This window comes from Rhinoraja longicauda, chromosome 41 (genome assembly GCF_053455715.1).
Source record: "Rhinoraja longicauda isolate Sanriku21f chromosome 41, sRhiLon1.1, whole genome shotgun sequence".
Lineage (NCBI taxonomy): Eukaryota > Metazoa > Chordata > Chondrichthyes > Rajiformes > Arhynchobatidae > Rhinoraja > Rhinoraja longicauda.
In genome coordinates this window covers 7924881-8069059 of record NC_135993.1, presented here as the reverse complement: position 1 = coordinate 8069059, position 144179 = coordinate 7924881, and the positions used below count along the sequence as shown (strand labels likewise).

The window sequence follows — 144179 nt, the reverse complement described above, 5'->3', positions numbered from 1 at the left end:
GTATGGGGAGAAGGCAGGAACAGGGTACTGATTGAGAATGATCAGCCATGATCACATTGAATGGTGGTACTGGCTCGAAGGGCCGAATGGCCTACTCCTGCACCTATTGTCTATAATTGTATGCACTACCACTTCCTCAGGCAGCTCGCTCCATATGCACACCACCTCTCTGCGTGAAAAAGTTACCCCCTGTGACCCCCAGATCCCATTGTGCGTTCTCACCAACGACTTGTACAGCTGCAAAATGACATCTCAATTGACATCTCAATTCCTGTATTCAGTACCACGACCGATCTAGGCAAGCTTGCCAAACGCCACCTTCACCACCATGTCGACCTGCGTTGCACTTTCAAGAGACACGCATCAAGATGCAAGAGTGTTTAATTGTCATATATACCAACAGCGGAACACTTAAAATGCTTTCTGGCAATTATAATTTAGTTTAGAGTTTAGAGATACAGCATGGAGACTGGCCCTTTCGGCCCACCGTGTCCGCGTCGACCAGCGATCCCCGCACATTAACACTATACCCACTCGGGAGATTTTTTAACATTTACCAAGCCAATTAACCTACAAACCTGTACGTCTTTGGAGTGTGGGAGAAAACCCACGCAGGTCACGGGGAGAACGTACAAACTCCGTACAGACAGCACCCAGAGTCGGGATCGAACCCGGGTGTCTGGCGCTGCATTCGCTGTAAGGCAGCAACTCTACCGCTGTGCCACAGTGTACCTGTAATCCTAGGTGTCTCTATTCTCCAACACTCTCCAAGGCTCCACCATTCACCTACAACCTATCGCACCTGTCTCACTGCTTCCTCCTCTCCTCTTTACACTGGCTACTCTCAATCCTGATGTAGAGTCTCAATCCAAAAGAGTAACAACTCCTTTACCCTCACAGACACAGCTCAAGCTACTGAGTTGCTCCAGCAGATTGTGTTTTTTTTAACCCTGTTCAATGTAGGTTAGGAATTGACATGAAACTTCAATACGTGTAAGAAAATAACTGCAGATGCTGGTACAAATCGAAGGTATTTATTCACAAAATGCTGGAGTAACTCAGCAGGTCAGGCAGCATCTCAGGAGAGAAGGAACGGGCGACGTTTCGGGTCGAGACCCTTCTTCAGACTGAAGAAGGGTCTTGACCCGAAACGTCGCCCATTCCTTCTCTCCAGAGATGCTGCCTGACCTGCTGAGTTACTCCAGCATTTTGTGAAACTTCAATATGATCACTACTTAATGCCATATCTCAGTGAGGCTTGGAAGAGTTGAGTTCATAATAATAGTAAAAATGCAGTTCAAATGATAATCTATTTTTAAGGTATGACCTTGTCCTGAGCCAGCTACTCCTGCAGAGGGCAGATTATTATTTAATACTCAATGCAGAAAAAAAATTATGGCTCAGAAAATATTATCACATAGGTCTCACACTCCAAAGACGTACAGGTATGTAGGTTAATTGGCTGGGTAAATGTAAAAATTGTCCCTAGTGGGTGTAGGATAGTGTTAATGTACGGGGATCACTGGGCGGCACGGACTTGGTGGGCCGAAAAGGCCTGTTTCCGGCTGTATATATATGATATGATATGATATGATAATAGGAGGACCACATCAGGGCTATTAACTGCAGCAGAGTATATATCAATTAAAACAATGGCACTTGCTGCAACAGTGCTTTGGAAGATATTGCTTCCCATCATTCATATCATTTTAAATCATTGGATTATCTGTCCCCTCACTGCCAAACTACAGCTCATAAGATAATGAACCCATTTCCAGAAAACCCAATTGAATCAATTTCCCAGATTTGATGGTAAGTTGATTTACCGATTATTTTGTTATGCCGAAAGTCTTCGGGTTCCTAAAATGTCTTCATCGTCTTTTGGTAACATTGAAATTGCCTCAGTTTAGTACCCCGTTCCTGCCTTCTAGATTTAGATTTTAGATTTAGATTTAGAGGTACAGCGCGGAAACAGGCACTTCGGCCCACCGGGTCCGCGCCGCCCAGCGATCCCCGCACACTAACACTATCCTACACCCACTAGGGACAATTTTTACATTTGCCCAGCCAATTAACCTACAAACCTGCACGTCTTTGGAGTGTGGGAGGAAACCGAAGATCTCGGAGAAAACCCACGCAGGTCACGGGGAGAACGTACAAACTCCGTACAGACGGCGCCCGTAGCCAGGATCGAACTCCGGCGCTGCATTCGCTGTAAGGCGGCAACTCTACCGCTGCGCCACCGTGCCGCCCTCTTGATAGATAGTGCAGCAAATGGATGTGGCTCATCCTGCAACCATTTTATTTTCATCTTAAGCCCCGGTACTTAGTTTGAGCAGAAATCATTTCACTTAGAGTCGGAAGAAGGGTTCTGACCTGAAACATCGAGACTGAAGAAGGGTCCCGACCCAAATCACTGTCCTCCAAAGACGCTGCCTGACCCGCTGAATTACTCCAGCACTTTGTGTTCGACAAAAAAATTCCAGTATCTGCTATTCCTCATTGAACCATCTTCTTTCTGACCTTTATAGACAATAGGTGCAGGAGCAGGCCATTCGGCCATTCGAGCCAGCACCACCATTCAGTGCTCATGGCTGATCATCCACAATCAGTAACCCGTATCTGCCTTCTCCCCATATCAATAGACAATAGGTGCAGGAGTAGGCCATTCGACCCTTCGAGCCTGCACCACCATTCACTGTGCTCATGGCTGATCATTCCCAATCAGTACCCCATTCCTGCCTTCTCCCCATACCCCCTGACTCCGCTATCCTTAAGAGCTCTATCTACCTCTCTCTCGAAAGCACCCAGAGAATTGGCCTCCACCGCCTTCTGAGGCAGAGAATTCCACAGATTTACAACTCTCTGACTGAATGGTATAAGTTGTGAAGAGGCCTCACTATGTTTTGCAAATTTCCCATGTCCTGTAAGCCTCTTGTACCTCCATTTCTTGCATCGATTTACACCATTCTGTGCATTCATATGTCTAGGTCTTCAGTCTGCCAGCCCCCTCCCAAGGCCAACATTCATTGCCCATCTCGAGTCACTTTTGAGAATCTGTTGTGGTGAGCCATTGCAATCATTCTGATAAAGCACACTGACAATACAGCTCGGGTGGACTGTTAAAGGAAATATAGGTTGGAAACTAACTCGTATTCTCTGTGTACTTTATACTTTAGTTGTCAGTAATGCTCATAAACACCATTCAAAGGAAACCTTCCCTTTCATCCTGTCTGATTCATGCAATAAAGAACTGGATTGCAGCTCATCAGTAATGCATGATGGACAGACTAGATTTTCCATGTACTCATGTGGAAATATCTCATGAAATGTTGCTGGAAACCCTGCAATTATTCCAGCATTTTAAGCTGAAATGTCATAGTGAAGGTATGATGAGCTGGGTCTTTGACCCACAAACAGATGAGTCGAATACTTCCATCATTTGTCGACTTACATAACAACAGAAAGTGCCGGAAGGTTGGCACAGTGACGCAGCTGGTGGAGCCACTGCCTCACAGCGCCAGTGAACCGAGTTCGATCCTGTCTTCGGATGCTGTATGTGTGGAGTTTGCACGTTCTCCCTGTTACCGCAAGGGTTTTCCTCCAGGAACTCGCGTTTCGTCTCACATCGCAAAGGCGTGCAGGTTTGTAGGTTAATTGGCCCTCTGTAAATTTCCCCCTTGTGCGTCGGGAGTGGATGCGAAAGTGGGATAACAAAGAACTAGTGTGGATGGGAGATTGATGGTCGGTGAGGACTTGGTGGGCCGAGGGGCCTGTTTCCATGCTGTATCTCCAAACTAAGCTAAAAACAGAAAATGCTGGAAAGACTCTGAAATTCAGGCAGCATCTGTGGAGAGAAAAACAGTTAATACTTCAGGTTCATACTGATTTTTAGATATATTTTTTTAGATTTAGAGATACAGCGCGGAAACAGGCCCTTCGGCCCACCGAGTCCGCACCGCCCAGCGATCCCCGCACCTTAACACTACCCTACACACACTAGGGACAATTTTTACATTTACCCAGTCAATTAACCTACAAACCTGTACGTCTTTGGAGTGTTTGGATGAAGTACCTGAAACGTTAACTGTTTCTCTTTCCACAGTTGCTGCCTGACTTGCTGTGTGTTTCCAGCTATTCCATGGATAGGAAAGCAAAGTTAGTGTTCCAGACAAAAGCATTTTAATCAGAGTTTGAAAGATTGTTGATAGAACCTGTTTAAGTTGCAGAGGAAGAGCAGTGCGTGGAGGTGGTGAAAAGGAAAGGTTTGTGAAAGGGTAAAACACAAAGTGGTGAAATAATTCAGTGGGTCAGGCAGCATCTGTGGAGGGGAATGGACAGAGGAGGTTTCAGTAACAAGTTAAAAGAGCAACCGATAGAAGAAGGGTCTCCACCCATTCCTACTCTCCAGAGATGCTGCTTGACCCGCTGAGTTACTCCAGCATTTTGTGTCTATCTTTGATGTAAACCAGCATCTGCAGTTCCATCCTACACTTAAAAGAGCAAAAGAAAGAGCACTAGATAGAGCTCTTAAGGATAGCAGAGTCAGGGGGTATGGGGAGAAGGCAGGAACGGGGTACTGATTGAGAATGATCAGCCATGATCACATTGAATGGTGGTGCTGGCTTGAAGGGCCGAATGGCCTCCTCCTGCACATATTGTCTAAAATTCCATTTAGTTTGATAAACAGGAATAGCAGAATTATTTCCTAAAAGACTGGCAAGGATTCTTTCAATGAGTCCCGACCCAAAACGCTAACGATCCATGTTCTCCAGAGATGCTGCCTGACCCGCTGAGTTGCTCCAGCACTTTGTCACTTCTTTCCTACACCAGCATCTGCAGTTCCTTGTTTCTAATGATTCTTTCCCGGTAGATGCTGCCTGACCCGCTGAGTGGTGTCAGTGTGCTCTGCTTTTATTTCAGATTTACAACACGCCGCCCCATCAGAATAAAAGACCGTTTGGCCCATCATTCTCTGTGCTATCAACGCTGCTGAAATCCATCACTCGCCAAATAAGACGACCTGAAAGGCCGTGAAATAGCCAGCCAGAGTTGCACAGAGTGGGGTGTGGGGGGTGGGAGTGTCATAACGCTGTTTAATGTAGGCAGGGAATGGTTTAGTCGGGGAGTGGTGCAGGATATTAATTCTCATCATCAGCAGCAGCTCAGTGAGGTTGCAGAGCAGAGCAAGGTACAAGGTGAGTCGCCCATTTAAAATATCCTGGCACTCTGTCATTGCTAACTCCTATAATAAGCGAAGAATGCACACATTTCTAAATGGTTGCATGTGTTTGATTCAACTGCAGCGATTTGACAGCAAAGAATGCTGAACATTTTGGGCGTGTTTGTGTTTAAAAGAATGGTGCAGAGGGAATAAATAGCGCGTTGGCGTGAAGTGCGACTAAAAGTTACAATATTGTGGGAATACTAATGGGATTGAACCGGGTCTTTGTGTGACCTGCTCCTCCTGCAGATTGGTGTCAGGGTTAGAAGTGTCGCGGGCGGTCACTGTGTGTGTGTGTGTGTGTGTGAGTGTGAGTGGGAGGATTAATTGAGTTGCAATTTTAAGGGGGAGGTCGAGTAAAGAGAACGATGCAGACAACCCCCGGACTGTCAGGGGCTTTGGAAGAATAAATGGAATAAATTAACCCACTGTGGCGTGCTTTGCTAATGAGGACGGATGATTTCCTTGCTTAGGGCGAGATTAATAGGTGGGATAACGCTGCAGAAATGATTTGTCGATGCAGACACACAAGCAGGCTCCACACCCAGAGACATACAGATGCTGCACTGATTGTGTAGCCGCCCTCTGTCTTCATTCTAACGGGTGGTGTTATATTCTTGCATGTTACGACCCAGTTTCAATTGCAACTGAACTGGCTCGAAGGGCCGAATGGCCTCCTCCTGCACCTATTGTCTGTTGTCTAATTGCAGCAGTTGAAACTGAGTTGTAACAGCATGCAACAACAGGGCAGACGGTGCGACACCACCCGACAGCATTTGGAAACACTTGCATTCATATATCGCCTTTCACATCAACAGCAAAGTGATGCAGGGGGTCTGGGAACGCGGTGCGGTCACAGAGACTGAGACTCACACACAGCACGAAAACAGGCCCTTCGGCCCAACTCCTTGAAGATGCAGACACAAAATGCTGGGAGTAACTCAGCGGGACAGGCAGCATCTCTGGAGGGAAGGAATGGGTCGAGACCCTTCTTCAGAATGATGAAGGAGATGCCTGTTCTTGTTTTATAGTCACATATCCTAAAACAGAACAATGAAATGCCTTTAAGACGCCTCGTCTAAGCTAGTCCCTCTTGCCTGAGTTTGGCCCATTTGTAATAGACAATAGGTGCAGGAGTAGGCCATTCGGCCCTTCGAGCCAGCACCACCATTCAATGTAATCATGGCTGATCATTCTCAATCAGTACCCCGTTCCTGCCTTCTCCCCATACCCCCTGACTCCGCTATCCTTAAGAGCTCTATCCAGCTCTCTCTTGAATGCATTCAGAGAATTGGCCTCCACTGCCCTCTGAGGCAGAGAATTCCACAGATTTCCCCCTAAACCTTTCCTATCCATGTACCTGTCCACGTTTATCGAGTTGTAAAGTGATACAGTGTGGAAACAGGCCCTTTGAACCAACTTGCCCATGCCCAACATGCCCCACCTACACCAGTCCCACTTGCCTGCGTTTGGCCCAAATCCCTCTAAACCTATCCCATCCATATACCTGTCTAAATGTTTATTAAACATTGCAATAGTACCTGATTCAGCTACCTCCTCCCTCAACTAACCCTCCCCGACAGCTCATTCCACACACCCACCAAAATATTTTACATGCTGTATTAGTACCTGCTCTTACAGCTCGTTCCATATACCTACCACCTCCAGTGTGAAGTGGTTGCCACACAGTCAGTGGAATAAAATAAAGCTTCTGAATCGAACACTTTCAAAACATCGCGTTAATTGAACTGGAGTTTATTTCAAATAAATCGTTGAAAGCCACATGCGAAATAGGTTTTGGCTTTGCACTATATTATTTATTTTATTTTTATATATTGAACTTCTTTGTAGACATAAAATGTTGGAGTAACTCAGCGGGTCAGGCAGCATCTCAGGAGAGAAGGAATGGGTGACGTTTTGGGTCGAGACCCTTCTTCCTTCTCTCTCGAGATGCTGCCTGATCCGCTGAGTTACTCCAGCATTTTGTGTCTACCTTCGATTTAAACCAGCATCATTTTTCCTACACCTTGAAGTTCTATGTATTGTTTATTATGGTGTCTTATGTTTATTATGGGTCCCGCCCCCCTGACATCAGTCTGAAGAAGGGTCTCGACCCAAAACATCACCCATTCCTTCTCTCCCGAGATGCTGCCTGACCCGCTGAGTTACTCCAGCATTTTGTGAATAAATACCTTCGATTTGTACCAGCATCTGCAGTTATCTTCTTATACTTATTATGGTGTCTAATGAGTATTATGTTTGCATATGTGCTGTGCTGCTGCAAGTAAGAATGTTGTTGTTCTGTTTTCGGACATGTGACTATAAAACAAGAAGATAGACACAAAATGCTGGTCAGGCAGCATCTCCGGTGAAAAGGAATAGGTGACATTTTGGGTCCGAACCCTTCTTCAGATCCCAACCCAGCCCGAAACATCATCTATTCCTTTCCTCCAGAGATGCTGCCTGACCCGCTGAGTTACTCCAGCATTTTGTATCTACGGTATAAACCAGCATCTGCAGTTCCACCCTGCATATTTTGACCATGAAACACTCTTGACTCTTAACTCTCTTGAACCAAGATATCTTTGGTGAAAAACCAAACTCGGCAATTGGGAAATGAAATGCAAAAGCCATTGGCAAAACGCCCATTGTCAGCCTCTGGAGTGGTGTTGTTCAGAGATGACTCAGTCAGTGGGCTGTTCCAAATTTAAAGGATTTGAAACAAGGAAAGGAATACGGTTTCCTAATAGCCGAGGTTTGAGAGCACAGATTTACAGAGATAACAGTGGAGGCTGTTTTGTTTACCCAGCAAGTTATGATCTAGTAGGAAAATAACTGCAGATGCTGGTACAAATCGAAGGTATCACAAAATGCTGGAGTAACTCAGCGGGTCAGGCAGCATCTCGGGAGAGAAGGAATGGATGACGTTTCGGGTCGAGACCCTTCTTCATACTGATGTCAGGAGAGGGGGTGGGACAAAGTCTTCTGCATCAGCACTTTAATGGAACTGTGTGCCTGTAGGCATAGGTCTCTGTTCTAGCACACTATTTAATGTTCTAAATCAGTACCATTCACCATATAAGTCCCACCCTGTTTAACTAAACAAAATGCAATACAGCGCACGTCAAAGATAGTCCTCAGCTATCTTTGATTGGACTGTACTGGCTTTATCTTGCACTAATACCTTATTAAAGGCATCACAAAATGCTGGAGTAACCCAGCGGGTCTGGCAACATCTCAGGAGAGAAAGAATGGGTGACCTTTCGGGTCGAGACCCTTCTTCAGACTCGACCCGAAACGTCACCCATTCCTTCTCTCCTAGATGCTGCCTGACCTGCTGAGTTACTCCAGCATTTTGTGAGACCTTCAATTTGAACCAGCATCTGCAGTTATTTTCCTACACAACCAATACCTTATCATGTATCTGTACACTGTGATTGACTTGATTGTAATATAAGAAAATAACTGCAGATGCTGGTACAAATCAAAGGTATTTATTCACGAAATGCTGGAGTAACTCAGCAGGTCAGGCAGCATCTCAGGAGAGAAGGAATGGGTCAGTCTGAAGAAGGGTCTCGACCTGAAACGTCACCCATTCCTTCTCTTATGAGATGCTGCCTGTCCCGCTGAGTTACTCCAGCATTTTGTGAATAAATACCTTCGACTTGATTGTAATGATGTCTTTCCACTGACTGGTTAGCACGCATCAAAAGCTTTTCACTGTACCTCGGTACAGGTGACGATAATCTAAACTAATCTGAGTTAAACTCCATCTGTCATTCCTTTGCCCATTTCCCCGGTGCATCAAGATTCTGTTGCAATCTTAGATTTCCTTCTTCACTATCCACTAAACCAGTGCTCAAGGAGAAAAGAAATGCGGAGGAGTGAAAGTAATTGGATAGATTTTTCAAAGCGGAGAGGTAAAAAACAGATTAACATTTAAGAGGGAAGCCTTCATCAAAGATGTCAGCTACTGATTAAACTGCGTGTGAATTTCCAACAACCTGGTTCTGAGCAGCCAAGCAGAACTTTCTGCAAAATCTAATTTAAAAATGGATCGACTCTGAACATTACAACGCATGATCACAATACATATGTGATCTGTATCCGGGGAAACTTATTTTCAGGGTGAAAGTGCATTAGTCAACCTGTTGAGAGCTGATGTGAATCAGGCCTTGACAGAAACCTCAGGTAGTGAAGTTACAGCAGTAAATCAGAGTACGGAGTTTGTACGTTCTCCCGATGACCTGCGTGGGTTTTCCCCGAGATCTTCGGTTTCCTCCCACACTACAAAGATGTGCAGGTTTTTAGGTTAATAGCCTTAGTATAAGTGTAAATTGTCTCTTGAGTGTGTAGTTTTTAGATTTAGAGATACAGCGCAAAAACAGGCCCTTCGGCCCACCGAGTCCGCGCCGCCCATCGATCCCCGCACATTAACACTATCCTACACACACTAGGGACAATTTTTACATTTACCCAGTCAATTAACCTACAAACCTGTAAATCTTTGTAGTGTGGGAGGAAAACGAAGATCTCGGGGAAAACCCACGCAGGTCACGGGGGGAACGTACAAACTCCGTACAGACGGCACCCGTAGTCGGGATTGAACCTGGGTCACCGGCGCTGTAAGCGCTGTAAGGCAGCAACTCTACCGCTGCGCCACCATGCCTTCACTGTGCACCATAAAAATGTATTTTTCATTATGGGGAAGAATGTAGCCGAGAACTGGTGTCTCCATGACACCAGTTGAGTTGAGAAGTTGAGTTAAACTAATATTTTGAGCCCTTTTAGTTTTTGGAAAGATACCTTTTTCAAACCCTTAGAGTTGTTAGAAACAAGATACTGTTGTTCCTTTGAGCAACTCTGCATTCAAAAGTAGTATAAGAAAATAACTGCAGATGCTGGTACAAATCGAAGGTATTTATTCACAAAATGCTGGAGTAACTCAGCAGGTCAGGCAGCATCTCGGGAGGGAAGGAATGGGTAACGTTTCGGGTCGAGACCCTTGAAGGGTCTCGACCCGAAACGTCGCCCATTCCTTCTCTCCCGAGATGCTGCCTGACCTGCTGAGTTACTCCAGCATTTTGTGAATAAATACCTGCATTCAAAGGTAATCCACTGGTGTGAGAGCTGTTGACGAGCCAACCTGAAGCACCATTCAAGACTGTAGCACTATACCTGAGATCTGGTGTGCTATTCTATTTAGATGTCAATGTCTACTGCCTCTTGTTCACCTCAGTGTCACTCAGTGGTGCTGTCACCTCTAATTTACTCGTCCCATTCATTTAAGGACAAAACCTTGGCTGGTAGTTGTGGTGTAGAATATAGTGCCATGGAGCAGTGGGAGTAGAGGTGGAGAACGGACACAAAAACTCAGCGGGTCAGGCAGCATCTCTGGGAAAGGTGACGTTTCGGGATGACACCCTTCTTCAGACAGTGGAGGACCTTGACACATCACCTGAAGACCCCTGCGACGAGGGTTGCCAACTTTCTCACTCCCAAATACGGGACAAGGTGGCGTCACCGCCCCGCGCCCTACATGACCTCACCCAGCCAGCGGCCACGTGTTCCCGCTCCACCAATGGCGGGCGTGGGGCGGTGACGTCACCATTTGTCCCTTATTTGGGAGCGAGGAAGTTGGCAACCCTACTAATACGGGACAAGGGCGGTCCCGTACGGGACAAACTAATTTAGCCCAAAATACGGGATGTCCCGGCTAATATGGGACAGTCGGCGACCCTATTGCCACGTAACGCCCACCATCTTCACTGCAGCAGATGAAGGATGTGACTTTTCAGCAGGTGGCAGGTACCAGGAAGGGCTGAGCATTCTACAGGTGTCAGATCGCAAAGCACGTCAGGCTGAAGTTTTCTCTGAAGCTGCAGTTAAGACAAATTCATCAATATTTATGAAATGAGTAACCACGAATACAAAGTCAAAGGGAGACAAAAGGAATTGCACTGTGCTTGTAAGCAGTTTAACTGGAAGCAAAGCTAATATTGACATTGGCATCGCAAAATGTGCACATTGATAACACAAAAGGGAAAGATATACACGGGCTCGGACAATACAAATTGAGAAACTGTGTTGGGACAAAGCATTTGTAAGAAGGAAATGCAGATGCCGGTTTTAACCGAGGATAGACACAAAATGCTGGAGTAACTCAGCGGGACAGGCAGCATCTCTGGAGAGAAGGAATGGGTGACGTTTATAGACAATAGACAATAGGTGCAGGAGGAGGCCATTCGGCCCTTTGAGCCAGCACCGCCATTCAATGTGATCATGGCTGATCATTCTCAATCAGTACCCCGTTCCTGCCCTCTCCCCATACCCCATGACTCCGCTATCCTTAAGAACTCTATCTAGCTCTCTCTTGAATGTATTCAGAGAATTGGCCTCCACTGCCTTCTGAGGCGGTGAATTCCACAGATTCACAACTCTTTGACTGAAAAAGGCTTTTCCTCATCTCCGTTCTAAATGGCCTCCCCCTTATTCTTAAACTGCTTCGGGTCGGGTCTGAAGAAGGGATGTTTCCTGACCCGCTGAGTTGCTCCAGCATTTAGTATATACCTCCCCAAATATCCTCCATTTTAAGTTTTGACCAGAAATTGCCATGATTTGGCAAGGATGACACATTTTTCAAGGATGAATTGAGAACATCCCCCAAATGTTTTCTCTGTCTTTGCTATCTCATACTGCGATAGGGCATCTGGCTTGCTCTGGGGCAAGTCCGACGAAGATGTTTCGACCCGAAATGTCGCCCATTCCTTCTCTCCAGAGATGCTGCCTGTCCTGCTGAATTACTCCAGCTTCTTGTGTCTATCTTCGGCTTGCTCTGGAAGTCAAGCATGTGTACATTGTAGTCTATCCACCAGTGTGAACTGAACATTGGTGTGGGGTTGACCTGGGAGAGAAGGCCGACATTGATTCACATCTCCTGCCAGTTAATGTGGAACATTTTGTTAAGATATCATTGGTGATATACTCTAATATTATGAGGTTCTCAATGTAATTTCTCCATGTCTCTGGTACATTCAGAAGGGCAAGGATCAGTACTTCAAAGTAAGCCATGGGCATGATGGTTCAACTCCATAATTGAATCCATATCTTCTCCATAATTGCCCAATGGTGGTGCATGGAAATGGTGGTGAATTTCTTCATCAGTGTTTGCCTTTGCTGAAAGGTGTCTCCAAAATATGGATAGTTTAGAGATACAGCATGGAAACAGGCCCTTCGGCCCACCGTGTCCGCGCCGACCAGCGAACCCCGCACATTAACACTATCCTACACCAACTAGGGACAATTTTTACATTTATACCAAGCCAATCAACCTACAAACCTGCACGTCTTTGGAGTGTGGGAGGGAACCGAAGATCTCGGAGAAAACCCACGCAGGTCACGGGGAGAACGTACAAACTCCGTACGGACAGCGCCCGTGGTCGGGATCGAACCCGGGTCTCCGGGCGCTGCATTCGTTGTGAAGCAGCAACTTTACCGCTGCGCCACCGTGCCGCAGTGATTCATGTTTTCCTGAGTCTCATCGTGAACTGATATTGATTGCAAGGGGCGGAGTTGTGCATCAGGGCCAGGAGGGTGGTGGACACATTTAAGCCTAAAGCCCTTTATTTCATGCAAAGGTTGACTCGTTTCCCTTTGATTCGGTATCTTACATCCTCTGAAGGAGGAGAGATGTCGTATTACTGCAAGGGCCAGAGTCATGCCACCACCGACCTTAAAACCATAAGACAATAAGGAAAAGGAGCAGAATTAGACTATTCGGTCCATCGAGTCTCCTCTGCCATTCAATCATGACTGATCTATCTTTCCCTCTTAACCCCATTCTCCTGCCTTCCCCCCCATAATCTTTGACATTCTTACTAATGAAGAACCTATGAATCTCCACTTTTTGTGGTTCCTTGACCCATCTGCACAAGGGTTGGGTCTATGGTGGGCTAGGATTATGGATTGCATGTTATCGTCGAGCTCTCCAAAAGTAAATACATTTTCTTACGATTAAGTCTCCATGGAATTATGCACATCCCGTGAATCAATCTGGGGAATCTTTGCTGAACTCTCTCAGTCACACGTATATCCCTCCTTGGGAAGGTTGACCAGACCTGTACACCGTGTTCAAGATGGCATTCCAACAGGTCTGAACATGATTGAAAGGAGACATCTCTGCTCTTCAACACAAGTTCTCCAACATTGTGTAGGAAAAAAACTGCAGATGTTGGTTCAAATCGAAGGTAGACACAAAATGCTGGAGTAACTCAGCGGGTCAGGCAGCATCTCGGGGGAGAAGGAATGGGTGACGTTTTGGGTCAAGTCCCTTCTTAACGGCCCGAAACTTCACCCATTCCTTCTCTCCAGAGATGCTGCCTGACCCGCTGAGTTACTCCAGCATTTTGTGTCTACGTTCGATTTTAACCAGCATCTGAAGAAGGGTCTTGATCTGAAACCTCACCCATTCCTTCTCTCCCAAGATGCTGCCTGACCCGCTGAGTTACTCCAGCATTTTAGACAATAGACAATAGGTGCAGGAGGAGGCCAATCGGCCCTTTGAGCCAGCACCACCATTCAATGTGATCATGGCTGATCATTCTCAATCAGTACCCCGTTCCTGCCTTCTCCCCATACCCCCTGACTCCGCTATCCTTAAGAGCTCTATCTAGCTCTCTCTTGAATGCATTCAGAGAATTGGCCTCCACTGCCTTCTGAGGCAGAGAATTCCACAGATTTCATTGTCTATTTTGTGTTTACAGTGAAATTCTATTTTTGTGCACAGCTCAGTAAGATTACTGGCATACATAAGTACAATCCCCATTAAGTACTGAATGCATAGAAACAGCCCACTGAGTCCTTATGCAAGAGTAGCCAGGTTTGGCAAACATTTTCAAAGTCCCGGCTGCAGCCGATGCAATCCCATCGTCCATTGGGATTGCCAGCGAACCATCGTCCCTCACTCACCCGGCCTTCAGCTTTCATACCCTGGGAGTGCCTCCTGCTGCCAACCTTGAGGAGGTGCAAAGTAAGACCCGCAGTTCTTCTTACCAACCCATTGGTCTGACACTGTCGTCGACTCCCGCCACCTCCAGTTCTCAGTTCCTGGTCTTTGAGGACCAGCCTTGGACAAGGAGACGAACCTTGGAGGGTTCCCCTGTTCCACGGAGGGCGGGACAGGCCTGGCAGTGCATCGTAGGGACTTCCTCTGCCACATGGTATTCTGTGCCACTTGACTCTTCTCCTGATACCCCAAAGCGCTGCCACCATCTACAAGGCATGAGGGAATAATCTCCACTTGTTTGGATGCGTGACATGTCCTACTACTTTCAGTAAGCTCAACACCATCCAGGACGAGCAGTCTGCCTGATTAGCTCCCATCCACCACCCCACACTATCCATTTTGCTGCCCGCAGTGGCTGCAGGATGTACCAACAGCCAAGGGCTCTACTTTCACGGAGGTCACCTGGGCCATTCTAACAGCACTTCCCAAACTTCCCAGCAGTCTGAAGAAAGGTTCCGGCCCAAAACATCATCTATCAATGTCCTCCAGAGATAGAAACATAGAACCATAGAAAATAGGTGCAGGAGGAGGCCATTTGGACCTTCGAGCCAGCACTGCCAGTCATCAAGCCAGCACTGCCACTTCAATACATCACCCACACCCCGATCCGTGACCATATCACCCCCGTCCTTTACAAACTCCACTGGCTCCCCATCCCCCAGAGAATCCAGTACAAAATCCTCCTCATGACCTACAAAGCCCTCCATAACCTGGCCCCATCCTACCTGACTGACCTCCTCCACAGGCACACTCCCACCTGCACCCTCCGCTCTGCTGCTGCCAATCTCCAATCCCCCCCCATCCGGACCAAACTCAGATCCTGGGGGGACAGGGCTTTCTCCATCGCTGCTCCCACCCTATGGAACTCACTACCCCAAACCGTCAGAGACTCCTCCTCACTCACCACATTCAAAACATCACTGAAGTCTCACCTGTTCAGTACTGCCTTCAACCACTGAAGGTCACCTCACCCTCTGTCTCCTTTCTCTGTTCGTTTACTTATTTATCTATTTATCCACTTCCCTATGTTCTTTAAATCCCTGTAAAGCGTCTTTGAGTGTTTGAAAAGCGCTATATAAATGTAATGCATTATTATTATTATTATTATTATTGTGATCATGGCTGATCATCCACAAACAGTAACCCGTGCCTGCCTTCTCCCCATATCCCTTGATTCCACTAGCCCCTAGAACTCTATTTAACTCTCTTTTAAATTCATCCAGTGAATTGGCCTCCACTGCCTTCTTAGATTTTAGATTTAGAGATACAGCGCGGAAACAGGCCCTTCGGCCCACCGGGTCCGCGCCACCCAGCGATCCCCGCACACTAACACTATCCTACACACACTAGGGACAATTTTTTTTACATTTGCCCAGCCAATTAACCTACAAACCTGTACGTCTTTGGAGTGTGGGAGGAAACCGAAGATCTCAGAGAAAACCCACGCAGGTCACGGGGAGAACGTACAAACTCCGAACAGACGGCGCCCGTAGTCAGGATCGAACCTGAGTCTCCGGCGCTGCATTCGCTGTAAGGCAGCAACTCTACCGCTGCGCCACCGTGCCACTTCTGTGGCAGAGTATTCCACAGATTCACAACTCTCTGGGTGAAAACGTTTTTTTCTCACCTCAGTTTTAAATGGCCTCCCCTTTATTCTTGGACTGTGTGTGGCTCCTGGTTCTGGGCTCCCGCAACATTGGGAACATTTTTCCTGCATCTGGCTTGTCCAGTCTTTTCATAATTGTATACGATCCCCTCTCAATCTTCTAAACTCCAGTGAATACATACAAGCCCAGTCTTTCCAATTGATCTCCAGAGATGCCTGATCCGTTGAGTTACTCCAACACCTTGTGTCATTTTCCTTTGGTTATCCAGCATCTGCAGTCGTTGCATCTGTGCCTTTCCATACCTATGGTCCCTCCCAGTGAGAAGGACAAGGGCAGGGTGTGCGTGGAAACATCACCACTTACAATACAATACAATACAATATAATACATCTTTATTGTCATTGTAGAAGGGTACAACGAGATTGGGAATGCGCTTCCCACACGATGCAATAATTTAATTAGCTAGTCAGTATTAATTTAAACAACAACAACCCAACGAAACAGATTGCAACAGTTTTAAGACAGAATAAAGTGCAAGTAGATCTGTGCCGGTTCACTGTGCGATGTGACCATCCGGCTCAGCAGGACCGGTTCATGGCAGCTATGGCCCTGGGGATGAAGCTGTTCCTGAGTCTGGAGGTGCGGGCGTAGAAGGCCTTGTCTCGTCTGCCCGATGGAAAGAGTTCGAACAGACTGTTGCAGGGGTGTGAAGAGTCTTTGTGGATGCTGGTGGCTTTTCTGAGGCATCGTGTGTTGTAGATGCCCTCCAAGGCTGGTAGCTGTGTTCCGATGGTCCTCTGAGCTCTATGGACTACCCGCTGAAGAGCTCTCCTCTCTGCCTCCGTGCAGCGGAGGTACCACACAGGGATGCCACGTGTTAGGATGCTCTCTATAGTTACAGGTTCACCTCAAATTTACCTACCATCCTGATTTAGAAATACTTCAATTATTGCTGATTTTTAATCCTGGAACTCCTTACCCAACAACCTTGTGGAGGTATCTTCACCAGAAGATACCACAGCAGTTCAAGCAGGCAGCTTCCCAAGAGTAATGAGAGATCAGTAGATCCGGAAAATGAACAACGTTTCTTGGCAGTATCCTTTATTGGCATGGGTGGGAGCACAAATGGCTATGTCTAAGTCTCATTCCAAAAAAGACATAGCTACTTAAAAAAAACCCTTGCAACGCCAAGTCGGTCAGCTGCAAAATGAAGGATGATCACTCTCTGAAGAAGGGTCTCGACCCGAAACGTCACTCATTCCTTCTATTGAGGGCGTGCAACGTAGGTTTACTAGGTTAATTCCCGGAATGGCGGGACTATCATATGTTGAAAGACTGGAGCGACTAGGCTTGTATACACTGGAATTTAGAAGGATGAGAGGAGATCCTGGGTGTCCTAGTGCATCAGTCAATGAAAGGAAGCATGCAGGTACAGCAGGCAGTGAAGAAAGCCAATGTAATGTTGGCCTTCATAACAAGAGGAGTTGAGTATAGGACCAAAGAGGTCCTTCTACAGTTGTACCGGGCCCTGGTGAGACCGCACCTGGAGTACTGTGTGCAGTTTTGGTCTCCAAATTTGAGGAAGGATATTCTTGCTATGGAGGGCGTGCAGCGTAGGTTCACTAGGTTAATTCCCGGAATGGCGGGACTGTCATATGTTGAAAGGCTGGAGCGATTGGGCTTGTATACACTGGAATTTAGAAGGATGAGGGGGGATCTTATTGAAACATATAAGATAATTAGGGGATTGGACACATTAGAGGCAGGAAACATGTTCCCAATGTTGGGGGAGTCCAGAACAAGGGCCCAAAGTTTAAGAATAAGGGGTAGGCCATTTAGAACTGAGATGAGGAAAAACTTTTTCAGCAGAGAGTTGTGAAACTGTGGAATTCTCTGCCTCAGAAGGCAGTGGAGGCCAATTCTCTGAATGCATTCAAGAGAGAGAGCTGGATCGAGCTCTTAAGGATAGCAGAGTCAGGGGGTATGGGGAGAAGGCAGGAACGGGGTACTGATTGAGAATGATCAGCCATGATCACATTGAATGGTGGTGCTGGCTCGAAGGGCCGAATGGTCTCCTCCTGCACCTATTGTCTATTGTCCAGATGTTGGTTTAGATCGAAGATAGACACAAATTGCTGGAGTAACTCAGCAGGACAGGCAGCATCTCTGGAGAGAGCAGACAAAATGTACAGGACCTCTTCAGACTGATGAAGGGTCACCTGCCACCCACATACGCTCTCAGCTCACTGACAATCTCCTCCCACCTGTGGACCAATGCAGACATTACATCAAGTAAATAGAGGAAAATTATCTCCATCAGGTGTAGTCTGAAGAAGGGTCTCGACCCGAAACGTCACCCATTCCTTCTCTCCCGAGATGCTGCCTGACCTGCTGAGTTACTCCAGCATTTTGTGTCTACCTTCGATTTTAAACCAGCATCTGCAGTTTTTTTCCTACCCATACACTGGTTGAATTTATCCCACTTTCGCATCCTATACACTGTCGGCTATTTACAGAAGGAGGAATTAACCTACAAACCTGCACGTCTTTGGAGTGCGGGAGGAAGCCGGGGCACTTGGAGTAAACCCACGCAGGTCACGGGGAGAAAGTACAAACTCCGTACAGACAGCACCCGTAGTCAGGATCGAACCCAGGTCTCTGGCGCTGTGAGGCAGCAACTCTACCACTGCGCCACCGTGCCACCGGTTTACAGCACATTACACAGTCAATGGAGCCAAATGTGTTAGTCACTGCCCCATTTGGTCTCACCCCATCGGAAATGTTTACTTTGTTCTACACATCACTCCCCCACCATCTCCCCCAGAAACAGTAACTTGTTTTTTTTGTGGGAGGACTGGACCCACTTAGACAATAGACAATAGGTGCAGGAGGAGGCCATTCGGCCCTTCGAGCCAGCACCGCCATTCAATGTGATCATGGCTGATCATTCTCAATCAGTACCCCGTTCCTGCCTTCTCCCCATAACCCCTGACTCCGCTATCCTTAAGAGCTCTATCCAGCTCTCTCTTGAATGTATGCTGAGAATTGGCCTCCACTGCCTTCTGAGGCAGAGAATTCCACAGATTCACAACTCTCTGACTGAAAAAGTTTTTCCTCATCTCAGTTCTAAATGGCCTACCCTTTATTCTTAAACTCTTTTGCAGTCCTGACAAAGGGTCCCCGACCTAAAACGTTAACAGTTTCTCTTTACACAGGTGCTGTCTGACCTGCTGGGTATTTATAACATTTTCTGTGTTTCAAATATCTAGCATCTGCAGTTTATTTTTTTTCATTTTCTTTAACCTTGAATCCTTGCCCTCTTAATAGCGACCCTACACCAAACAGTCTTTACAGGTGAGACAGAGGTTCACCTGCACCTCCTCCAACCTCATCTATTGTATCCGCTGCTCTAGATGTCAACTTTTTTACATCGGCGAAACCAAACGCAGGCTCGGCGATCGTTTCGCTCAACACCTTCACTCAGTCCGCCTTAACCAACCTGATCTCCCGGTGGCTGAGCACTTCAACTCCCCCTCCCACTCCCAGTCTGACCTTTCTGTCATGGGCCTCCTCCAGTGCCATAGTGAGGCCCACCGGAAATTGGAGGAGCAGCACCTCATATTTCGCTTGGGCGGCTTGCAGCCCTGTGGTATGAACATCGACTTCTCCAACTTTAGATAGTTCCTCTGTCCCTCTCTTCCTCTCCCCCTTCCCAGTTCTCCCTCTATCTTCCTGTCTCCACCTATATCCTTCCTTTGTCCCGCCCCCCTGACATCAGTCTGAAGAAGGGTCTCCACCCGAAACGTCACCCATTCCTTCTCTCCTGAGATGCTGCCTGACCCGCTGAGTTACTCCAGCACTTTGTAAATAAATACCTTCGATTTGTACCAGCATCTGCAGTTATTTTCTTACGCTACACCTGATGGAGATAATGTTCCTTTATTTACTTGATGTAATGTCTGCATTGGTTCACAAGTGGGAGGAGATTGTCAGTGGAGTTGGGAGCGTGTGTGGGTGGCAGGTGGTAAATTGTAGTGTTAGCAGCAGGGTCAGCAGCTTATTATACATTTCTTGACAATGACTGTACCCGTGTCGAGATGGAAAAGAAACGCTGCGAGGAAATTAGAGCAGAACCACCCATGGTTCATTATGTTGATGCTGGTGCTGAATTAATCATCGTGGGGAGGGGTGTTGTTTCCACGGCACTGCTGTCTCGGGAGCAGCAAAAACAGATTTATAAACCTCATTTGTGCGGCTAAATCGGTGAGTCCGAGCCACTGCCATCAGCCTTAGTATGCACCTCACAGAAGAAGCCCGACGAGCTGCGTGCTGGAACAGTGTCATTTTCTCCGACTGCTGCAGAATATTACCCCTCGCCGCCGAACTGCTGGAGTGATCAATGCACCACCACCGACATCCTGAAGGCATTAATTTTATCCCAGGTCTGAAGCCCTTCAGAGGAAAAGGAAGAAAGAGATCACTATTCTGTTTATGCCCCGCGAAATATTAATAACCTCAGAGCCAGCTTTGTGCTAGATTTTGATAGGTACTACGCTTGGTGTTCAATATTTCATTACTTTACTTTCATTCCCATAATTTGTCTTGGTGACAGTACGTTTTTTTGGAAAGGTTATTCTCGCTAGCAAGGGCCCATTTTCCTGGCTTGGTATAAACTAGATTAAGGGGAGATTTATAGACAATAGGTGCAGGAGGAGGCCATTCGGCCCTTCGAGCCAGCACCGCCATTCAATGTGATCATGGCTGATCATTCTCAATCAGTACCCCGTTCCTGCCTTCTCCCCATACCCCCTGTCTCCGCTATCCTGAAGAGCTCTATCTAGCTCTCTCTTGAATGCCTTCAGAGAATTGGCCTCCACTGCCTTCTGAGGCAGAGAATTCCACAGATTCACATCTCTCTGACTGAATTTGCTAGAGGAGTTCAAATTTTTGACGGGTTTTGAGAGAGCCATTAGGCAGAGGACACAGATTTGAGATAATTAGCAAGAGAAGCAGTGGAGAGGGGAGGAGACATTTTGAAATGACACGGAACTGCAGATGCTGATTAATTCCCGGAATGGCGGGACCATCATATGTTCAAAGACTGGAGCGACTAGGCTTGTATACACTGGAATTTAGAAGGATGAGAGGAGATCTTATCGAAACGTATAAGATTTTTAAGGGGTTGGACACGTTAGAGGCAGGAAGCGTGTTCACAATGTTGGGGGAGTCCAGAACAAGGGGCCACAGTTTAAGAATAAGGGGTAGGCCATTTAGAACTGAGATGAGGAAAAACTTTTTCAGTCAGAGAGTTGTGAATCTATGGAATTCCCTGCCTCAGAAGGCAGTGGAGGCCAATTCTCTGAATGCTTTCAAGAGAGAGCTAGATAGAGCTCTTAAGGACAGTGGAGTCAGGGGGTATGGGGAGAAGGTAGGAACGGGGTACTGATTGAGAATGATCAGCCTTGATCACATTGAATGGCGGTGCTGGCTCGAAGGGCCGAATGGCCTCCTCCTGCACCTATTGTCTGTTGTCTATTGTCTTAATTCAGCGGGTCGGGCAGCATCCCTGGAGAACATGGATAGGTGACGTTTTGGGTCTGGACCCTTCAACATGGACAGGTGACGTTTCAAGTCGGGACTCTTCTTCAACATGGACAGGTGACGTTTTGGGTCTGGACCCTTCAACATGGATAGGTGACGTTTCGGGTCGGGAACCTTTTGGGAAGGTGTGATAGAATACTCAATAATCACCTGGGTGAGTGCAGCACCAACAAGCCTCAAGAACATCAACACCATCCAGGACAAAGCAGTCTTCTTGAATGGCACCATCAGACACACTAAGCATTCACTACCCTCCCGCAAATAGACATAAAAAGCTGGAGTAACTCAGGCAGCATCTCAGGAGAGAAGGAACGGGTGACGTTTCGGGTCGAGAGAGACCCTTCTTCAGGCTGTGTCCCGACCCGAAACGTCAGCCATTCCTCCAGTGATGCTGCCTGGCCCGCTGAGTTACCCCAGCGTCTACGGTTTAAACCAGCATCTGCAGTTCCTTTCGACACGTTCACTTCCACCGGATCGTGGAATCTGTAGTCTGTTGGGATTCCTCCGTCTGCAATCTGCTGTCTCTCCATTCACTCCCCCTCGACCTCTGGTGCAAAGTAGCTACAGGGATATCATCTACAAAATACACTGCAGTTACCTGCTCAGGACGCTCTTTCCCCCACGAGTCTCGGGCAGATGGGGCTCGTCAGCCTGGGAAGGCAGTACATCTAGGAGAGGGAAAACTCTGATCTAAAACCACCACTGCCTTGTGGCCATGGAAAAGGCTCCAGGAGTAAACGTCAAGAAAAATCCGGAGTCGGAGTCATAGAAACATAGAAACATAGAAAATAGGTGCAGGAGTAGGCCATTCGGCCCTTCGAGCCTGTACGCACCGCCATTCAACATGATCATGGCTGATCATCCAGCTCAGTAACCCGTACCTGCCTTCTCTCCATACCCCCTGATCCCTTTAGCCACAAGGGCCACATCTAACTCCCTCTTAAATATAGCCAATTAACTGGCCACAACTACCTTTTGTGGCAGAGAATTCCACAGATTCACCACTCTCTGTGTGAAAAAAAACGTTCTCATCTCGGTCCTAAAAGACTTCCCTCTTATCCTTAAACTGTGACCCCTTGTTCTGGACTTCCCCAACACCGGGAACAATCTTCCTGCATCTAGCCTGTCCAACCCCTTAAGAATTTTGTAAGTTTCTATAAGATCCCCCCTCAATCTTCTAAATTCCAGCGAGTACAAGCCGAGTCTATCCAGTCTTTCTTCATATGAAAGGCCTGCCATCCCAGCAGATGCTGGTTTGTACCAAAGACAGACACAAGGTGCTGGAGTAACTCAGCGGATCAGGCAGCATCCCTGGAGGACATAGATAGGTTAACACAAAAGGACACAGTAACTCAGCAGGTCATGCAACATCTCTGGAGAATGTGGATAGGTGAGACCCTTCTTCAGACTGAAACATCACCTCCATATTCTCCAGAGATGCTGCCTGACCTGTTGAGTTACTCCAGCACTTTGTGTCCTTTTGAGCAAAAGCATTGCTTTATTCCTATAGGCAATAGACAGTAGGTGCAGGAGGAGGCCATTCGGCCCTTCAAGCCAGCACCTCCAGGGTAGACAATGGGTAGATAATGAGTTGAGCAGTGTTGAGGAGAGTGCCGTTATTTTAGTGACATCAGAACTGGATTGGTTGTGTGTACACAGGAAGCCTCGCTGAAAACCCAACCAAATTGACTATTAATTGGAAGATAAAAATGAACCTTTTATCCTAACAGCACTCTCAGCTCAAGTGTTACTCCTCTGCTCAGAGTACCACTTGCTCAGTTTATTGTATAATCACAAACCTAGTTGACACTGAGCTGACATTTATTGTCATAATTAGAAAATGGGTTGGTTTGAATTTGTCTATTTATCTGTATTTGGAGGCTATTGTTTCTAGCTAAGCCAACATTGGTTGTCCTTAAATAGTGGTGTGCCACCTACTTAAACTGTAGCAATCCCTTAGGTGGAGGCCCTTCAATAGACAATAGACAATAGGTGCAGGAGGAGGCCATTCGGCCCTTCGAGCCAGCACCGCCATTCAATGTGATCATGGCTGATCATTCTCAATCAGTATCCCGTTCCTGCCTTCTCCCCATACCCCCTGACTCCATTATCCTTAAGAGCTCTACCTAGCTATCTCTTGAATGCATTCAGAGAATTGGCCTCCACTGCCTTCTGAGGCAGAGAATTCCACAGATTCACAACTCTCTGACTGAAAAAGTCGGAGAGAGGGAAACGAGAGATCTGGAAGGGTGAGGTGTGAAAACAAGGGATCAAAGGGACAGCGAAAGAGGGCGTTGCAGAACTCTCGTCAGAGAGAGGAGGCGGCACGGTAGCGCAGCGGTAGAGTTGCTGCTTTACAGCGAATGCAGCGCCGGAGACTCAGGTTCGATCCTGACTACGGGTGCTGCACTGTAAGGAGTTTGTACGTTCTCCCCGTGACCTGCGTGGGTTTTCTCCGAGATCTTCGGTTTCCTCCCACACTCCAAAGACGTACAGGTATGTAGGTTAATTGGCTGGGTAAATGTAAAAATTGTCCCTAGTGGGTGTAGGATAGTGTTAATGTACGGGGATCACTGGGCGGCACGGACTTGGAGGGCCGAAAAAGGCCTGTTTCCGGCTGTATATATATGATGATGATGATGATGATGAGAACTTCTTCATAGTAGACATGCCCTGAGGAGATTTCGCAGTGGAGCAGAGGAAATGTGTAGGAAGAAACTGCAGATGCTGGAGTAACTCAGCGGGACAGGCAGCATCGCTGGGGAGAAGGGTGATGTCGTATCCAGAGATGCTGCCTGACTCGCTGAGTTACTCCAGAATTTTGTGTCTATTTTCGGTGTAAAACAGCACCTGCAGTTCCTTCCTACACCTGAGGTAAAGGTTCTTCCTTAGGTCTGTCAGGCAGGAACAATCACAATTTGAACGCAGCTACGATGAAGGGAAAATAATTTATTCCCAAGTTATAGACAATAGACAATAGGTGCAGGAGTAGGCCATTCGGCCCTTCGAGCCAGCACCGCCATTCAATGTGATCATGGCTGATCATTCAATCAGTACCCCGTTCCTGCCTTCTCCCCATACCCCCTGACTCCGCTATCCTTAAGAGCTCTATCTAGCTCTCTCTTGAATGCATTCAGAGAATTGGCCTCCACTGCCTTCTGAGGCAGAGAATTCCACAGATTCACAACTCTCTGACTGAAAACGTTTTTCCTCATCTCCGTTCTAAATGGCCTGCCCCTTATTCTTAAACTGTGGCCCCTGGTTCTGGTTATGAGAGTGCACAGCTTCGAGGGGAACCTGTAGGTGGTGGCTTTTCCATGCACCTGCCACCCTTCCCCCCTCTTGGCGGTAAAGGTCAAGGTGTTGGGAGGTGCTTTCATGGTAGATTTAAGATTTAAGGCCCCCCCTCGGTCATGGCTGACCATGGGCGATGCATCCTGGGTGTTGGCTGCTTGTTCCAAACCTCGGCTGGAGCAGCGTGGATGTGTGGGTCGGATGCAAGCCTGGGGGATGTCATAGAAACATAGAAAATAGGTGCAGGAGTAGACCATTCGGCCCTTCGAGCCTGCACCGCCATTCAATATGATCATGGCTGATCATCCAGCTCAGTATCCTGTACCTGCCTTTTCACCATACCCCCTGATCCATTTAGCCACAAGGGCCACATCTAACTCCCTCTTAAATATAGCCAATGAACTGGCCTCAACTACCTTCTGTGGCAGAGAATTCCACAGATTCACCACTCTCTGAGTGAAAAAAAACGTTCTCATCTCGGTCCTAAAAGACTTCCCCCTTATCCTTAAACTGTGACCCCTTGTTCTGGACTTCCCCAACATCGGGAACAATCTTCCTGCATCTAGCCTGTCCAACCCCTTAAGAATTTTGTAAGTTTCTATAAGATCCCCCCTCAATCTTCTAAATTACAGCGAGTAGACAATAGACAATAGGTGCAGGAGGAGGCCATTCGGCCCTTCGAGCCAGCACCGCCATTCAATGTGATCATGGCTGATCATTCTCAATCAGTACCCCGTTCCTGCCTTCTCCCCATACCCCCCGACTCCGCTATCCTTAAGAGCTCTATCCAGCTCTCTCTTGAATGCATTCAGAGAATTGGCCTCCACTGCCTTCTGAGGCAGAGAATTCCACAGATTCACAACTCTCTGACTGAAAAAGTTTTTCCTCAACTCAGTTCTAAATGGCCTACCCCTTATTCTTAAACTGTGGCCCCTTGTTCTGGACTCCCCCAACATTGGGAACATGTTTCCTGCCTCTAACGAGTACAAGCCGAGTCTATCCAGACTTTCTTCATATGAAAGTCCTGCCATCCCAGGAATCAATCTGGTGAACCTCTGTACTCCCTCTATGGCAAGAATGTCTTTCCTCAGATTAGGAGACCAAAACTGTACGCAATACTCCAGGTGCGGTCTCACCAATGCCCTGTACAACATGTCGTATGAAGGACAGGCTGTTGCCCATGCAGCACGTCCCCCCTCTCCATGTCGCTGATCGATCCAAAGGAACAGCAGAGCCGTTACAGTTTGGCACCAGCACCGTCGCAGGAGCTACCAGAACGAGGTTGTAGACAACGACCATATGCCTTAGGGACTCTTTAAGTTTCTTACAGAAACTTACAAAATTCTTAAGGGGTTGGACAGGCTAGATGCAGGAAGATTGTTCCCGATGTTGGGGAAGTCCAGAAGGTAGTTGAGGCCAGTTCATTGGCTATATTTAAGAGGGAGTTAGATGTGGCCCTTGTGGCTAAAGGGATCAGGGGGTATGGAGAGAAGGCAGGTACGGGATACTGAGTTGGATGATCAGCCATGATCATATTGAATGGCGGTGCGTACAGGCTCGAAGGGCCGAATGGCCTACTCCTGCACCTATTTTCTATGTTTCTATGTTTCTATGCTGGTTTGTTTATAAATCTGCAGAGACGTTTTGTTCAATATCACCTTCCCTTTTAATATGTGCGCAGCACTGGCTTCTACCATCCTGGGGATCAATTGCCCAGTTCGTATAGTGTACACAAACCTCTGCCGCAAAGTGTTACCTCGGATGTTCGAGCTTATTGACGTTGTGTAGATTGTGCTCTGCATTCCGTTCGAGGAATGCTGCCAAGTTGCACCTTCAGTGCACACATGACGTCAGTGGGCAGTGACGTCCGTAGACCAGTCTGCTCAGCTAGCCGGCGTGGGCGCAGGGCAGGCAAGCCAAATGACTAATTCAGTAGGTGTTTGACTTTGCTAAACCCTCTACACCTAAAGACTACTGATGCACACAGCCTGTGGTGGGGAATCGTTGCTATGGGGACTCGGTATAGGGGGATTTCTTAAACATCAATCTCATTTAATTCAACACTGTTGGAGGAAGCAAAAGAGAAGGACAAATGTTAAAGCGTCTATTGATTCCCATCCTTGCAGAGAGGCCTTAGGTTTACTAAATGAAATGCCACTTATTTTAATATAACATAGCATGGAAACAAATCATTTGGCTAGCTGGATGTGTTTGCTCCACATTAACCTCCTCCCACACTGAACCATCTAGGAATCTTTAACTATACCAAGTCCATTCTCTCTCAAGTGTTTAACGAGCTTCCCCTTAAAGGCAGATGCCCAGAAACTGGACCCATTTATCTTTATTCCATAAGTCTGTGGAACCGATGCATTACAATAGACAATAGACAATAGGTGCAGGAGGAGGCCATTCGAGCCAGCACCGCCATTCAATGTGATCATGGCTGATCATTCTCAATCAGTACCCCGTTCCTGCCTTCTCCCCGTACCCCCTGACTCCGCTATCCTTAAGAGCTCTATCCAGCTCTCTCTTGAATGCATTCAGAGAATTGGCCTCCACTGCCTTCTGAGGCAGAGAATTCCACAGATTCATAACTCTCTGACTGAAAATGTTTTTACAATGCTGAGAACTATATTCTGCACTCTGTTTCTTCTCCGTTGCTCTGTCTAATGTACTTGAGTATGATTTGATTGCATTTATGTATGGTATATCTGACCTGCTTGGATAGCATGCAAAACAAAGCTTTTCACTGAACCTCGGTACATACTGACTGGTGCTGGCTGGAAGGGCCAAATGGCCTCCTCCTGCACCTATTTTCTATTTGACAATAATAAACCTAAACCTTATTTTATACATAATTCATTTTGTGTGACAATATGTACCATTTTCACTCATTTTCTATTGACCTTCCTCTGGACTGGGCAAGACTTTGTGCAATCACTCTAACAGAGGTTTCATCTCCTATAATGTTCTCATGTATAATTGTGTTGAGAACTTATGCGGTGTACTTTATTCACTTAACGACAGAAACTGGATAATGCGGACGCGACTCAATCTTTGTAAACAAGCTGAGTAGTAGAGTTGCTGCCTTACAGCGCTTACAGTGCCCGAGACCCTGGTTCGATCCCGACCACGGGTGCTACCTGTACGGAATTTGTACCATCTTCCCCCGTGACCACGTGGGTTTTCTCCGAGACCTTCAGGTTCCTCCCACACTCCAAAGACGTACAGATGTGTAGGTTAGGAAAAAATGCTAAACTCTCAGTCTGAAGAAGGGTCTCGACCCGAAACGTTGCCCATTCCCTGTCTCTCATGCTGCCTGACCCGCTGAGTTACTCCAGCATTTTGTGATACCAGGTTTGTAGGTTAATTGGCTTGGTATAAATATAAAATGGTCGCTAGTGTGTGGGGATCGCTGGTTGGTGCAGACCAACCGATGGGCCGAAGGGCCTGTTTCCACCTGCATCTGTAAACTAAAAATGATTTCACAATAAATCGCACCCCGGCCACTCCGTCTTCTCTCTCCCATCAGGCAAGAGGTATAGAAGTGTGAAAATGCACACCTCTAGATTCGGGTATTTATTCACAAAAATGCTGGAGTAACTCAGCCGGTCAGGCAGCATCTCAGGAGAGAAGGAATGGGTGACGTTTCGGGTCGAGAACCCTTCTTCAGTCTGGAGAGAGCAGACAAAATGTGCACAGTCACTGGAGGAATTTGTTCGAGCGCCTCAGTGCCCAAGGTCAGGATTGAATTCTGGGTGTCTGGTGCAGCGAGCCAACAGCTCCACTAAATGCACCACGGTGAACGAACGGCCCTCGGGTCTCGCGGGACCATTGCTGACCCAGCACGGTCGATGGCTCTCCTTACTGCCTCTGACCCTGACCCTGACCCCCAGTACCTTACTCTCGTAGCATTGAGTACTGTACTGCTGGGTGTGAAGACTGACGAATGTAATTGATGTTGTGCAGAGAGGCCAGCTGTCTGCCTCATCAGCGACTTCACAGAAATCAATGCCCTGCCAAGGCCAGATGCCTGGCTCGTTCTGTGGAAGAAATAAAATTAAATGGACTAAATGACTTTGTTCACTTGAACCTAGCTTTTGATCAAACTCGTGGTTACCTTGCAATATTAATGACCTGTGAGAGCAAAAAAAAAATGAAGGAAATGTACTAATGGGGAAATGTTAAACAACTCGGAATTAAACAGCTCACGTCCATTGAATATGTTCTCAGGATAATACAACAACAGTTCTTTGTCTGGTTCTGTAGCTTCATCGACTTTCCACTTCAAGCGATTCACTGGGACATGGGCCACTTTAAGCTCATCTATCAGGAGATAGCCCGGACTGAGTGGATGTGGAGAGGATGTTTCCACTTGTGGGAGAGAGTAGGACCAGAGGCCACAGCCTCAGAATAAAAGGGACGTACCTTTAGAAAGGAGATGAGGAGGAATTTCTTGTGGCAATGGGTTGGCTCTGGGGACAGGGCCAAATGTCCTGGGGACAGGGCCATGCTGTGTTATAAGGATAGCAGAGTCAGGGTGTATGGGGAGAAGGCAGGAACGGGGTACTGATTAAGAATGATCAGCCATGATCACATTGAATGGTGGTGCTGGCTCGAAGGGCCGAATGGCCTACTCCTGCACCTATTGTCTATTGACATTTCTTTAGTCAGAATCTGTGGAATTCATTGCCACAGAAGACTGTGGAGGTCAAGTCAATGGATATTTTTAAGGTGGAGATTGACAGATTCTTATAAGAAAATAACTGCAGATGCTGGTACAAATCGATTTATTCACAAAATACTGGAGTAACGCAGCAGGTCGGGCAGCATCTCGGGAGAGAAGGAATGGGTGACGTTTCGGGTCGAGACCCTTCTTCAGACTGATGTCAGGGGGGCGGGACAAAGGAAGGATATAGGTGGAGACAGGAAGATAGAGGGAGAACTGGGAAGGGGGAGGGGAAGAGAGGGACAGAGGAACTATCTAAAGTTGGAGAAGTCGATGTTCATACCACCGGGCTGCAAACTGCCCAGGCGAAATATGAGGTGCTGTTCCTTCAATTTCCGGTGGGCCTCACTATGGCACTGGAGGAGGCCCATGACAGAAAAGTCAGACTGGGAATGGGAGGGGGAGTTAAAGTGCTCGGCCACCGGGAGATCAGTTTTGTTGACAGACTCTTGATTGGTATGGGTGTCAGGGGTTATTGGGAGAAGGCAAGGAGAATGGAGTTGTGAGGGGAAGATAGATCAGTTATGATTGAATGGCAGTGTAGACTTGATAGGCCAAATGGCCTAATTTTGCTCCTATGTCTTATGAACTTACAAAGTGTACAGCATGAGAGAACTTACACCATTTTTGTTAAGACAATCCAGAGCCGGACTGTAAATGGTAGCGCCATGGGGAGTGTCGTAGAACAGAGAGACTATGGAACAGTTTCAAGATGGAGATGAACTAGGTAGTAAAAAAGGCATTTGGCAAGCTTGCCTTCATTGGTCGGGTTACTGTGTATAGGTACTATCACAACATTTATGAAACGTTTGAGTAGGTACATGGATAGGATAGTTTTAGAGGAATATGGCCAAATGCAGGCAGGTGGGACTAGTGTAGATGGGGCCTGTTGGTAGGGTTGCCAACTGTCCCGTATTAGCCGGGACATCCCTTATTTTGGGCTAAATTAGTTTGTCCCGTACTTGTCCCGTATTAGTAGGGTTGCCAACTTCCTCACTCCCAAAGAAGGGGCAAAGGGTAACGTCACTGCCCCGCGCCCCACGTGACCTCACCCTGCCAGCGGCCCACGTGCTCCCGCTCCACCAATGGCGGCCGCCATTGGTGGAGCGGGAGCACGTGGCCGCTGGCTGGGCGAGGTCACGTGGGGCGCGGGGCGGCGACGTCACCTTGTCCCGTATTTGGGAGTGAGGAAGTTGGCAACCCTACCTGTTGGTCAGCTTGGGCAAGTTGGGCCGAAGGGCCTGTTTCCACCCTATCTGACTCTATTTGAATCTAGGGAGACACAAGAGACTGCAGATACTGGAATCCTGAGCAAAAAAACAAACTGCTGGAGGCACTCAGCAGTGCGGGCAGTATCTGTGCAGGAATCGAAACGGGCAATATTTTCAGTCCTTCTTCAAGACGGATCTTCTTGAAGAAGGGTCCACCAATGCTGCTTGACCCGCTGAGTTCCTTAAGCAGTTTGTTTCTTGTTTATTGAGTACAGGAGTTGGGACGTCTTGTTACAGCTGTACAGGGCATTGTAAGACCACTTTTAGATTTAGATTTAGAGATACAGCGCGGAAACAGGCCCTTCGGCCCACGGAGTCCGCGCCGCCCAGCGATCCCCGCACACTATCACTATCCTACACACACTAGGGACAATTGTTACATTTTACCCAGTCAATTAACCTACATACCTGTACGTCTTTGGAGTGTGGGAGGAAACCGAAGATCTCGGAGAAAACCCATGCAGGTCACGGGGAGAACGTACAAACTCCGTACAGACGGCGCCCGTAGTCAGGATCGAACCTGAGTCTCAGGCGCTACATTCGCTGTAAGGCAGCAACTCTACCGTTGCGCCACCATGCCGCAGTACTGTGCGCAGATCTGATCGCCCAGATATATGAAGGAGATCAATAATTTGAAAAGGTGTTAAAAAAAAAAAGGTTTACTGAGTCTGGAATGTTTGGGTTATGTGGAGAGGCTGTGTCTTTTTTTCCCTGTAGTGTTGACAATAGACAATAGACAATAGGTGCAGGAGGAGGCCATTCGCGTCTTCGAGCCAGCACCACCATTCAATGTGATCATGGCTGATCATTCTCAATCAGTACCCCGTTCCTGCCTTCTCCCCGTACCCCCCGACTCCGCTATCCTTAAGAGCTCTATCTAACTCTCTCTTGAAAGCATTCAGAGACTTGGCCTCCACTGCCTTCTGAGGCAGTGAATTCCACAGATTTACAACTCTCTGACTGAAAAAGTTTTTCCTCATCTCCGTTCTAAATGGCCTACCCCTTATTCTTAAACTGTGGCCCCTGGTTCTGGACTCCCCCAACATTGGGAACATGTTTCCTGCCTCTAACGTGTCCAACCCCTTAATAATCTTATATGTTTCGATAAGATCCCCTCTCATCCTTCTAAATTCCAGTGTATACAAGCCTAGCCACTCCAGTCTTTCAACATATGACGGTCCAGCCATTCCGGGAATTAACCTAGTAAACCTACGCTGTACGCCCTCAATAGCAAGAATACCCTTCCTCAAATTTGGAGACCAAAACTGCACACAGTACTCCAGGTGCGGTCTCACTAGGGCCCTATACAACTGCAGAAGGACCTCTTTGCTCCTATACTCAACTCCTCTTGATATGAAGGCCAACATTCCATTGGCTTTCTTCACTGCCTGCTGTACCTGCATGCTTCCTTTCAGTGACTGATGCACTAGGACACCAAGATCTCGTTGTACGTCCCCTTTTCCTAACTTGACACCATTCAAATAATAATCTGCATTCTTATTTTTACCACCAAAGGGGACGTCTGAAGGAGTCTGAGGGGTGATGTAAAATTATGTGAGGCAGCGATAAGATGAATAGCCAGGTGGGAAAATAACTGCAGATGCTGGTTCAAATCGAAGGTATCACAAAGGTGAATAGCCATAATCTTTTCCCTTGGGTAGAGGAATCAATAACCGGGGAATGTAGGTTTAAATTGAGAAGGGAAGGATATAAAATGGACCTGTCAGGCCAACATTTTCACACGGAGGGTACTGTGCGCATTGAAAGACCTGTCAGTGAAAGTGGCAGAGCCTGGCTTAATTATCGCATTAACCTGTTCACTGCCAAGTTTTTTTTCCCCTTATTGTCCATGACCCGAGTACACTCTGGGGTGGCACTGAACAGGTTAAACGGCACAAGTTGGGCCTTGTATGGACACCGTGTGCATGCACATATTGCATAAAGGGAAATTAAGAAGAGTGGGTCCACTAGTGACTACTTCCCAGTGAAATCCTGCCCATTAAAAAAAACAGGCACTTCTAGCTGTGATTCACCTCAGGTTAGGTGTCCCGTATTAGCCGGGACATCCCGTATTTTGGGCAAAATTAGTTTGTCCCGTACGGGACCGCCCAAAACAGCCAAAACAATGTGACCATTGACAGCCAAAGTTCCTTCCTCAAATTTGGAGACCAAAACTGCACACAGTACTCCAGGTGCGGTCTCGCCTAGGGCCTTGTTGATTCGTGTCTGGAATCCAAAATGGATTCACAGGTTCTCACAAATCATGATGCAGACTGATTAATGGTTTATCACAATGTCGCAGACACGACGCACCAATATGGAATTGTGCACAAAAGATTAGGAGGCTGAGTAGTTGTTGATTACAAATTTCACTGTTTTCTTTTTCATTATTCAGCCCAGACCCATTTTCTTACAAACTGCAGGAATCCTAGTTACAGCAGAAGGTATTTATTTCACAAAATCTTGGAGTAACTCAGCAGGTCAGGCAGCATCTCAGGAGAGAAGGAACGGGTGACGTTTCGGGTCGAGACCCTTCTTCAGACTAGTTACAGCAGGTTCAATATTTTGCAAATTGTGACTTCCCCTGACGGCCAAGTGATAAATGATTTGTGTGATGTGGTTTGGTGCCATGTAAGAGATGGCAAGAGCCAGACTTTATTGGCGATCTCTGCAGAGTCAGTTCAGCTCAGCTGCACTGAGGAGAAAACATCAAAGACTAAAAATTCATCCACCCAAACAGTGTAGGAGATTAACTGCAGACAAATTTTTCTACTTATGTTGGTACGTGACAATATTAAACCAGTACCAATACCGTTGTGGAACTCAATCCAAGCGTGACGGGAACTGACTATACATGTCAGATTTAGATTTGGTATCGATGGAATTACAGGCTTGGGTCAGGTACCAATTAGCTATTGTTGGAGAACTCTATTGTTGGTAGAGTTTTAATTGTTTCACTTGAGCAGACCCGAGTAATGTTGGGGATAAAATTATAAATGTTGGAATTTTGGAATAAAAATAGAAAATGTTGAAAATACTCAGCAGGCAGATGGCACAGTGAATAGTGAGACAATACAATTTCAAACCAATGTTCTTTCATTGGAAACAGAAAATAGGTGCAGGAGTAGGCCATTCGGCCCTTCGAGCCAGCATCGCCATTCAATATGATCATGGCTGATCATCCAAAATCAGTAGGTAGACACAAAATGCTGGAGTAACTCAGCGGGTCAGGCAGCATCTCTGGAGAGAAGGAATGGGTGACGTTTCGGCTCGAGACCCTTCGTCAGACTGATGTCAGGGGAGGGGGGCGGGACTTTGTCACCCATTCCTTCTCTCCTGAGATGCTGCCTGACCCGCTGAGTTACTCCAGCATTTTGTGTCTACCTTCAAGTCATCATCTAGAATGCATTACTGGAAAATTATCAGAAACAGATCTGTGTTCATTTGGAAAAGGATATAGGTAGAATGATTGGATCGTAACGTTATACAGCACAGAAAGAGGCCCCTCTGACGAACTTTCGACACCCGAAACTTCACCCATTCCTTCTCTCCCGAGATGCTGCCTGACCTGCTGAGTTACTCCAGCATTTTGTGTCTACCATCCAAACAGTGAGTAGCTTCGTAGGTGTCTTAACGTACCACTCATATGACTCCGTATCTTTCTGTTCAGTTACGCTCCTGTGAGAAGGACTTTGGGGTGGTTTTGCATTGTTAATGGCCACAAGACGCTGGAGTATCTCTGCAGGGCTATTGCAATGCTGATGGTTCTGTATGAATGTAAGGTTATTGCTGCTGTTGTTCGGTGTTGCCTGAAGCTTGCTCACTTTCGAATTGCCGATTCGGGTTTGCGTGGCACTCCAGAGGCAAAAGAAAATAAATCACTTCACTGCACACGTGACAATAATAAAACTAAATGGAAAATAATCCCTGCTGGCTCTGCTCAATCATTGATGCCACCTGTCAGGTGAGGGGAGGTGGTAAATCACTTCACTTTTGCTCTTTCATGTGGATGTAAAAGTCCCCATGATTATTATTCTGAGAGCAATGGAGTTCTCCCTCTTACCGAACCATTTCTTAACCTTCACGCAACATTGCAGTATAGTGTGTGCGTGGTGGAGCATCAGGTAGTGCTGCTGCTGCCTCTGCACAGATTCAACGCTGACTTCCAGTGCTGTCTGTGTGGAGTTTGCATGCATCCCCTGTGATCACTTGGGTTTGCAAAGAAAACAGAGAGCTGAGTGCGCCACTCGGCCCTTTGAGCCCACTCCACCATTCAACCTGATCATAGCTGATCTCCAAATTCAGCACTGATCTCCAAATTCAACATCAGTCTGAAGAAGGGTCTCGACCCAAAACGTCGCCCATTCTCTCTCTCCTAGATGCTGCCTGACTTGCTGAGTTATCCCAGCATTTTGTGATACCTCCAAATTTAGCACACTGACCCAGCCTTTCTGCAGATTCCTTGATCCCTCTCGGCCCGAGGATAATACATAGCTCTGTCTTGAAATTATTTAATCCTGGACATGCTGGTCTCCTCTCTCAAACTAAAGATGTGCTGGCAAATTACTCCAAGGAAAGTGGCAAAGATTGGGTGTGTGAGAGAGAGAGGGGGGAGTGAGAGATTGCAGGGACACAGGGAATTAGAAGGGGTATGAGTTTGATGGGATTGCTCTTTAGGGGCCAGCATGAACCTAAAGGGCCAAATGGCCTCTTTCCTTTGTAACAAGTAAAAACTAAATTGGAACCGATCTTTTGTTGCCCCCCAAAACCGGCCTGTCCACCAGGATAGAGGAAAACAACAAATAAGGAAAATGAAGTCATTAGTGCGGAGACTCGTATCATTAGAGTGGATATGAAGGAGGCAGAGGAACTGGGAAGAAGGAGTGGTCTAGTATATTTTAGTTTAGAGATACAGAGCAGAAACAGAACCTTTGGCCCCGCGAGCCCACGCCGACCAGCGATCCTCGTACATCAACACAATTTTACACACACTACGGACAATTTACATTTATACCAAGCTAGTTAACCTACAAACTTGTACGTCTTTGGTGTGTGGGTGGGAACCAGAGCTCCACAGAGAAAGCCCACGCAGGTCACGGGGAGAACGTACAAACTCCCTAGAGACAGCACCCGTAGTCAGGATCGGACCCGGGTCTCTGGCGCTGTGAGGCAGCAACTCTACCGCTGCGTCTCCATGCCTCCACCGAGTCCCTTGAGGGAGCTGGGGAGGAAGCTATGCAGCCACCATCTCCCGCCTTCTCTGCCCTGGGGCGGCACGGTGGCGCAGCGGTAGAGTTGCCGCCTTACAGCGAATAATAATAATAATAATACATTTTATTTATATAGCGCTTTTCATATACTCAAAGACGCTTTACAGGGATTTTGAGAACATAGGGAAATTAATAAATAGATAAATAAGTGAATAAATAAATGAACAGAGAAAGGAGACAGTAGGTGAGGTGACCTTCAGTGGTTGAAGGCAGTGCTGAACAGGTGAGACTTCAGCGATGTTTTGAATGTGGTGAGTGTGGGGGATTCTCTAACGGTTTGGGGTAGTGAGTTCCATAGGGTGGGAGCAGCGATGGAGAAAGCCCTGTCCCCCCAGGATCTGAGTTTAGTCCGGATGTGGGGGGATAGGAGATTGGCAGCGGCAGAGCGGAGGGTGCAGGTGGGAGTGTGCCTGTGGAGGAGGTCGGTCAGGTAGGATGGGGCCAGGTTATGGAGGGCTTTGTAGGTTATGAGGAGGATTTTGTACTGGATTCTCTGGGGGATGGGGAGCCAGTGGAGTTTATAAAGGACGGGGGTGATATGGTCACGGATCGAGGTGTGTGTGAGTAGACGGGCAGCGGAGTTTTGAATGTATTGAAGTTTATTGATGAATGCAGCGCCGGAGACTCAGGTCCGATCCTGACTACGGACGCCGTCTGCACGGAGTTTGTACGTTCTACCCGTGACCTGCGTGGGTTTTCTCCGAGATCTTCGGTTTCCTCCCACACTCCAAAGACGTACAGGTTTGTAGGTTAATTGGCTGGGCAAATGTAAAAAAAATCGTCCCTAGTGGGATCGCTGGGCGGCACGGACCCGGTGGGCCGAAGGGCCTGTTTGTGCGCTGTATCTAAATCTAAAAACTTTAAACTGCATTTTTTATTCTCTCTTTCCCAGTTTGGATAATGGGTTATCAATCTAAAATGTAAATTCTCAATGCTGCCCGACCTGCTGAGTGCTTCCAGCACTCTGTGTTCTTAATTCCATGTCCGGCATCTACGGCTGTTCTTGCCTGGCTTGTGGATCTTGTGGAGGAGTTCAGTGCTGGGTTGTGGAGGAGATTGTGGAGTTGCTCCTTGTGAAAATGAAGCTGAGACACAGGAGACTGCAGATGCTGGAATCCTAAGCGAAAAAGGGTCCCGACAAGGGGTGCCAACTATCTCACTCCCAAATAAGGGACAAGGTGACGTCACCGCCCCCACCTCCCATGTGACCTCACCCAGCCAGTAGCCACGTGCTCCCGCTCCACCAATGGCGGCCGCCCGGGCCGTCAGGCGGCCTCTGGATCTACACTGTCCGGACCTACACTGTCCGGGCCTACACTGTCCGGGCCTACAGCGTCCGGGCCTACAGCGTCCGGGCCTACAGCGTCCGGGCCTACAGCGTCCGGGCCTACAGCGTCCGGGCCTACAGAGTCCGGGCCTACAGAGTCCGGGCCTACAGAGTCCGGGCCTACAGAGTCCGGGCCTACATAACATAACATAACATAACAACACTTTATTGTCACTCGGCACAACACCGAGCGAAATTTCAGCAGTCACAAAATACAGCAAAAAGAAAAGAACACAGGACACCCGACCCCAACACAAACATCCATCACAGTGACTCCAAACACCCCCTCACTGTGATGGAGGCAACAAAACTTCCCCTCTCTTCCCCCCGCACCCACGGACAGGCAGCTCGACCCCTACCGAGGCAAACGACACGCGCAGCCCCCGCAAGGGGATGGAAGGCCCCCCCGGCCGAGCCGCCCCGGGCACCGAAACGTCCCGCGGCCACACCGGGCGATGTTAAGTCCAACGGCCGAGCCGCACCGGGCACTGAAACGTCCCGCGGCCGAACAGCGCTGACGATGTTAAGTCCAGCGGCCAAGCCGCGCCGGGCACTGAAACGTCCCGCGGCCACACCGGGCGATGTTAAGTCCAGCGGCCAAGCCGCACCGGGCATTGAAACGTCCCGCGGCCGAGCCGCACCGGGCACTGAAACGTCCCGCGGCCACACCGGGCACTGAAACGTCCCGCGGCCACACCGGGCGATGTTAAGTCCAGCGGCCGAGCCGCACCGGGCACAGCGTCCGGGCCTACAGCGTCCGGTCCTACAGCGTCCGGGCCTACACTGTCCGGGCCTACACTGTCCGGGCCTACACTGTCTGGGCCTACACTGTGCAGACCTACACTGTCCGGGCCTGCAGCGTCCGTGCCTACAGTGTCCGGGCTTACATCGTCCCTCGGGCCTAAAATAGGACTAGGGCGATCCCGTAAGGGACAAACTAATTTAGCCCAAAATACATGTCCTGGCTAATACGGGACAGTTGGCAACCCTAGTCCCGACACGAATGGTCCATCCCTTCTGCAGATGCTGCCTGACCTGCTGAGTTCCTCCAGCCCCTTCCCGAAGAAGGTCCCGAGCTGAAAACATCACCGACCCATGTCCTCCAGAGATGCCGTCTGACCCGCTGAGTTACTCCAACATTTTGTGCTTTACTCAAGATTTCAGCATCTGCAGTTCCTCCTCTATCCTCGAGCACTTTTGTATTCTGCTCAAGGAAATTACGTTGTTGACTGGGAGATAACGATCTGATCTTCAATGGGGACTCTGAGAGGCTCAGACCTTGACTTCTGTGAAGTATTGTTGTTTATGAAAGTGCAGAGTGTAAAATGGCAGTGCTGCTTCACACATTGACCACCCCTCAAAAACACTTCATTGACTTTATATTTGCTTTGGGATTGAATTGAATTGAATACATTTTATTAGCCAAGTATATATATATTCTTTTATTCGTCCCACACCGGGGAAATGTACACATACAAGGAATTTGCCTTGGTCAGACAGCATCTCGGGAGAGAAGGAATGGGTGACGTTTCGGGTCGAGACCCTTCTTCAGTCTGAAGAAGGGTCTCGACCCGAAACGTCACCCATTCCTTCTCTCCCGAGATGCTGCCTGACCTGCTGAGTTACTCCAGCATTTTGTGAATAAATACCTTCGATTTGTACCAGCATCTGCAGTTATCTTCTTATAGAATTTGCCTTGGTGCTCCACTCACAAGTAACAACACGACATACAGTAAACAAATTAAGAATAAAACATAAAACATTAAAACATTAAGAATAAAACATTATAGTTTAAACATGTGAAGAATGAAATAAAATACCAGAGCAAAAGGAGGCCACAGACTTTTGGTTGTTGAGTAGAGTTACTGCTGGTGGATCAAAGTTGTTTTTATGTCTGGCTGTGGCAGCTTTGACAGTCTGGAGTCGCCTTCCAGAGGGAAGTGCTAAAGGTGCTTGGAAAGCACTATATCTGAATACCAGCCTTTTACAAATTCATCAGTGCACTGTGCCTGTGTACCGTGAGATACTGCAGCTTTAAGATACTGCAGTATCGGTAAATCAATACATTGTGACTGCATTAAACAACTTCGCTCTCTGAGTTAGCTGATCTCTGAGGCATTCGTGGAGGTGGGCACTCAAAGAAAAGTTATAAATATTTGCTGCTTGTGGTGTTTACTGGCAAGACAAGGCTTTAGTTTAGTTTCTCGGCCCATACTTTCCCATACTTTCAAAATAAAACTCAGCGCGCATTAAATACGACGACCACCTTTCTTGCTCGGGATCGAAACGATCGAATTGCCGAGACATGTTTAAATTTTTAAAAATCAAAAAATATGCTCTTATCTGGGTCTTTGGACACAATCCGAAATCTCCCGTTCCTGACACCACTTTCGTGTTCTTGTTCGATGTCTGTATGAAACTTTGCAAGTCTTCAAGGTACAACAGAGGTCTTTCTTACATTAACTCAATGCTGGCAGCAAGACAACTAAAATGGCTGCCACCCCACACTCACACACTGTGTACAAAACATCTCCTTTTGTCCTGTGCAGCGCCACCTGCTGCATGGGAGGAGCAACGGGTCCTCCCACCCCACACTGTACACCAAACATCACAGCCACCTAATGGAGGTTGCGTGGCAACCCGCTTCCTGGCCCGAGCGTCTGCCATTGGTGGAGCGGGAGCACGTGGCCGCTGGCTGGGTGAGGTCACGTGAGGCGTGGGTCGGTGACGTCACCTTGTCCCTTATTTGGGAGTGAGGAAGTTGGCAACCCTGTTTACAACCTCTGACATATTTTAAAGTAAGACTATTGTTATAATGGAGGAAACATGGGGCCTTGCACTGTGAGATCACTTAAGATGCAAGAAACTGTGAGCAGGAGTAGGCCACTCTGTTCTCGTGGCTATTCTGCCATTCAGTATCATCATGGCTGATCCATCTGATGACCTCTCTGGGCCAGATCCCCGTAGCCCTCAAAATTCCCTGATCTTCCAAACGTTTGGTTCCCTCCATTTATCTATCCTCCACAACTGTCCAAGGTTGATAGTTACAGGGATTCGCACCCAGTGATCGAATAATCTCTCCCGCATTATCGGTTAAGAGTTCATCATTATAAAGACGTACAGGTATGTAGGTTAATTGACTGGGTAAATGTAAAAAAAATTGTCCCTAGTGTGTGTAGGATAGTGTTAATGTGCGGGGATCGCTGGGCGTAGCGGACTTGGTGGGCCGAAAAGGCCTGTTTCCGCGCTGTATATATATGATATGATATGATTAGCCAGAATACCAGGCTGAAAACAACAGCCCAGCTTTGAAGTCATGCTGTAGGATCACTTATTCCTACATTCGCTCAACACCTGCGCTCGGTCCGCGTTAACCAATCTGATCTCCCGGTGGCCGAGCACTTCAACTCCCCCTCCCACTCCCAGTCTGACCTTTCTGTCATGGGCCTCCTCCAGTGCCATAGTGAGGCCCACCGGAAATTGGAGGAACAGCACCTCATATTTCGCCTGGGCAGCTTGCAGCCCAGTGGTATGAACATCGACTTCTCCAACTTTAGATAGTTCCTCTGTCCCTCTCTTCCCCTCCCCCTTCCCAGATCTCCCTCTATCTTCCTGTCTCCACCTATATCCTTCCTTTGTCCCGCCCCCCTGACATCAGTCTGAAGAAGGGTCTCGACCTGAAACGTCGCCCATTCCTTCTCTCCTGAGATGCTGCCTGACCCGCTGAGTTACTCCAGCATTTTGTGAATAAATACCTTCGATTTGTACCAGCATCTGCAGTTATTTTCTTACATTCCTACCTGAAGTCAATCCCTTTTCTCTTCCCCAATGTAGGCTGCACTGTGATGTAACTGGTAGGTCTGCTGCCTCACAGTGCCAGTTACCCAGGTTCGATCCTGACCTTTGGTGCTGTCTGTGTGGAGTTTGCATGTTCTGCGGGACTGGTCTGGGCTTTTCTGAAAGCGATATTGTGGAGCTCACAATTTAATCCTACTATAAGCTAGGCCCTGCAACACTAGCGAATAGCCTGTTGGATATTACCTGCTTTCTTACTTGCGGGATAATACCCCATGTTACATAAAGGACGTAACACAACCACACTTTGCAAACTATTTCAATTCCAAAATTACATCCGTGTAATTAAATTTGAATGGTTCAATGGTACGTCTACACTTCACATTGCCTCGGCAAGGCCACCAGCAAAATCAAGGACCAGTCTCACCCTGGTTCCTTTCTGCTTCTCCCGAAACGTTACCCATTCCTTCTCTCCCGAGATGCTGCCTGACCCGCTGAGTTACTCCAGCATTTTGTGTCTACCTTCGATTTAAACCAGCATCTGCAGTTTTTTTCCCCTATAGAAATAGGTAGGCAGGCGGGGGAATGGAACAGAGGAACAGTGCCGGGGAGCGGGCTGAGAGCTCACCTCCTGATGCATTATCTTGTCCTTCAGTATGATTGTGAAGATGTATAGCAAAGATCTTACCGAACTGTATGCAAGAAAAGGAATTTCAATGTAGCTTGGTACATGTTAACATATACATAGAGCAAGAATTAAGGAAGGCAGGAGGAATGTTGGCCTTTACTGAAAGAAGATTTGAACACGGGAGTAGAGATGTATAGGAAGGAACTGCAGATGCGGGTTTAAGCCGAAGATAGACGCAAAAAAACTGGAGTTACTCAGCGGGACAGGCAGCATCTCTGGGGAGAAGGAACAGGTGCCTTTTCGTGTCGAGATCCTTCTTCAGATGTGTCTTCAGAGATGTCTTGCTCCTGAATTGCCACATAAGGTCATCAGGTCTCACCCTAACAGAGATATTTCCATTGTTACCCCCCCCCCCCCCTTCCTGCCTTCCTGTTGTCTGACACTTATTTATTTATTTTGTTACTTATTTGACTTATTTATTATTTACTCACTTATTTACTGGCATTTATTTATTTATTTTGTTAATCTCCTGGACCTGAAACATTAACTGTTTCTCTTTCTACAGATGCTGACTGACCTGCTGAGTGTTTTGAGCTTATATTCCAAACATACATATTTCTGGTGAGATCACGTCTGGAATATCATGCATAGGCTTGGTCACCTTACTTAAGTCTGATATCCAGTAAACCCTCGTTATAGTGCATCATGGGGAGGATTTGTGTCTGTTATTGACAATTGTCCGCTGTAACCGAATAAGGGATTTGCTTCAACCACCTGGCAGTTACTCTGTGAAATGAGTTGTTTTCAAACATGAAGTTCTTTTGAACAGCTAATTTTTGCTGCTGCAAGCTAAAAATACTAAAGGCTGTTTGTTACATTATTTAATAGAGTTAAGTGTCGATCCAAGCGAATGCCTTGTCAATTTCAATACCTTGACAATTTCAATACCTTGTCAATTTCCATACCTTGTCAATTTCAATACCTTGTCAATTTCAATACCTTGTCAATTTCCATACCTTGCCAATCTCAATACCTTGTCAATCTCAATACCTTGTCAATTTCAATATCTTGTCAATTTCAATACCCATAAGAAAATAACTGCAGATGCTGGTACAAATCAAAGGTATTTATTCACAAAATGCTGGAGTAACTCAGCGGGTCAGGCAGCATCTCAGGAGAGAAGGAATGGGTGACGTTTCGGGTCGAGGCCCTTCTTCAGCCTTGTCAATTTCAATACCTTGTCAATTTCAATGCCTTGTCAATTTCAATACCTTGTCAATTTCAATGCCTTGTCAATTTCAATGCCTTGTCAATTTCAATACCATGTCAATTTCAATACCTTGTCAATTTCAATGCCTTGTCAATTTCAATATAATGTCAATTTCAATGCCTTGTCAATTTCAATAATCTCCCCGTTGTAGCCAGTAGCCTGTCTTCTTAAAGAGACAAAATATGTAGGAAGGAACTACAGATGCTGATTTAAATTGAAGAGAGACACAAAATGCTGGAGTAACGCAGCGGGTCAGGCAGCATCTCTGGAGAGAAGGAATGGGTGACGTTTCGGGTCGAGACCCTTCTTCAGACCAATCTGACTTCAAGACTCTTCATTTGGTCTCCTGCTCTCTGTGTTAGTCAATCCCCAATCCATGCTGGTGGATTATACCCAAAGTTGTTAATTTTTGTCCTTTTATTACTATGATTCTCCTATTACTATGATGACAACCAGGCTTTTACAGTGTATTTGAAGTTCTGGTTGCTAATAGCTATTGGAGAAGACTATTGGTCTGAGTAACAGCTACAGTACAGTACAATTATAGTAACAGTTCCTTGATCTCCATTCCCTTTGTCCTGTTTTCACACCTTACACTTCCCTCTCCCCTGACATCAGTCTGCAGAAGGGTCTCAACCTGAACCGTCACCCATTCCTTCTCTCCTGAGATGCTGCCTGTCCTGCTGAGTTACTCCAGCATTCTGTGTCTATCTTCGGTTTAAACCAACATCTGCAGCTTCGTCCTACACACTAACAGTTACAGCCTGCAGCACCATGGTGTTCTGACCTAGCTCTGACAACGCTAGGACTGCAAAATCTACACCTGGCTGGATTTGAGGAAACTCCTGCCCCCTTAAACATTGATTTTTGTTGCAAGCTTTTAAAGCCAGTACATTGGGCCCTTGATCAATACAGTGCTGCATTGCAAACGCTACAAACAAGAGCAATGCGGCAGGAACTGTCTCCGCTTCCCCTGGAGAGAGCATCAGGCCAGCCTGTCTTCAACTGCTCAGTATGCCCTCCAGCTGCCACCTATTTTGATGTATCAGGTCACGCATGATAGTCCCGGGAAAAGTGGTTCCTTTTGTGAGCTTTTGCCCGCGACTACACTGGTATTTACTGAGTGCGGTAAAGGGGCATCACCTATCACCTACCAACCTCCACCCTTCCTTCACCTGCACCATCCTTTAGCTACGTTTTTATAATGGACATAGTTCTGTTATGTGCTTCATCATGCTAAATGCAGAAGCAAAGATTTGCAGATGCTGGTGAATACACAAAAGGACACAGTGCTGGAGTAACTCGGCAGGTCTGGCAGCATCTCTGGGCAGCAGAGAGAGGTGATGTTTTGGGTTGAGAGCCTTCTTCAGTCTCCACAAGGTGCCGGAGTAACTCAGCAGGTCAGGCAGCATCTCTGGAGAACATGGATAGGTGACGTTTATTTCATATCATATCATATATATACAGCCGGAAACAGGCCTTTTCGGCCCTCCAAGTCCATGCCGCCCAGCGATCCCCGTACATTAACACTATCCTACACCCACTAGGGACAATTTTTACATTTACCCAGCCAATTAACCTACAAACCTGTACGTCTTTGGAGTGTGGGAGGAAACCGAAGATCTCGGAGAAAACCCACGCAGGTCACGGGAAGAACGTACAAACTCCTTACAGTGCAGCACCCGTAGTCAGGATCGAACCTGAGTCTCCGGCGCTGCATTCGCTGTAAAGCAGCAACTCTACCGCTGCGCTACCGTATTTCTGTGACATTCCAACGACGTACAGGTTTGTAGGTTGATTGGCTTAGGTAAATGATTGCAAATTGTCCCGAAAGCGTAGGAAAGCTTTAGTGTATGGGGATCGCTGGCCGGTGAGTTTCTTGCTATGGAGGGCGTGCAGCGTAGGTTCACTAGGTTAATTCCCGGAATGGCGGGACTGTCGTATGTTGAAAGGCTGGAGCGATTGGGCTTGTATACACTGGAATTTAGAAGGATGAGGGGGGATCTTATTGAAACATATAAGATAATTAGGGGATTGGACACATTAGAGGCAGGAAACATGTTCCCAATGTTGGGGGAGTCCAGAACAAGGGGCCACAGTTTAAGAATAAGAGGTAGGCCATTTAGAACGGAGATGAGGAAGAACTTTTTCAGTCAGAGAGTGGTGAAGGTGTGGAATTCTCTGCCTCAGAAGGCAGTGGAGGCCAGTTCGTTGGATGCTTTCAAGAGAGAGCTGGATAGAGCTCTTAAGGATAGCGGAGTGAGGGGGTATGGGGAGAAGGCAGGAACGGGGTACTGATTGAGAGTGATCAGCCATGATCACATTGAATGGCGGTGCTGGCTCGAAGGGCTGAATGGCCTACTCCTGCACCTATTGTCTATTGTCTATTGTCTATTGACTCAGTGGGCTGAAGGGCCTGTTTCCGCACTGTATTCCTAAACTAAAAGTCTCTAAGCTAAAGATGCTGCCAGACCTGCTGAATTACTCCAGCACACTGTGTCTTTGTTTAGATTTTAGATTTAGAGATACAGCGCCGAAACAGGCCCTTCGGCCCACCGAGTCTGCGCCGCCCAGCGATCCCCGCACACTAACACTATCCTACACCCACAAGGGACAATTTTTACATTTTACCCAGTCAATTAACCTACATACCTGCTCGTCTTTGGAGTGTGGGAGGAAACCGAAGATCTCGGAGAAAACCCACGCAGGTCACGGGGAGAACGTACAAACTCCGTACAGACGGCGCCCGTAGTCGGGATCGAACCTGAGTCTCCGGCGTTGCATTCGCTGTAAGGCAGCAACTCTGCCACTGCGCCACCGTGTCCTTTTTCTTATGCTCATCATCTGCCTCGATGGCCACCTGCAGCAGAGGAGGATGTATGCACGCACGCACGCACATACACAAAGGTGCACAACCATAGAAGTGCAGCAAGTGACATTGTAGATGTTGGAACAAGAATTAAAATCACATGGAAACAGAAGTTTGAGATGGCTATTGTGGACTGAGTGCAGGTCCTCTGCAAAAGGGAGGCACAGCTGGTCGAGCTGCTGCCTCACAGCGCCAGAGTCCCCTGACCTCAGATGCCATCCTTGTGGAGTTTGCTCACTCTCCCTAGGAGCACGTGGGTTTCCTCCGGGTGCTCCGGTTTCAATAGACAATAGGTGCAGGAGGAGGCCATTCGGCCCTTCGAGCCAACACCGCCATTCAATGCGATCATGGCTGATCATTCTCAATCAGTACCCCGTTCCTGCCTTCTCCCCATACCCCCTGACTCCGCTATGCTTAAGAGCTCTATCCAGCTCTCTCTTGAATGCATTCAGAGAATTGGCCTCCACTGCCTTCTGAGGCAGAGAATTCCACTCTGAGGCAGGGAATTCCACAACCTTCCACCACCCAAAGATGTGGGTTAATTGGCCACCGTTAAGTTGATAAAATTGACAATCGTGTGCGGGGAATGGATGAGAAAGTGGGATAACATAGACACAGTGTGAACGGGCGTTCGATGGTCAGTGGGCCGAAGGGACTGTTTCTATGCTGCATCTCTTAAACTGTACAATGGTCACCAGGTCTTCTGCTCTTGGTTTCACCAATGTAGATGAGGCTCCAGCACCCTCTGAATGCAGTGGATCAGGTTGGAAGAGGTACAGCTAAACCTTGGCCTCACCTGGATGGAATGTGTGAGTCTAAAAAGGTGCAATCCCATGGAAATGCTGAAAGGAGAGGGGAGGAAAATAAGCCCCTGATGGTGGAATCTTGCTGGCACTGGCAGAAGGTCGATCCGTTGAATGCAGATGTTTATTCACAGTTCACACTCATACTTTATTAGCCAAGTACGTTTTGCAACATACGAGGAGTTTCATTTGCCATACGGCCATAACAATAAAAAGCAGCCGGACACACAAAATACACTTTAACATGAACATCCCCCACAGTGAACATCCTCCACATTCATCACTGTGATGGAAGGCGAAAAAAAGTTCAATCGCTTCTCTTCTTTGTCCTCCAGCGGTCGGGGGCCTCGAACCTTCCGTTGACGGGACGATCTTGGCTCCCATAGCCGGCAGCGGGCCTTCGTCATCGGGGCGATCAAGCTCCTGCATGGGGGAGGGGGGGAGGGAATCTCAGCTCCCCCGCGCTGGGCGATCTACCCAGGAGCGATGGAAGATGGGAGTCAGGGTAATTCTTGCTCTTGCTCGGTCCACTAAGGCAGAGGGGAAGTCATCTACATGTTCCCCATGTTGGGGGAAGTCCAGAACCAGGGGTCACAGTGTAAGAATAAGGGGTAGGCCATTTAGGACTGAGACGAGGAAAAGGTTTTTCACCCAGAGTTGTGAATCTGTGAAATTATCTGCCATAGAAGGCAGTGGAGGCCAATTCACTGCATGTTTTCATGAGAGAGTTAGATTTAGCTCTTAGGGCTAACGGAACTCAAGGGGAGAAAGCAGGAACGGGTTACTGATTTTGGATGATCAGCCATGATCATATTGAATGGCGGTGCTGGCTCAAAGGGCCGAATGGCCTCCTCCTGCACCTATTTTCTGATGTTTCTACATATACACGTATTCCACCATCAGACAAATATTCCCTTCCTCTCGCCGTTCAACATTTCGAACGGATCACTCCCTTTGCACCTTGCAGGTCCACTCTTCCCCCTCCCCACCTACCACTCCCCGTCTCACGGCATATTACAGGTACTGATTGTGAATGATCAGCCATGATAACATTGAATGGCGGTGCTGGCTCGAATGGCCTGCTCCTGCACCTATTGTCTATTCCCATTTAATTGTAGGAATGCAACATGTTCTTTCATATTTTTCCCTTCACACCATCCAGGAACCCAGTTTTTCTTTCAAGTTGGAGGCAACAATCCACTTGCACTTAGAAACATAGAAACATAGAAAATAGGTGCAGGAGTAGGACATTCGGCCCTTTGAGCCTGCACCGCCATTCAATATGATCATGGCTGATCATCCAACTCAGTATCCCGTACCTGCCTTCTCTCCATACCCCCTGATCCCTTTAGCCACAAGGGCCACATCTAACTCCCTCTTAAATATAGCCAATGAACTGGCCTCAACTACCTTCTGTGGCAGAGAATTCCACAGATTCACCACTCTCTGTGTGAAAAAAAACTTTCTCATCTCGGTCCTAAAAGACTTCCCCCTTATCCTTAAACTGTGACCCCTTGTTCTGGACTTCCCCAACATCGGGAACAAACTTCCTGCATCTAGCCTGTCCAACCCCTTGCACAGACACTTCTTCCAAACGAGTGTACTGGCGTTTTATACAATGGAGAAACCAAAGGCAGATTGGGTTATGACTTTGTCCGATCATTGTCCTGAGGAGTGACCCTGAGCTTCCGGTTGTCTTGCACTTTAATTCACAATCCCACTCGCACTCTCACCTTTCTATCTTCTGCACTGTTACATCACTGTTACACGTTAGAGGCAGGAAACATGTTCCCAATGTTGGGGGAGTCCAGAACAAGGGGCCACAGTTTAAGAATAAAGGGTAGGCCATTTAGAACTGAGATGAGGAAAAACGTTTTCAGTCAGAGAGTTGTGAATCTGCGGAATTCTCTGCCTCAGAAGGTAGTGGAGGCCAATTCTCTGAATGCATTCAAGAGAGAGCTGGATAGAGCTCTTAAGGATAGCGGAGTCAGAGGGTATGGGGAGAAGGCAGGAACGGGGTACTGATTGAGAATGATCAGCCATGATCACATTGAATGGCGGTGCTGGCTCGAAGGGCCGAATGGCCTCCTCCTGCACCTATTGTCTATTGTCCATCAAGGTCCAACACAAGTTTGAAAAACAACACCTCATCATCCATCTGAGCACAGTTTAGCCATCTGCACTCAATACCGAATTCTCTAACTTTGCTTGCTTACTCTTTCTGTCTGTATCAGAACTGGCTTTGTTTTTTTTTCTTTTGGAGACAGAAGGAACTGCAGCTGCTGATTTACAACAACAACAAAAAAAGACACCAAGTACTGGAGTAACTCAGCGGGGCCAGGCAACATCTCTGGAGGTGTCGTTTTGTGTTGGAGACCCTTCTTCAGTCTAAAGAAGGGTCCTGAGGCGAAACGTCACCTATTCATGTTCTCTCAGAAATGCTGCCAGACCAGCTGAGTTGGACCAGTAGATGGATAGGAACGGTTTGGAGGGATATGGGCCAAAAGTGGGCAAATGAGTCTGGCACAGATGGGACATCTTGGTTGGCACGTACGCATTGGGACGAAGGGCCTTTTACCATACTGTATGACTCCAGGAGAGTTGATAGGCATATTAAAGAGAACAAATTAATGGGAAATAAGTGGTGAAATGGAATTGATTGGAATGCACTGACAGTTAGCATTCACTCTATGTCAAAAGAACATGTGAAATATGAAGTTGCAATATTGTCTGTAGCATATTTTTTGTCACTTCCTCAATCATCGTCAATCTGTCACCTTTGCTGACATGCTGAGAATACTGCTCTGTATTCCCATTTCCATTGTTCACTCTCTGTCTCTACTGTGTCGTGGGTCTCCAAGCACATCCTGTGCCATCGACCGGTCTTTCTGTCTTAGGAGGGCTGCCATCTCTATTGGATTTTACCAACCTTGGAGCACTTACACTACGTGCTCTGCCCTACGACAACTCGAACATTGGGGCACCTTGACTGGGCTTTCTGAAGGTGCAGCAAGGCCCTTTGCCTTTTCCACTCCCGTGACTGCAACACTCCTGCCCTTTGGGCGGCACGGTGGCGCAGCGGTAGAGTTGCTGCCTTGCAGCGCTTGCAACGCCGGAGACCCGGGTTCGATCTCGACTACGGGTGCTGTCTGTACGGAGTTTGTGCTTACTCCCCGTGATCTTCTCCGAGATCTTCGGTTTCCTCCCACACTCCAAAGACGTACAGGTATGTTGGTTAATTGGCTTGGTGTATGTGTAAATTGTCCCTAGTGCGTGTAGGATAGTGTTAATGTGCGGGGATCGCTGGTCGGCGCGGACTCGGTGGGCCGAAGGGCCTGTTTCCGCGCTGTATCTCTAACCTAAACTAAACTAAACATCATGTCATGGGGAGCAGGCAGGAGAATGGGGTTAAGAGGGTAAGATAGATCAGGCATGATTGAATGGCGGGGCAGACTTGATGGGCCTAATTCTGCTCCATATAACTTATGAACATGATCTGTTGGCTTCTACAAAAACCTTCCTGCAGCTCAGGCCTGCTGAAGAAGACATACCACCATTTTGGAGACTGAAGTACCTGAGGGAATCCTTTGCACACCAGCGCCAGAGGTCAGGATCGAACCTGGGCCGCTGGAGCTGTGAGTCGCGGCTCAATCTGCCACGCCTTTGTGAATTATTTTTTGCTGTTGGCATAAGGAAATAAGCAGGCAGAGCTTATTTCCACAACATTTTTTATTGAAGGCAGCAACTCCCAAATCAACATGTTTTCTGTTGCAATAATACATTGGAACCATCCCACGTGATATAAACTATACACGTCTAGATCCCTCTGTTAATCCACACTCCTTACAACCATATTGTCTACATATGACAACTGGGAATCCAGAACGCTGTTTCCACCAAGAATTTTTGAGGCTGGAAGTCAATTGTTTGAAGCACAGTGAGATTCTTTTGCACAGCCCACAAATGCACAGTCGCCATATTTTGGTGCCGAGATAATCAAAAGATTCAAGGATGATAAATGCACGCCTCTGCTGTGTAGAATGGAGGTCAAAATCCAGAAACAAGGAATTGCAGATGGCGGTTTTTCACAAAAGTCAAGTCAAGTCAAGTCAATTTTATTTGTATAGCACATTTAAAAACAACCCACGTTGACCAAAGTGCTGTACATTTGATTAGGTTCCAATAGAAAAAAAAAATGAAAACATACAGTAGCACGCAAACAGTTCACAGCGCCTCCTCAATGAGCCTCAAACGCTAGGGAGTAGAAATATGTTTTGAGCCTGGACTTAAAGGAGTCGATGGAGGGGGCAGTTCTGATCGGGAGAGGGATGCTGTTCCACAGTCTAGGAGCTGCAACCGCAAAAGCGCGGTCACCCCTGAGTTTAAGCCTAGACCGCGGGATAGTGAATAGCCCCAAGTCGGCCGACCTGAGGGACCTGGAGTTAGAGAGGGGGGTTAGAAGATTTTTGATGTGGGGGGGGAGTGTCCATTTAGGGCTTTATACGTGAATAGGAGGAGCTTGAAGTTGATTCTGTACCGTACAGGGAGCCAGTGGAGAGAGGCCAGAATTGGGGTGATGTGGTCCCTTTTACGGGTACCCGTCAGGAGTCTCGCTGCGGCGTTTTGGACCAGTTGCAGGCGGGACAGGGAAGATTGGCTGATCCCAGTGTATAGGGAGTTGCAGTAGTCTATGCGGGAGGAAATGAAAGCGTGAATGATTTTTTCTGTGTCGTCGAATTTGAGGAAAGGTTTGATTTTAGCTATGGTTCGAAGTTGGAAGAAGCTGGCTTTTACCACAGCGTTGACTTGCTTATCAAATTTTAATGCAGAGTCAAATATCATGCCGAGGTTTTTGACATGCGGTTTGACTAGGCAGGATAGACTTCCAAGACTGCCTGTTATCAATTTGATGGAGTCGGGGGGGGCCGAATAGGATGACCTCAGACTTGCTCTCATTTAATTGGAGGAAGTTCTGTGCCATCCAACATTTTATGTCCTCAAGGCAGTGTAAGAGGCTGTTTAAATTTGACTGGTTGTTGGGTTTCAGGGGGAGGTAAAGCTGAGTGTCATCAGCATAGCAGTGGAAAGAAATGCCGTGCCTTTGAGGGGTTGTGAATCTGTGGAATCCATTGCCACAGAAGGCTATGGAGGCCATGTTGATGGATATTTTCAAGGCAGAGATGGACAGATTCTTGTGTAAGAAGGAACTGCAGATGCTGGTTTAAACCGGAGAGAGGCACAAAAAACTGGAGTAACTCACCCACCACGGGGTGGTCACGGTGGCGCAGCGGTAGAGTTGCTGCCTTACAGCGAATGCAGCGCCGGAGACTCAGGTTCGATCCTGACTACGGGTGCTGTCCTGTACGGAGTTTGTACGTTCTCCCCGTGACCTGCGTGGGTTTTCTCCGAGATCTTCGGTTTCCTCCCACACTCCAAAGACGTACAGGTATGTAGGTTAATTGACTGGGTTAAAAAATTTAAAAAATGTTTAAAAAAAATAAATTGTCCCTAGTGTGTGTAGGATAGTGTTAATGTGCGGGGATCGCTGGGCGGCGCGGACATGGTGGGCCGAAGGGCCTGTTTCCACGCTGTATCTCTAAATCTAAATCTAAATCTAAAGATTGTGATTGAAATGTTTGTGTTGGGTAAAGACATTATTGAGCTGAGGTAGGAAATTGAAGTCAAGATATTGGTGACGACAATCTACCTGGATAGCAGAAGTGACTATAGGGACTGAATGGCCTTCTGCTGTTCCCATGGTCCTTACTTAGGAGTCACTTGAGGTGTGAAGAAAGGTCCTGACTCAAAGCGTCACCTGTCCATGTGTAGAAAGGAACTGCAGCTGCTGGTTTATATCGAAGATAGACACAATGTGCTGGAGTAACTCAGCAGGTCAGGCAGCATCTCTGGAGAAAAAGGATGGATGATGTTTCGGGTCGGGACCCTTCTTCAGACGATTCTTCTTTGGACTATCCTTTATGTTTTCCAGAGATGCTGCGTGACCCGCTGAGTTCCTCCAGCACTTTGTGTCTTCTTTTTTTTCACTTGAAGACATATTTGATCAGTGGTTTTCTGGGAAGAGATTGTGTTATAATAACCTTGGCTGATTTTTCCTCCCATGGTCAGGGCTGGATCACCAATACTCAGGACAAACCTGTAGACTTTATTCCAATTAATTTCAGTAAGAGAGTGAAAATGCCTGAGATCCTCACTTTACAATAGACAATAGACAATAGGTGGCGGAGTAGGCCATTCGGCCCTTCGAGCCAGCCACCGCCATTCAATGTGATCATGGCTGATCATTCTCAATCAGTACCCTGTTCCTGCCTTCTCCCCATACCCCCTGACTCCACTATCCTTAAGAGCTCTATCTAGCTCTCTCTTGAATGCATTCAGAGAATTGGCCTCCACTGCCTTCTGAGGCAGAGAATTCCACAGATTCACAACTCTCTGACTGAAAACGTTTTTTCTCATCTCCGTTCTAAATGGCCTACCCCTTATTCTTAAACTGTGGCCCCTTGTTCTGGACTCCCCCAACATTGGGAACATGTTTCCTGCCTCTAACGTGTCCAACCCCTTAATAATCTTATATGTTTCGATAAGATCCCCTCTCATCCTTCTAAATATTACAAATATATTTAACTCATAAGGAGCACTTGTATCATAAACATGTTTAAAATAAATTCTAAGATAGTCTAAGATAAGGCGATGGACTCATTTAAGGCAAGCCCCAGATGGTGTGCATGCAGGATACTCTTATCACAGTGGGAGTTGGAATTAAACCCAGGTTCCATAGACAACACAGCACCAGTTCTCCTGTTACCCTCGACTTTTCCCTTTGTTCAAACAGTGAGTTAGCAAATGGCCTTCCATCTCTGGGTCTACATTTAGATCTCTCAGTTGCTTGCAGGCTGCGTCATGAAATGAGTTTTCACCTTGCCATTTCTCTCGGCAGTGTACCGTTGCCAATCGTGTGCTTAGTTAGCATCACTTTAGAGATACAGCGTGGAAACAGACCCTTCGGCCCACCGAGTCTGCGCTGACCCAGCGCCCACCCTATACACTAACACTATCCTACACACTAAGTACAATTTACAATTATACCAAGCCAATTAGCCTACAACCTGTGCGTTTTTGGAGTGTGGGTGGAAACTAGAGCACCTGGACAAGCGATAGACAATAGACAATAGGTGCAGGAGGAGGCCATTCGGCCCTTCGAGCCAGCACCACCATTCAATGTGATCATGGCTGATCATTCTCAATCAGTACCCCATTCCTGCCTTCTCCCCATACCCCTTGACTCCGCTATCCTTAAGAGCTCTATCTAGCTCTCTCTTGAATGCATTCAGAGAATTGGCCTCCACTGCCTTCCGAGGCAGAGAATTCCACAGATTCACAACTCTCTGACTGAAAAAGTTTTTCCTCATCTCAGTTCTAAATGGCCTACCCCTTATTCTTAAACTGTGGCCCCTTGTTCTGGACTCCCCCAACATTGGGAATATGTTTCCTGCTTCTAACGTGTCCCCGCACACTAACACTATCCTATACACACTTACAATTTACAATTACACCAAGCCAATTAGCCTACAAACCTGTGCGTCTTTGGAGTGTGGGAGGAAACTGGAGCACCTGGAGAAAACTCATGTGGTCTTACGGCAGAACGGACAAACTCCGTAAAGACAACACCCGTAGTCAGGGTCGAACCCGGCTGACTGGCGCTGCGAGGCAGCAACTCTACCATGACAAAGAAGAGTGGGAAGACAGAGGATTGGGACTCTTTTAAAGAGCAACAAAAGTTAACTAAAAAGGCAATACGGGGAGAAAAGATGAGGTACGAGGGTAAACTAGCCAATAATATAAAGGAGGATAGCAAAAGTTTTTTTAGGTACGTGAAGAGGAAAAAAATAGTCAAGGCAAATGTGGGTCCCTTGAAGACAGAAGCAGGGGAATTTATTATGGGGAACAAAGAAATGGCAGACGAGTTAAACCGTTACTTTGGATCTGTCTTCACTGAGGAAGATACACACAATCTCCCAAATGTTCTAGGGGCCGGAGAAACTAGGGTGATGGAGGAACTGAAGGAAATCCACATTAGGCAGGAAATGGTTTTGGGTAGACTGATGGGACTGAAGGCTGATGAATCCCCAGGGCCTGATGGTCTGCATCCCAGAGTACTTAAGGAGGTGGCTCTAGAAATAGTGGAAGCATTGGAGATCATTTTTCAATGTTCTATAGATTCAGGATCAGTTCCTGTGGATTGGAGGATAGCAAATGTTATCCCACTTTTTAAGAAAGGAGGGAGAGAGAAAACGGGTAATTATAGACCAGTTAGTCTGACATCAGTGGTGGGGAAGATGCTGGAGTAAATTATAAAAGACGAAATTGCTGAGCATTTGGATAGCAGTAACGGGATCATTCCAAGTCAGCATGGATTTACGAAGGGGAAATCATGCTTGACAAATCTACTGGAATTTTTTGAGGATGTAACTAGGAAAATTGACAAGGGAGAGTCAGTGGATGTGGTGTACCTCGACTTTCAGAAAGCCTTCGACAAGGTCCCACATAGGAGATTAGTGGGCAAAATTAGGGCACATGGTATTGGGGGTAGGGTACTGACATGGATAGAAAATTGGTTGACAGACAGAAAGCAAAGAGTGGGGATAAATGGGTCCCTTTCGGAATGGCAGGCAGTGACCAGTGGGGTACCGCAAGGTTCGGTGCTGGGACCCCAGCTATTTACGATATACATTAATGACTTAGACGAAGGGATTAAAAGTACCATTAGCAAATTTGCAGATGATACTAAGTTGGGGGGTAGTGTGAATTGTGAGGAAGATGCAATAAGGCTGCAGGGTGACTTGGACAGGTTGTGTGAGTGGGCGGATACATGGCAGATGCAGTTTAATGTAGATAAGTGTGAGGTTATTCACTTTGGAAGTAAGAATAGAAAGGCAGATTATTATCTGAATGGTGTCAAGTTAGGAGGAGGGGGAGTTCAACGAGATCTGGGTGTCCTAGTGCATCAGTCAATGAAAGGAAGCATGCAGGTACAGCAGGCAGTGAAGAAAGCCAATGGAATGTTGGCCTTCGTAACAAGAGGAGTTGAGTATAGGAGCAAAGAGGTCCTTCTACAGTTGTACCGGGCCCTGGTGAGACCGCACCTGGAGTACTGTGTGCAGTTTTGGTCTCCAAATTTGAGGAAGGATATTCTTGCTATGGAGGGCGTGCAGCGTAGGTTCACTAGGTTAATTACCGGAATGGCGGGACTGTCGTATGTTGAAAGGCTGGAGCGATTGGGCTTGTATACACTGGAATTTAGAAGGATGAGGGGGGATCTTATTGAAACATATAAGATAATTAGGGGATTGGACACATTAGAGGCAGATAACGTGTTCCCAATGTTGGGGGAGTCCAGAACAAGGGGCCACAGTTTAAGAATAAGGGGTAGGCCATTTAGAACGGAGATGAGGAAGAACTTTTTCAGTCAGAGGGTGGTGAAGGTGTGGAATTCTCTGCCTCAGAAGGCAGTGGAGGCCAGTTCGTTGGATGCTTTCAAGAGAGAGCTGGATAGAGCTCTTAAGGATAGCGGAGTGAGGGGGTATGGGGAGAAGGCAGGAACGGGGTACTGATTGAGAGTGATAAGCCATGATCGCATTGAATGGCGGTGCTGGCTCGAAGGGCTGAATGGCCTACTCCTGCACCTATTGTCTATTGTCTATTGTCTATTGACATCCTTTAGAGAGACTGCAGGATGGTTAATGAATTGTACAGTATTGTGCGTCTGCCAACCTAGACTGTGTCTGTGGCTGTTCACAGCCTTACTGTCTTACTTACGGCTCCAAAGCCCACCATTACGGGATCTTATCGAAACGTATAAGATTATTAAGGGGTTGGACACGTTAGAGGCAGGAAACATGTTCCCAATGTTGGGGGAGTCCAGAACCAGGGACCACACAGTTTAAGAATAAGGGGTAAGCCATTTAGAACGGAGATGAGAACAAACTTTTTCAGTCAGAGAGTTGTGAATCTGTGGAATTCTCTGCCTCAGAAGGCAGTGGAGGCCAATTCTCTGGATGCATTCAAGAGAGAGCTAGATAGAGCTCTTAGGGATAGCGGAGTCAGGGGGTATGGGGAGAAGGCAGGAACGGGGTACTGATTGTGGATGATCAGCCATGATCACATTGAATGGTGGTGCTGGCTCGAAGGGCCGAATGGCCTCCTCCTACACCTATTGTCTATTGTCACCAAAGCCATCTGCTTCTACATCTGCGTCAACTGAGATTCTGCACAAATCCTCACCCGTGCCTCCTTAACCTCAAAAGGACGATTGCAATGCATTGACAGAGTGGAGCAGCGGTAGAGTTGGTGCCTCACAGCGCCAGAGACCCGGGTTCAATCCTGACTACGGGCGCTGTCTGTACGTTCTCCCCATGACCCGTGTGAGTTTTCTCCGGGATTTTCGGTTTCCTCCCACACTCCAAAGACGTACAGGTTTGTAGGCCAATTGGCTTGGTATAATTGTAAATTGTCCCTAGTGTGTGTAGGATAGTGTTAGTGTGCGGGGATCGCTGTATCTCGATATCTATATTTATATCTCTAAACTATTTAGAGATATATATATATATATAAACTAAACTAAACTTAAGATCTGAAGAAGGGTCTCGACTCAAAACGTCGCCTATCCATGTTCTCCTATTATCCTGCCTGACCCGTTAAGTTATTCCAGCACTTTGGGTTGTTTTTTTTGTAAGCAAGCATTTGCAGTTCCTTGCGTGTGCGGTTTGCTGTTGCTAATTAGCTCGCTCATAGAGCTTGAATGTGTAGGAAAATAACTGCAGATGTTGGTTCAAATCGAAGGTAGACACACAAATGCTGGAGTAACTCAGCGGGTCAGGCAGCATCTCTGGAGAGAAGGAATGGGTGACGTTTCGTGGTCGAGACCCTTCTTCAGACTGAACCTGACCCGCTGAGTTACTCCAGCATTTTGTGCTTACCTATAGAGCTTGAATGATTGTCAGTGAATGGCAGACAATGTAGTATAAGAAAATAACTGCAGATGCTGGTACAAAATAGACAACATCTACAGCACCTTAACCACCAACGCACCTGCTCCCCCTCAAACCACCTGCCCCCCCTTATCCTGTCAGCCCCTGCCTCAGTTCTCCCCAATCTCCACCACCGACCTCTCTGACCTCTTCACAGGAATAAAAACTGCCACCTGCTCTCTGGACCCCATCCCCTCCAGCTTTGTCAAGGCCTGCCTTCCTGCTCTCTCTCCACTTATCACTGCAACAATAAACTCCTCCCTGTCCACTGGCATCGTCCCGCCATCCCTCAAAATCGCTGCTGTCACCCCCATTCTGAAAAAACCTGGTCTAAACCCTGACACCCCAAACAACTTCAGACCAATCTCCAACCTACCCTTTCTGTCCAAAGTTTTGGAACGTGCTGTAGCTTCCCAACTCAAATACCACCTCTCTACCAATAACCTGTATGAAACTTTCCAATCCGGATTCCGCTCAAACCATTGTACTGAAACTGCGCTCCTCAAAATCACAAACGACATTCTCCTCTCCTCCGACGCTGGCAACCTCAACATCCTCATCCTACTTGACCTCAGCGCCGCCTTTGACACCATAAATCACTCCATTCTCCTCACCCGACTTGAAACCTCCCTTAACATCACCGGAAAAGCCCTATCCTGGTTCAAATCTTACCTCTCTGACAGACACCAGTTCATCTCCATTAACAACTGTAAATCCCCCACCGCTCCCCTCCCCCAAGGTGTCCCCCAAGGCTCAGTCCTTGGCCCCCTCCTCTTCATCCTCTACCTGTTCCCCCTTGGTCAATTAATCCGCCGTCATGGCCTCAACTTCCACTGCTTCGCCGATGATATCCAGCTCCTCATCTCCACCAAGTCAATCTCCCCCACCACACACTCTACACTGACAAACTGCATCACTGAAATAAAATCTTGGCTTCAATCAAACTTCCTCAAACTCAATTGCAACAAATCTGAAATCTGAAATCATTGGTCCAAAAACGCTCACCAAATCCACCCAAAACTTCATCCTCAACATTGATGGTCTCCCAGTATCCACCTCACCTCACATCCGGAATCTTGGAATCATCCTTGATCAAACCCTCTCCTTCGACAAACACATCAAACACATCACAAAGACAGCCTTCTTCCACCTCAAAAACATTGCCCGTCTAAGTCCATCCCTCTCCTCCACAGCTGCAGAAACCCTCATCCACGCCTTCATCACCTCCCGTCTGGACTACTGCAACAGCCTCCTCTATGGCACACCCTCAAAAATCATCAATAAACTTCAATACATTCAAAACTCCGCTGCCCGTCTACTCACACACACCTCGATCCGTGACCATATCACGCCCGTACTTTATAAACTCCACTGGCTCCCCATCCCCCAGAGAATCCAGTACAAAATCCTCCTCATAACCTACAAAGCCCTCCATAACCTGGCCCCATCCTACCTGACCGACCTCCTCCACAGGCACACTCCCACCTGCACCCTCTGCTCTGCCGCTGCCAATCTCCTATCCCCCCACATCCGGACCAAACTCAGATCCTGGGGGGACAGGGCTTTCTCCATCGCTGCTCCCACCCTATGGAACTCACTACCCCAAACCGTTAGAGACTCCTCCACACTCACCATATTCAAAACATCGCTGAAGTCTCACCTGTTCAGTACTGCCTTCAACCACTGAAGGTCACCTCACCTTCTGTCTCCTTTCTCTGTTCATTTATTTATTTACTTATTTATCTATTTATTCATTTCCCTATGTTCTCAAAATCTCTGTAAAGCGTCTTTGAGTATATGAAAAGCGCTATATAAATAAAATGTATTATTATTATTATTATTATTTATTCACAAAATGCTGGAGTAACTCAGCAGGTCAGGCAGCATCTCAGGAGAGAAGGAATGGGTGACGTTTCGGGTCGAGACAATGTAGTAACACTGTGGAACATGTTTTTTTTCTGGCGTTGCTGGTGTGGTTCATTGTTAGAGTGAGCTTGATTTAGTCATGTTACATCTGGCTTGTGAATGCCTAATACTGACACCAGGTGCATCAACGGCTCAGTGTTTCATCCCCATTGCTGCCATCTATCATGCTAATGAGCACAAGATTTCACTGTGTAATGAGGAACGTGCAAGGCCGAGGTTTCGATGTTCATTAAATAAGAGAGTATAAGAAAATAACTGCAGATGCTGGTACAAATCGAAGGTATTTATTCACAAAATGCTGGAGTAACTCAGCAGGTCAGGCAGCATCTCGGGAGAGAAGGAATGGGCGACGTTTCGGGTCGAGACCCTTCCTCAGACTGATGTCAGGGGGGCGGGACAAAGGAAGGATATAGGTGGAGACAGGAAGATAGAGGGAGATCTGGGAAGGGGGAGGGGAAGAGAGGGGCTATCTAAAGTTTGTAGAAGTCAATGTTCATACCGCAGGGCTGCAAGCTGCACAGGCGAAATATGAGGTGCTGTTCCTCCAATTTCCGGTGGGCCTCACTATGGCACTGGAGGAGGCCCATGACAGAAAGGTCAAACTGGGAGTGGGAGGGGGAGTTGAAGTGCTCAGCCACCGGGAGATCAGATTGGTTAACGCGGACCGAGCGCAGGTGTTGAGCGAAGCGATCGCCGAGCCTGCGTTTGGTTTCGCCGATGTAAATAAGTTGACATCTGGAGCAGCGGATACAATAGATGAGGTTGGAGGAGGTGCAGGTGAACCTCTGTCTCACCTGGATAAGAGGGATAAGAGATATTAGTTCTGGGGATGGGATGTTCTCCCTTTTATTATGGTCCCATTAGTGTTAATAGAGTCCTTTCCCCGCTGCTGAGGAGGATGGTTGAACTTCAGTGCCATTTGCCTCATGAACCTCACAGGCATAATCTTATACTGCATCAATACCGACGCCTGTTTGATTTGGACATTGAGAAACAAGATTAAGCCTTAAGGACTCGCTCTGCAATGTTTGGTGAGGTGAGACCACACCTGGAGTATTGTGTACAGTTTTGGTCTCCTAATCTGAGGAAAGACATACTAGCCTTAGAGGGAGTACAGAGAAGGTTCACCAGATTGGTTTCTGGGATGGCAGAACTTTCATATGAAGAAAGACTGGATAGACTCGGCTTGTACTCGCTGGAATTTAGAAGACTGAGGGGGGATCTTATAGAAACATATAAAATTCTTAAGGGGTTGGACAGGCTAGATGCGGGGAGATTGTTCCCGATGTTGGGGAAGTCCAGAACCAGGGGTCACAGCTTAAGGATAAGGGGGAAGTCTTTTAGGACCGAGATGAGAAAACATTTTTTCACACAGAGAGTGGCGAGTCTGTGGAATTCTCTGCCACAGAAGGTAGTTGAGGCCAGTTCATTGGCTATATTTAAGAGGGAGTTAGATGTGGCCCTTGTGGCTAAAGGGATCAGGGGGTATGGAGAGAAGGCAGGTACAGGATACTGAGCTGGATGATCAGCCATGATCATATTGAATGGCGGTGCAGGCTCGAAGGGCCGAATGGCCTACTCCTGCACCTATTTTCTATGTTTACTCTGAAATCCCACTGCATTATCCCAACAGGTAACGTACAATGCACCCCAAACAGAGCAAGGTGTGACACTTGTCCGTGTCTAATACTTGACACGGGTTTTTTTTCCATTACACTGTCTTTTTTAGTTTAGTTTAGAGATGCAGCGTGGAAACAGGGAACCGATTCTGTGTCGGCAAAGAAGAAGGGTCTCGACCCGAATCGTCGCCCATTCCTTCTCTCCTGAGATGCTGCCTGACCCGCTGAGTTACTCCAGCATTTTGTGAATAAATACCTTCGATTTGTACCGGCATCTGCAGTTATTTTCTTACACTGTGTGGGCAATGAATCGCCCGTGCAATAGTTCCATCTGACCCTACGTTCCCATCTACCTCCTACACACTGGGGGCAGGGCCGTCTTAACGCATGGGCCTGATGGGCACTTGCCCGGGGGCCCACGAGCATAGGGGCCCTATGCTGATCTGTGTATGTTAAGTGACTTGCAATAAATAAATATTACTTTAAAAATGTAGGTTCAATAAGTACTTTTTTCGCAACATTTTCGGTCCCTAAGTGCTTCTCACAGCGATCTGTAAGTGCTTTTCGCAACAATGTAGCACCCTAAGTCCATCGCTAAGTGCTTTTTGCCGGCACCACAGGGGGGGGGGGCTGGTAGGGAAAGGGGGGTGGGGGAGAGTAACGGTAGGGGCCCCAGTACACTGCTTTGCCCGGGGGCCCGTAATGCTGTAAAAACGGCCCTGACTGGGGGGCAACTTACAGACAGACGCCAGCTAACCTGCAAACTTGCACGCCTTTGGAATGTGGGAGGAAACCGGAGCATCCGGGAAAAACCCACGCTGTCACAGCTCCGTACAGACAGCACCCACAGTCGGGGTTTGATCCAGACAGGGTAGCTGTGGCGGTGAGGCAGCAACTCGACCGCTGCGCCACCATCCTCTATTATAGTGTGATTTATGTACCATTTGTGTGTTGTCTGAGTCCAGATGCTGCAGTGCGGTTGTCTCTTAAGTTATTAACTGCAGTCGAGCCTCCCAGCTCATGATCAAAATGACTGAGAAACGGCTTCTCTCAATATCTGTCTCTTGCTCAATTACTATCATTGCCAGAGGATAGCAGATAGCAGCAAAAGGAAACAGGAAACATCTTGCACAGTGCAGGGTTTTGTCTCATTGCCCGGACTCTATTAGACAATAGACAATACACAATAGGTGCAGGAGGAGGCCATTTGGCCCTTCGAGCCAGCACCGCCATTCACTGTGACCATCCACATTCCTGCCTTCTCCCCTAATAATAATAATAATAATAATAAGCATTTATTTTATATAGCGCCTTTCCAGATGCTCAAAGCGCTTTACATAAACAATCATAACATAAAAACAAACAGACAAACTATCCTAACGGAGAAGCGGCGAATAAACAACGCCAGCGTCCTCTCACGTCAGGGTCCGGCAGTAGACAGCAAAAAGCACAGGACACACAGATACAATTTTTACACAAACAGCCATCACAGTGATTGCTCCAGGCACACCCTTGATTCCGCTATCATTAAGAGCTCTATCCAGCTCTCTCTTGAAAGCATCCAGAGAATTGGCCTCCACTGCCTTCTGAGGCAGAGAATTCCACAGATTCACAACTCTCTGACTGAAAAAGTTTTTCTTCATCTCAGTTCTACATGGCCTACCCCTTATTCTTAAACTGTGGCCCCTGGTCCTGGACTGCCTCTGTGAGCATTGTAGCAAACCACAGAGTGGTTGGTCACTTACGATGGCTTTTATAGTATAGTTTAGTTATGTAGCAAGGAAACAAGCCCTTTGGCCCACTGAGTCCACTCCGACCAACGAATCACCCATTCACACTACTTATGCATTAACCCACTTCCTCATCCACTCCCTACACATTAAGGGGAATTACAGAGTCCAATTAACACAACAAACAAGGGGCCATAGTTTAAGAATAAGTGGTAGGCCAATTAGAACTGAGATGAGGAAAAACTTTTTCAGTCAGAGAGTTGTGAATCTGTGGAATTCTCTGCATCAGAAGGCAGTGGAGACCAATTCTCTGAATGCATTCAAGAGAGAGTTAGATAGAACTCTTAAGGATAGCGGAGTCAGGGGGTATGGGGAGAAGGCAGGAACGGGGTACTGATTGAGAATGATCAGCCATGATCACATTGAATGGCGGTGCTGGCTCGAAGGGCTGAATGGCCTCCTCCTGCACCTATTGTCCATTATCAAACCTACAAACCCGCGTGTCTTTCGGACGCAGGAGGAAACTGGAACGCCTGGGAGAAACCCATGTGGTCAAAGGGAGAACGTGCAAACTCCACACAGACAACAACCAAGGTCAGGATTGAACCCGGGTCTCTGGCAGGTGAAACAGCAGCTCTACCCGCTGCACCATCCAGGCGAGGTGGCAATCGCCGTGTAACGAAATATCCAAGCTGGTGACTGGAACAACGGCAAAGGAAACGCCAAGTTGGCGAGCAAAACTACAGAAAAGTCTCCAAATCGCCGTTTATGGGGGGGGGGGGGGGAAGGCAGGAAAATTAGGTTGAGAAGGAAAGATAGTTCAGCCGCCTTTGAATGGCGGAGTAGACTTTTGATGGGCCTAATTCTGCTCCAATAACTTATGGACAAAATCTCTGTGCATAAGACCAACTCAGAACAGTCACATAGAACAGGAACCAGTTCTTCGACCCACAATATTTGTGGTGAACATGATGCCAGTTAAACTGATCTTATCTACTTGTCTCTTCCATGTGTCCATCTAAAATCCTTGCAAACGCCCATTATCGCCATTATTAGTTTAGTTTAGAAATACAGTGCGGAAACAGGCCCATTGGCCCACCGAGTCAGCGCCAACCACTTTTAAGAAACAGTACATGGATAGGACAAGTTTGGAGGGATATGGACCAAGCGTAGGCAGGTGGGACTAGACAATAGACAATAGACAATAGGTGCAGGAGGAGGCCATTCGGCCCTTCGAGCCAGCACCGCCATTCAATGTGATCATGGCTGATCATTCTCAATCAGTACCCCGTTCCTGCTTTCTCCCCATACCCCCTGACTCCGCTATCCTTAAGAGCTCTATCCAGCTCTCTCTTGAATGCATTCAGAGAATTGGCCTCCACTGCCTTCTGAGGCAGAGAATTCCACAGATTCACAACTCTCTGACTGAAAAAGTTTTTCCTCATCTCTGTTCTAAATGACCCACCCCTTATTCTTAAAATGTGGCCCCTTGTTCTGGACTCCCCCAACATTGGGAACATGTTTCCTGCCTCTAACGTGTCCAACCCCTTAATAATCTTATACGTTTCGATAAGATCTCCTCTCATCCTTCTAAATTTCAGTGTATACAAGCCTAGTCTCTCCAGTCTTTCAACATATGACAGTCCCGCCATTCCGGGAATTAACCTAGTAAACCTACGCTGCACGCTTGTGTAGATGGGACATGTTGGCCGGTGTGCGCAAGTTGGGCCGAAGGGCCTGTTTCCACACTGTATGACTACCACTGACCAACACACTAGGACAATTCACAAATTTACGAAGCAAATTGGCAGGAAACCGAAGATCTCGGGGGAAAACCCACGCGATCACGGGGGGGGGGGGGGGGGGGAGAACGTACAAACTCCACACAGCCAGCATCCATGGTCAGGATCGAACCCGGGTCTCTGGCGATGTCAGGTAGCAACTCTACCGCTGCGCCAACCCTAGAGAATGGAGAAGGAAAATGACCCATTCATCTGCACTGGACTTGTGATGTTACCACATGTGTGTGTTTTTCTGAGAGCAAGAGTCCACCCTGAGGAGGGCAGTACTTGTACAATCCTACTTTAACCTGTTCACTGCCAAGTTTTGTCTATTGGCCAGGACCTGAGTATACTTAGGAATGGCACTGAACAGGTTAAAGCGCGCTGATATCAGACAGCTGTGAAAAGGGAAAGGAAAATCTATTAGCAATTCAGAAAACGTGAGATTGCTCCAGAGCACCGAGCATATTTCATTCATAAAGTGTGATGCAGGTGTGAAATTGTGTCAGTCTAATTTGCTACAGGTAGCAGCACTTTATTTATGTGACACCTGTGCCTGAAATTGTCCCTGATGCTAAATGTTCACATTGACAAAAGGTTAACAGAGGTCTCCTGTTGTGTGCAGGTGGACTCCAGTGTGTAAACTCAATTGAAAAGCCATGGAAATGAAAAGACATGTTTATGGCGTCCTTTACATGACCTCCGTTTTATTGCCAGTGGGGTGCTTTTAAATAAGTAGTTGCAGCGGTAGTGCGGAAAATTGACAATAGGTGCAGGAGGAGGCCATTCAGCCCTTCGAGTCAGCACCGCCATTCAATGTGATCGTGGCTGATCATTCTCAATCAGTACCCCTTTCCTGCCTTCTCCCCATACCCCCTGACTCCGCTATCCTTAAGAGCTCTATCCAGCTCTCTCTTGAATGCATTTAGAAAATTGGCCTCCACTGCCTTCTGAGGCAGAGAATTCCACAGATTCACCGAAAAAGTTTTTCCTCATCTCAGTTCTAAATGGCCTACCCCTTATTCTTAAACTGTGTGGCTCCTGGTTCTGGACTCCCCCAACATTGGGAACGTGTTTTCTGCCTCTAACGTGTCCAACCCCTTAATAATCTTATACGTTTCGATAATTTATTCACAAAATGCTGGAGTAACTCAGCGGGTCAGGCAGCATCTCAGGAGAGAAGGAATGGGTGACGTTTCGGGTCGAGACCCTTCTTCAGACTGAGATGAGGAAAAACTTTTTCAGTCAGAGAGTTGTGAATCTGTGGAATTCTCTGCCTCAGAAGGCAGTGGAGGCCAATTCTCTGAATGCATTCAAGAGAGAGCTAGATAGAGCTCTTAAGGATAGCGGAGTCAGGGGGTATGGGGAGAAGGCAGGAACAGGGTACTGATTGAGAATGATCAGCCATGATCACATTGAATGGCGGTGCTGGCTCGAAGGGCCGAATGGCCTCCTCCTGCACCTATTGTCTATTGTCTATTGTTACTCCAGCATTTTGTGAATAAATACCTTCGATTTGTACCAGCATCTGCAGTTATTTTCTTATACGTTTCGATAAGATCTCCTCTCATAGAAACGTATAAGATTATCAAGGGGTTGGATTGTTGCATTTCAGTTTGACCAGCTGCCTTCTGAGTGTGAGAAGGCACATTGCGATCAAGTCTTTTATTCACAAAATGCTGGAGTAACTCAGCAGGTCAGGCAACATCTCAGGAGAGAAGGAATGGGTGACGTTTCGGGTCGAGACCCTTCTTCAGACTCAATAAAGTGCGATAAAGTCTGTGTGTTTCATGGACCTCCTCAGTTGTTCCTTTGGTCTGACGGCTGGTTTAAGGGACATACATGAATCCATCTCCCTCCCTCCCCCTTTGTTTTTGTTGCTGACCGCGTCCAAGTTCCTTGGCCAGTGTTCCAGTGTTCCTCCCACCCTCCACACTGACCCGTGTGATCACACCGGGGAGGAGTTTTGTGATGCCAGGGACGAGGAGTTCCCACACAAATGTCAGCTCCCAGTCTCTTGTCTAACCAGCGGCGTTGAGGAATAACACAGTCGACCATCTGCAGCTGGCGAGGAGACAGACAAGTGAGTACAGAACCGTCTTATTCTTACAATCCCCACACTGGGCAGTGCGGCAAACCGCTTCACCACTTCTTTTGGATCACCTCCCCTTGTAGCAAAAACAGCAGTCCAGTTTGAATGGCGAGATTGCTGTCAACTCTTGTAAACCATTCATTGACATGCCTCGGATGCTCCAGTCGTTTGGCTGCGAGCGTCGTTTGAGAAGTTGTCTAATCAGGCTTTTTTCTTTAAAAATTGGTACCGCAGCACAGTACAAACATCTCAGCTTGGTCTTTGCAGTCCTGCCTTCATTCCCCTCTGCGAGCATCCCCTTTTCTTTTCTCCTTGCGGGTTTTTTTTGCCGACGCAGAAACAAAACCTGCCCTGACACAAACTGCAGCACAGAAAAAACCCTTCTGCAGGGGTTTTATTTGAACGGATTCTCAGCCGGGGTGGAGGGTGGGGGATGGATGGGGGGTGGGGGATGGATGGGGGGTGGGGGGTGGATGGGGGGTGGGGGATGGATGGGGGGGGTGAGGGTGGTACTGATGGTGCAGTGCGTTGGTAAGATGGGGGCCTGGACTCAGTGAATGGCTGAATTCACTCAGTGAATAGACTGCAACAGAATCTGAGTGGGAGAGAGGGGGAGAGATAAATGAATCGCAAAACAGGAGGCATCCTCTACTCTTTTGATTTTCCACCCCGGTTTAAGCCTTTGCCTTGCCTCTGTGTAGACGAGGGGGTGAAAAATAAACGCGGTCAGCCCCCACAAAAAACTATTAACCCTTCAATATTTCCTCGCATTGCTCCGGCTGACTGCAAATTTCAGCTCCTCGGGACGCCAGTCTGCCATTGGGATCTCAACACAGCAGCCATTTCTTGAGCAGGATTTAAAATTTAAAAAAACTGCAGATGCATACATATTCTTGCCTTAGAGGGAGTACAGAGAAGGTTCACCAGATTGATCCCTGGGATGGCAGGACTTTCATATGAAGAAAGACTGGATAGACTAGGCTTGTACTCGCTGGAATTTAGAAGACTGAGGGGGGATCGTATAGAAACATATAAAATTCTTAAGGGGTTGGAGAGGCTAGATGCGGGAAGATTGTTCCCGATGTTGGGGAAGTCCAGAACCAGGGGTCACAGCTCAAGGATAAGGGGGAAGTCTTTTAGGACCGAAATGAGAAAACATTTATTCACACAGAGAGTGGTGAGTCTGTGGAATTCTCTGCCACAGAAGGTAGTTGAGGCTAGTTAATTGGCTATATTTAAGAGGGAGTTAGATGTGGCCCTTGTGGCTAAAGGGATCAGGGGGTATGGAGAGAAGGCAGGTACGGGATACTGAGCTGGATGATCAGCCATGATCATATTGAATGGCGGTGCAGGCTCGAAGGGCCGAATGGCCTACTCCTGCACCTATTTTCTTTGTTTCTATGTTAAAATCGAAGGTAGACATGACATTCTGGAATAACTCAGCGGGTCGGGCAGCATCTCAGGAGAGAAGTAATGGGCGACGTTTGGGGTCGAGACTCTTCTTCAGACTGATGTCAGAAAATAACTGCAGATGCTGGTACAAATCGAAGGTATTTATCCACACAAAATGCTGGAGTAACTCAGCGGGTCGGGCAGCATCTCAGGGGAGAAGGAATGGGCGACGTTTGGGGTCGAGACCCTTCTTCAGTCTGAGGAATGGCCCATCCCTTCCCTCCAGAGATGCTGCCTGACCTGCTGAGTTACTCCAGCATCTTGTGCATAAATACCTTCTTCAGACTGATGTCTGAACCCGCCCCCTCCCCCTGACATCAGTCTGAAGAAGGGTCTCGACCCGAAACGACGCCCATTCCTTCTCTCCAGAGATGCTGCCTGACCCGCTGAGTCACACCAGCATTTTGAGTCCACCAGCCATTTCTTGAGACTCGACCTGGCTATTCGGCTTTGCAGGGAGGCAATACACAGGCACTCCTCCTGTGCTTTATGCCAGTCCCTCCCCCCAGCCTCCCCCCACCCCCTCCCCACCCACCCCCCTCTCTCCAGACCCGAGAGAACCCGTTAAATCACTCAAGGTCACCGCTTTCCCCTCAGCAGTTTGTAACTTCGCCAATGGGCTGCAAAATTGGTTGGGAAAACGCCCGGCGTCAAACTGCACAACGCAGGGTTGGTTCCACAGGCAACTGAGTGACCAAGAGACCAGTCCGTGCCGACCTGCAATGTTGGTCGATGAATATTGACCAGACCACACTGCAGTAAAAAAAAGAACACGCTGAAAGTACAGGGCTTGCTAGGACGTTTCTGTGGAGATCTTTGCTGTTCAATCTACGAATAAGATCTTTCCAAAGCGAGGGGGGAGGGGGGGCAAGAGTCAAGATTGATCATTTGTCAGATGCACTGGAACAGCAACAAATAATCTGGATTGAAATGTCTAAAGAAGGGTATCGAGCCTCGACCCCTAAAACGCCACCTCCTCCTTTTCTCCAGAGAAGCTGCCTGATCCGCTGGGTTGCTCCAGTTTTTTTGTGTCCATCTTCGGTTTGAAGTTCCTTCCTAAACAACAACAACAACAAAAAGCCCATCCAGTTTGGTTTAATGCAGTGTTTCTGAAAACAACTGCAGGGTATGGGGAGAAGGCAGGAATGGTTTCTGCAGCATTTCGTAAACGTATAAGATTATTAAGGGGTTGGACACGTTAGAGGCAGGAAACATGTTCCCAATGTTGGGGGAGTCCAGAACCAGGGGTCACACAGTTTAAGAATAAGGGGTAGGCCATTTAGAACTGAGATGAGGAAAAACTTTTTCAGTCAGAGAGTTGTAAATCTGTGGAATTCTCTGCCTCAGAAGGCAGTGGAGGCCAATTCTCTGAATGCATTCAAGAGAGAGCTGGATAGAGCTCTTAAGGATAGCGGAGCCAGGGGGTATGGGGAGAAGGCAGGAACGGGGTACTGATTGAGAATGATCATCCATGATCGCATTGAATGGTGGTGCTGGCTCGAAGGGCCGAATGGCCTACTCCTGCACCTATTGTCTACTGTCCTCCAGTAGTGCACTGGAACAGTTGCAAGGCCTGAGTGGCCAAACCACAGGAGTGGACCTCCTCCAACCCACAACCAACTGAGCTCTGAACATACTCTGAATTAAGCCAGGACTCATGTTTACTATCTAGATGTTGCCCAGTGCTATACCCTGATCAGCCAAAACGTTATGACCTGATGAGCCAAAACATTATGACCACCTGCCCAATATGCTGTTGGTCCTCCGTGTGCAGCCCCATACGCAGCAGGGTGCGATGCACTGTGTATTGTGACACATTCCTCCCATGACCACCATTAACATTTTCCGTGACTTGTGCCACAGTCGACCTTCTGTCGGTTCGGACCAGACGGGATAACCTTCATTGCCCTCGTGCATCAATGAGCCTTGGGCGCCCAACACCCTGTCTGTCGCTAGTTTGTGGTTTGTCCCTCCTCGGACCACTGTAGGTAGGTACTCACCACTGCTGACCGGGAGCACCCCACAAGCCTTGCCGTTTCAGAGATGCTCTGACCCAGTCGCCTGGCCAGAACAATTTGGCCCTTGTCAAAGTCGCTCAGGTCTTTACTCCTGCCCATTTCCCCAGCATCCAACACATCAACTTCAAGAACTGACTGTTCACCTGCTGCCTAATATATCCCACCCCTTGGCAGGTGCCATTGTAACGAGATAATCAATGTTATTCACTTCGCCTGTCAGTGGTCATAATGTTTTGGCTGATCGATGTATAAGAATATCCTTAGACAGACCCAAGGAGGGGAACTCATAGATGTGCGGAGATGATTGTAGAGAACGATTGAAAGACAACGAGACTATTAAACCGAAGCAATATATGTCTAGTCAGATGGACATTAAAAAACCACATGGTTCAATGGTTCTTTGTTGTCATCTATGCACAGCACAGTGAGATTCTTTTGCACAGCCCACAAATGCACAGTTACCATATTTTGGTGCCGAGATGATCAAAAGATTCAAGGATGATAAATGCACGCCTCTGCTGTGTAGAATGGAGGTCAAAATCCAGAAACAAGGAATTGCAGATGGCGGTTTTTCACAAAAGGGTGGTGAATCTGTGGAATCCATTGCCACAGAAGGCTATGGAGGCCATGTTGATGGATATTTTCAAGGCAGAGATGGACAGATTCTTGTGTAAGAAGGAACTGCAGATGCTGGTTTAAACCGAAGAGAGGCACAAAAAGCTGGAGTAACTCACCCACCACGGGGTGGTCACGGTGGCGCAGCGGTAGAGTTGCTGCTTTACAGCGAATGCAGCGCCGGAGACTCAGGTTCGATCCTGACTACGGGTGCTGTCCTGTACGGAGTTTGTACGTTCTCCCCGTGACCTGCGTGGGTTTTCTCCGAGATCTTTGGTTTCCTCCCACACTCCAAAGACGTACAGGTATGTAGGTTAATTGGCTGGGCGAATGTAAAAATTGTCCCTAGTGGGTGTAGGATAGTGTTAGTGTGCGGGGATCGCTGGGCGGCGCGGACCCGGTGGGCCGAAGGGCCTGTTTCTGCGCTGTATCTCTAAATCTAAATCTAAATCTATCTTGGATAGATTCTTGATTGGTACGGGTGTCAGGGGGCATGGGGACAATGGGGTTAAGAGGGAAAGATAGAGCATCAATCATTGAATGGCGGAGTAGACTTGAAGGGCCAAATGGCTTAATTCTGCTCCTATCACTAATGAACTTATAACTAAGGGCACCTATAGCATTCAATGGATCAGGCAGCAGCTCTGGAGAACATGGACAAGTGACGTTTCGGGTCGGGATGCTTCGTCAGACTGATTGTAGGAAGGGGTTTATTCACAAAATGCTGAAGTAACTCAGCAGGTCAGGCAGCATCTCAGGAGAGAAGGAATGGGTGACGTTTCGGGTCGAGACCCTTCTTCAGACTGATGTCAGGAGGGCGGGACAAAGGAAGGATATAGGTGGAGACAGGAAGGCAGTGGGAGATCTGGGAAGGGGGAGGGGAAGAGAGGGACAGAGGAACTATCTAAAGTTGGAGAAGTCAATGTTCATACCACTGGGCTGCAAGCTGCCCAGGTGAAATATGAGGTGCTGTTCCTCCAATTTCCGGTGAGCCTCACTATGGCACTGGAGGAGGTCCATGACAGAAAGGTCAGACTGGGAATGGGAGGGGGAGTTGAAGTGCTCGGCCACCGGGAGGCCAGTTTGGCCAACGCGGACCGGACGAAACGTCACCCATTCCTTCTATCCTGAGATGCTGCCTGACCTGCTGAGTTACTCCAGCAGTTTTGAATAAATACCTTCGATTTGTACCTGCATCTGCAGTTATTGTCTTATACTACCGATTGTAGGAACGGGGGTCAGTTTGCTGTGGATCACCAGTCTTGTAAACCAGTCCACGAGACTTGCCGCTCCCACCTCCGGAAAGAAAGTAGTGACGTCATCGTTATTTTGTGGTCTTCCTAGTACTTGCTCTGGGCACCTTTTTGCCAGGTTCAAAACGTGGGTCAATGACCTCAGGCGTCCTCCATTTTGTGTTTCAGCCCCTGTCCGGAGGAGCCTTGCTGAAGCCCGCCATTTGTGGTCGCGTGACGGTCAGCAACAGGAAGCATCATGGAGAATACTCTGGAAAACAATATGGACCCCAGGTCCGAGCAGGATGAATTGCAGCGGTGTGCTGACCAGATCACAGATGAGGTAGGTGGTCATTGTTGAATGGAATACTTTATGGTCACGTATGCAAATAGTCGCCACATAAAGGGCGCTGACAAAGTTACAAAGTACCCCCACGCAAGGTCCCCTTTTGTTCTCCCCCCTTCTCAGGGTCCCCCCCCCCCCACGCCGGGTACCCATTGTTCTTCCCCCTCCCTCACGGCGCTCCCCCCCCCCACTCTAGGTCCACCATTGTTCTTCCCCCTCCCTCACGGCGCTCCCCCCCCCCACGCCGGGTCCACCATTGTTCCTTCCCTCGGCAGCGGCGTCCTCACTTCCATCGGGTCCGCCCTCGTCCGTCGGACGGCGCAGTCATCGGCCGCCGCAACGACCGTGCCCTCCAACGCCGCTGGCCCTCCCCGGACGCCTCCGCGTGGCCGGCCCAAGCCCCCGTCCGCGGGCTCCGCTCACCCGGGTACCGATGGCCGCGGGTTCATTGTTGTGCAGCAGAAGGGTTGCTCCTCAGCAGCGTAAGACCGGTAGGAACAAGGAAGAACAGATGCCGGTTAATGCACAAAAGGACACAAAGTGCTGGAGTAACTCAGCGGGTCCTTATTGTCACAGGTACCAGGTGCAGTGATAAACATTTTTTGCATACTACTCAGCAAGACTATGATTACACATAAGTGCACCTCCCCAGTTAGTGCAGAATCTGCAGAACAGCCCGCTGGATCCATACTCAAGAGGCACCAGATTGGTACCATATTACAGTCCCAGATGCGTCTGGCCCTAAAAGGCCCGATGCAGCCGTCTCCTCCATCTGGTTGTCCCATGAGTCAATGTCCCTCTCCACGCTGGCCTGGCAACATCTCTGGAGAACATGGATAGAGATGTGACACAAACTGCTGGAGTAACTCAACGAGACAAACAGCGTCTCTGGAGAGAAGAAATGGGTGACCTTTCGGGTCAAGAGCTTCTTCAAACCCGACCCGAAGCATCTCCCATTCCTTCTCTCCAGAGTTGCTGCCTGTCTGCTGAGTTACTCCAGCAGTTTGTGCCTACCTTCGGCTTAAACCAGCATCTGCAGTTCCTTCATGCACATGGATAGAGATGTTTCGGGTCGAGGTTTCGCGTCTGAAGAAGGGTCTCGACCCGAAACGTCACTTACCCATGTTCTCCAAAGATGGCTGCCTGACCCGCTGAGTTACTTTTTGTATCCTTTAGTGTAAGACCAGCGTAAGGCAAATCGTCCAGACTTGATGGGCAAGAGTGAGTTTAACATGGAGATAAAATGTGACATGGTTAATTTTCTGAAGTTGGATCAGAGGCAGTATTCAGGTGTCACCATGAGAGCCGGGGCATTTCAATTTGAGTAATTATGTAAATATTATCAGTAATGGTGATCTTGGAACTACTAATAGCCTTCAGGGAAGGGAACCTGCTCTCTTTGTTTGGTCTGGCCCTCACGTGACATCAGACCCACAACAACCTGATCAAGTCATTCATCATCATCATCATCATCATCATCATCATCATCATCATCATCATCATCGACGGTCACTGGACTGTGACTGTCCTCTCCATAGAGGACGCCTGTGCGTGACTTTGTTTAACGTGGGGAGACTGGTGCACAGACAGCCACCACACGGTCCTTGACAGATCTGGGTCAGGATCCAGTGGCATGGAGTCCAAGACGACCGGAGACCCTTTTCTGCTGCAGCCTTCATCCATCCGCCTTCCCAGCCGTTGTGACCCTCCACTAAAGTCGGCCGTCATCCCCCGCCTGTTCCACCGTTGAGGTCTTGGTTGGGTCGCTCTTTGTCAGGGACCTCCCCCTCGACCTTACCGCCATGGGTGACCCTACCAGGAGCATAGCTCCAGTCGGCATCGCTCTCAGGATCTCAGGACCGCACGAGCTTCTCCACCACGACAAGGTGACGACCCACGGAGAAGTCAAGTCATTATATGGGTGGATAATAAATATATTACCTGGCCAGCAGATCCTGTGTCTTTTGAATGAGAAAATTGCAGGTTCTTAACTCAGGAGAAGACTCAACCAAACAATGGAGGTGGAGAAAGCAGGGCAAAGAACGAGTCGGAAAACACATTATCAACTGCGGTCAGGGGAACTTGAATGACTTGTAAAATTAATGAATGGGTCGTGGAAAGAATGATGGAGCTGCTTAGAAACCAAAAGGGAATCCAATGGATGCAAAAACCATGGTGTTCAGAATGAGCACTTTGGACTTTAGACTTTAGAGATACAAAGTGGAAACTGGCCCTTCGGCCCACCGAGTCCATCCCGACCATACACTAGCACTACCCTACACACTAGGGACCATTTGCAATTTATAGAAGTCAATTAACCTACAAACCAGTACACCTTTTGGATGTGGGAGGAAACCGGAGCACCCGGAGTAAACCCACGCGGTCACAACGTATAAACCTCGTACAGACAGCGTTGGTTGGCAGGATGGAACCCGGGTCTCTGGCATTGTAAGGCAGCAACTCTACCACTGTGCCACTGTGGCGCCCACTTGTTAACTACCCTAAAGAAGATGTTATCAATGGCATCGTAAAGAAATAAAGGATGGAGGAATAGAGATTAATCCCCGGGATGGCGGGACTGTCATATGAGGAAAGATTGGAAAGACTGGGCTTGTTTTCGCTGGAGTTTAGAAGGATGAGAGGGGATCTTATAGAGACGTATAAGATTATAAAAGGACTGGACAAGCTAGATGCAGGAAAAATGGTCCCAATGTTGGGGGAGTCCAGAACCAGGGGCCACACAGTCTTAGAATAAAGGGGAGGCCATTTAAAACTGAGGTGAGAAGAAACTCTTTCAGCCAGAGAGTTGTGAATCTGTGGAATTCTCTGCCACAGAAGGCAGTGGAGGCCAATTCTCTGGATGAATATAAAAGAGAGTTAGATAGAGCTCTAGGGGCTAGCGGAATCAAGGGATATGAGGAGAAAGTAGGCTTGGGTTACTGATTGTGGATGATCAGCCATGATCACAATGAATGGCGGTGCTGGCTTGAAGGGCCAAATGAACTCCTCCTCTACCTATTTTCTAGAAACGTAGAGGTATGATATAAAGGTATATCTATGATACAGGTCGTGATTTAGAACAGATGAAGCAAAGTACATAAAAGGGTACTCAAGGTAGTTAAGGTACCTGCCAAGGTGAGACAGTTACTGAGCTGTTGAGATGTTGTGATAGTTAGGCTGTTATATAAGAGAGCTTGGATGAGAACGTTGGATGATTGCCAATGTTATCTGTCTGCTTACAAGTGGGCAGAAGACTAATCCTGGAAATTACAGAGCAGTCAGTCGAATGTGCATGTTGGCGAAACCATTAGAGACAATAATCAGGGACAACATGTGTAGACTCTTCTTAAAGAATGAGCAAGTGGATAAAAGCAAATTACATTGTCATTGTCTGAAGATTGGATTATTTGATAAAGTAACATTGACTGGCAGGTGGATAGTGCTATTGCTGTTAGTTAAGGATGTAAAGTGGTTCGATAGCGATGTAGCAGTTAGTATCACTGCTTCACAGCTCCGGAGATCCAGGTTCCATCCTGACCGCGGGTGCTGTCCGTATGGAGTTTGCACGTTCTCCCTTCAACCGCAGAGGTTTCCCCGGATAGAGAAACATAGAAAACATAGAAAATAGGTGCAGGAGTAGGCCATTCGGCCCTTCGAGCCTGTACGCACCTCCATTCAATATGATCATGGCTGATCACCCAACTCAGTATCCTGTACCTGCCTTCTCTCCATACCCCCTGATCCCTTTAGCCACAAGGGCCACATCTAACTCCCTCCTAAATATAGCCAATGAACAATGAACCGGATGCTCCGCGGAGTTCCCTCCCCCATTCCAAAGGCATGCTGGTGGGAAGGTTAAATGGCCATTATAAATTATCCATAGTGCTCGTACATGGCAGGAGAATCAAGGAGGGTAGAAGCACACCTGAGAGTTGATAGGTTACAGGGAAATAAATTGGGGAATGAGACTGATAGAATTGTCCCGGAACCAGCATGGAATCAGTGGGCTGAATGGCCACCTTCCTTGTCATGAGTAATTTGAGAATTATAGCGCCACATAATAACATCAGCAAAATTCTTGAGATTAAAAAGATGTTGAATATAGAGAAGTGTAGGAAAGAAAACTGCAGATGCTGGTTTAAATCGAAGGTAGACACAAAATGTTGGAGTAACTCAGCGGGACAGGCAGCATCTCTGGAGAGAAAGAATGGGTGACGTTTCAGGTCGAGACCCTTCTTCAGACTCTAGAAGGGTCTCGACCCGAAACGTCACCCATTCCTTCTCTCCAGAGATGCTGCCTGACCCGCTGAGTTACTCCAACATTTTGTGTCTACCTTGAATATATGGAAGCAAGGAACTGCAGATGCTGGCTAACAAATGAAGACACAAAGTGCTGGAGTCACACAACGGGTGAGACAGCATCTCTGAAGAAGGGTCCTGAACAGAAACGTCACCTACCCATATTCTCCACTACGGATGCGGTCTGTACGGAGTTTGTACGTTCTCCCCGTGACCTGCCTGGGTTTTCTCCGAGATCTACGATTTCCTCCCACATTCCAAAGACGTACAGGTTTGTAGGTTAATTGGCTTGTGGTAAATGTAAAATTGTCCCTAGTGTGTGTAGGGTAGTGATAATGTGCGGGGATCGCTGGTCGGTGTGGACTCGATGGGCTGAAGGGCCTGTTTCCGTGCTGTATCTCTAAACTAAACTACACCACCTAAGGAATTTATATAAATGCAAGTCATTGGTATAATGTCCACCTTCTTCCCCTTTACCCAATTCTCCTGTTATTTTCCTTTCTTCTTTCTATTCCCATACCTTAGTTTTTATCTGCACTGTTTTATGATATCCAGGATAGGAGAAGTAGTTAATTATGTTTCTGGAATCAATGTTGTATCGTACAGTGTCTGAGTTTGCTTAGGAAGAGGGCAATGTCCTCAAACCCCTTCAGTTCCATTATTTTTTATACTTTTCATGTCTGATCTATAGTGCCTCATGTGTAAAATTTTCATCTGCCCAAGGTTGAACTTCCAATAGACAATAGACAATAGACAACAGGTGCAGGAGGAGGCTATTCGGCCCTTCGAGCCAGCACCGCCATTCAATGTGATCATGGCTGATCATTCTCAATCAGTACCCTGTTCCTGCCTTCTCCCCATACCCCCTGACTCCGCTATCCTTAAGAGCTCCATTTAGCTTTCTTTTGAATGCATTCAGAGAATTGGCCTCCACTGCCTTCTGAGGCAGAGAATTCCACAGATTCACAACTCTCTGACTGAAAAAGTTTTTCCTCATCTCCGTTCTAAATGGCCTACCCCTTATTCTTAAACTGTGGCCCCTGGTTCTGTATTCCCCCAACATTGGGAACATGTTTCCTGCCTCTAATGTGTCCAACCCCTTAATAATCTTATACTGTTCGATAAGATCCCCTCTCATCCTTCTAAATTCCAGTGTATACTAGCCTAGTCGCTCCAGTCTTTCATCATATGACAGTCCCGCCATTCCGGGAATTAACCTCATAAAATGTCTTCCAATCTTTGACCTTTTCAGCATCATGCCTTCAGCTATTGAAGCTTAAGGTCTCTGCAACTCTATCCCTGAACCTCTCAGTCTATTTGCCAATGACGTCTCCCTTAAATTGCTTTTTGGGTTAAGCCTTTGGTTGTCCATGTCTTGCTTGCTCTGTGTGTCAGCTTCAGGTCCTGGAGACATGCCTTGATTTATATAAAGCAATTTAATGCAAATCCTATATAAATGCAAATTGTTGTGGAGCAGCTTGAACTGGGGTGACCCAGGATGGCTTCTGACTTAATTGACGAGCTTGACAGAAGAAATAGGATCAGGCCTGGGCTATTCAGCACTTCATGACTACGATACCGTTCTAATTTAGAGCCATACAGTTCAGACACAGGCTCGTCAACCGACCTTCATGTATCGATTTATTCACAAAATGCTGGAGTAACTCAGCAGGTCAGGCAGCATCTCGGGAGCGAAGGAATGGGTGACGTTTCGGGTCGAGACCCTTCTTCAGACTGATGTCGGGGGTGGGACAAAGGAAGGATATAGGTGGAGACAGGAAGATAGAGGGAGATCTGGGAAGGAGGAGGGGAAGGGAGGGACAGAGGAGCTATCTGAAGTTGGAGAAGTCGACGTTCATACCACCGGGCCGCAAACTGCCCAGGCGAAATATGAGGTGCTGCTCCTCCAATTTCCGGCGGGCCTCACTATGGCACTGGAGGAGGCCCATGACAGAGAGGTCAGACTGGGAATGGGAGGGGGAGTTAAAGTGCTGGGCCACCGGGAGATCAGTTGCGTTAATGCGGACCGAGCGCAGGTGTTCAGCGAAGCGATCGCCGAGCCTGCGCTTGGTTTCACCGATATAAATAAGTTGACATCTGGAGCAGCGGATGCAATAGATGAGGTTGGAGGAGGTGCAGGTGAACCTCTGTCTCACCTGGAAAGACTGTTTGGGTCCTTTGATGGAGTTGAGGGGGGAGGTAAAGGGACAGGTGTTGCATCTCGTGCGGTTGCAAGGGAAAGTGCCCGGGGTTAGGGTGGTTTGGGTAGGAAGGGACGAGTGGACCAGGGAGTTGCGGAGGGAACGGTCTCTGCGGAACGCAGAGAGGGGAGGGGATGGGAAGATATGGCCAGTGGTGGGGTCCTGTTGTAGGTGACGGAAATGTTGGTGGATGATATGTTGGATCCGCTGGCTGGTGGGGTGGAAGGTGAGAACGAGGGGGATCCTGTCCTTGTTGCGAGTGGGGGGAGGGGGAGCAAGAGCGGAGCTGCAGGATGTAGAAGAGACCCTAGTGAGAGCCTCATCTATAATGGAGGAGGGGAAGCCCCGTTTTCTGAAAAACGAGGACATCTCGGAAGCCCTAGTCTGAAACACCTCATCCCGGGCGCAGATGCGGCGTAGACGGAGGAATTGGAAGTAGGGGATAGACTTTTTGCAGGGGACCGGGTGGGAAGAAGTGTAGTCCAGATAGCTGTGCAAGTCGGTGGGCTTGTAGTAAATGTCCGTCACTAGTTTTTCTCCTGTGATGGAGATGGTGAGGTCCAGAAACGGGAGGGAGATGTCAGAGATAGTCCAGGTATATTTAAGGGCAGGATGGAAATTGGAGGTGAAGTGTATGAAGTCAGTGAGTTCTGCATGGGTGCAAGAGGTAGCACCAATGCAGTCGTCGATGTAGCGGAAGTAGAGTTCGGGGATGGGGCCAGTGTACGTCTGGAACAGGGATTGTTCGACGTACCCGACAAAGAGGCAGACGTAGCTAGGGCCCATGCGAGTGCCCATAGCTACGCCTCTGGTTTGGAGGAAGTGGGAGGAGTCAAAGGAGAAGTAGTTGAGGGTTCATGTATCGATCTGTCGTAATCTCATTTTTCAGCAGTGGTCCATAGTTTTCCACGTCTTGGTGATTCAGATCCGTCTCTATAAACCTCTTAACGGTCATCTGACTCTGCCACCCATTCACGCCATTCCAGATTCCAGCTACCCACTGAGTGCCAAAAGCCCTCTGTGTCCCCTTGATCCCTTCTACCCCTTATCCTTCTGCTAGGCACTCTGATTTTGGCCATCTCTGCTATATGGTGAATCTAGAAACATAGAAAGAAAGTGCAGGAGTAGGCCATTTGGCCCTTCGAGCCATCATGGAGGTATATGGCTTGTGACTGAATACCTTTCATCAAGATTTGTCTGACTGTGATGTCCGCTTTGGGATGTAGGGTGACTACTTCACCTATTTCTCCCCTTCCACCTTCCTCTCGCTTCACAATTCACAACTCTTAAATCCTTTTGTCTCGCACCTTCTGTCTTTTCATCTCTGGCCTTTGTCCATCCATCTGCCTATCAACCCCTTCCCCCCCCCCCCCCCCCCCCCCCCCACTCACCTGTATCCACCTGCCAAGCTTTGTCATGCCCATCCTCTCTTCCCGCTTTCTTCCCCCCCCCCCCTTCACATATAGTCCGAAGAAGGGTCCTGACCCAAAACGTCACCTGTCCATTTTCTCCAGAGATGTTGCCTGACCCACTGAGTTACTCCAGTGCTCTGTGTCATTTTTTTTTTCTGTAAACCAGCCTCTGTAGTTCCTTGTTTCTATAATTCAGCTAAACCCTGCTCGCCAATCACAAAGCCAAATTTTCTGGTGTGGTTACTGAATATTAACTAGCTTCATATGAAAGATTAATAATGGACCATTAATAACAGTCAATGCATTTCAAAGACAGAGTGTTATGAATATCAATGAGCTAGCTTTGAAGGGCTGTAAAGAATGCAGTATTCTGTAGCAAAGCAAATCAATGCAACTTTACAGCCAATTGGCCATCTTTGCCTAATTGTAAGCAAGACGCTTCTCAAATAACTGAAAGCCATGAATTTCTATGAGTTTTTTACTGGACAAAGGCCATTTGAAGAATCGAACGGCGAACATATATCAAAGACGATAATTACAGTAATAGTAATTCAAACTAGACTACCTTACATAATAAAATATTGACTGCATTTCAGCAAGACGGCAAAAAGTAAAGTCAAAGGCATCAATTTTGAGGAGACTGGTGCAAAGTAAGAACTTACCTTTACTCCAGCATTTTGTGTCCATGTTTGGTGTAAACCAAAGATACTAGAGGAGCAAGATGGACCACTCCGTTGAAATCGCCTATACTGAAGTGTGGTACGCAAAGGAGCGTAACGTCCGCCATTTTAGTAGGCAAAACCCGCCGTTCGCTCTGCCTCTCGCAGTGTAATCAGTGTTTTGTGGGAACAGTATGTGTGATGATACCATTAAAATGCAGAATATATCTCATCTATCAACTCACAGATTTTTGTTATTTTTCTTTTTAAATGTTTCTGCAAGTTTCTGTCTACTAAAATGGCCGCCGTGACGTACTACGGGTTTTAAGGTCGGGTGGTCTATCTTGCTCCTCTAGTATCTTTGGTGTAAACCCAGCATCTGCAGGACCTTCCATTACTTCTATATAGTGCTTTTCAGAGATGTGACCGCTATCCTTCAGAGCTCTATCTAGCTCTCTCTTGAATGCATTTGTTGTTGAGTATAGGAGCAAAGAGGTCCTTCTACAGTTGTACCGGGCCCTGGTGAGACCGCACCTGGAGTACTGTGTGCAGTTTTGGTCTCCAAATTTGAGGAAGGATATTCTTGCTATGGAGGGCGTGCAGCGTAGGTTCACTAGGTTAATTCCCGGAATGGCGGGACTGTCGTATGTTGAAAGGCTGGAGCGATTGGGCTTGTATACACTGGAATTTAGAAGGATGAGGGGGGATCTTATTGAAACATATAAGATAATTAGGGGATTGGACACATTAGAGGCAGGAAACATGTTCCCAATGTTGGGGGAGTCCAGAACAAGGGGCCACAGTTTAAGAATAAGGGGTAGGCCATTTAGAACGGAGATGAGGAAGAACTTTTTCAGTCAGAGAGTGGTGAAGGTGTGGAATTCTCTGCCTCAGAAGGCAGTGGAGGCCAGTTCGTTGGATGCTTTCAAGAGAGAGCTGGATAGAGCTCTTAAGGATAGCGGAGTGAGGGGGTATGGGGAGAAGGCAGGAACGGGGTACTGATTGAGAGTGATCAGCCATGACCGCATTGAATGGCGGTGCTGGCTCGAAGGGCTGAATGGCCTACTCCTGCACCTATTGTCTATTGTCTATTGTCTATTGTCACTGCCTTCTGAGGCAGAGAATTCCACAGATTCACAACTCTCTGACTGAAAAAGTTTTTCCTCATCTCAGTTCTAAATGGTCTACCCCTTATTCTTAAACTGTGGCCCCTTGTTCTGGACTCCCCCAACATTGGGAACATGTTTCCTGCCTCTAACATGTCCAACACCTTAATAATCTTATACGTTTCGATAAGATCCCTGTTGTGATATTGCTGGGACTACTTTGTGTATCCCAAGGACTACTTTGTTTGCATGTGCAGGAATGTGTATATAAGAGGTTGGTGTGATTGGGTGGTCACTCTGGATCCAGATGACCACGGAATAAACAGCCTGGAGTTGAGCTCCAGCATTGTAACCTTTTATACACGTGTACTTGTGGTCCGTCCAGAGTCACTAAAGGTACAACAGGTACCGGACCACGAAGTACAACAATCCTCTCTCATCCTTCTAAATTCCAGTGTATACAAGCCAAGTCGCTCCAGTCTTTCAACAAATGACAGTCCCGCCATTCCGGGAATTAATCTAGTAACCCTACGCTGCATGCCCATATTAAAACATCCTTTCACATTTTTGTACAGCTTCATGCTCTATGTTTGTTTAAGATTGTAAGTCTGCACAGACTGTTTTCCGATGTCTTATGGTAGTTTTGATTTGAAAGTGGTAGAATTTATTACCACCAATTACATTAAGCCTACAACACAGGAGCACAGCAGTGGAGTAGCTGCTTTACAGCGCCAGAGACCCAGGTTCGATCCTGACCACGGGTGCTTGTCGGTGCGGAGTTTGTACGTTCTCCCCATGACCTGCGTGGGTTTTCCCCGAGATCTCCGGTTTTTCTCCCACACTCCAAGGACGTGCACATTCGCAGGTTAATTGGGTTGGTAAAATTGTAAATTGTCTCTAGTATTGTGTGGGATAGTGTTAATGTGCGGGGATTGCTGGCCGGCGGCGCAGGCTTGGTGGGCTGAAGGGCCTGTTTCTGCACTGTATCTCTAAACAAAACAAAACTAAACACAGAAACAGGCCATTTAGCTGAACTGGTTTAGTTTAGTTTAGAGATACAGTGTGGAAACAGGCCCTTTTCCACTTTAATTTTCGTCCTTCTCCCCACCCATTTCCATCAACTCATCTAAAATGGATGAACCACATCATCCACCAGATGGTAAAAGACCTTCTTCTCTGTGGATCGTCACCTTGTCATGGTGGAGAAGCTCGTGTGGTCCTGAGATCCTGAGAGCGATGCCGTCTGGAGCTACGCTCCTGGTAGGGTCACCCATGGCGGTAAGGTCGAGGGGGAGGTCCCTGACAAAGAGCAATCCAACCAAGACCTCAACGGTGGAACAGGAGGAGGATGTTGGCTGACTTTAGTGGAGCGTCACAACGGCTGGGAAGGCGGATGAAGGCTGCAGCAGAAAAGGGTCCCCGGTCGTCTTGGACTCCACGCCACTGGATCCCGACCCAGATCTGTCAAGGACCGTGTGGTGGCTGTCTGTGCACCAGTCTCCCCACGTTAAACAAAGTCACGCACAGGCGTCCGACCCTATGGAGAGGACAGTCACACTCGCTTCGAGTGACCGCCAATGATGATGACAAGACCTTACACCTACAAAACAAAATGCTCTAAATGAGAGCAGGGGAGAAGTGTCTTCAACCAGGGGGAGAAGAACCTTTGGAATTCTCTATGTGCAGGAAGGAACTGCAGACGCTGAAGATTGGCACAAAAAGTTGGAGCAACTCAGCAGGTTAGGCAGCATCTCTGGAGAAAAAGAATAGGCGACGTTTTCGGTCGAGTTCTTCAGACTCGTGTTTCGATCTGAAACGCCACCGATTCCTTCTCTCCAGAGATGCTGCCTGACCCGCTGAGTTACTCCAGCATTCTGTGTTTATCTTTGGAATGCTCTATGCTGGAGGGCAGTGGAGGCTCCATCATAGAATTAATTTTAAATGGAGATCAACAGGTTTTGTGCTCATACAAGGCTTCAAATGATAACATCACTATGACAATAGACATAAAATGCTGGAGTAACTCAGCGGGTCAGGCGGCATCTCTGGAGAGAAGGGATGGGTGACGTTTCGGGCCCTTCGAGCCAGCACCGCCATTCAATGTGATCATGGCTGATCATCCACAATCAGTACCCCGTTCCTGCCTTCTCCCCATACCCCCTGACTCCTCAAGAACCTGTCAGTCTCCGCTTTAAAAATACCCAATGACGACCCCCACAGCCGTCTATGGCAATGAATTCCACAGGTTCACCACCCTCTGACTAAAGAAATTCCTCCTCATCTCGGCATAGATTCAGTGGGCCGAAGGGCCTGTTTCCACACTGTATCTCTAAACTAAACTAAACCAGTTCAGCTAAATGGCCTGTTTCTGTGTTCAGTTTTGTTTTGTTTAGAGATACAGTGCAGAAACAGGCCCTTCGGCCCACCAAGCCTGTGCCGCCGGCCAGCAATCCCCGCACATTAATACTATCCCACACAATACTAGAGACAATTTACAATTTTACCAAGCCAATTAACCTGCGAATGTGCACGTCTTTGGAGTGTGGGAGGAAACCGAGGCTCTCGGGGAAAACCCACGCCGGTCACGTTATTCACGTTATTCCCTTCACCATGTGTCGATACACTGTGGATGACGCGATTGCAAACATGAATTGTCTTTCTGTTGACTGGTTAGCACGCAACGAAAGCTTTTCACTGTACCTCGGTACACGTGACAATAAACTAAACTTAAACTCTACCCTCGGCTGACTTAGCAACGAGTACTGATGGCACATGAGCCTCCCTTTGTCTATGCCGATATGACTTGACAAGCAACTTAAATAAGTGGAGCATTATGCTTTAAGAACAAAATAGAACACTGATTTCACGCAACAATATTTCTTAAGGCCTCCTGGCGCTTGGATATGAGCGATTGGACGTAGTGTCCTTTTATCCTGAGGTCATAACCCATATCAGCCAAGACTGTCAATTAAGATAGAGGAATTTTGTAGTGTTATTTTTATCCGTGACTGTAGCTGTTATTAGTTTGCTGTATGATGCATTTTCAGCAATTCATTTGAATTGGCGTGGACAGTAAATCATCTTTTCATCTAGGGCTACAAGAAACTTTACAAATTAATACGGATGTTAGGTAACAAATACATTGGCCCAGCAGGAAGATGGGGTGGCCATTTAAACTCTTTTGTCAGTGGATTTGTGCACAACCCGCAGGCATTGCCACTTTCATTTCACTGCACATCGTGTATGTGTATGTGACAAATAAATTTGACTTGACTTGACTTGACTTTTCTACTGTACTTTTGCTCTGCTATTTTAAAAACCTTTTTTACAAGTCGCACCCTGGCCACTCCCTCTTCTCCCCCCTCCCATTAGGAAAAAGGTTGTGTGAACACAACCAGCACTCTGGAACTACACGACTGTAAATTCAATGCATTTTTTTTCCGTTATGGTATTGTTCCTAATTGCCTTTCTTCCAACAAAATTATTACCAAGTCTTCTTTCAGCGGGGTAGTGGTCTCTGGAATTTCCATTTTCTAGTTGGTCCTTCAATATATTGATGGAGAAAGACACAAAAAGCTGGATTAACACAGCGGGTCAGGCAGCATCTCTGGAGAATAGGAATAGGTGACTTTTCGGGTCAAATCAGGAGTGTTTTATTGTCAGACTAGACCAAGTGGGCCCAAGCCTCTCCTGCATTGGTGCAGCACCCTCTCCTCTCACCTCCCCTCCCCCTTCCCCTCCCCCCCACTCCATCCCCCTTCTCCTCCCTCCCTCCACCCCTCTCCCTCCCTAGGAGATAGATTTAAACTTTAAAATGTGAATAACTTTAAAAATATAACCGATTTCAATGAGACTTCTTCCATTAGCACCAAAGGGACGACGGTGAGTAAGGTGGGCCTAAAATTGTCGCGCTATCGTGTACCGTTTTGGCTGTAGTCCAGGAACAAACAAACGAACAAACGAGAGTTTTAGTATATAGATGTTCCAGGTAGAACAATGAAATTCTTACATGGAGCAGCACAACAGAATATGTAAACATAGTACATAGTAAACAATAATGCTAATGCGTTTAAATGCATGAGCAGCTTGTTAATTCAGCACTGATCTGTGCTGTTTCTTTTATACAGGTAAGCCCAGAACCACTATATTTGATTATTTTCTGCTGTGCTGCTTGCAACATGTCGACACAGACAGGCAGGCGCCTTCTTTACGATCCAGTCCCTTCATCAGACTGAGTTACTCCAGCTTTTTGTGCGTCTCTTCAGTTTAAACCAGCATCTGCAGTTCCTTCCGACATATGTAGATCTGGAAAACCATTTTGTGCAGATTCCATAAATGTATCCTCCATCTTATGCAGTTGATATGACCCATACGGTCTCTACTTCGATTAAAATCCCACCATGACTACTGCATTATTCCTGTTACAATGCTCCTGATTAATGCTGTGCCCAATATTATGAGAAACTATTTGCTGCCCTATAAATAACTCCTACCCGAATTGAATTATTGGATGCAGTCTGGAGCAAGTGAGCTTAAGCCAGTTCCAGGTAGGGTTGCCAACTATAGCACTCCCAAATGCGGGACAAGGTGACGTCACCGCCCCGCGCCCCACGTGACCTCACCCAGCCAGCGGCCACGTGTTCCCGCTCCACCAATGGCGACCGCCATTGGTGGAGCGGGAGCACGTGGGCCGCTGGCAGGGTGAGGTCACGTGGGGCGGTGACATCACCCTTTGCCCCTTCTTTGGGAGTGAGGAAGTTGGCAACCCTACTAATACGGGACAAGGGCGGGACAAACTAATTTAGCCCAAAATAAGGGATGTCCCGGCTAATACGGGACAGTTGGCAACCCTACCAACAGGCCCCATCTACACTAGTCCCACCTGCCGGGCCGGGAGGTGGGTTGTGTAGGAAAAAAAACTGCAGATGCTGGTTCAAATCGAAGGTAGACACAAAAAGCTGGAATAACTCAGCGGGTCAGGCAGCAGCTCTGGAGAGAAGGAATGGGTGATTCTTCGGGTCGAAATTTCTTCTCTCCAGAGATGCTGCCTGACCCGCTGAGTTACTCCAGCCTTTGTGTCTACCCGGGAGGCGGGTTGCTAGGCAACCTCCATTAGGTGACGCCGGGGCCTCCGGGCCTACACTGTCCACACCGCATCTACACTCTCCGGACGGTCGGCACAGATTTTAACCAGCATCTGCAGTTTTTTTCCTACCACACCGTCCGGGCCTACAGCACCCCTCGGGCCCAATCCGGGACAAGGGCGGTCCCGTACGGGACAAGCTCATTTAGCCCAAAATACGGGATGTCCCGACTAATACGGGACAGTTGGCAACCCTAGTTCCGGGTCTCGTGCTCACTTCCTTAATTGATCAATTAAAACCTCTAAATAACATTCTGATAAAAAAACAATATCACAATGACTCAATGTAAAAAAACTGCCCATGAAACGTTTTTTCAGTGCATCTTGCCATTCTCTCAGTGTGTATTGCATCGGATTGTTCCTCTGTCACCTTATATGTAATAATTTCCCAATCTCACATACTTCAATCTCATCGTCTGAAGAAGGATCTTGACCTGAAACATCACCTACAGTTCTCCAGAGATACTGCATGACCAGCTGAGTTACTCCAGCATTTTGTGTCTTTTTTTTGTAAACTTACATCTGCAGTTCTTTGTTTCTCTTTCATACTTTTCATACTTCATTGTGATGTGGAAGGAGGCCATTCGGCCCATTGAGACCATGCCAGCTCTCAGAGCAGTCCCATTCCCCCATTTATTTCCTATTCACTATCAAATCCACCTTGATTCTCTGACTACAGCAGAATAATATACAGTGATAATATAATATAATATAATATAATATAATATAATATAATATAATATAATATAATATAATATAATATGCGCAGCGGTAGAGTTGCTGCCTTACAGCACTTACAGCGCCAGAGACTCGGGTTCAATCCCGACTACGGGTGCTGTCTGTACAGAGTTTGTGCGTTCTCCCTGTGACCTGTGTGGGTTTTCTCCGAGATAGACAATAGACAATAGACAATAGGTGCAGGAGTAGGCCATTCGGCCCTTCGAGCCAGCACCGCCATTCAATGTGATCATGGCTGATCATTCTCAATCAGTACCCCATTCCTGCTTTCTCCCCATACCCCCTGACTCCGCTATCCTTAAGAGCTCTATCTAGCTCTCTCTTGAATGTATTCAGAGAATTGGCCTCCACTGCCCTCTGAGGCAGAGAATTCCGCAGGTTCACAACTCTCTGACTAAAAAAGTTTTTCCTCATCTCTGTTCTAAATGGCCTACCCCTTATTCTTAAACTGTGGCCCCTGGTTCTGGACTCCCCCAACATTGGGAACATGTTTCCTGCCTCTAACGTGTCCAACCCCTTAATAATCTTATACGTTTCGATAAGATCCCCTCTCATCCTTCTAAATTCCAGTGTATACAAACCTAGTCGCTCCAGTCTTTCAACATACGACAGTCCCGCCATTCCGAGAATTAACCTAGTATACCTACGCCCTCAATAGCAAGAAATCTTTGGTTTCCTCCCACACTGACCACTAGTGCTGTCTGTAAGGAGTTTGTGCGTTGTCCCAGTGACCGCGTGGGTTTCCTCCCACACTCCAAAGACGTACAGATTTGTAGGTTAATTGGCTTTTGCAAAATTGTAAATTGTCCCTAGTGCGTAGGGCAGTGTTAGTGTTAGGGGGTGATCGTGATCGGCGCGGACTCGGTTCCCAAACCAGGCACAATGTTTCCTGATTCATCACACCCGTTGAGACTTCTCACATTAACTGAAAACATGCCAATATCCGCCATTGAAGCTTTAATCATTACTCTCTGGTTTAATATTTAATACAAGGCTGGAGGTTCAAAGAAAACCATTTAACAAACCAAGAAAAAAAAAATCCTCTCTGGTAAGTTGGGAAAAATTATGAATCTAGTAGACCAGGAACTCAAAAGAAATTGTCAACTTTTAAGGAACAGCTCAAGGTTGTGAGCTCATGAATCATGCATGCTATTTAAATCACTGACAAAAACAACATAAAATTTGCAGGGCAGAACACTGCCAACAACAATGACTAGTCAGCAACGAGTTAGCAATTTTCATCTCTCAGCTGAACAGTGACTGATATTGAACCTAAACAGCAGGCTCTATTTAAAGATAGACTTTCAGACGAGGAATGGAGGAATGCCCTTGCAAACATTCCAATAGATTTTCACAACTGAATCGATGTTACTCTATCAGTATCTCAGTAGCTGTTGTAATTTTAGGTGCAAACTCAACACAAGGGAACATGTTCCCTGCCTCTAACGTGTCCAACCCCTTAATAATCTTATACGTTTCGATAAGATCCCCTCTCATCCTTCTAAATTCCAGTGTATACAAGCCTAGCCGCTCCAGTCTTTCAACGTATGACAGTCCCGCCATTCCGGGAATTAACCTAGTAAACCTACGCTGCACGCCCTCAATAGCAAGAATATCCTTCCTCAAATTTGGAGACCAAAACTGCACACAGTACTCCAGGTGTGGTCTCACTAGGGCCCTGCACTACCGGAAAGGAAAAACCTTTTCAGTCAGAGAGTTGTGAATCTGTGGAATTCTCTGCCTCAGAAGACAGTGGAGGCCAAAAGGGTGCAACTGGTGGAATGGATAATAGAGGGAGGTAGGGAGTGAAATGTAGAGGAGGGTGGGTAGAAGGGAAAGAAAGGGGGGTGAAAAGCAGAGGACCCAGAATGGGGAGGGGTGGGTGAAGAGTAGGGTTGTCAACTGTCCCGTATTAGCCAGGACATCCCGTATTTTGGGCTAAATTGGTTTGTCCCGTATGGGACCGCCCTTGTCCCTTATTAGGCCTGGGGGGGGGGGGCGCTGTGGGCCTGAATGCTGTAGGCCCGGACGTTGTAGGTCCAGCCAGTGTAGGTCCGGACAGTGTAGGCCCGGACATTGTAGGTCCGGACAGTGTAGACCGGACATTGTAGGCCCGGACAGTGTAGGCCCGGACGCTGTAGGTCCGGACAGTGTAGGCCCGGACACTGTAGGTCCAGACACTGTAGGTCCGGACAGTGTAGGCCCGGACAGTGTAGGCCCGGACAGTGTAGGCCCGGACAGTGTAGGCCCGGACAGTGTAGGCCCGGACAGTGTAGGCCCGGACATTATAGGTCCAGACATTGTAGGTCAGGACAGTGTAGGTCCGGACAGTGTAGGCCCGGACACTATAGGTCCGGACAGTGTAGCCCCGGACATTGTAGGTCCGGACAGTGTAGGCCCGGACACCGCCTAACGACTCGGTTGCGTAGCAACCCGCTTCCCGGCCCGGGCAGCCGCCATTGGTGGAGCGGTAGCACGTGGCCGCTGGCTGGGTGAGGTAACGGGCGGTGACGTCACCTTGTCCCTTATTTGCGAGTGAGATAGTTGGCACCCCTAGTGATGAGTGGATGGAAGATGTGAAGGGATTGGGTGACAGGGCACAGTGAGGTGTTTTCCTGTGCCTTACTCCAGTGTTTATCTAGCTTCTCTTTAAAGGACATCAATCTCAACAACCCTGCAGCTTGTTTCACATAATCATCTTCGTCTGGATGTCAAACAAAATCTCCTGAATTCTCCATTATCTTTGGGTTGGTGAATATTTTCAATTTAGGATCTCTCCCTTTGGCGTACCTGCTAGGGCATACATCTTCTGTGGTCTCTTCCTAGTATTGTTGATCTCTATCATTATATACTCGTTCACAAAATGCTGGAGTAACTCAGCAGGTCAGGCAGCATCTCAGGAGAGAAGGAATGGGCGACGTTTCGGGTCCCGAAACGTCGCCCATTCCTTCTCTCCTGAGATGCTGCCTGACCTGCTGAGTTACTCCAGCATTTTGTGAATAAATACCTTCGATTTGTACCAGCATCTGCAGTTATTTTCTTATATTATATACTCGTTGTGCTGGCAACATCTTCTCAGACTCTGGATTTGGTAGCATGGATATGAGAATAATACAGAGTAGTTATCCGCAGCCCTCTGATGCGCTGAGTTGTATTTTTATTAAATTACTGGTAAAATGAAGCATTAGTGTTTATCTTCAGTGATCTAACTTTCTGTTTCTCTCTCTCTCTCTCTCTCTCTCTCTCTCTCTCTCTCTGCAGTCCCTGGAGAGCACTCGACGCATGCTGCAACTGGTGGAGGAGGTACAGTATTTGCAACCTTCCTTTATTTTACACGTTGAGATATCCCAGTTAATGATGCATCTTCGTACCTGTGCATTTCGAGGCCGCAGTACATTTTAAAGGAAAGTTTACAAAAAAAAACCTCAAAGCAGGAGCTCCTATGGCACCAGTCAAAACTTGCTGGTGACAGAAAAACGGACATCAGTGGACAGCACACACACACACAAGTGCGCGCAAAGAGACATGCACACACACACACACACACATGCGCATGCACACGCACACACCCACACACGTCTACACACACGCACACACATGCACGCCCACACACGCATACGCGCCCGCACACACACACGTGCACAACACACATACAAACACACGCACTTACTTTAAACCCACATGCACACACACACGCGCCCACTCACGCACGCACACACACATGCGCATGCACACACACACACACACACACATGCCCGCACAAACGCACGTGCACGCACACACATGCATGCACACACGCACATGCATATGCGTATACACACGCGCACACATGCACACGCATGCACACACACCTGCACATACACAAACACACGCACTTACGTTAAACCCACATGCACCCAATGCTGGAATTTGATTTGCCATACAGTCATACCAAAAAGCAACAAGACACACAACTGCATAAAAATTTGACATAAACATCCACCACAGTGTCTCGTCCTTTGTTGGTGTTTATTATGGTATGCACATATCTAGTGTGCTGCTGCAAGTAAGAGTTTTATTGTTGTGTTTCGGGACATGTGACAATAAAACACTCTTGGCTCTTGACTTCAGGCCCTGGACACTTCTTCAGTTCCGAGTTAACGGCTTCTCTACGCATTGTGTTTTTATTAATAACAGCAATGGGGTTTGGTTTTGGACAGTTCATGTCGCTCTTTGTTTTGTCCTGCTTGCTTCCTTTACTGTCGAAAGCACTGATCAGAGGAATGGAAAATTAAAAATGCACTCACCAGCAAATCCTGGTGCCTTGCCAGAGCACGGTAAGAAGAACATTTAAGGTCACAACCTGAGCCAGACAGAGAACCTCCCAGAGAAGACTGACTGAGCAAAAATCTCAAAAGGAATTACCCGATTTTGCAATTAACTTAAGTGCACACACAGTCGGTAACCTTGCGACTCCATTAACCAATTAACCAATGCACCAGCAACCAATTACTTGTTAGACAGGAAGCAAGAAATACTTGTGTTTGATTGATCATCATGATGCACTTCCATTTTTAGTAATTCACTGAATCAATCTGTATTTTATAACATGCACACTCAATAAAGAAGGCTGTTGGATCATTAAGGGCCTCACGGTGGTGCAGCGGTAGAGTTGCTGCCTTACAGCGCCAGAGACCTGAGTTCGATCCCGTCTCCGGATGAGAGGAGATCTTATCGAAACGTATAAGATTATTAAGGGGTTGGACACGTTAGAGGCAGGAAACATGTTCCCAATGTTGGGGGAGTCCAGAACAAGGGGCCACACAGTTTAAGAATAAGGGGTGGGTCATTTAGAACAGAGATGAGGAAAAACTTTTTCAGTCAGAGAGTTGTGAATCTGTGGAATTCTCTGCCTCAGAAGGCACTGGAGGCCAATTCTCTGAATGCATTCAAGAGAGAGATAGATAGAGCTCTGAAGGATAGCGGAGTCAGGGGAGAAGGCAGGAACGGGATACTGATTGAGAATGATCAGCCATGGTCACATGGAATGGCGGTGCTGGCTCGGAGGGCCGAATAGCCTACCCCTGCACCTATTGTCTATTGTCTATTGTCCGGGTGCTGTCTGTATGGAGTTTGTACGTTCTCCCCGTGACCGCGTGGGTTTTCTCCAAGATCTTTGGCTTTCTCCCACACTCCAAAGACGTACAGGTTCGTAGGTTAATTGGCTTGGGTTTGTATACTTGGTAAAGTGTAAATTGTCCCTAGTGTGCGTAGGCTTGTGTTAGTGTGCGGGGATCGCTGGTCGGTGTGGACTCGGTGGGCCGAAAGGCCTGTTTCCACACTGTATCTCCAAACTAACTAAGTTAATGTTCATCTTCTGCATCGTCACAAGGTGCCTTATTAAAAATATGATATCCTTTCCTGCACAAAAGGACTCAGAGTGCTGGAGCATCTCAGTGAGTCAGGCAGCATTTCTGGAGAACATGGATCGGTGTTGTTTTGGATTGGGATCCTTCGTCTGAAGTAGGGTCTCGACCTGAAACATCACCGATCCATGTTCTCCAGCGATGCTGCCTGACCCGCTGAGTTACTCCAGCACTGTGTCCTTTTGTGTATTAACCAGCGTCTGCAGTTCCCTGTTTCTGTGCAACCTTTTCAATGAAGCATCGCTCAGTATACATGGAAGGAAGGTTTCTCTGCATGAGCACCTGGAGTACTGTGTGCAGTTTTGGTCTCCAAATTTGAGGAAGGATATTCTTGCTATTGAGGGCGTGCAGCATGGGTTTACTAGGTTAATTCCCGGGATGGCGGGACTATCATATGTTGAAAGACTGGAGCGACTAGGCTTGTATACACTGGAATTTAGAAGGATGAGAGCGGATCATATCGAAACGTATAAGATTATTAAGGGGTTGGACACGTTAAAGGCAGGAAACATGTTCCTAATGTTGGGGGAGTCCAGAACAAGGGGCCACAGTTTAAGAATAAGGGGTAGGCCATTTAGAACTGAGATGAGGAAAAACTTTTTCAGTCAGAGAGTTGTGAATCTGTGGAATTCTCTGCCTCAGAAGGCAGAGGAGGCCAATTCTCTGAATGCATTCAAGAGAGAGCTAGATAGAGCTCTTAAGGATAGTGGAGTCAGCGGGTATGGGGAGAAGGCAGGAACGGGGTACTGATTGAGAATGATCAGCCATGATCACATTGAATGGCGGTGCTGGCTCGAAGGGCTGAATGGCCTCCTCCTGCATCTATTGTCTATTGTCTATGAGTTTACTGGTCCAAGCTGCGGTGATAAAATTGCCAACCAACTCACTGGGTGAGAGAGATCTCTCCAACCAAGCAAGCAAGATTATGGGGGACCCCTACCACCCCAGCAATGGACTGTTCCAGCTGCTACGGTCAGGCAAACGCCTCCGCTGTCACGCTGTGAAAACAGAGAGGATGAGACGGAGTTTCTTCCCACAGGCCATTAGGACTGTTAACTATTATAACTCCAGGGACTAAATTTTCTTTTCTGTATTAATTTTAATTTTATATGCTGTAATTGTAATTTTTTTTTTTGCCACTTTCATTTCACTGCACATCGTCTTTGTGTATCTGACAAATAAACTCGACTTGACTTGACAACCCTGATCGCAGCTCACGCAACCCTGCTGCATTCTACAGAACGGTTCAGTGGGTCACCATTGTAACATTGGATGGGAAGAGCATTTTCAAGATTGTATTCTCCAACTTTGGATAACCTCTACAAACCATCCCCTCTCCCTTTTCCACCCCATAAATTCCCCACCCCCCTTTCTTTCCCCTCCCATGAGCCCTGGCTGTCCTTGCAACTATCCAAAATTAATACCCCGTTCCTGCTTTCTTCCCATATCCCTTGATTCCGTTAGCCCTAAGATCTCTACCAACTCTCTCTTGAAAACATCCAGTGAATTGGCCTCCACTGCCTTCTGTGGCAGAGAATTCCACAGATTCACAACTCTCTGGGTGAAAAACGTTTTCCTCATCTCAGTCCCAAATGGCCTACCCCTTATTCTTAAACTGTGACCCCTAGTTATGGACCCCCAACATCGGGAACATTTTTCCTGCATCTAGCCTGTCCAATCCCTTAAGAATTGTATATGTTTCTATAAGATCCCCTCTCATCCTTCTAAATTCCAGTAAATATAAGCCCAGTCGATTCATTCTTTCATCATTTGTCAGTCCCGCCATCCCGGGAATTAACCTGGTGAACCTACGCTGCACTCCCACATTAGCAAGAATGTCCTTCCTCAAATTAGGAGACCAAAACTGCACAGATTCAAGTCACAGAGTTGTACAGCAACAGGCCCTTTAGTCCATCTGACTTATCAAATACTTATCTATATTGAATTGAATTGAATTGAACAATTTATTGTCACATGACAAGTCACAATGAAATTCTTTGCTTGCCAAGGTATGCAAATAGTCACCCATAAAGGGCGCTTAGAAAGTTACAAACCTCCCCCCCTTTTGTTCTTCCCCCCCTCCCCCCTCATCCACGGCAGTCCCCCCACCCCACCCCAGGTCCTCCATTGTCCATTGTTCTTTCCCCTCCCTCACGCCAGGTCCTCCTTCATTCCATCCCCCCCTCAGCAGCAGCGTCCTCACTTCCACATGACCCGCCCTCGTCCGTTGGTTGGCGCTAGGGTTGCCAACTGTCCCGTATGAGCCGGGACATCCCGTTTTTGGGCTAAATTGGCTTGTCCCATTCGGGATCGCCCTTGTCTCTTATTAGGCCCGGGGGGCGCTGTAGGCCCGGACGCTATAGGTCCCGGCATTGTTGGCCTCAACGCTGTAGGCCTCCGTTAGGCCCCGCCTCCCGGGCCGGGCGGCCGCCATTGGTGGAGCGGGAGCACGTGGCCGCTGGCTGGGTGAGGTCACGTGGGGCGCGGGGCGGGTGACATCACCTTGTCCCGTATTTGGGAGTGAGATAGTTGGCAACCCGAGCCGGCACCATCATCGGCCGCCACACCACTGTTGCTGCCGGGTCCTCATACACAGTGCATATGCCAATTACCAACACTTCACCCAAACCGTGCTATGTTGTAACTCCACTCACACTTCCAGTTGTGCGGGTTGTGGGAGTTACCTTCACAGCTAAATAAAAGAGATGATTGTATTCAATGGGGTAAACACCCAAAGGTACATCAGGGATGTCACTGGCATTCTTAGCGGAGATGTTAAACTATTTAGATGTCATAAAAATTTCATGGCATCATTTGAGAAAAGCACAATACATCTATCACAGCCTGCACTCTCCCTAACTGGCAGAGTTACACAATACGGAAACAGGTTCTTCAACACACCAACCCTCCCTCGACCCATTAAGTACCCACTTAGAGTCATAGAATCATACAGCACTAGGGTTTAGATTTATTTTAGATTTAGAGATACAGTGCGGAAACAGGCCCTTCGGTCCACCGGGTCTGCGCCGCCCAGCGATCCCCGCACACTAACACTATCCTACACACACTAGGGACAATTTTACATTTACCCAGTCAATTAACCTACATACCTGTACGTCTTTGGAGTGTGGGAGGAAACCGAAGATCTCGGAGAAAACCCACGCAGGTCACGGGGAGAACGTACAAACTCCGTACAGACGGCGCCCGTAGCCAGGATCGAACCTGAGTCTCCGGCGCTGCATTCGCTGTAATGCAACAACTCTACCGCTGCGCCACCGTGCCAACTACCTCACCGCGCCCCACGTGACCTCACCCAGCCAGCGGCCACGTGCTCCCGCTCCACCAATGGCGCCCGCCGGGAGGCGGGTTGCTACGCAACCTCCGTTAGGCGGCGCCCGGGCCTCCGGACTTAGACTGTCCGGAGTCTAGGTTACTCCACAAAATGCTGGAGTCACTCAGCGGGTCAGGCAGCATCTTGGGAGAGATGGAATGGGTGACGTTTTGGGTCAAGACCCTTCTTAGAAAACATAGAAACATAGAAACATAGAAAATAGGTGCAGGAGGAGGCCATTCGGCCCTTCGAGCCCTTTAGACAGACCATTCTTCAGACCTTTATTGAACTGATCCAAGTTTGTTCAAGTCTTCTGCTTATCTTACTCTGATCTAAGAAAATAAGTCACAGGCAACAATATATTAAATTCTCTTTCCCTTTTTTGCCATTTTTTTGTTGGCCCCTCCTCTGGCCACACATGTCTCACAACCTTACCATTAGCAACACATCACACAGACAAAGAAGCCGAATCTGATCTTAATTACTACTGAACATCCACATTAAGTCGATTTATTCACAAAATGCTGGAGTAACTCATCAGGTCAGGCAGCATCTCGGGAGAGAAGGAATGGGTGACGTTTCGGGTCGAGACCCTTCTTCAGACTCTTCTTCACATTAAGTCATCTGGTCTCACCCACACAGGACTGATTCCTTTGTTGTACCCATTCCCCTCCCCCACCTTCTCCGCTATCTACAATTAACTCTTTTTTTCCCCAGTCTTTAGACCAGAATAAGTTTAAGAGAAGACTTGGACAAACTTGTATTGTTAACTTCAATAAACTTGTATTGTTACCTCTGGAGTTTTGGAGGCTGAGGGGATAGATGTCTATAAAATTGGTGGCGCAGCGCAAGACTTGCTGCCTTACAGCACTTGCAACACCCGAGACCCGGGTTCCATCCCAACTACGGGTGCTGTCAGTACGGAGTTTGCACGTTCTCCCCGTGACCGCGTGAGTTTTCTCCGAGATCTTCGGTTTCCTCCCACACTCCACAGATGTACAGGTTTGTAGGTTAATTGACTTGGTATAATTGTAAATTGTGCCTAGTGTGCGTAAGATAGTGTTAGTGTGCGGGGATCGCTGGGCTCGCTGGACTGTTTCCACACTATATCTCTAAACTAAACTAAACTAAACTAAACGAAAATGATGAGGCACAGATAGGGTAGACAGCCAGAACCTTTCTCCCAGGTGGAAATGTCCCAGACTGTTTCACTTTCCGCGGATGCTGCCTGACTTATGGACAATAGATAATAGGTTCAGGAGGAGGCCATTCGGCCCTTCGAGCCAGCACCGCCATTCAATGTGATCATGGCTGATCATTCTCAATCAGTACCCCGTTCCTGCCTTCTCCCCATGCCCCCTGACTCCGCTATCCTTAAGAGCTCTATCTAGCTCTCTCTTGAATGCATTCAGAGAATTGGCCTCCACTGCCTTCTGAGGCAGAGAATTCCACAGATTCACAACTCTCTGACTGAAAAAGTTTTTCCTCATCGCCGTTCTAAATGGCCTACCCCTTATTCTTAAACTGTGGCCCCTTGTTCTGGACTTCCCCAACATTGGGAACATGTTTCCTGCCTCTAACGTGTCCAACCCCTTAATAATCTTATATGTTACGATAAGATCCCCTCTCATCCTTCTAAATTCCAGTGTATACAAGCCTAGTCGCTCCAGTCTTTCAACTTACGACAGTCCCGCCATTCCGGGAATTAACCTAGTAAACCTACACTGCACGCCCTCAGTAGCAAGAATACCCTTCCTCAAATTTGGAGACCAAAACTGCACACAGTACTCCAGGTGCGGTCTCACTAGGGCCCTGTACAACTGCAGAAGGACCTCTTTGCTCCTATACTCAACTCCTCTTGTTATGAAGGCCAACATTCCATTGGTTTTCTTCACTGTCTGCTGTACCTGCATGCTTCCTTTCAGTGACTGATACACTAGGACCCTCAGATTTCGTTGTACGTCCCCTTTTCCTGACTTGACACCATTCAGATAATAATCTGCCTTCCTATTCTTACCACCAAAGGGGATAACCTCACACTTATCCACATTAAACTGCATCTGCCATGCATCCGCCCACTCACACAACCTGTCCAAGTCACCCTGCAACCCCATAGCATCTTCCTCACAGTTCACTCTGCCACCCAGCTTTGTATCATCTGCAAATTTGCTAATGCTACTTTTAATCCCTTCATCCAAGTCGTTAATGTATATTGTAAATAGCTGCGGTCCCAGTACCGAGCCTTGCGGTACCCCACTAGTCACTGCCTGACATTCTGAAAGGGACCCATTTATCCCCACAAGTCCCCCCTCATCCTTCTAAACTCCAGCGAGTACAGGCCTAGTGCCTTCAAATGCTGCTCACCTGTTACGCCGATCATTCGCGGGATCAAGTTATACTGCCAGCTCCCGTCATGTGTTCTCACTAGAAACGATGATGTCCCAACCTTAATGGAATCTTGCGCGCTAGTTTCTGAATCTTTTTATGCAGGAAAAAAACTGCTGATGCTGGTTTAAATCGAAGGTAGACACTAAATGCTGGAGTAACTCAGCGGGTTACTCAGTGGAGTAGCAGTCTGAAGAAGGGTCTCGACCCGAAACATCACCCTTTCCTTCTCTCCCGAGATGCTGCCTGACCCGCTGAGTTACTCCAGCATTTTGTGTCTAACAGTGTCTGAATCTTGTCTGATAATCTAAAGCTGAAGATGTAAAGCTTGAAAGCATGAACCACCAGTCTCAATGTCAATGATACCCCACACCCTGACAGTCCACATTTGTGGAGGAGCAACGAAAAAAGATTCTGATTACAAAGTTCCATGACAACAATTACAGTCATTCTTATGCAAAACTTGTCCGTTCGTTGGACGCAGCGGTAGAGTTGCTGCCTCACAGCTTCAGAGACCCGGGTTCCATCCTGACTACGGGTGCTGTCTGTACGGAGTTTGTACGTTCTCCCCGTGACCGCGTGGGTTTTCTCCGGGTGCTCCGGTTTCCTCCCACACTCCAAAGACGTGCAGGTTTGTAGACTAGTTTGTTTGGTATCATTGTAAATTGTCCCTAGTGTGTGCAGGATGGTGGTAGTGTGATTGCTGGTCGGCACAGACCTGGTGGGCCGAAGGGCCTGTTTCCGTGCAGTATCCCTAAACTAAACTAAACTTATTGCACGCAATACTCCAGGTGCAGTCTCACCAGGGCCCTGTACAACTGCAGTAGGACCTCCTTCTACTTAAAGTCACGGGGATTAAGTGCACACATTTTGTTCACCCTCTTTGCTTCTCATGGGATCAAGTTGTTGTTGTTGTTGTTCGTCCTTCGGGTTGGAAGATGACCATGGCTTCACTTTCAGTTGGTGGATTGGTGACTGTGGGTCCGGAAGTGACTGGTGAGGCCAATCCGGGCCCGGAAGGCACGCCCACACGTAGGACACAAGTGGATGGGTGCTGCAGTGGAAGTGGAGGTAGCCCGGGCCTTGCGTTTCTCATGGGATCAAGTTATACTGCCAGCAGCCATCTTGTGTTCTCGCTAGAAATGCCGATGTCCCAACCTTAATGGAATCTTGCGTGCGAGTATCTGAATCTTTTTATGCAGGAAAAAAACTGCAGATGCTGGTTTACATTGAAGGTGGACACAAAATGCTGGAGTAACTCAATGCATGGGAGGCAGGGCTGACATTTAAAGTTAGGAATAAACAAAATGGCAGTCTTCACTTGCGGCCCACTCAGCATCCCCCGGTGTCACGCTGCAGAATATTATATCATCATCTGCCACTGCCTCCTTACTTTCACCTCCTCAGCAGAACGTTGAGATGGGGATGAGTAAAATATTCATGAACCTTTCAGGATCACCAGTAGACTAATAACTGCAAGTCAATGTTTTCTCCGGGCGTTCTCTGCAGCACTGGAACGCACGCCTTCGGCTTTTAGCAACCAGCCGGCTACGTTTAACCCATTGTCAATCATAAAACTGCAAGTGCTGAAAATCTGGGAGAAAAATTGAAAATGCTGTAAACACTCAGCAAGTCCTTCTGCAGTTGTACAGGACCCTAGTGAGACCGCACCTGGAGTACTGTGTGCAGTTTTGGTGAGGAAGGATATTCTTGCTATTGAGGGCGTGCAGCGTAGGTTTACTAGGTTAATTCCCGGAATGGCGGGACTGTCATATGTTGAAAGACTGGAGCGACTAGGCTTGTATACAGTGGAATTTAGAAGGATGAGATGGGATCTTATCGAAACGTCTAAGATTATTAAGGGGTTGGACACATTAGAGGCAGGAAACATGTTCCCAATGTTGGGGGAGTCCAGAACCAGGGGCCACAGTTTAAGAATAAGGGGTAGGCCATTTAGAACGGAGATGAGGAAAAACGTTTCAGTCAGAGAGTTGTGAATTTGTGGAATTCTCTGCCTCAGAAGGCAGTGGAGGCCAATTCTCTGAATGCATTCAAGAGAGAGCTAGATAGAGCTCTTAAGGATAGCGGAGTAAGGAGGTATGGGGAGAGGGCAGGAACGGGGTACTGATTGAGATTGATCAGCCATGATCACATTGAATGGCGGTGCTGGCTCGAAGGGCCGAATGGCCTACTCCTGCACCTATTGTCTATTGTCTATTGACTTCATTGAAACTTACCGAATAGCGAAAGGCCTGGATAGAGTGAACGTGGAGATGATGTTTTCACTAGTGGGAGAGTCTAGGACCATAGAGTCCACAACCTCAGAATTAAAGGTCGTGGCTATCCCTCGAGGTCGAGGATGTTCCGATGTCAGAACGAAGATGCCTGTGTGTGCGTTTGTTTAACGTGTACTTGATGTTGCACTCCAAGAAGCACGCGGCCCTTCACAAATCAATCAACTAATTCCCGTGGCAAGGGAACCAAGACAACTGGAGCTGATAGATCTGTTGCAGCCTTCATCCGCCTTCACAGCCGCTGAGTTCAAGATAACTCCGTCCGCCTGGTCCGCTGATGGTGTCTTGTAGGTTGGATCGTTCTTGGTCTGGACCCTCATCCTCGACCTTACCGCCATGGGTGGCCCCACCAGAAGCCAGTGCGTCCGACGCCATCGCTCTCGGAGTCATGGCGGCACGCGAGCCTCTTCACCACGACAAGGTGAACCATCCGAAGAGGAGAATAAAAGGACGTACCTTCGGAAAGGAGATGAGGAGGAATTTCTTTAGTCAGAGGGTGGTGAATCTGTGGAATTCATTGCCACTGGCAACTGTGGAGGCCAAAGCATTGGGTATTTTTAATTGGAGATTGATAGATTCTTGATTTGTACAGGTGTCAGGGGTTATGGGGAGAAGGCAGGAGAATGGCGTTGAGAGGGAGAGATAGACCAGCCATGATTGAATGGCGGAGTTGACATGATGGGCTGAATGGCCTAATTCTGCTCCTCGAACTTATGAACTTTGATCTCCTGGACAAAGCCACGTTACAAGGTTTGCAGAGTGCACTCGATGGTGTCCAGAGTCTGCAAGAGTCTTCTCCCTTTATCACTGCATAGACCCTTCAGGGACTGAAGGGCAGCTTCACAGTCAGCTGCAACATCACGCTTCGGTAGCTTTTAGCTGGAAGCTAAACAGAGGCAGACAGATTGAGTCCAAAAAGTTCCCACTGATTTTGTGATCTGCAATTAACTTGATTGCTCTGATTAAGTGATTCTCACCGATCTTCTAGCCAGTGAGTTGCCCTCTGGAACGTATCAAAATTATTTCTTCAAATCCCTCCTTTTCATTTCAATACAAAAACTTGCAGCACAATTAATCAAACGGAAGAGGAAAGACTGCTGCCTTTGACATCCACAGAATGTGACATTGACTACACAACGAAGTGAATGAAGTGTGTTCATTCTGCAGGGCTATGCCTGAGCTTCCATTTGCTTGTCACATTAACTCTCCATCCCTCCCCCACGCTCGACTGCTTTGCCTTCATCTTCCTATATTGTTCCAGCAAAGCCCAGCGGGCGTTCAAGGCACTAATCCTCATCGCGGCTCCTGGGACTCAAGATTGAATTTCACAAGATCTGGTACTGGGGTCGCCAACTGTCCCGTATTTTGGGCTAAATTAGTCTGTCCCGTACGGGACCGCCCTTGTCCCGTATTAGTAGGGTTGCCAACTTCCTCGCTCCCAAAATAAGGGACATAGGGTGACGTCACCGCCCCACGTGACCTCGCCCAGCCAGCGGCCACGTGCTCCCGCTCCACCAATGGCGGCCGCCATTGGTGGAGCGGGAGCACGTTGGCCGCTGGCTGGGCGAGGTCATGTGGGGCGCGGGGCGGTGACGTTACCCTTTGTCCCTTATTTGGGAGTGAGGAAGTTGGCAACCCTATCTGCTGCCCATTCTGTTAACTTGTAGAAACAAATAACTGCAGATGCTGGTTTTGCAAAAATAAAACCCTAAATTATGGGTAACTCAGCGGGTCAGGCGGCATCCCTGGAGAACATGGATTTGTGACGTTATGGGTTGGTACCCTCCGTCAGTCTGAAGAAGGATCCTGACCTGAAACGTCACCTATTCATGTTCTCCAGGGAAATTTCCTCAGGGTATGCCTGCGTTGATGAGGTCTGAAAAAGGGTCTCGACCCGAAACGCCACCCATTCATTGCTTCTCTCCAGAGACGCTGCCTGTCCCGCTGAGTTACTCCAGCATTTTGTGTCAATCCTGCTTTGAAGAAGTTCTCCTCCTCACCCTGACTTCTGCGAGACCTTCTCTCATTGCTCCCCCTCTGTGATTCCTATTGCTCTCCGGCTCTGGGACAATGTTTTAACCCGGACATGCTACCACAGCCACGTGCGTTTCCTCCACTCTTGCCCGCACCTCCATCTTGAGCCTGGGGGCTTCCAACTCCAGTTCCAAACCCCCCAGTGCGGACCTAACGCTGATTATAGATACCAAACCTGAAGAGGGTTTCCGACCGAAATGTCGCCCATTATTTTCTCCGGAGATGCTGCCGTTGATTTACTCCAGCACTTTGTTTTAGCTTAGTTTAGAGATACAGCGTTTCCTAGCACGATCCCGACACTCCGGGGACAATTTACAGTTTTACCAAACCCAGTTAACCTACAAACCTGGACGTCTTTGGAGTGTGGGAGGAAACCGGAGCACCCGGAGAAAACCAACCCACAGAGTCACAGGGAGAACGTACAAACTCCGTCTGAAGAAGGGTCTTGAGTCGACCCGAAACATCACCTACTCCTTTTCTCCAGAGATGCTGCCTGTCCCGCTGAGTTACTCTGGCACTTTGCATCTATCTTCGGTTTTAGCCAGCAATTTCACTTCCTCCCCACCACACATGGTAACTTGAGACAGCATTCAATGAAAAAGAATGACCTCCTCCTCTGATGGCATATTCTCTTAATAGACAACAGACAATAGGTGCAGGAGTAGGCCATTCGGCCCTTCGAACCAGCACCGCCATTCACCGTGATTATGGCTGATCATCCACAATCAGTACCCCGTTCCTGCCTTCTCCCCATACCCCCTGACTCCGCTATCATTAAGAGCTCTGTCTAACTCTCTCTTGAAAGCATCCAGAGAATTGGCTTCCACTGCCTTCTGAGGCAGAGAATTCCACAGCTTCACAACTCTCCGAGTGAAGAAGTTCTTCCTCATCTCCGTTCTAAATGGCCGACCCCTTATTCTTAAACTGTACGAACGAACGGAATCAACAATAGACCGACTATTCATTCATCTCGATATTATTTTCAGGATCTATTCACAAAATGCTGGAGTAACTCAGCAGGTCAGGCAGCATCTCAGGAGAGAAGGAATGGGTGACGTTTCGGGTCGAGACCCTTCTTCAGACTGATGTCAGGAGGGCGGGACAAAGGAAGGATATAGGTGAAGACAGGAAGACAGTGGGAGATCTGGGAAGGGGGAGGGGAAGAGAGGGACAGAGGAACTATCTAAAGTTGGAGAAGTCGATGTTCATACCACTGGGCTGCAAGCTGCCCAGGCGAAATATGAGGTGCTGTTCCTCCAATTTCCGGTGGGCCTCACTATGGCACTGGAGGAGGCCCATGACAGAAAGGTCAGACTGGGAATGGGAGGGGGAGTTGAAGTGCTCAGCCACCGGGAGATCAGATTGGTTAACGCGGACCGAGCGCAGGTGTTGAGCGAAGGGATCGCCGAGCCTGCGCTTGGTTTCGCCGATGTAAATAAGTTGACATCTGGAGCAGCGGATGCAATAGATGAGGTTGGATGAGGTCTTATTTTCAGGATCTTGCTGTGTCTGGAAATATTGATGCATTTGCCTTCACTCAGTGCCCACCGCCTTTCAGGCTAATGAATTAAATGTGATTCACTTTGATTACATCTGACAGCACTGGCATGGAGCTGGATAATTGGAAGCCTGGCTGGATATGCCTGCCGGATTTTTAAATTTTTTATTTTGCGGACAGCACACATCTTAAGGAGCAGTGTTTTGGGTCATCTATCATTACTTATTCATATCTTCCACACTTTGGGCCCACTAATGAGCAGAACACAAGCAGCCAAGGAACTCGGCGAGATATTTTCTCACCAACAGAATTTGCTCCTCTCAGTGGATTACCGACTGAGAAATTCTTAGTTTAAATATTTAAATGGGGTACTTCCAGTAAATGACTGCATCTGATTGCTAGTCCTTATTAACGAATGCCACTGTATGTTCAACCCAGCCATTTTCAGTATCTGTATGAAAGGTAGAGAAGGATAGAAGGATAGAGCCCGTTTTTCAGTTGACTGAACTTGTTTGGTTTAGTTTAGAGGTACAGCACGGAAACAGGCCCTTCGGCCCACCGAGTCCGCACCGACCTGCGATCCCCGCACTTTAACACTATCCTACACACACTAGGGACAATTTACATTCATACCAAGCCAATTAAGCTACAAACCTGTACGTCTTTCGAGTGTGGGAGGAAACTGAAGATCTCGGGAAACCCCGCGCAGGTCACGGCGGGACCGTACAAAGTCTGTACAGACAGAGCCCGCAGTTGGAGGTATTTATTCACACAATGCTGGAGTAACTCAGCGGGTCAGGCAGCATCTCAGGAGAGAAGGAATGGGTGATGTTTCGGGTCGAGACCCTTCTTCAGACTGATGTCAGGGGAGCGGGACAAAGGAAGGATATAGGTGGAGACAGGAAGATAGAGGGAGAACTGGGAAGGGGGAGGGGGAGAGAGGGACAGAGGAACTATCTAAAGTTGGAGAAGTCAATGTTCATACTGCTGGGCTGCAAGCTGCACAAGCGAAATATGAGGTGCTGTTCCTCCAATTTCCTGTCGGCCTCACTATGGCACTGGAGGAGGCCCATGACAGAAAGGTCAGACTGAGAGTGGGAGAGGGAGTTGAAGTGCTCAGCCACCGGGAGATCAGGTTGGTTGAGGCGGACTTAGTGAAGGTGTTGAGTGAAACGATCGCCGAGCCTGCGTTTGGTTTCGCTGATACAACGGGACCCCACTACTGGCCACATCTTCCCATCCCCTCCCTTTCTGCGTTCCGAAGAGACCTTTCCCTCCGTAACTCCCTGGTCCATTCGTCCCTTCCTACCCAAACCAACCGCAGGAGATGCAACACCTGTCCCTTTACCTCCCCCTTCAACTCCATCCAAGGACCCAAACAGTCTTTCCAGGTGAGAATATGTTGCTCCACCCGCAGTCGGGATCGAACCTGGGTCTCTGGCGCTGAAAGTGCTGTAAGGCAGCAACTCTACCGCTGCGCCACTGTGCCGCACCATTCAGTGTGTTCTGCCATTCAAGTAGATCATAACATGGACCAGAGAACAGTACAGCACAGGAACAGCACAGGAACAGGCCCTTCCCCTCATAATGTTTGTGCTGAACATTGATGCCAAGATAAACTAACCTCATCTGCCTGTACACAATCCATATCCCTCCAATTCCTTAAGAGGGAGTTAGATAGAGCTCTAGGGGCTGGTGGAATCAAGGGATATGGGGAGAAGGCAGGCACGGGTTATTGATTGGGGACCATGATCACAATGAATGGCGGTGCTGGCTCGAAGGGCCGAATGGCCTCCTCCTGCACCTATTTTCTATGTTTCCATGTTTCTATATCAAATATATTGCCCAACCCAGGCGATTATTTGCGTACTAGCCACAGAAGCAGATCTACAATCACATATCACAATCGCCCCACACTTTTAAATCTCTACTCCTCCAGCAACATTTCTTACTTTATCTGTACACTGTAAATGGCTCGATTGTAATCATGTATTGTCTTTCCGCTGACTGGTTATCACGCAACAAAAGCTTTTCATTGTACGTCGGTACAAGGGACAATAAACTAAACCGAAGAAGGGTCTCGACCCGAAACGTCACCCATTCCTTCTCTCTAGAGATGCTGCCTGACCCGCTGAGTTACTCCAGCATCTGCAGTTATTTTCCTGCCCCCAAGGCTGTGGGAGTTCTTTCTCCTCGTCTCACGCACTACGGCGACACTCTTCAGTGTGAAGGCAGGCACTGGTATTGCAGCACAGACCTGCAGTGATGCGGCAGAAATGTGGAGTGCTGGTGCTGCCACTCCTGCAGTGAGCACTGCAGGCTCTACCACTGCAGTGTGGCTTCGACAAATAGCGCCAGACTTCACAAATACACACCCAAAGTCTGCAAGCACTGAAATGCTGGAAGTCTTCTTTAAATCACACACTTGTAGGAACATATCAGACTTTAGAGATCCAGCGTGGAAACACGCCCTTTGGCCAAATGTGTAGGAAGGAACTGCAGATGCTGGTTTAAACTGAAGATAGACACAAAATGCTGGAGTAACTCAGCGGGTCAGGCAGCATCTCTGGAGAGAAGGAATGAGTAACGTTTTGGGTTGAAGAAGGGTCTCGACCCGAAACGTCACCCATTCCTTCTCTCCCGAGATGCTGCCTGACCCGCTGAGTTACTCCAGCATTTTGTGAATAATTACCTTCGATTTGTACCAGCATCTGCAGTTATTTTCTTACACTTGTGATACCTTCGAGTTGTACCAGCGTCTGCCTTTGACCCACTGACTCCATGTCGACCAGCACAATCCTACACACTCCAGATTATTTATTATTTTTACCGATTAACCTGCAAACCTGTACGTCTTTGGAGTGTGGAGTGTGGGAGGAAACCTGAGCGCCCGGAGGAAACCCACGTGGTCAGTCATCGCCTGATGCTGCCTAACCTGCTGAGTTACTCCAGCATTTCGTGTCTTATCTTTGGCATAAACCAGCATCTGCAGTTCCTTTTTATTATATCCATTCTTGCTGTCCGTCTTGCTGATAGGAGATGGGTAATAATAATAATAATAATAATACATTCCTTTATTCGTCCCACACCGGGGAAATTTACAGTGTTACAGCAGCAAAGTGGATAGCAAGAGATCAAGAGATTATTCATTATAAATAAAAGATACATAAATTGTCATCAGTTTCCGTGTGTTCTTAGCTGTTATTGTTGGCTCGTCTGCTGGGAGCAGTGCTGGTTGTGCAGTCTCACAGCAGCGGGAAGGAAGGACCTCCTATATCTCTCCTTCACGCACTTGGGGTGAAGGAGTCTGTCACTGAAGGAGCTACTCAGCACAGTGACAGTGTCCTGCATGGGGTGGGAGTCGTTGTCCAGCAGCGATGTTAGCTTTGCCATCATCCTCCTCTCTCCCACCGCCTGCACTGAGTCGAGGGGGCAACCCAGGACAGAGCTGGCCTTCCTGACCAGCTTGTCGAGTCTCTTCCCCTCCGCCGCTGAGATGCTGCTGCTCCAGCAGACCACTCCGTAGAAAATGGCCGATGCAACCACCGTGTTGTAGAAGGTCCTTAGGAGTGCCCCCTGCACTCCAAAGGACCTGAGTCTCCTCAGCAGATAAAGTCTGCTCTGGCCCTTTGTGTATAGCGCATCGGTGTTTTCATTCCAGTCCAGTTTATTGTTGAGGTAGACACCCAGGTACTTATAAGAATCCACCCTCTCGATGTTCACTGGTGTCGGGTGGACCTGGCTGCGCCTGTGGAAATCGACCACCAACTCCCTGGTTTTCCCCGCGTTTATCCGCAGGCAGTTCCGCTGGCACCAGTCCACAAACTCCTTGATCAGTTCTCTGTAGGCCCTGTCCTCGTTGCCCACGATGAGGCCGACGATGGCAGAGTCGTCAGAGAACTTCCGTAGATAGGAGTCTGCAGAGCTGTGCCTGAAGCCCACAGTGTACAGGGTGAACAAGAATGGCGCTAGCACTGTTCCCTGTGGAACCCCAGTGCTGCAGACCACCCTGCCCGAGACCAGGTCCTTTGTCCTCACATACCTCAGTGGTTGGTGAGGTAGTCCAGAATCCAGGATATAGCTTGAAAATTGTGTACGAAGGAACTGCAGATGCTGGTTTAAACCGAAGATAGGCACAAAGTGCTGGAGTAACTCAGCGGGACAGGCAGCATCTCTGGAGAGAAGGAATGGGTGAAGTTTCGGGTCGAGACCCTTCTTCAGACTGAAAATTACTGGGTGAGGCTGATTAGGAGGATTGATATCAGGACTGGAGAACCAATGTTTCAACGAGGCCAAACCAATATTTGAAGAAGCTTTCTGTTTACGATATACAAAATTCCTTTTGAGATATCTAGTAGAAAGCTGCAGTAGAAACTCAAGATGGAAAGAGATTGCTTATCCTCACAGATCTATTAACTATGTAAACATAGAAACATAGAAAATAGGTGCAGGAGGAGGCCATTTGGCCCTTCAAGCCAGCACCGCCATCCATTGTGATCATGGCTGATCATCCCCAATCAATACCCCGTGCCTGCCTTCTCCCCATATCCCTTGATTCCACTAGCTCCTAGAGCTTTATCTAATTCTCTCTTAAATCCATCCAGTGATTTGGCCTCCACTGCCCTCTGTGACAGAGAATTCCACAAATTCACAACTCTCTGGGTGAAAAAGTTCCTTCTCACCTCAGTTTTAAATGGCCTCCCCTTTATTCTGAGACTGTGGCCCCCTGGTTCTGGACTTCCCCAACATTGGGAACATTTTTCCTGCATCCGCTTGTCCAGTCCTTTTATAATTTTATATGTCTCTATAAGATCTCCTCTCATCCTTCTAAACTCCAGTGAATAGAAGCCTAGTCTTTTCAATCTTTCCTCATATGACAATCCCGCCATCCCAGGGATCAATCTCGTGAACCTACGCTGTACTGCCTTAATTATAAGGATGTCCTTCCTCAAATTAGGAGACCAAAACTGTACACAATACTCCAGATGTGGTCTTACCAGGGCCCTATACAACTGCAGAAGAACCTCTTTACTGAAATCCTCTCGTTATGAAGGTCAACATGCCATTAGCTTTCTTCACTGCCTGCTGTAACTACACGCCAACTTTCAGTGACTGGTGTACAAGGACACCCAGGTCTCGCTGTACTTCCCCCTTACCTAACCTGACACCATTGAGATAATAATCTGCCTTCTTTTGCCGCCAAAGTGGATAACCTCACATTTATCTATATTATACTGCATCTGCCACGCATCTGCCCACTCACTCAACCTGTCCAGGTCACCCTGCAACCTCCTAACATCCTCTTCGCAGTTCACACTGCCGCCCAGCTTTGTGTCATCCGCAAACCTGCTTGTGTTACTTCCAATTCCTTCATCCAAAACAGTTGCGGCCCCAACACCGAGCCTTGCGGCACTCCACTCGCCACTGCCTGCCATTCTGAAAAGGACCCGTTTACTCCTACTCTTTGCTTCCTGTCTGCCAACCAACTCTCTTTCCATGTCAACACCCTACCACCAAATAAACTATTTATTTGATTCATCTCAAGCCTGTAATGGAGTCATACATTAGAAGGGGCCTCACAGATATTTTGTCTGTTCGTCAGAAGAAGAATAAGTTCCATTTCAATGAAAGGTTATCAACCCAAAACCTGAACTTTGTTTTCCTGCCCACAAATGCTGCCATATACGTCATATATGTTATGTTTCCGCATCAGATTTCTCGCATTGCAGTTGTTTGCTTTTGGATTAGATTCACTTTGGTCGCATTTCCCTTGTTCTCAGCTATTTTTGCTTTATTTATACTTAGTCCCTTGTCCATAGTCCTTGCTGCATGGATAACCTGATCTGTTTAGTCAAGCTGTGTTTACTCAAGTGTGTAGTTCCTTTGGTTGATATTTATCTGGATCTTTGTCTACTCTGGTCCGTGCTTACTTACGACTGCTGTTTCTCTGGTCTGTGTTTGCTTATGGCTGCACATAGGCCCTGTGTTTCCTCTTGTATGTGTTTACTATGTTGATACCTCGCAAGTAGGGTTGCCAGCTGTCCTGTATTAGCCAGGACATCCCGTATTTTGGGCTAAATTGGTTTGTCCTGTCCCGACACTCTAGGTTTCCGACATTTTAGCACCGAACAGTGTAGGCCCGGAGGCCCGGGCGCCGCCTAACGGAGGTTGCGTAGCAACCCGCCTCCCGGGCCGGGCGACCGCCATTGGTGGAGCGGGAGCACGTGGCCGCTGGCTGGGTGAGGTCACGTGGGAAGCGGGGCAGTAATGTCACCTTATCCCGTATTTGGGAGTGAGATAGTTGGCACCCCCTACTATGTTGACACCCTGCAAGTACCATCTTTGGCACTCTTTGGGTGCATGTAAGTCTACAAGAGCAGACCCAAAAGCAAATATATAGATCGTGTCAAGGTAGGATCTTCTTATATAGACTGCAGAGACTCTGTTAAGTCAACTATCTGAAATGAAATCATCGTACTTGAGGTCTGAAAGATAACGTGATAACTAGAAGTACATTATTGCAGCCTAATTTTCATACACGCTCCTTCTAAAGTCTGCGCATAAATATTTATAAATTAAAATATATAAATTGAATTACATTTTCAGTCCTCACCTGGTTTCAGGTGGTTTCTAGTGTTATATAATTAGATTAGAATTAGTGTAATGGTGATTATATTGCAAGAGGACATTGCTGGTGAGAATCGAAGGTATTTATTCACAAAATGCTGGAGTAACTCAGCAGGTCAGGCAGCATCTCAGGAGAGAAGGAATGGGTGACGTTTCTCTCCTGAGATGCTGCCTGACCTGCTGAGTTACTCCAGCATTTTGTGAATAAATACCTTCGATTTGTACCAGCATCTGCAGTTATTTTCTTATACTTGCTGGTGAGAATCATTTATGGGCGGCACGGTGGCGCAGCGGTAGAGTTGCTGCCTTACAGCGAATGCAGCGCCGGAGACTCAGGTTCGATCCTGACTACGGGCGCCGTCTGTACGGAGTTTGTACGTTCTCCCCGTGACCTGCGTGGGTTTTCTCCGAGATCTTCGGTTTCCTCCCACACTCCAAAGACGTACAGGTTTGTAGGTTAATTGGCTGGGCAAATGTAAAAATTGTCCCTAGTGTGTGTAGGATAATGTTAATGTGCGGGGATCGTTGGGCGGTGCGGACCCGGTGGGCCGAAGGGCCTGTTTCCGCGCTGTATCTCTAAATCTAAAATCTAAAAAATCTAAATCTAAAAATAATCTGACGTTTAGCTTAGTTTAGAGATACAACGCGGAAAGAGGCCCTTCGGCCCACTGAGTCCGTACCGACCAGCGATCCCCACACATTAACACCACCCTACACACACTTGGAACAATTTTACATTTATACCAAGCCAATTAAGCTACAAACCTGCATGTCTTTGGAGTGTGGGAGGAAACCGAAGATCTCGGAGAAAACCCACGCAGGTCACGGGGAGAACGTACAAACTCCGTACAGACAGCACCCGTAGTCAGGATCGAACCCGGGTCTCTGGCGCTGTGAGGCAGCAACACTATTCTAAACGATGTTCTAAACAGACTTAATCTATCCTGAATCTAATTTGTACAGAGGGAGTCATGTTGTGGGAGAGGTGCCAGAAACTAAGTGATGTTTGAGTTGAACCTCCACGACTAATGCATTCATGTAATTGGTTTAATTATTATAATTGACCTGTGTTAGTCCAGGACATTTTTATTATATGTGTATCTCTGAAGCGGATTACAACAGGGATTGGATTATCGATTTGTAGGCGGTTTTAGTATCCTATCCAATTGATTCATATTCCATCGCTCACGTTGTCTTTTCTTCTCACCTCAAACAGAGCAAAGATGCCGGGATCAGGACTCTGGTCATGCTGGATGAGCAGGGAGGTGAGTGGAATTCACAGACTCACTACATACCTGGGTGGAGAAGATGGATGACCAGGCCAAGTTATAAAGTGCCCACCTTAACGTTGCTTAGGCCAAAGGGTGTAATTCCACGTGTGAAAACTCAAATGAAGAACAATTAGTACAATAGTTAAATAAGCCTTCCTCATGGTGCCAGCCCATGCAGATCAAATGGTCAGTGTTAGTCCCAAGCCTGTGCTCATTTAGCTCAGAGTCGGAAGGGCAGGGCAGGTGTCTCTGGGTACTTGCTCTCTGTACCCTGAAATCACCCCTAAATCAACTAGAGCTCCCCCTGCTGCTTGCCAGGCAGATTGAACGTTTAGCTATAATCTCGTTCAAGATCAGAGACCTCTGGTCACACATACACACACACACACACATGCACACGCACACGAACACGCACGCACACACACAAACACACGCACACGCACAAACACACACACACACGAACACGCACGCACACACACAAACACGCACGCACATACACACACACACACACACACACGCACATACATACACACATACACACACACATGCACACACACACACACACACACACACACACACACACACACACACACACACACACACACACACACACACACACACGTATGGGAACTTGGACAAGGCACAGAAGACGAGGGAAAGAGAAAGGAGGCCGTACAAGGGCTTGAGTTCCACGGATATACATGATCAGGCCTGGCAGGTTTATCTGCCTTCAAAGGATGTCCAGCACCTCCTTGACCGTAACATGCACTGTCATCAAGACATCTCTGTTAATTGTCTCAAGTTCTCCAGTCTTCACGGTTAAAACAGAACTAAAAACGTGTTGTGGGACAAGTCCTGTAGGACAGGCAGGTCAGTGTTACATACTACACCAGGTATAAGCGGAACTGTTCAGGAAATGGACCGCTGATCTTCCAGTCCAGATGAAGGGTTATTCCTGTGGTTGCTGAAGAATTCTTGGTGAAGCTGCCTTCAGACAACACTGCTAGCTTTGCAGATGTTGTCTTCAAACAGGAGTAGTAAAGACTAACGGAGAGGGCAGACAGAAGGGTTCAGGGGAGGCCACGTTCGATAGGAGATGAGGCAAATGAAGCCATTTGTTTGGATAAAAATATCCTGTCTTTGTCAGGAGCAACAGAGAGGTTCACAAATGTATAAGGCAGAGGTAAAGGTACAAGAGGAAAGAACAAGTCTATGAAATGTTGGACTGCAGGCAGTAAAGGGTTGGATCGCATCGCTGTTCTTGGGACTTGATTGTAAGGGACTTTTTCTTAAATTATCAAAAAATGTATTCAATAATTTAAAAACAATATTTACAATGCAAACAGAACCCACCACCAGAATACCATACAAACAAATATACCAAATGAAACTATTATACAACGATATTACAATCCCCATCCAGGATGCTTCCAATCCGCTGCGGTGCCCAGCGGTCCCGGAAATCCCCCAGGATGCCCTTGGATAGGGCATTGTCTCTCTCCAACACCACCCGGGCAAGGACCTAACCCCGGAAAAGGGGTAGGCAGCTGGCTCAGGCAGAGACTTGTAAGGGACTTTGGTTGGGATCAGAATAGTCAGGGTTCTTGGGTTTTCTGAGAAATTGGCAGATCGGGTAAGAAGGGGGCTAGTTGTACAAAGAATGTGAGGTTATCCGCTTTGGTGGCAAGAACAGGAAAGCAGACTATTATCTGAATGGTGGCCGATTAGGAGAAGGGGAGATGCAACGAGACCTGGGTGTCGTGGTACACCAGTCATTGAAAGTAGGCATGCAGGTGCAGCAGGCAGTGAAGAAAGCGAATGGTATGCTGGCATTCATAGCGAGGGGATTTGAGTATAGGAGCAGGGAGGTTCTGCTGCAGTTGTACAGGGCATTGGTGAGACCGCACCTGGAGTATTGCGTACAGTTTTGGTCTCCTAATCTGAGGAAAGACATTCTTGCCATTGAGGGAGTACAGAGAAGGTTCACCAGATTGATTCCTGGGGTGGCAGGACTTTCATATGAAGAAAAACTGGATAGACTCGGCTTGTACTCGCTGAAATTTAGAAGATTGAGGGGGGATCTTATAGAAACTTACAAAATTCTTAAGGGGTTGGACAGGCTAGATGCGGGAAGATTGTTCCCGATGTTGGGGAAGTCCAGAACAAGGGGTCACAGTTTAAGGATAAGGGGGAAGTCTTTTAGGACCGAGATGAGAAAGTTTTTTTTCACACAGAGAGTGGTGAATCTGTGGAATTCTCTGCCACAGAAGGTAGTTGAGGCCAGTTCATTGGCTATATTTAAGAGGGAGTTAGATGTGGCCCTTGTGGCTAAAGGGATCAGGGGGTATGGGGAGAAGGCAGGTACAGAATACTGAGTTGGATGATCAGCCATGATCATATTGAATGGCGGTGCAGGATCGAAGGGCCGAATGGCCTACTCCTGCACCTATTTTCTATGTTTCTATGATGGCGGTAAAGATAGAGAGAGGGCCTCATCTCTAAAACAATCATGTAAAGAACAAAAGACCTGGGGAAAGTTTAGTTTATTAATGTCATGTTATTATTGCTATCCAGTCAACAAAAAGACGATACATTATTATTAGTGTACAAAAATAACTGCAGATGCTGGTACAAATCGAAGGTATTTATTTCACAAAATGCTGGAGTAACTCAGCGGGTCAGGCTGCATCTCAGGAGAGAAGGAATGGGTGACGTTTCGGGTCGAGACCCTTCAGTCTGAAGAAGGGTCTTGACCCGAAAGGCCACCCATTCCTTCTCTCCTGAGATGCTGCCTGACCCGCTGAGTTACTCCAGCATTTTGTGAATAAATACTTTATTATTATAAGCCGTACACTGAGTACTGATACAGGATAAAGGGGGATAATGTTTAGTGCAAAGACATAGTCCAGAAAAGCCCAATTGAAAATAGATGGAAGGTCTCCAATGAGGTAGATGGGAGGTCAGGACCGCTCTCTAGCTGGGGAGAGGATGGTTCAGTTGCCTAATGGATCTGAAGCTATAGGGAGGCAGTATGACATGGATGCTCATATTATTTACGTTCCTGTGAGGCCTTTCATTCACCACTACATCCCTCCTCCCTATTCTACCTCCCTCGTTCCAAGTTTGTTGATGCTGAGGATACTTTGGGGTTCTCTGTCACCCCAGGTCATCACACACTGCCAGTACTGTGGAGGCCGTCAATGGATATTTTTAAGGCAGAGATAGATAGATTCTTGATTAGTACAGGTGTCGGGGTTACGGGGAGAAGGCAGGAGAATGGGGTTAGGAGGGAGAGATAGATCAGCCATGATTAGGGTTGCCAACTTCCTCACTCCCAAATACGGGGCAAGGTGACTTCACCGCCCCACGCCCCACATGACCTCACCCAGCCAGCGGCCACGTGCTCCCGCTCCACCAATGGCGTCCGCCATTGGTGGAGCGGGAGCACATGGCCGCTGGCTGGGTTAGGTCACGTGGGGCGCAGGGTGGTGACGTCACCCTTTGTCCCTTATTTGGGAGTGAGGAAGTTGGCAACCCTACTAATACGGGACAAGGGCGGGACAATCTAATTTAGCCCAAACTACGGGATGTCCTGGCTAATACGGGACAGTTGGCGACCCTAGCCATGATTGAATGGCGGAGTAGACTTTGATGGGCCGAATGGCCTAATTCTACACCTATCGCTTATGAACTTATGAGCTTTAAACCCTCTGAAAAACATATTAACAGGACACGGTTTCTGAATGTTCATCTTAACAACGTAATAGCTGTACACGGAAGGGTTTGTTTCATAGACCAATGATCAATCCAATCAGGCCATCGTGAACTCCACCATAGTTCTCCATGGGGAATTATAAAATTAATAATCTACAATTACAACTTTACTCTAAAAATCACTGCGGCTGACCTCCATGTGTGTAACTGCTTCCTATTTGACCCATCTAAACACACTTGAGTATCCAATGCTTGATCAAACATATTTCGCCTGGGCAGCTTGCAGCCCAGCGGTATGAATATTTTGACTTCTCCAACTTTAGATAGCTCCTCTGTCCCTCTCTTCCTCTCCCCCTTCCCAGTTCTCCCGCTGTCTTCCTGTCTCCACCTGTATCCTTTCTTTGTCCCGCCCCCCCCTTGACATCAGTCTGGAGAAGGGTCTCGACCCGAAACGTCACCCATTCCTTCTCTCCAGAGATGCTGCCTGACCCGCTGAGTTACTCCAGCATTTTGTGATACCTACACTTGAGTATCAATACACTCAATCCTTTGTCAGCGTTGCATGTATTATGCTACACTCAAAACTACTGTAAACACACAGTTAGTTCAGCTGGTTCATGCCGTTAGTTTACGCTCTGCACTAGCCTCCTCTCATCCCGTTTTATTTAACCTTATATCCCTTTGTCATGTGTTTTCCGAGCTTCCCCGTACATTCTGCTATGCTATGTATCTCAATGCCAGCAGAATCCTCGTTCCACAGCCGCTACAGGTAAAGAGATTTCTCCCAGATTTCTTTGAACCTGGATGGGCACTGTGGCTTGGCGTGTAGAACTGCTGCCTCACAGCGCCAGACACCCAAATTCGATCCTCTCAGAATCAGAATCAGAATTACCTTTATTGTCATCCAAAAAACAAGTCTTTTGGACGAGATTTCGTCACCCACAGTCCAACAGTAAGAGCAATAAAATAAGCAATTACACACATAACCAACACAAAACAAAAAAAAAGAAACATCCATCACAGTGAGTCTCCTCCAGTCACCTCCTCACTGCGATGGAAGGCCAGAATGTCATTTCTCTTCCCCTGCCGTCTTCTCCCGCGGTCAGGCTGTTGGAGTTGCCACGTTCCAGGCCGCGCCGGACGGTGAAAGGTCCGCGGCGGGCCGACCCAAGCCCCGCGATCCGGGGCGGGCGAACACGCTGCCGCTGCCGGAGCTCCCGATGTCGGCCTCCGCCCAGGGGGCTGCGAGCTTCCGACGTCCACGCGGCCCGCGGCCGAAGCCTCCGAAGGCGAGTCGCAGCCGCTCCCGCGGCCTCCGAAGGCAGCCGGCGCCGCAGATGGTGAGTCCGGTCTGCGGGCTCTGTGAACCAGAGCCCCCCCCAGGTGGTCCCAGCTGGAGCCCGCCAGCTCCAGGTGTTTGGCCGATGGTAGGCCGCAGCGGGAACGGAGACACCACCCAGAAAACAAAGGTCGCGTCTCTGTTCGGGTGCTCTGGACCCCTCCCACATTCCCAAAGACGTGCGGGGTTTCAGGCTAAGTGCCCCAGGTGTGCAGGGAGTGGCTGAGAATGTGGGATCAAGTCACGTCAAGTCAATTTTATTTGTACAGCGCATTTAAACACAACCCACGTTGACCAAAGTGCTGTACATCGGTTCAGGTACTAAGAAACGAACACACAATGGCACACAAACATAACAGCACATACATAAACAGTTCACAGCGCCCCCCTCAGAGGGCCTCAAACGCTAGGGAATAGAAGTAGATTTTGAGCCTGGACTTAAAGGAGTCGATGGAGGGGGCAGTTCTGATGGGGAGAGGGATGCTGTTCCACAGTCTAGGAGCTGCAACCGCAAAAGCGCGGTCACCCCTGAGCTTAAGCCTAGACCGCGGGATAGTGAGTAGCCCCAAATCGGCCGACCTGAGGGACCTGGAGATAGAGTGGTGGGTTGGAAGATTTTTAATATAGGGGGAGGGGGGGGGGGGAAGCCCGTTTAGGGCTTTGTATGTGAATAGGAGGAGCTTGAAGTTGATTCTGTACCGTACTGGGAGCCAGTGGAGAGAGGCTAGAATCGGGGTGATGTGGTCCCTTTTACGGGTACCCGTCAGGAGTCTCGCTGCGGCCTTTTGGACCAATTGCAGGCGGGACAGGGATGATTGGCTGATCCCAGTGCATAGGGAGTTGCAGTAGTCTAGGCGGGAAGAAATAAATGCGTGGATGATTTTTTTCTAGAACGTAGAACAAGTGTGAAAGGGTGATCAATGGGCAGCATGGATTTGGTGGGCCGAAGAGCCTGTTTCCATGCTGTGTCTCTCTCGGAAAAAAACCCCCTTTATATCTGCTAATTTTAGTTTCCACACACATGAGCATCTAAATTTGAGGTGCTTATTAATATGTTGAAATCCCATGTTAGGAATGTGCTTTATCTGATTGCTATGGTGGGCTGGACGAATGCACTGTGAGACAGGCCTGAAAATCATTGGGACATGGAAGCAGATGTGAGGCACACAGGGTGTGTAGGAAAGAACTGCAGATGCTGGTTTAAATCAAAGGTAGACACAAAGTGCTGGAGTAACTCAGCAGGACGGGCAGCATCTCTGGAGAGAAGGAATGGATGACGTTTCTGGTCGAGACCCTTCTTCAGGCTGATGTCTGGGGAGTGGGCGGGACAGAGATAGAATGTAGAATGGAGGCAGTAAGACTGGTGGGAGAACTGGGAAAGGGGGGGGGATGGAGAGAGAGGGAAAGCAAGGGCTATCTGAAGTGGGAGAAGTCAATGTTCGTACCACTGGGGTGTATGAGCTACCCAAGCGTAATATGAGGTGCTGTTCCTCCAATTTGCGCTGGGCCTCACTCTGACAATGGAGGAGGCCCGGGACAAAAAGGTCAGATTGGGAATGGGAAGGGGGAGTTAAAGTGCTGAGCCACCGGGAGATCAGGTAGGTTTAGGCGGACTGAGCGGAGGAGTTGAGCGCATCGATCGCCGAGCCTGCACTTGGTCTCGCCGATATACAGGAGTTGACACCTGGAACAGCGGATACAGTCGATGAGGTTGGAGGAGGCGCACGTGAACCTCGGCTGGTGAGGCACACAGGGGTTAACTGAAGGACACTATCCTCTAGCTTTGAAACTCACGTTCAAATGGAGTTTAGCCAAACCTCACCTAATGTATAACGCTCTTCCCAAGTCACCATCAGAAGATGGGCTGGTTTAAAAATGGGGAAAAAAGTTACATTTTGTGTTATGTCAACTTGGAGTTAAAGAGTATTTTATGGGTCTAAACAAAGGATCTGTTCTCTGATGCCAATCCTACTTCATTCCGAAACTCCAGAACTAACATCCTTCTCTGTCGAAACCAAACATCCACATTGAGGATTACGATTCATCCCTGAGCTACTGGATTTGAAAGGAACTTTATGGGCCTGTTATTGGTCTGTTAAGTCAAAGTTATGTAAGAGATTCCTGCGTCTATGTCTCGCTGTTTTATTTTCTCTGTCGATTTCTCTCTTTTTTTTCGTTCACTCAAGTCCGTTTCTTCAGAGGGAAGAGAGAATCTCATTCTGACTGGGATTGGGCTAAAGCATGACACACTGGTGCTCATTGGAAATATATGTTTCCACTGGTGGGAGAGTCTTGGACTAGAGGTCATAGCCTCGGGTTTAAAGGACGTTCTTTTAGAACGGAGATGAGGAGAAATTTCTTTAGTCAGAGGGTGGTGAATCTGTGGATTTTTTTGCCCACAGAAGGCCAAGTCAGTAGATATTTTTAAGGCAGAGATGGATAGATTCTTAATTCGTATAATTCGTATAATCTCCGAATGCATTCAAGAGAGAGCTAGATAGAGCTCTTAAGGATATCGGAGTCAGGGGGTATGGGGAGAAGGCAGGAACGGGGTACTGATTGAGAATGATCAGCCATGATCACATTGAATGGCGGTGCTGGCTCGAAGGGCCGAATGGCCTCCTCCTGCACCTATTGTCTATTGTCTATTGTATAGGTGTCAGGGATTATGGGGAGAAGGCAGGAGAATGGGGTTAGGAGGGAGAGATAGATCAGCCATGATTGAATGGCGGAGTAGGCTTGATGGGCCGAATGGCCTAATTCTACTCGTATTCCTAATGACCTCACGTCCAATGGCTCCAAACTTCTCCTTGAGCACCTGTATCCATCTTGCAAGAGCCAGCTCGATGCCAGTCAGTGTTGAGGTTCACCAATCCCTTGTTTGTGTGTTGTCGTTGCCTGTGGAAACTAACTATCTTCCTCAAATTCAGAGCAATTGGAGAGAATTGAAGAGGGCATGGATCAGATCAATAAGGACATGAAAGAAGCAGAAAAAAATCTGTCGGATCTGGGCAGATGCTGTGGTCTTTGTTCCTGCCCCTGCAATAAGTAGGTGTTGACATGCCGGTCCCAGCGGCCACCTGCCTGCCTGCATGTTGCTTGCCGAGAAAATAACACCGTTCCATCTAGCCGCTGACAGACCCATCAACAAGTAGCACTCTGGGAAGCAGTCGGCAAACATGCCCGTTTTTTCATTCCCTTAGAAATTAATTCCCGATTTTACACCCAAATGAATGAGAGGCAGAGGAGTTGGAAATGCCCAGGATTGTCGGTCTGGGTCGCTCATGAAAGCGAAAAGACCACAAAACAACCATGCACCTTTAAAATATGCCAAGCCATATCACAGGAGCTCAGTAAGACTAAATATGACATCGACTGAGCCTCGTGTAAAGATTATTAACACTGGTGATTCTAAAATCTAAAATAAACGAAATGCAGATTCCACAAATCTGAAATATAAAGCAGAAAATGCTGGGAAAGGTTCATCAAGTTGGGCAGCATCTGTGGAGAGAGAAGCAGAGTGGACGTTTCAGGTCTGACAAAGAGTCTGGGTCCTGAAAGGTTAACCATGTTTCACGTTCCATAAATGCCGATGTTTCCAAGTTTGGTCAAAGAGTTTTAAGCAGTACCTACAGAGGAAGAGAGAGAGGTGTACAGAAGCTGAGAGAAGAGTTAGAGTCAAGATCTTTATAGTGGATGAAAGATCTTTATAGTGGAGGAAAGATCTTTATTGTGGATGAAAGATCTTTATTGTGGATGAAAGATCTTTATTGTGGATGAAAGATCTTTATAGTGGATGAAAGATCTTTATTGTGGATGAAAGATCTTTATTGTGGATGAAAGATCTTTATTGTGGATGAAAGATCTTTATTGTGGATGAAAGATCTTTATTGTGGATGAAAGATCTTTATTGTGGATGAAAGATCTTTATTGTTGATGAAAGATCTTTATTGTGGATGAAAGATCTTTATTGTGGATGAAAGATCTTTATTGTGGATGAAAGATCTTTATTGTGGATGAAAGATCTTTATAGTGGATGAAAGATCTTTATTGTGGATGAAAGATCTTTATAGTGGATGAAAGATCTTTATTGTGGATGAAAGATCTTTATTGTGGATAAAAGATCTTTATTGTGGATGAAAGATCTTTATTGTGGATGAAAGATCTTTATTGTGGATGAAAGATCTTTATTGTGGATGAAAGATCTTTATAGTGGATGAAAGATCTTTATTGTGGATGAAAGATCTTTATTGTTGATGAAAGATCTTTATTGTGGATGAAAGATCTTTATTGTGGATGAAAGATCTTTATTGTGGATGAAAGATCTTTATTGTGGATGAAAGATCTTTATTGTGGGTGATCACAATGAATGGCGGTGCTGGCTCGAAGGGCCAAATGGCCTCCTCCTGCACCTATTTTCTAAGATCTTCTCTAAGATGTGAGGGGCATAGAGGGAATCGCAGCAACAGAGACCTTGAAAGCTGACAGTACGGCTGTCAATGGTAGAAAAGATAAGGTGTGGGTGGAGGAGTGGTGGTGCAAATGGCTCAGATTTCAAAACCTCACAGATCACTGAGCGCTAAAGTAAGGGGAGTCAAGTGGAGGGGAGAATCCATTAGCAGATTTCAATAGATTTGTTGCCTTCAGTGTGGATCGGCAAGCAAAGTGAGCAGCATTGGATCAATTGGCATTGCAAAAAGTCGGGGGAACTCTTCTGTAACAAATGTGAGTCAAGGAGTGAAGTTACATGCTCAGAACGTCAGTCTTGGACGTAGGGCGGTCACGGTGGCGCGGCGGTAGAGTTGCTGCCTTGCAGCGAATGCAGTGCCGGAGACCCGGGTTCGATCCTGACTGCGGGCGCCGTCTGTACGGAGTTTGTACGTTCTCCCCGTGACCTGCGTGGACTTTCTCCGAGATCTTCGGTTTCCTCCCACACTCCAAAGACATAGAGGTTTGTCGGTTAATTGGATTGGTAAATGTAAAAAAATGTCCCGAGTGGGTGTAGGATAGTGTTAGTGTGCGGGGATCGCTGGTCGGCGCGGACCCGGTGGGCCGAAGGGCCTGTTTCCACGCTGTGTCTCTAAACTAAACTAAAGACAGTCACAACAAGCTTACAAGCCTACCATTCAATAAAGAGGCTGTCAGTTGCATTTAAGATGGTCTGCAGGCAGAATCAAGGCAAAACGCGCTTGGTAAGGGAAGAGCTGGAAGTACATTTGGTGTCTCCCAAGACGTTGAAATCTGGTGAGCGCTGTTGCATAGGGGGTAATGTATAGGTTGGAACTGCAGATGCTTGTTTACATCTAAGATAGGCACAAAATGCTGGAGTAACTCAGCAGGACAGGTGGCATTGCTGGAGAGAGGAATGGGTGACGTTTCGGGTCGAGACCCTTCCACCAGGCATCAGAAAGATAATATGTTGGTAAAGATCTGCCCTCACACCTTGAGAAAGCTCGGGAAGAGAAGGGAAAGACGTTGGCGAGGCCACATTTGGCGTATTGTGTTCAGTTTCAATCAGCCTCTTATAGGAAGGAGGTATTTATTCGCAAAATGCTGGAGTAACTCAGCGGGTCAGGCAGCATCTGGGGAGAGAAGGAATGGGTGACGTTTCGGGTCGAGACCCTTCTTCAGATTGATGTCAGGGGGGCGGGACAAAGGAAGGATATAGGTGGAGACAGGAAGATAGAGGGAGATCTGGGAAGGAGGAGGGGAAGAGAGGGACAGAGGAACTACCTAAAGTTGGAGAACTTTAAGTCCTGCCCTCTTATAGGAAGGATGTTGTTAAAGCTGGAAAGAGTGCAGAGAAGATTTACAAGGATGTTGCCAGGTCTTGAGGACTAGAGCTTTCGGGAAAGGTTGGGCAGGCGAGGACTTTATTCCTTGGGGCGCAAGAGGCTGAGGGGCGATCTTATAGAGGTGTATTAGATCATGAGGGGAATGGACAGGGAAGTCTTTTGCCCAGAGAAAGGGAATCAAGATCCAGAGGACATAGGTTTAAGGTGAGAGAGAAAAGGTTTAAAAGGACGCTGAGGGGCAACTTTTTCACACAGAAGGTGGCGGGAAATGGAACGAGCTGCCAGAGGAGGTAATTGAGGCAGAAACCATTAAAAGACCTGAGGACAGGTGGATGGAGAGGAAAGGTTTAGAGGGATATGGACCAAATGTCTCTAGACAGGATGTTGTGGGACAAGATGGGGCATCTTTGCTGGCATGGACAAGTTGGGCTGAAGGACCTATGACTCTATGACTCTGTAGGGCCCCAGTACGAAAGGCAAGCCTTGGATAGGAGATGGGAAAGAGAAAACCGGAGGTCAGACTGGATGGTGTTGGGCGTGCAGGCTGCTGGCAAGATGTCATGTTCAATGAGAGTTCAGCATCTGCACGACAGCCCAGTCGATTCATCGGTGACAACGTTCCTTTCAAGCATGTCTCGTGCCTGGGAGTACAAAGCCAATGCATTTAGGCATAATTTAAATGATCATTTCTGGATTGTTATCAGCGTCGTTTCCAAGTGCTGCCTGGCAACCTGCTCTGATGAGCAAAAAAATCTTGCACTGAGATACTGCCTTCCACAATTTCAGGCTATTCCGAAGCACTTTGCAAACAATGAGATGATTTTGAAATGTGACCACTGTTGTGATGTATGAGATTTGGCAGCCAGGTTGCTATCTGCAAGGAATTAGACCGTGTCAGGGTCATTCTCTTCAATGATGAAGGCTGAGTCCACCCCTGGTATCGCTCGAAGGTAGACACAAAATGCTGGGGTAACTCAGCGGGTCAGGCAGCATCTCAGGAGAGAAGGAATGGGTGCAGCTCAAACTGAGGCAAGGAACCGCGGAAACCTCAACAGAGGACCACGTGCAGGGGTAACAGCAAGGGAAAAAACAGAACACAGTATCATGGCCAAGCAACCTCACTACCAACAGATCAAAGCTCTCCACTCGTGTCACAAGACTGGTCACAGGGGCAGGCTGGCACAGCGACAGAGTTGCTGCCTCACCGCGCCAGAGACCGCGGCTCGATCCAGCCCCCGTGTGCGCTCTCCCCGTGACCGCGTGGGTTTTCCCCGGGTGCTCCGGTTTCCTTCCACACTCTCAACGAAGTACAAGTTTGGAGATTTAATTGGCTTGGGTTAAAACATTGTAAATTGTCCCAAGTGCGTAGGATAGTGTTAGTGTGCGGGGATCGCCGGTCGGCACGGACGCGGCCGGACAAAGGGCCTGTTTCCGCGCTGTATCTCTAAACTAAACTAAACTAAACCGCATCACAGCCTGAGTGTAAATATAAACCAAAGAGCTCACTTTCGGAGGTGAGATGGGAATGGCTTCCTTGGGCTCCAAGGCAGCATTTGAAAGTAGCACTGAATAGTCCGGTTTAGTTTAGTTTATTGCCTACTGTGCTGAGGTACAGTGAAAAGATTTTGTGGCGTGCTATCCGGTCAGCGGAAAGACTATACATGATGACAATCAAGCCGTCCACAGATACAGGGTCAAAGGAATGACGTTCAGTGCAAGATAAAGTCCGGTTAAAGATAATCCGAGGGTCTTCCGATGAGGTAGATGGTAGCTCAGGACCGCTCTCTGGTTGTTGACAGGATGGTTCAGTTGCTCCGATATGTGTCCACTATTCACACGGCTCCATCAGTCTATGTTTCTACTTCCGTCTCTTTGTCCATTTGTGAATCTGTGACTTGGCCACACCATTTAGCCAGTCCCTCCAGTCAGTGTGCAGTGGTAACATGTTGTGAGGTCATATCTATGTGCTGGGCCCCTGCATTCAATGAGTTCCCAGACCCCATTGCTCAAAACTACACCGACGTCACGATACAAAGGCAGAGTGGATAATAGACAGAGGGGATTTCCAGCATCAGAGCCAACAAGAAGTTCCTCCAGTATATTAGAACAGTCATGGAAAAGAATCAGCCTTCAGTCCAACCAGTCTGCCCTACGTAATTATGATATGTTAGGGATATATAATGTATATATAGTTATTATGATATGTTAGGGATATATATATATTTATATATATAGTGTAATTATGATATGTTAGGGATATATATAACATATATGTAGCACTGAATAGTCCGGTTTAGTTTAGTTTATTGCCTACTGTGCTGAGGTACAGTGAAAAGATGATATGTTAGGGATATATATATATATAGTGTAATTATGATATGTTAGGGATCTATGGCTCAGCCCACCAAAACTGGGAGAGACTGAAGCACCTTGATCAATTTGAAGGAGAGAAGAAAATCGAATAAATTTCTCTCCGATCCACCAAGGTGATGGCATTTTAGTGCACTTCAGCTGGGAGTCCCTTGCAGTGTTCAACTAAGCATCAGGAATCTCCACCCCAACCATAGGCAGGTCTACTTGATCTTGGTCTACTCTTCCACCCTGCTGGTATTATTATAACGTTGTGATTGCAGTCCAAGCCAGATTGGGAACAACATAGGTACAGTCTTTCACCTACTGAGCCAAGTGGGGTTGCTTGTCCACGGCAATGTGTGGAATAGAATTGTCCCGTGGAAGGGAATTGCACTAGAGTTAGAATACCACCATCAATAGAAACATAGACAATAGGTGCAGGAGGGGGCCATTCGGACCTTAAAGCCAGCACCGCCATTCAATATGATCAGTACCCCATTCCTGCTATCTCCCCACATCCCTTGATTCCGTTAGCCCCAAGAGCTAAATCTAACTCTCTCCTGAAAAGGTCCAGCGACTTGGCCTCCACTGCCTTCTGCGGCAGAGAATTCCACAGATTCACAACTCTCTGGGTGAAAATCTTTCTCCTCATCTCAGTCCTAAATGGCCGAGACCTTATCCTTAAACTGCGACCCCTGGTTCTGGACTCTGAATGGGGTGGAACGTGAAGTGAGTTGAACACCCTGACACCGACCACTGTTACAGTACTGGACCATTCCTACACTATTTCTCTGTCCATTATCTTAATAGGAAAGGACAGGTTTGGAGGGAAGTAGGCCAAATGCAGGCAGGTGGGACTAGTAACTTACAAAATTCTTAAGGGGTTGGACAAGCTAGATGCAGGAAGATTGTTCCCGATGTTGGGGAAGTCCAGAACAAGGGGTCACAGTTTAAGGATAAGGGGGAAGTCTTTTAGGACCGAGGTGAGAACGTTTTTTTTCACACAGAGAGTGGTGAATCTGTGGAATTCTCTGCCACAGAAGGTAGTTGAGGCCAGTTCATTGGCTATATTTAAGAGGGAGTTAGATGTGGCCCTTGTGGCTAAAGGGATCAGGGGGTATGGAGAGAAGGCAGGTACGGGATACTGAGTTGGATGATTAGCCATGATCATATTGAATGGCGGTGCAGGCTCGAAGGGCCGAATGGCCTACTCCTGCACCTATTTTCTATGTTTCTAGTGTAGCTGGGATATGTTGGCCGGTGTGGGCAAGTTAGGCCGAAGGGCCTGTTTCCACGCTGTATCACTCTATGACTAGCACGGCTATAAATTCATCTTCTAGCCTGCATGGAAAGCAAAAAAACATTTTTCCAGTTTTGGGTCCATTTATTCCCTTGGTGAGAGATAGTACCAGCATTCCTCATTGTAAAAGAGCTTGGTGCTTACACCACAATTGTCTCACCGCACCAGTCATTAGGAGGTGCCTCCTGAGCATTAAGGATATAGAAATGCTCATCTGTCCACATAGAGCTGGATGTATATTGCAGACCACCGCTGAACTGGGTTGTGATGGTCGTTTCTCCAGCCGACCCTTTCTGCGTCATCTTTGGAGATTTTTACATGAGGAAGGTATACACCGATCAGCCAAAACATTATGACCACGTGCCTAATATGCTGTTGGTCCTCCGTGTGCAGCCCCATACGCAGCAGGGTGCGATGCACTGTGTATCGTGACACATTCCTCCCGTGACCACCATTAACATTTTCTGTGACTTGTGCCACAGTAGACCTTCTGTCGGTTCGGACCAGACGGGATAGCCTTCGTTGCCCTCGCGCATCGATGAGCCTTGGGCGCCCAACACCCTGTCTGTCGCCGGTTTGTGGTTTGTCCCTCCTCGGACCACTGTCGGTCGGTACTCACCATTGCTGACCGGGAGCACCCCACAAGCCTTGCCGTTTCAGAGATGCTCTGACCCAGTCGTCTGGCCATAACAATTTGGCCCTTGTCACAAAGTCGCTCAGGTCTTTACTCCTGCCCATTTCTCCTGCATCCAACGCGTCAACTTCAAGAACTGACTGTTCACTTGCTGCCTAATATGTCCCACCCCTTGACCGGTGCCATTGCAAGAAGATAATGAAAGTTATTCACTTCGCCTGTCAGTGGTCCTAATGTTTTGGCAGATCGGTGTGTGCAACTAAGAGGGGCATTGATACGAATCCCCATTGCAAACGTATCCAAAACAACAGGGCATAGTTTCAGGGTAAGGGATAAAAGGTTTTTTGAGGGGATCTGTGGAAGCCATTTTCCACCCGGTAAGTTGTTGGAGTCTGAAATGCCCTGCGTGAGTGGCTGATGAAGTAATTCAATAAGTATCTAGATGGGCACTTGAAACTCTAAGCCATAGAATACAATGGACCAAGTGCTAGTAAAGAGAATTAATATAAATAGGTACTAGATAGAGGCATGGTGGACCAAATGGCCTGTTTCTGTGCTGCAAGAATCCATGACCCTTCACCTCATTTAAAGGAATTGAAATAAATATATTAAATAATGTGTAGGAAGGAACGGCAGATGCTGGTTTAAACCAAAGATAGACACAAAAAGCCGGAGTAACTCAGCGGGACAGGCAGCATCTCTGGAGAGAAGGAAAGGGTGACGTTTTGGGTCGAGACCTGTAACTCAATGTAGCTGTTTCCATTTTCCTAAAAGTCACAAAGAACCTATAGTGGCGGCACAGTGGCGCAGCGGTAGAGTTGCTGCCTTACAGCGAATGTAGCGCCGGAGACCTGGGTCCGATCCCGACTACGGGCGCCGTCTGTACGGAGTTTGTACATTCTCCCCGTGACCTGCGTGGGTTTTCTCCGAGATCTTCGGTTTCCTCCCACACTCCAAAGACGTACAGGTACGTAGGTTAATTGGCTTGGTAAATGTAAAAATTGTCCGTAGTGGGTGTAGGATAGTGTTAATGTGCAGGGATCGCTGGGCGGCGCAGACCCGGTGGGCCGAAGGGCCTGTTTCTGCGCTGTATCTCTAAATCTATACGGGCATTGAATTAAATGTTTTCCAAACACATCCAGCATTAGGCCTCTTTAGCTGATTCTGAGCTGTTTCCACATGCAATTTGGTGACACCTTTGCAGGAGGTTCAGACACATACTCCACTGAATGGGAACTTCCTTTCGTAGGTAGGTCATTGTGACATTTGACATAGCAAAACTAAATTGAGAAAGAAGTGTTGCATCTCTAAAGCTCTTTCTTGTCTTCAAAAATATCTGAAAGAACTGTAGACCCATTGAAATAGTTTTTTTGAGTGTAACGTAAGAGAAACGTGGTATTTTAGCCAATGTTGACATAAATAGCATAATTAAATAACTTGGCATGATAAGTAATTTAGTGGTCCACAGTTGTTCATCACCCAGCCGATTTTGAACATAGAGCATAAAAGATTTAATTTCTCTCAATGAGTATCTATTAAAAGGTGTCAGCAAATTATTTGGAGAAGAGTTGACTGAAAAAAAATAACAATGCCTGTTGAATAAGAAAATAACTGCAGATGCTGGTACAAATCGAAGGTATTTATTCACAAAATGCTGGAGTAACTCAGCAGGTCAGGCAGCATCTCGGGAGAGAAGGAATGGGTGACGTTTCGGGTCGAGACCCTTCTTCAGTCTGAAGAACCTCATGAGTACCTCATGGGAAAATGCAGTACTGCAGGGGAAATAACTGTTGGCACTCAGCCATTAAGTTCAGGACCTATGCTTGGACATTCTTAAATGTATAGAGATTTAGGCAGAGAAACATTGATAATTCTGCACCTTTGCTCTTAACCAAAAACCAAAGATTATGGATAGTGAAGAAGAATCACTTTCATCTGAAGTAATCTGGACATGTGCTAACGGAAAAGAATAATGGAGCATGAGTGAGCACAAGATTCATTAAAAAGTTTAAAATTAAAATAATGTCTACCTGTTACATCTTCAGTCTGAAGAAGGGTCTCGACCCAAAACGTCACCCATTCCTTCTCTCCCGAGATGCTGCCTGACCTGCTGAGTTACTCCAGCATTTTGTGAAACAATGCCTGTTGACTTGGCTAAGGGTCCTATTCAGAGTGGAAGAAAGAAATCTAACTGGATAATGATTGCCAATAGATTTCAAGATTTCAAGATCAATTTATTGTCACATGCACCAATTAAGGCACAGTGAAATTTGAGTTACCAATGAGTTGCCAATAGTTGTTGCCAATCTAGGCAGAGTATTTCTCCAGCACTACAGGGAATGGGAGGGTGGCTGCCCGGTAATGGTGTGCAATGTTCAATCGTGGCCATTGAAAGCAGTCCGGCGGCAGCATGGATTGACCAAGCATTTACTAAATCGAAACACACTCTGCCTTTGGAACGGCATTATCGCCAAATGTGCCGCCAAATCAGGGCTGCCTTAATTTTGCTAAATGCAAACGCAGATGGATACACCTTAAGGAGCGAAGAAGGGAAAATTGAATGGGGAAAGAAAAAACAGGTACTCACCCAGCACAGTTATATCAAAGAGTGTTTTTACAAATACCTTTTTATGGGTGTGCATATTTGGTGAAACACTTTGATTGCACGTTGCTTGCAGTAGACTATCAATGAGACTGGGTTTGCTGGCATGCCTGCATGCTCTGGGTATGTCATAGTTTCAAGCTATCGGTTGCCTAGTTTCATCTTCTTACACTGTGAGATCTTTGGGATGGACGTCAACCGAACTCCCTTGGAAAACTGACCTTAATATAAAACGACGTGCCCGACGGACTAATGGTAACTGTGATACCTAGGAGACCTCTGGGCACTGCCTGGGATCAGCAAGGGGCTGGCGTTGACACCACGGGGAGCTTTGAAGCAACCAAACTCTCTGTCTGTTTTCTCCTTCCAAGGTTAAAGAACTTTGAGGCGGGAGGGGCCTACAAGAAGGTGTGGGGAAATAACCAGGACGGTGTGGTGGCCAGCCAGCCAGCTCGAGTGATGGATGATCGCGAGCAAATGGCCATGAGCGGTGGATATATCCGGAGGTAAAATACTTTCCCCCCCCCGGAAAGTTCGGACTTTCCTGCTTTCCAAGAGTCAAGAGTCAAGAATGGTTTATTGACGTGTGTCCCAGATAGAACAATGAAATCTGTACTTGCAGCAGCACAACAGAATATGTAAACGTAGCACTCTGTAAACAATATATTAAACAAGAAAAGAAGTTGTGTAGGAAAAAAAACCTGCAGATGCTGGTTTAAATCGAAGGCATTTATTCACAAAATGCTGGAGTAACTCAGCGGGTCAGGCAGCATCTCTGGAGAGAAGGAATGGGTGACGATTCGGATCGAGACCCTTCTTCAGACTGATGTCTAGGGAGGGGGCGGGACGAATCTAGGGGTTCTGTCTCTTACAGAATTCGGAGGCAGCCGACGACACCTTTTTAGGTAATTCCAAAAATAAAGCACCATAATCTAGAGACTTAATCTAGAAGGTGTCAGGGGGTTATGGGGCGAAGGCAGGAGAATGGGGTTCAGAGGGAAAGATAGATCAGCCATGATTGAATGGACATACAGATTCTCTTGCTCAGAGTAGGGGAATCGAGAGCCAGGGGACATTGGTTTAAGGTTAGGGGAGAAAGATTTAATAGGAATCTGAGGGGTATCTTTTTCACACAAAGGGTGGTGGGTGTATGGAACGAGCTGCTGGTGGAGGTAGTTGAGGCGGGGACTATCACAACGTTTAAGAGACATTTAGACAGGTACATGGATAGGACAGGTGTAAAGGGATATGGGCCAAACGCAGGCCGGTGGGACTATGATTCTATGCAGGCAGCTGCTGGTTTGAACATATTTCTTGGTCTGGTTTCAGGGTCACGGATGACGCTCGGGAAAATGAGATGGAAGAAAACCTGGATCAGGTGGGCAGCATCATCGGCAACCTGCGGCACATGGCGCTCGACATGAGTAACGAGGTTGGCTCGCAGAACGCCCAGATCGACAGGATTGTGGTCAAGGTGAGAATCCAACTGCCAACTGCGTAACAAATCCCAGCAGAAGAAGCACGAAGTGGGAGACACAGACTGGTGGCAAGGAATAAGATACACGATGAGTCAAAGCACATACGCACCCACACACACGTACACGCAATGAATGTGCACATACATGCATGCCATCGCACCAACACCACTCACGGGTATAGTCATATATAATCTCCACCATGCATGTGCACACACACTCACACACATATGCACACACACACATGCACCTACATACTCACACACACATATGCACATACATACCCACACACACACACACATATACACACACACGCAAACACATACACACGCACATACCCATGCACTGACACACACATACATACACACACAATTTCACACATATACACACATACATACGCACACACTTTCACACTTACACACAAACATACACACACAATTTCACAAATAAACCAACAAAAAAAAACACACACACACAATCTCACACATACACACAGACACATACACATACTCAAACATACACACACATATACATTTACTTATACCCACGCATAAACCTACATACACGCACCCATATTCACAGACATACACCCACATGCGCTCATACACGCACACACGCAAACACATGCCCACACACACACACACCCACTCACGCACATACACACACATGCATACACACACTAACACACACACACACTCACGCACATACACACACATGCATACACACACTAACACACACACACACACACACACTCACGCACATACACACACATGCATACGCACACTAACACACACACACACACATGCATACACACACTAACACACACACACACTCACGCACATACACGCACATACACACACACTAACACACACACACGCACCCACTCACGCACATACACACACATGCATACACACACTAACACACACACACACACACCCAGTCACGCACATACACACACATGCATACACACACTAACACACACACACACACACCCACTCACGCACATACACACACATGCATACACACACTAACACACACACACACTCTCAAAAGCAATTGTGTGTGCACCCGTACAAATCATCCCAGAGCAACAGCAAGCTTTGTTCCAATTCCCCTCTGAGCTTCGAAGGTAGACCCAAAATGCCGGAGTGACTCAGTGGGTCAGGCTGAGAGACCCTGGGGTCTCGACCCGAAACGCCACCCATTTCTTCTCTCCACAGATGCCGCCTGGCCCACTGAGTCACTCCAGCTTTTTGTGCCCATCTTCGATTTAAACCAGCATCTGCGTTTTTCTTTCCTCGTGGCCATCTAAGCTTCGTTCTCCGTCTCTTCCAGGGCGACATGAACAAAGCCCGCATCGATGAAGCCAACAAGCATGCCACCAAGATGCTGTGAGATGTTCCCGTACGAGAGTCCCCCTTTCTGCCAGACACCCTACCCAACATCCATCGCAGCATCTCCAGGGTCTAGGTGGGAACACGTCCCTGTGCAGTGAAAGGAAACCACAAGGCTCAATATCTCTGTACATTTTACTTTCTTTCATGATTTCTCAGTGTCGCAAAACGTTCCAGTGTCTAAGGTGTACATTTCAATGTCAATAAGTGTAATTGCTTGCCCTGGGTGTACAAAAGTGTACGACTTAGTTTTTATCTCTGTGCTGGTTGATTCTTTTTTTTATGGATGAATTATTCACTGTAACCAGGTGATAGCAGGAGCATGAATCGAGATCAATGTGTGCAGCTGAATTCCGGTAAACATACAGCAAATACCTTTAGCTTCTTGAAGATGTCATCCCCAGCACAGAGGGTCTGATACAGAAGTCCCAGTGTCTGAAAAACAGTTTGCAATGGGGGACCAGTGTGGAACCACACTGCTTACCAGAGCTTTCAAGTCACGCCTGGCCATCTACGAGTTCATTTCTGCCCCTCAGTGGTTTCCCTTCAGCTCGTGTTATGTCCCCAATGTCTTTTTTTACAGCCCGGGCAGGCATTAGCCACTTGTTAATCCTGTCAGGCCAAACGCAGGATTTAACGCGGGGGAGTGGGGGGAAATGGGAATGGGAACCGGCATCAGATAGGACTGATCTTGATGAGGACTGATTCGCTCTTGCTCACTTCAAAGAGATGGCCCTTCGCCTGCAGACTGTAAAAAAGACGTGAGGCTGAAATTGGAATGAAATAGTGCAAGTGAAGGAAGCCAGGTTCCCCATCAGACCACTTGGTCGAGAAAGCCCTTCAATACTATTGCCACCAAGAACTCAAAACAAAACAAAATTAAGCTCACAATTTTGGGCACGAAGCTCATTTCAGAAACAGTATTAACTTGATCCATGTTTGGATCAACATCAGAAGCTTTTTTTGTGGCCAATGGAAAACAACCAGCCGCAAAATGGTTGATGTTTGTAGTTTGTTGTTACCGGCCCTGGGTTAATTAAATTTCTTATTAAACAACCTCCAATCTGACGATTTCAAACTACAAAATGAAATATCCAACCCGAAGCTTTTCAGACAAAATCCATAACTCGTTTTAAGCTACTTTTACCTCCAGAAACAGTACCACTTATGTATTTTAAGACTGCCAAATCTTGAAACTTTGTCAGTCTGTAGCTCCCTCTCATTAAATCTGGTTAGAACCAAGAAGAGCCTTTTGCCCATTGCCCCACACTGGGTCTTTGGAGACATACCCTGTATCTCACACATTTTCCAAGTACATATCCAAGAAAATTTCCCCCCAGAAAATCAGTACAAAATCAGCTTTCACCACCCTTCAAAGGCAGCACATTCTAGATCATAAATATCTGCGGAAAAATTTTTTTCTCCTTATCGGGCCTGGATATCGGGATATCTCCTTATCGAAAACTGACTCGTTTTTCTTATTTATCTTAAAAGACGTGCAGGTATGTAGGTTAATTGACTGGGTAAATGTAAAAATTGTCCCTAGTGTGTGTGGGATAGTGTTAATGTACGGGGATCGCTGGGCGGCGTGGACTCGATGGGCCGAAGGGCCTGTTTCCGCGCTGTATCTCTAAAATCAAGCAATCTCCGTCCATCTTGTTAGTGGGTACAGTTTCTCTTTGTCTCTCCTTTTAAAAGTTGCTGTTGAGTCTGACCCCCTGTGTCCAGTCAGTGTTCTGAGTGTCGAACTGGGGCATGTGCTGTGATATAGATCTACCATTCACATCAGCAGACTGACTGTTCTGACTTTAATCTAATTCCCGTACCCTTGCTAAACATCCTTGTTAATCCCGTCTGAAGAAGGGTCTTGACCCGAAAACGTCACCCATCCCTTCTCTCCAGAAGTTCCTGCCTGTCCCGCTGAGTTACTCCAGAAATGTTTCTACCCTTATTATTCTTCTTCTCCCCTATCAATTTCCTCTTGCCGTTGTGAACGCTCATCATAGACTTCACTGTTCGAAATGGCTTTGGTCCTTAGAGCCAATAAAAGATTAACGAAAGCATCAGATAATCTTGTGCTCCATCCCTGACCCCCTCCACCTCCGATGGTCCAGGGTGGTCAAGAGGCAAGAGTATTTAATTGTCAAATATACCTGAAACGGAACGGCAGAATTCTTACTTGCACAAGCACAACAGGTCTGTAAACACAGTATTCAGAGGTCATACAATCAAGAAAAGGTTCAAGAAATATATTTTAAAAACAAGATCAGTGCAAAATAAAAACCCGAAATGCAACCAAGACTTCCGTAGATGTTCGTTTAGTTGGTTCAACAACCTGATGTTGTTGGGAAGAGGCTGTTTCTGAACTTGGAGGGTAAGGGGAAGGAGGAATGGTGGTGTAGGAGTAGTTGCAGACCTGGTTGCAGGTTCTTCATGTGACAGCTCAGCCAGAAGCTTGTCTAGGGAGCCGGAATCAACTGATGGCAAGGATGGTTTATACCAACGATAGGCCCCTAATGGTGGAGTAACTCAGCAGCATCTCTGGAGAAAAATGGATGGGTGAGGTTTCGAGTCGGGGCCCTTCTTCAGACTGACAAGTGGTCGTTCCCCGACCCGAAACGTCACCTACCCATTTTCTCCAGAGATGCTGCCAGACCCCCTGAGTTACTCCGGCACTATCGTGTCTATCGATGGATTATTTCTGTTCCACTGAACGGGGAGAGAAAAATTTTTTTTAAAGACAATAAAAATATTTAAGGGCCGCAAAGCTAAAATCAGGAATAAAATGAATGAGAATTTTATTTTACGCAGAGTCGAGAGAATGTGGAACTTGGAGTAGTTGAATGTGGAACTCAGAGTAGAGAATGTGGAACTCAGAGTAGAGAATGTGGAACTCAGGGCAGAGGGCATGATAGGACATAGGGTAGCTCTTAACACCTTCCCTAGTCGGTCAGTGTCCAGTTTCGGTGCTGCAAACTTGCCTGACTACACCGCCTCTTACAGGAATCTGTCCAAATCAATATGTTTTGCGATTTGTTTGTGATCAGATCAGATTAATGTCAACACTCCAGGGTGCAGTGAAATTCCTTCTTCACGAGGCAGAAAAGATTTTAATTGTGGCAAGACGATGCAATAGCACATGGGGACTGGGAGAGAGGCTAAATCGATGGCTGACTAACACCTCTCTCTGTATGGAGCCGGAAAACAACTGCAGATGCTGGTTCAAATCGAAGGTGGACACAAAATGCTGGAGTAGCTCAGCGGGTCAGGCAGCATCTCTGGAGAGAAGGAATGGGTGACGTTTCGGGTCGAGACCCTTCTTCAGACTGATGTCAGGGGAGGGGGCAGCCTGACATCAGTCTGAAGAAGGGTCTCGACCCAAAACGTCATCCATTCCTTCTCTCCTGCGACGCTGCCTGACCCGCTGAGTTACTCCAGCATTTCAATGTCTACCTTCTGTATGGAGCAGCTCTTTTCCATTTGTGGCCTTTGTATTCGGCAGCGAGGGACGCTGCCTGTTTGAGTGCTTGTTGGATGGAGGGCTCACTGTTGCCATGGTCACCTGCAAGGTTTCTGTGGGGATGGAAGTCCACTCTGCAAATAGGGTTGCCAACTGTCCCTTATTGGCCGGGACATCCCGTATTTTGGGCTAAATTAGTTTGTCCCGTACGGGACCGCTCTTGTCCCCGCATTAGTAGGGTTGCCAACTTCCTCACTCCCAAAGAAGGGACAAAGGGTGACCTCACCCAGCCTGCGGCCACGTGCTCCCGCTCCACCGATGGTGGCCGCCTGGGCCCGGGCTGTGGGTTGCTATGCAACCTCCATTAGGTGGCGCCCATACTGACAGTGTCTGGGCCTACAGTGGCCCCCAGGCCTACACTGTCCAGGACTACAGCAGCCCCCGGGCCTAAGCTGTCCGGGACTACAGCGGCCCCCGGGCCTAAGCTGTCCGGGACTATAGCAGCCCCCGGGCCTACACTGTCTGGGACAACAGTGGCCCCCGGGCCTACACTGTCCGGGACTACAGCGGCCCCTGGGCCTACGCTGTCCGTGACTACAGCGGCCCCCGGCCCTACACTGTCCGTGACTACAGCGGCCCCTGGCCCTACACTGTCCGGGACTACAGCGGCCCCCTGGGCCTACACTGTCCGGGACTACTGCGGCCCCTGGGCCTACACTGTCCGGGACTACAGCGGCCCCTGGGTCTACACTGTCCGGGACTACAGCGGCCCCTGGGCCTACACTGTCCGGGACTACAGCGGCCCCTTGGCTACAGCCACCCTTTGGGCGCGAGGAAGTTGGCAACCCTGTCTGTGAACCCATCAGGTCCTGAGCCCCGGCCCACTCTCACACACGACCCCCCCACCCCGGCCTGGCCCGAGATCTGCATGCGACCGGTGTGAACGTGTAAATGGCTTTACTTGTTCCCCCTCCTACTGCACTGTGGCCGGTGACGTTGTGCTGAGCAGAAGGCTTGTTGCCGTTTCCCCTCCCCCTCCCCTCAGCCCAAGCTTGTTGGAGGTCCCCCTCCCCCCCCCCCCCCCCCATTTGTAGACGGTGCATGTTGGTGTTTGCGCCCCTCGTCCCCTCCCTGCTGCCCGCAACCCCAGTCCCACGCCACCTCCTTCACTGCCTGCCCCCCCCGCTCAGTCGTCACCTGTCGTCCTGATGACTTACACTGGGCCCTTGAAGCTAACCCAAACTTAGAGGGAGTTTGCTCATAGAATCGCCCCCACCCCCACCCCACCTCATACCGATGATTCTCTCTCCATTTTGTTTCTAACGGTTGATTACCTTTTCCCCACCTCCGGTGGTGGCTCACTCACTCACTCACTCACTCACTCACTCACTCACTCACTCACTCACTCACTCACTCACTCACTCACTCACTCACTCACTCACTCACTCACTCACTCACTCACTCACTCACTCACTCACTCACTCACTCACTCACTCACTCACTCACTCACTCACCATCTCCCGTTTGGTTGTGCCCTGAACCCTCAGCCTCACAGCGCAAACGACGGACTAACATTTCATTTCACTCCCATCCCAGAGAAGGCCAGCAGAGAAAGGGTTAATTTCTCCGCTGGGAAGTTGATGTCGGCACGGGGCATTCGCAAAGATGCACTTTGAGAAACAAAGAGCCACTGGGAAATTCATCCGGATTCTGTTCCACTGTTACTTCAACACCAGAAAGGTAGAAGCCAACATTGGTTTCATCTTAAAGCAGTTAAAATCTATCCCAGCCAACATTAATCCCCCCTCCCCACCACCAACCAATTCCAAGACACTTCTTAACACCATGCATTTACATTGAAAGACAAAAGAATTTTAAAAATACCTAGCACGATGCCGTATATTTAAAAGTTAAATTGTTACTTTTACAGATATGCCCTTTTATTTTTTTATCGTGTGTGTGTGTGTATATACAGGTGTCTCTGGATGATACTTTTTTAACAATGATTTAACCATGTGAATTGCTTTAATGAATCCCAAGTTCTGGCCCATCACAGTGCACAGGTGAGCTGGGATTTATCAGTCAGTGGAAGCTTGGAGAAATAGGTGGGAAATGTCCATTATTGCCAATGGCCTTGAGAGCAGGGTAATGGGGGGAGTTCCGCCCACCTGATCGCACCTCTCACGTGACCCCTCTGCTGAAGTGGAAGGAAGCCACACGTCTCTCTGCAGGGCTAGTGCGGGCAAATGCCAACTAGACTGAATGCAGCCACACTCCTTGCCTGTAGTCCCTGAGGTGAAAGGACTGTTTAGGACCCGACTTGTTGCTTTTTACTTAGTATGGCTGTATGGTAACTCAAATTTCACTGTACCTTAATTGGTCCGCGTGACGATTAAAAATTGAATCTTGAACCTTCAATAGACAATAGACAATAGACAATAGGTGCAGGAGTAGGCCATTCGGCCCTTCGAGCCAGCATCGCCATTCAATGTGATCATGGCTGATCATTCTCAATCAGTACCCCGTTCCTGCCTTCTCCCCAATCTAGATGAGCACATCTCTATCTCCATCTCACTGCAGTTCACCCAAGGAAGTTGTTGGACTTTGCTAGTCCTACGTGAATGCTACTCTGCAGTGGTCAGTGTGGGTGAGCAGATCACCGTGATGGCCAGTGTGGGTGAGTAGATCACCGTGATGGTCAGTGTGGGTGAGCAGATCACCGTGATGGTCAGTGTGGGTGAACAGATCACCGTGATGGTCAGTGTGAGTGAGTAGATCACCGTGATGGTCAGTGTGGGTGAGCAGATCACCGTGATGCTCAGTGTGGGTGAGTAGATCACCGTGATGGCCAGTGTGGGTGAGCAGATCGCCGTGATGGTCAGTGTGGGTGAGCAGATCACCGTGATGGTCAGTGTGGGTGAGTAGATCGCCGTGATGCTCAGTGTGGGCGCAGCATCCTTTAATGGTCATTCCCCCATGGTCACTATGGGGGAGCACCATTCTGTTACGGTCATGCTCTCTGTCGATAGGTCTGACTGTGCTTAAGGAGTAGTGTGCAGGTTTGTTTAAGGAGTTGTGTGCAGGTGAGTGTAAGGAGTTGTGTGCAGGTGTGTATAAAGAGTTGTGTGCAGGTGTGTGTAAGGAGTTGTGTGGTAGGTGTGTCTAAGTAGTGAACAGGTGTGTATAAGGAGTCGTGAGCAGGTGTGTGTAAGGAGTAGTGAACAGGTGTGTGTAAGGAGTTGTGAACAGGTGTGTGTAAGGAGTTGTGAGCAGGTGTGTGTAAGGAGTCGTGAACAGGTCTGTGTAGGGAGTTGTGAGCAGGTGTGTACGTAGTGAACAGGTGTGTGTAAGGAGGCATGAGCAGGTGTGTGTAAGGAGTAGTGAAAAGGTGCGTATAAGGAGTTGTGAGCAGGTGTGTGTAAGGAGTAGTGAACAGGTGTGTGTATAAGGAGTTGTGAACAGGTGTGTGTAAGGAGTCGTGAACAGGCATGTGTAAGTAGTGAGCAGGTGTGTAAGGAGTTGTGAGCAGGTGTGTGTAAGGAGTAGTGAACAGGTGTGTGTAAGGAGTTGTGAACAGGTGTGTGTAAGGAGTGAGAAAGTGTGTGTAAGGAGTCTTGAGCAGGTGTGTCTAAGTCGTGAGCAGATGTGTGTAAGAAGTCGTATGCAGGTGTGACTAAGTAGTGAGCAGGTGTGTGTAAGGAGTAGTGAACAGGTGTGTGTAAGGAGTAGTGAACAGGTGTGTGTAAGGAGTAGTGAACAGGCGTGTGTAAGGAGCCATGAGCAGGTGTGTGTAAGGAGTCGTGAGCAGGTGTGTAAAACTAGTGAGCAGGTGTGTGAGGAGTTGTGTGCAGGTGTGTCTCAGTAGTGAACAGGTGTGTGTAAGGAGTAGTGAGCAGGTGTGTATAAGTAGTGAACAGGTGTGTGTGAGGAGTTGTGAGCAGGCGTGTGAGGAGTTGTGAGCAGGTGTGTGTAAGGTTGTGAGCAGGTGTGTTTGGGCAGTGTGCAGGTGTGCATAAGGAGTAGTGGGGGCGTTTGAGTAAGTAGTGAGCAGGTATGTTTAAGGAGTGGTAAACAGGTGTGTTTGTGAGTAGTGTGCACGCGTGTAAGTGAGTAGTGAGTGGGTGTGTTTAAGGAGTAATGATTAGGGATGTTTAAGTGGGCAGGTGTGTTGAAGTAAATAGCGTGCAGGTGTGCATAAACAGTAGTGGTCAGGTGTGTTTAAGTGGGTAGCGTGCTAGTGTGTACCAGTAAGTTAGTGAGCAGGTCTGTTTCAGTGGGCGGCGTACTTCAGTGAATAAGTGTGCAAGTGGTGATGTTTGAGTGGGTAGTGTGTGCTGGGAAGCACTGCACAGATGACCACTGGGCATTGCTATACGGGGAACACTAGCACTGTGAGGCAGAGGGTACACTTGCCCCAAATAGATTTGTGAGATGGCCCCTTGTCCAGCGGATGGAAATAACTGCAGATGCCGGTTCGAATCGAAGGTAGACACAAAATGCTGGAGTAACTCAACGGGTCAGGCAGCATCTCGGGAGACCCGAAACGTCACCCATTCCTTCTCTCCCGAGATGCTGCCTGACCCGCTGAGTTACTCCAGCATTTTGTGTCTACCTTGTCCAGTGAATGTGTGGAGTGGTCCCTTTATCACCTATAGAGCTGGATCCTGAAGCTCTCTGTGTTGTCCAGTTCAGCAGTGAAGTTCTGGAGCGGATACGGGAAGTTCATGCAGGTTCTGAAGACCTCAATAGACAATAGACAGTGGACAACAGGTGCAGGAGTAGGCCATTCGGCCCTTCGAGCCAGCACCGCCATTCAACGTGATCATGGCTGATTTTCCTCGGAGAATTAGTCCCCCAAATTGCTGCTATTGGTGAAAAAAATCGGAGGCAGTTCTATTCAAATCTTCCTTGGGTATTTCAGAAAATATAACTCTTGCCAATTCCTGATACTGACACTTCCCAACACTTTCATTCCCCTTTTCAATTCATGTTTCCACTTTTTTCCTCTTCTCACAGGTTGATAAAGTGCTTTCCTTCCTTTCGGCCCTGTCTGAGAGTCACTGTCAGTGGATCGATGAACTGCTTTGTTTGCTGCATGTTAGTGTTTAACATGTAACTTCTGTTCAATGCACAGAAATTGTAAATGCGTGACAAATGGCTATATCACTCTCGTCTCCACCTAAGTCCAATGTACGACCTAAACTATCAGTTCTGGCGATGCACTGCTATGAATCAGAAAATAAAAGGAAACGCATTAAAGTTTCTAGAACAACTTTCGACCTTTTGTCTTCTTTATGTCAAATGTCTGTTTCTTGGCCTTCACGTTAGAATATGTTCAACTGTGTCTCATGTCTGGATTTGCGTGGTATTACCTGATGTGTTGTGATTAGGGTTGCCAACTGTCCCGTATTAGCCGGGACATCCCGTATTTTGGGCTAAATTGGTTTGTCCCGTACAAGACCGCCCTTGTCCCGTATTAGTAGGGTTGCCAACTCCCTCGCTCCCAAATAAGGGACAAAGGGTGACGTCACCGCCCCGCCCCCACGTGACCTCACCCAGCCAGCGGCCCACGTGCTCCCGCTCCACCAATGGCCCGGGCGGCCGCCATTGGTGGAGCGGGAGCACGTGGCCGCTAGCTGGGTGAGGTCACGTGGGACGCGGGGCGGTGACGTCACCTTGTCCCGGATTTGGAAGTGAGGAAGTTGGCAACCCTAGCTGTGATGCTTTGTCTTGATAGACAGTCAGAACCTTTCGCCCAAGGTGGAAATGATGTCAAGTTAGGAAATGGGGAAGTGCAAAAAGATCTGGGTGTCCTTGTTTATCAGTCACTTAAAGTTAGCATGCAGGTACAGCAGGCAGTGAAGAAAGCTAATGGCATGTTGGCCTTTATGACAAGAGGAGTTGAGTATAGGAGCAAAGAGGTCCTTCTGCAGTTGTACAGGGGGTGGAGGGGAGGGAGGGGTGGATGGGGGGAGTTGGGGGGGTGGGGGAAGGAGGGGGGTGGAGGAGGGGAGGGCAGGGAGGGGGTGGAGGGAGGGGGGAGATGGGGGAGAGGGGAATGGGGGAGGAGAGGGTGCTGCACCAATGCAGGAGAGGCAACCGAAGGGGGAGGGGGGGGGGAGAGGGAGAGGGGGGGGAGAGGGAGAGGGGGGAGGATTGAACCCTAGTCTCTGGAGCTGTGAGGCAGAGACTCTAGCGCGGTCTCTGTCCACGTAAACAATGACTCACTGCTTCCAATTGCGCGTCACACGCACAATATGGTCTCTTGTGTTTTGTACAAGGGATGATCACCATTTGCGTTCCTTCCCGTCTGTTTTGCTGGGGATATGTTTTCTTGATGATCGGCTTCATTAATTTGGACACCTTGTTCATTGAATCCTTTGGCACTAATGAATTGGCATCTGTGGATTGTGATGCAGATTGGAATGATGGAGGAGGTGCATCGCCAACACTATTAACGTGCCTGCAAACGGTTGCCAACTGTCCCGTATTAGCCGGGACATCCCGTATTTTAGACTAAATTAGTTTGTCCCGTACAATAGACAATAGGTGCAGGAGGAGGCCATTCGGCCCTTCGAGCCAGCACCGCCATTCAATGTGATCATGGCTGATCATTCTCAATCAGTACCCCGTTCCTGCCTTCTCCCCATACCCCCTGACTCCGCCATCCTTAACAGTATATAACAGTATAACAGAACTTTATTGTCATTCGGTATAAATACCGAACGAAATTTCAGCAGTCACAAGACACAGCAAAAAAGAAAAGAACACAGGACACCCGACCCCAACACAAACATCAATCACAGTGACTCCAAACACCCCCTCACTGTGATGGAGGCAACAAAACTTCCACTTTCTTTCCCCCCGCGCCCACGGACAGGAAGCTCGACCCCTACCGAGGCAACCGACACGCACAGCCCCCACAAGGGGATGGAAGGCCCCGATGTTAAGTCCAGCGGCCGAGCCGCACCGGGCACTGAAACGTCCCGCAGCCGAGCCGTGCCGGCGATGTTAAGTCCCGCAGCCGAGCCGCACCGGGCAATGGAAGGCCCCGTGGCCGCGCCGGGCGCTGAACTGTTCCGCGGCCGAGCCGCACCGGGCGA

At 47.7% G+C, this 144179-nt stretch overlaps 1 protein-coding gene across 1 annotated transcript; it reads left to right on the top strand.

The window, feature by feature from the left end:
• Positions 1–66635: 66635 nt before the first annotated feature.
• Positions 66636–136907, top strand: LOC144611666 (synaptosomal-associated protein 25). The gene is made up of 8 exons (XM_078430870.1): positions 66636–66936; positions 72452–72605; positions 91428–91469; positions 112957–113005; positions 120995–121112; positions 131119–131253; positions 132077–132221; positions 133558–136907. The coding sequence occupies exons 2-8, from the start codon at positions 72522–72524 to the stop codon at positions 133615–133617; spliced, it is 633 nt and encodes a 210-aa protein (XP_078286996.1). The 5' UTR covers positions 66636–66936; positions 72452–72521; the 3' UTR covers positions 133618–136907.
• Positions 136908–144179: the final 7272 nt, after the last annotated feature.

Bases quoted from the DNA above. Each gene is read 5' to 3' on its own strand.
- LOC144611666 (XM_078430870.1), top strand. From the start codon at position 72,522: ATGGAGAATACTCTGGAAAACAATATGGACCCCAGGTCCGAGCAGGAT. The intron at 72,606-91,427 runs GTAGGTGGTCAT...CTCTCTCTGCAG, and splicing joins CTGACCAGATCACAGATGAG to TCCCTGGAGAGCACTCGACG. The intron at 113,006-120,994 runs GTGAGTGGAATT...CCTCAAATTCAG, and splicing joins CATGCTGGATGAGCAGGGAG to AGCAATTGGAGAGAATTGAA.